The 144179-nt window shown below is 43.4% G+C and overlaps 3 protein-coding genes and 1 pseudogene across 4 annotated transcripts; 2 read left to right on the top strand and 2 right to left on the bottom strand.

The window, feature by feature from the left end:
* The first annotated feature begins 6326 nt into the window (after positions 1-6326).
* On the top strand, positions 6327-6532 carry LOC136135656 (TP53-regulated inhibitor of apoptosis 1 pseudogene; annotated as a pseudogene).
* Positions 6533-7677: 1145 nt separating this feature from the next.
* On the bottom strand, positions 7678-16369 carry SNRPB (small nuclear ribonucleoprotein polypeptides B and B1). 2 transcript variants are annotated; one of them, XM_065891931.1, is made up of 7 exons: positions 16253-16369; positions 13860-14011; positions 11949-12060; positions 10745-10897; positions 9369-9507; positions 8923-9048; positions 7678-8225 (listed from the first exon to the last, which is right to left on the bottom strand). In XM_065891931.1, exons 1-7 carry the CDS (start codon positions 16253-16255, stop codon positions 8215-8217), a joined length of 696 nt encoding a protein of 231 aa, XP_065748003.1. In that variant the 5' UTR covers positions 16256-16369; the 3' UTR covers positions 7678-8214. The 2 variants fall into 2 exon arrangements, with proteins under 2 accessions (XP_065748003.1, XP_065748002.1); XM_065891930.1 differs by having other exon boundaries at positions 7930-8081; positions 16253-16368.
* An 11079-nt stretch (positions 16370-27448) lies between these two features.
* ZNF343 (zinc finger protein 343) lies at positions 27449-35058 on the bottom strand. Its single transcript, XM_065893013.1, is given in 6 exon segments — positions 27449-28263; position 31458; positions 31754-31879; positions 33869-33880; positions 34720-34766; positions 34941-35058. Coding segments are annotated over 6 exon segments (1119 nt in total).
* Positions 35059-73974: 38916 nt separating this feature from the next.
* Positions 73975-137691, top strand: TMC2 (transmembrane channel like 2). Its single transcript, XM_065893268.1, is given in 20 exon segments — positions 73975-74008; positions 75950-76268; positions 79283-79435; positions 89953-90043; positions 94993-95074; positions 95475-95581; positions 100280-100378; positions 103559-103701; positions 105926-106073; positions 111980-112168; positions 113286-113465; positions 114909-115058; positions 117000-117128; positions 118789-118856; positions 119675-119914; positions 128327-128452; positions 131777-131855; positions 132682-132793; positions 137490-137588; positions 137591-137691. Coding segments are annotated over 20 exon segments (2649 nt in total).
* Positions 137692-144179: the final 6488 nt, after the last annotated feature.

The following is a 144179-nucleotide window of genomic DNA, read 5'->3' as shown; positions in this document are numbered from 1 at the left end:
AGATTTAACTGATATTTATAGAACATTCCACCCGAAAGTGGCAGAATACACTTTCTTCTCAAATGCACAAGGAACATTCTCCAGGATAGATCACATCTTGGGTCACAAAGCAAGCCTCAGAAAATTTAAGAAAATTGAAATTGTATCAAGCATCTTTTCTGACAACAACACTAAGGGATTGTAAATCATTACAGGAAAAAAAATGTAAAAAACACAAATACATGGAGGCTAAACAGTGCCCTACTAAATAAGCAAGAGATCACTGAAGAAATCAAAGAAGAAATTTCAAAATACATAGAAACAAATGACAATGAAAACACAATGATCCAAAACCTATGGGATGCAGCAAAAGCAGTTCTAAGAGGGAAGTTTATAGCAATTCAATCTCACCTCAAGAAACAAGAAAAATCTCAAATAAACAATCTAACCCTACACCTAAAGCAACTAGAGAAAGAAGACAAAGAAAACACAAAGTCAGTAGAAGGAAAGAAATCATAAAGATCAAAGCAGAAATAAACAAAACAGAAACAAAGAAAACAATAGCAAAGATCAATAAAACTAAAAGCTGGTTCTTTAAGAAGATAAACAAAATAGATAAACGCTTGGCCAGACTCATTAAGAATAAAAGAGGATGCAAATCAATAAAATTAGAAATGAAAAAGGAGAAATCACAACTAATACTACAGAAATACAAAGGATTATAAGAAACTACTACAAACCACTATATGCCAATAAAATGGACAACCACGAAGAAATGGACAAATTCTTAGAAAGGTACAATTTTCCAAGACTGAACCAGGAAGAATTAGAAAATATAAACAGACCTATCACAAGTAATGAAATTGAAACTGTAATTAAAAATCTTCCAGCAAGCAAAAGTCCAGGACCGGATGGCTTCACAGGTGAATTCTATCAAACATTGAGAGAAGAGCTAGCACCAATCCTTCTTAAACTCTTTCAAAACATTGCAGAGGGAGGAACACTCCCAAATTTATTCTACGAAGCCACCATCACCCTGATACCAAAACCAGAAAAAGATGTCACAAAAAAAAGAAAATTATAGACCAGTATCACTGATGAACATAGATGCAAAAGTCCTGAACAAAATACTAGCAAACAGAATCCAACAACATATTAAAAGGATCATACACCATGATCAAGTGGGATTTATCCCAGGAATACAAGGATTCTTCAATATACACAAATCAATCAATGTGATACACCATATCAACAAATTAAGGAATAAACACCATATGATCATCTTAATGGATACAGAAAAAGCTTTTGACAAAATTCAACACCAATTTATGGCTAAAAACTCTCCAGAAAATTGGCATAGAGGGAACCTACTTCAACATAATAAAGCCCATATATGACAAACCCACAGCAAACAACATACTCAATGGTGAAAAACTGAAAGCATTTCCACTATGATCAGGAACAAGACAAGGATGTCCACTCTCGCCACTCTTATTCAACATAGTTTTGGAAGCCCTAGCCATGGCAATCAGAGAAGAAAAAGAGATAAAAGGAATACACATTGGAAAAGAAGAGGTAAAACTGTCACTGTTTGCCTCTGACATGATACTATACATAGAAAATCCTGAAGATGCTACCAGAAAACTACTAAAACTAATCAATGAATTTGGTAAGGTTGCAGGATACAAAATTAATACACAGAAATCTCTGGCATTCCTATACACTAACAATGAAAAATCAGAAAGAGAAATTAAGGAAACAATCCCATTTACCATCACAACAAAAAGAATAAAATACCTAGGAATAAACCTATCTAAGGAGATGAAAGATTTATTATCAGAAAACTATAAAACACTGATGAAAGAAATCAAAGATGACATAAACAGATGGATAAATATACCATGTTCTTGGATTGTAAGAATCAATATTGTGAAAATGAAAATACGACCCAAAGCAATCTGCACATTCAATGCAATCCCTATCAAACTACCAATGGCATTCTTCACAGAATTAGAACAAAAAATTTTACAATTTGTATGGAAACACAAAAGACCCCGAATAGCCAAAGCAATCTTGAGAAAGAAAAACGGAGCTGGAGAAATCAGGCTCCCTGACTTCAAACTATACTGCAAAGCTACAGTAATCAAGACAGTATGGTACTAGCACAAAAACAGAAATATAGATCAATGCTACAGGATAGAAAGCCCCGAGATAAACCCACGCACATATGGTCACCTAATTTATGACAAAGGAGGCAAAAACATACAACGGAGTAAAGACAGCCTCTTCAATAAGTGGTGCTGGGAAAACTGAAAAGCTACATGTAAAAAAAGAAATTAGAACACTAACACCATACACAAAAATAAACTCCAAAGACCTAACAGTAAGACAAGACACTATAAAACTCTTAGAGGAAAACATAGGAAAGGCACTCCTTTACATAAACCACAGCAAGATCTTTTTTGACCCACCTCCTAGAGTAATGGAAATAAAAACAAAAATAAACAAATGGGACCTAATGAAACTTAAAAGCTTTTGCACAGCAAAGGAAACCATAAACAAGATGAAAAGACAACCCTCAGAATGGGAGAAAATATTTGCAAAAGAAACAATGGACAAAGGATTAATCTCCAAAATATACATACAGCTCATGGAGCTCAATATCAAAAAAACAAACAATTCAATTAAAAAATGGGCAGAAGACCTCAATAGACATTTCACCAAAGAAGACATACAGATGTCCAAGAGGCACATGAATAGATGTTCAACATCACTAATTATTAGAGAAATGTAAATCAAAACTACAATGAGGTATCACTTCACACTGGTCAGAATGGCTGTTATCAAAAAATCTAGAAACAATAAATGCTGCAAAGGGTATGGTGAAAAAGGAACCCTCTTGCACTGTTGGTGGGTATGTAAATTGATACAACCACCATGGAGAACAGTATGGAGGTGCCGTAAAAACTAAAAATAGAACTACCATATGACCCAGCAATCCCACTACTGGTCATACACCTAGAGAAAACCATAATTCAAAAAGAGACATGTACCACAATGTTCATTGCAGCACTATTTACAATAGCCAGGACATGGTAGCAACCTAAATGTCCATCAACAGATGAATGGATAAAGAAGATGTGGCACATATATACAATGGAATATTACTCAGCCATAAAAAGAAACGAAATTGAGTTATTTGTAGGGAGGTGGATGGACCTAGAGTCTGTCATACAGAGTGAAGTAAGTCAGAAAGAGAAAAACAAATACTGTATGCCAGCAGGGCAGGAATAAAGATGTAGACATGGAGAATGGACTTGAGGACACAGCGGGGGAAGGAGAAGCTGTGGTAAAGTGAGAGTAGCATCAACATATATACACTACCGAATGTAAAATAGTTAACTAGTGGGAAGCAGCAGCATAGCACAAGGAGATCAGCTCAGTGCTTTGCGACAACCTAGAGACATGGGATAGGGAGGGTGGGAGGGAGGCTCAAGAGGGAGGGGATATGGGGATATATGTATGCATATGACTGACTCACTTTGTTGTACAACAGAAACTAACACAGTATTATGAAGCAATTATACTCTAATAAAGAGCTATTTTTAAAAAATAACTATAAATGCAGTATAACCTTTAAAAACTGTGAATCACTTTATTGTACACCTGTAACCTATATATTGTATATCAACTATACTTCAATTAAAAAAAAACAACCAAAAAGCAATCATATGTGCCCTTTTGTGTCTGGTTTCTTTTACTTAGAATATTTTCAGGGTTCATCCAAGTAGTAGCTGGTATCAATACTTCATTCCTTTTATGGCTGAATAATATTCCATTGAATTTATAGGCCACAATTTATCTATCCATTCATGCACTGATGGACAGTTGGGTTGTTTCCACCTTTTGCTTGTTATGAACACTGCTATAAACATTCGTGTACAAGTTTCTGTGTAGACATATATTTTCATTTCTCTTGGATATATACTTAGGAGTAGGATTGTTGGCTTATATGGTAATTCTGTTTATCTTTTTGAGGAACTGCCAAACCATTTTACACAGTGGCTGCAACATTTTACATTCTCACCAGCAATGCACAATTCCTGTGCATCCTTGCCAACTTTTTTCCCCATTAAACCATCCTAGTGGGTTGAAGTGGTATTCTCATCGTGGGTTTGATTTGAATTTAATGACCAATGATGTTGAACAGTTTTTCATGTGTCATCCATATCTTCTTTGAAGAACTGTGTATTCAATTCCTTTGCTGACATTTTAATTGGGCTGTTTACCTTTCTATTGCTGAGTTGTAAAAGTTCTTTATATAGTCTGAATACTAAACCCAAATCAGATATATGATTTGTAAATATTTTCTCCCATTCTGTAAGTTACCTTTTCACACTCTTGATAATGTCCTTTGATGCAATTTCTAATTTTGATGAAGTCCATTTTTTTTGTTTCTTGTGCTTTTGGTGTCAAATCTAAGAACCTATCACCAAACCCAAGCCCATCAAGACTTACTTATTTTCTTCTGGTAATTTATAGTTTTAGTTCTTATAGATTGTCAATCCATTTTGAGTTAATGAGTGATATATGAGGTGAGCTGGGTGTCCAACTTCATTCTTTTGTATGTGGTTTTCCAGTTGTCTTAGCACCACTTGTGGAACAGACTATCCTTTTCCCAGTGAGAGGTTGTGGCACTTTTGTGGCCACATATACAAGGGCTTATTTCTGGACTCCCAATTCCATTCCATTGGTCTATGTCTATCCTTATGCCATACCAGTTTTGATTACTCAAGCTTTGTACTAAGTTTTGAAATCAGGAAGTGTGAGACATCAAGATTGTTCTTGCTATTCAGGACCCCTTGAACCTTCAAAGAATTTGAGGATGAGCTTCTCCACTTCTGCCAAAAAAAAAAAAGCCATTGGAATTTTGATAGGGATTGCATTTAATCTATAGAGCACTTTGGGAAATACTGCCATTTTAACAAAATTGTCTTCCAATCTATGAACATGGTATGTTTTACCATTTATTTAGGTTTTCTTTCAGGATGTTTGTAATTTTATTTTTTTCATAAATTTATTTTATTATCTATTTTTGGTTGTGTTGGGTCTTTGTTGCTGTGCATGGGCTTTCTCTAGTTGCAGTGAGCAGGGGCTACTCTTCATTGCAGTGCACAGACTTCTCATTGAGGTGGCTTCTCTTGTTGCGGAGCACGGGCTTCAGTAGTTGTGGCACGTGTGCCTCAGTAGTTGTGGCTTGCGGGCTCTAGGGCACAGGCTCAGTAGTTGTGGCACACAGGCTTAGTTGCTCTGCAGCATGTGGGATCTTCCGAGACCAGGGTTCAAACCCATGTCCCCTGCACTGGCAGGCAGACTCTTAACCACTGTACCACCAGGGAAGTCCCTGTAACTTTCAGTGTACAAATCTTTCACCACCTTGTTTAAATTGATTCCCAAGTATTTTATTCTTTTGGCTGCTGTTGTAAATGGAATTAAAAAAATTTTTTTTCAGATTGTTGCTGGTGTATAGAAATACAGTTGATTTATGTGCAATCTCATACCCTGCAATTTTGCTGAATTTACTTATCAGCTCTAGGAGCTTTCTTACAGATTCTTTGGGATTTTCTATATATAGGATTTTATCTGTGAAGTTTTACTTCTTCCTTCCCAATCTGGCTTTTTTCTTCCTTAATTGCTCTGCTAGACCTTCCAGTATAATTGTGAATAGCAGTGGTGAAAGTGGACACCCTTGTCTTATTCCTAATCTTAAAGGTAGTTTTCAGCCTTTCACTATTATGCTTGATGTTTTTTTCATAAATCCCTGTATCATGTTTATAAATTTCCCTTCTATTCCTAACGAGTGTTAGAATTTTACCAAATGTCTTCTGCAGCTGAGATGATTATATGGCTTTCTTCTTGTCGTATTAGCTTGGCATATTTGATTTTTATGGTGAACCACCTTAATATCCCTGGAGATACACCTCCATACTACAACACTAGTCTCTTCTTTTTCATTAAGGTCTCCTTTGCATTTAGAATGGTCCCCCTGCAAGGCAGTAATTTTTAAAGTATCCACTTTATTTCTGTATCCTTTAAGCCTGACGTACTACTAGAGTACTGCTTAGTGACATATCAACTAAAGACAGACTTTGGGTGAAAGAAGTCATGGATACCCCACAAATCAAAAATTGGATTAGACTACACGTATGCATATGACCCCAGGAGAAAGTTATACCAAAACAGTTCCTCTTCCAATAGGATTTCCATTTTTAGTATTTCCTTCATACTTTGTTGTAGAAAACTATGATAATCTCAAGTACTGCTCAACTGCTGTGGATGCTGACACCATGAACAGCGTAAGGGAGGCTTGCACTGACACGAAGCACAAGTGTGACCAGTGCTTCAACTGCTGGTTTGCCGAGAAGTTCCTCATTGGGGACCCATGCACCGACCTCTTCAAGCACTCAGCAGTGAGTTCAGAAAGGAGGAGATTCCTATTGAAGGACTGGAGGTTCATGGGCATGGCAAAGAAAAGACTGAAAGTTCTTCTTGACCTTGACAGACACCTTGAAAATGGACTCCTCATATCAGGAAATTGAGGACTCTGGATCGTGTCAATTAAAGCTGTGAAGATAGCATGGATTTGATAAATTTAGGAGGGAGGAGTTTCCTTTCCTCCTTGGTATTTTTCCTCTCACTTGTAGAAAATGATGAACCATCACTCTTTGAGATTTCTGCCTTTGGCATCTCAGCACACTAAATAATGGGATTATTTGGGATTATGGTTGCAATATTTGGTCTGGGATCAGTTTATTTTGTTGTTTGTTTGTTTTGCCATACACAGGCCTCTCACTGTTGTGGCCTCTCCCGTTGTGGAGCACAGGCTCCAGACACGCAGGCTTAGCGGCCATGGCTCTTGGACCCAGCCGCTCCGTAGCATGTGGGATCTTCCCAGACCGGGGCACGAATCCATGTCCCCTGCATCGGCAGGTAGCCTCCCAACCACTGCACCACCAGGGAAGCCCTGGGATCAGTTTTAAATATATCTTGTATGTAAATGCTGATAAGCTCGTCAGGATGACCAAGGTTGCCTAACCTCTTGGGCTATGCTTTGAAGGACATTCCGTACACTGTACTGAGGTTACTGTTCATGGAAGCAACTGGTTAGGATCTCTCTTTTGTCTCAGGGAGCTAATGCTCTAGAAGATCAATGCTTGGGAGCACAGTTTTATTTTTATATAGTAACTTGTTAAGATTGCTGATGGACTGGGTGAGCCAAGAGAAAGACAGCTTTTAACAGTTGCCTACCTTAACAAGAGGTGTCAGATCTTATATTAAGATGTGAAAACTTCAAGAACAGTGTGGTGAACACCATTTCAGAGCTCATGGTGTAGTTCAGGAATTAAGATCCTTGTAGTAGCTAAGGAGGAAGATCCTAAATGGCAAAGATTTGTTGTTGCCACCTTTCAACTTAAGTCAATGAATTAAGTCAACCTGTATATGATAAAAACACCAAAATGAGGCATCTGGTTAAATGTTGTGGGGGGGTTGCTTTATCTGCCTTGCTTACCCACCCTGCCCTGTAATGCCTTTAATCATGAAGATGGAATAAACTGTAACATTTAGTTTCTAAAAAATAAAATAAAGTACTGCTCAAGAAGTTATCTAGATTAGTGCCTTCCAAAGAGGACATACCAATCACAATAGGGTACGAATGTTTATATCAACAAAATGATCTTTGCCAGTTTGACAAGTGAAATGTCTTCTTGTAGTTCAATTTTGTAATTCTCTTGGATGAGGCTGTGCATCTCTATACATGAATATAGTATTTTACAAGGGAAGCAGCTACAATTAGGGCTAAATTTTTTCAAGGCAACGCTTCGCTTCGTATTAAGCACCCAGCATATCAAAGGTTTTTCTGAAAATAAACAAACATACCAGGTGCATTTATAATATTCTCTTAAGAGTTTATTATAAACTAGTGTCACAGGCCACAAGGAAGTAAAAGGACTATGTACAGCCTTACGGGAAACAGGCAGGGAGCTGAGGAGGGCCAAGATGAGTCTAGGGCCTTGGTGGGCGCATTCCCGGGGGAGGGGGCCCTGTAAGGGAAACCAGACAATCCGGTGAGACTCCGCGAACAACGGCTTAACAAACAAACAGGTGTGGTAACGTGGCCCTGGGGAATCGGGCCCACGCCTCTGTGGAGCTACTTCCATAACTCTGTGGCCAAGGTCAAAGAAGGCCTGAAGTAAGAGTAAGAAGTTTAGTCAGTGCCTGATCTGCAACTTGAATCCCCACCCTACCCCAGCCTCCCACACCCTGCAGTTATCAAATGATCAGAGGGGGACTCCTCTGGGGCTAACTGGGCTCCTTATGCTTATAAAGCTCATAAATGGAAAACCCGAATTAGAGACACAGTGGTCAGCAGGTTTGGCCGTGGGTTAACTTAGAGGCCACTATGGGTTGGTGGAAAGAACACTGGTCTGGACACTGAGCTCTCTGGGCCTGTTTCCTCATCTATAAAATGAGAGAGCTGATCTACTTCAGCATTTCTCAAACTGGAATTAAACAGATATACATAATAGTGTAGCAAAGCACAGAGCCCCTCCTTAATTACTAGACACTCCCAAACCAAAGGGCATAAGACCTTCGTTGGTCATGCAACAGAATGCATTATTTCACAGTGACCTGAGAATACTGCCCTGGACACTGAGCCCTGTGTACAGGGCTGCTCTCACTGTTCTAAGAGGGAGGTAAGGTCAATTTAAGAAATGCTTGTTCCCTCTTTCCTTTCTGGACAAAACTGTCCTCTAAGAGTTCACTTCCTGAGGCTTAAGGCCTAAAAGCCCAAAGGTATGGTCAAAATCCAATCTTCCCTCCATTGCCCATCCCAACATGGCTCTAGAGAAGGAAGTCAACGCCACTGCTGAAGGCACTTACCTCGCATCCCTGGGGGAGGGGGCCGCATGCCTGGTGGGGGCATGCCCATTGGAGTGCCTCGTCCAGGGGGAATCCCCATTGGGGGACCCATGGGAGGCCTCATACCAGGAGGTGGGCCCATCATGCCTGCAAGAGAAAAGCCCCAAGAATATAGCTCAAGTGTCTGCCTTGAAAAGGTAGCAGGAAACATACAAAACTGTCCACCAAGTTTTGAGACAGAAGGACCATTCCACCCTCCCAGCCCCTCCTAGCAAACCAGGACTTGAGCCAAAGAAGTGAGGCTCTTGCCCAGATAGTTCCACAGTCAGTCAACCAAGCTGGATCTCAGAGTAATCCTGCTTAATTACACAAACTCATCATCAGTTTCAGTCAAGGTTATGTCTCATCATAAATCCAGCTAAGGCATCTTCTATCAATTAGCAAGGTTCTCCTCATGGGCTTCTCACCTGGAGGGGGTGCCCCTCGGCCCATAGGTGGGGGAGGACCCGCACGGCCAGGTGGGTACTGGGTTGGGGCCCCTGCAATGCTGGCTGTGGCAGCAGCTGCAGCTGCTGCAACAGTGCCTCTTCCTTGTGGGGTCATCACCTAAGAGGACACAGGAGAGAAGTCAGGCAGAACAGTACAGTGCAATGCGGTGTCCCACTCTCCTCCCCAACTTGGTAAAGAAACAGCAGACACCAAATCCCCTAAGCAACAACTCGTGGCATCAGACTTCCTATTTAAAACTATCTGCCAGGGACTTCACTGGTGGTGCAGTGGTTAAGAATCCACCTGCCAACGCAGGGGACATGGGTTCGATCCCTGGTCTAGGGAGATCCCACATATGCCGTGGAGCAACTAAGCCCATGCACAGCTACTGAGCCTGCACTCTAGAGCCCACGCACCACAACTACTGAAGCCCGTGCACCTAGAGCCCGTGCTCTGCAACAAGAGAAGCCACCGCAGTGAGAAGCCCGCACACCACAACAAAGAGTAGTTCCTGCTCGCCGCAACTAGAGAAAGCCTGCGCGCAGCAATGAAGACCCAACGCAGCCAAAAATAAATAAGTAAAATTTTAAAAACAATAATAAATATATAAGTAAATAAAAAATAAAACTATCTGTCAGAGAAGATCAAGCTTGAATGCTCAATTCCCATTTTCTAGGCCTAAGTTAAGTATGCCCAATCCAAATTAGATAAGGCACTTGCATTTTCAAATAAGACTGATAATAGGTTGCAAGAGCTGTAGTACAGCTGACCTTGAACATGGATTTAAGCTGCCAGGGTCTACTTATCCGCAGATTTTTCTCAATACATACTACAGTACTACACACAATCTTGGTCGAATCCTTGGATACAGAGCGCCAACTGTAAAGTTATATGCAGATTTTCAACTAAACAGTTGGCATTCCTAACCCCTGCATTGTTCAAGGATCAAGAATTCAAATGCTGTCATGGAAACACTTTGTTCCAATTCAGTTGGCCAAAATACTTTTTATACATCTCTTTTTTTCCCCCATTTTTTGGCCACACCTCGCAGCATGTGGGATCTTAGTTCCACAACCTGGGATTGAACCCATGCCCCCTTGCAGTGGAAGCGCAGAGTCCTAACCACTGGACCACCAGGGAAATCCCCTGCATCTTTAATAGCATCAACATTATTTTGTAATAGCAAGTTTTCCTTTTTGCTTGACTCTGGGACCATATGTGAAGCATAGTGAAATACTGAGAGCCTGGCAATCATAAGTTGATTGATCACTCTGGACTCTTCCCAAACTGTGGACCCTCACTCTATCCTATATTTTAACCACCAGACGTTGGTACCCCTTCCCCAACTCCTCACCTGTTGGGATGGCCCACCAACCCCACGCACCGGCCCAGCAAGTCCTGCAGGGGCCTGGGGCATGGGAACACCAGCTGGGATTCCTCTGCCAGCAGCTCTGCCAATCCCTGGGCCCCCAGCAGCTCCAGCAAGTGGCACTCGTGCAATGCCAGTCTGAAAAATAAAGATACATGTTAAAATGCTTGTGGCCTAGAGATTTTTTTTTTTTTTTTTTCGGTACGCAGGCCTCTCATTGTTGCGGCCCCTCCCGTTGGGGAGCACAGGCTCCGGACGCGCAGGCCCAGCGGCCATGGCTCACAGGCCCAGGCACTCCACGGCATGTGGGATCTTCCTGGACCGGGGCACGAACCCGTGTCCCCTGCACTGGCAGGCGGACTCTCAACCACTTCGCCACCAGGGAAGTCCATGACTTTTTAAAAGCGTACAGCAACTGGAAAAATGTTTACAATGTTAAGCGAAAAAGCAGAATGATATATTACATACCTATTACAAGTTAAAAAATGTGGACAAAAATTAAAACAAGGTAAGAGGATTATTCCTTTAACAAACAATATATTAAAATGAAAAAGGGAAAAAAAATTTGGTTAGATCCTCTAAAGCCTCTTCCATTCTCTAAAGGTAGGCTGATGTTAATGAACCAAGATTGCCTGGAATCAAATGTCAGTATTACCGCTTTCTAGCTGTGACACCTTGTGCAAGTTACTAAACCTCAGTCTGTATTATCTATAAAGTGGGAATAATTTATCTCAAAAGACTGTTATAAGGATTAAATCAAATACTGAAGGTACCACAGAGCTTGGCACATAGCAGATGCTTAATAAACATTAACTATTATTCTGTAACTGTACAAAAAATACATATGTATTCTACTGTTTGGAGTTATGACTTTTTATGGTCACTAAACTGTTATCACATTAAGAATTGACCCGAATGGCCTTAGATGCCTCTTCTGTTGACTCACTATGTCCATCAACTAAAGAAGGGAGGGCTTTCAAGTTAGAAACCCTCAAATTCTAGTTCCCTACTTCTTACTTGCAAGGTAACCTCTTTAAGATTCTGGTTTATTATCTGTAAATGGGGGACAGAAACCAGAGGATGCCTGTGAGTACTGCAGTGAAAGAGAGAACCCCACACAGAGCCTGGCTCAGGTGGGGCCTCCCTTGCACAAGGTTCCTGGCCTTGCACTGGCTCTCTGCTGACTTACATCTTTGGGAGGTGGTCCCTCTACTGTCATTGAGACCAGGTTCTCCCCTCGAAGTAGCACCAGACCAAGGACTCGCTTTTCTTCTCTCTCCGCTTGTTTTGAGTTCTTTGGTCTAAAGACAGGTTTAGGAGAAGGAACAAAAAAGCAAGCATTAGAAAAAGGGTAAAGTTCAAGTTCACCTATCTAAGGACACTACAAGGTTTGTTTTACACTATACCTACTGACAAATAGTACATAAACTTTCCCTAAGACAGCTCCTCTGGACAGTCTTCACAGGCTGAACTTGTAACCCCTTAGGTGGTTGTCTCCCGTGCCAACAGGATGCACAGACCAAGAGACAGGGTAAGAGTCAAGAAAGCCCAGCCCTGGCTCACTCATGTAGCCACTGTGAAAGCCTTTCCTCAGTCATCTCTTCTTTGCTATTACCCTTTTCCTCCCTCTAGCTTAAGGCCTCACCAGTGCCAGAAGGCAGCCGAAACAATTCCTCAGTCAACTGAATCCCACTCATTCCACTTACATGCAGTATCCTTCTAGTACCAATTCAACCCCACAGGCCTGTAACTCCACCCCTCACCTCACATTAGAAACAGAAGTTATAAAGGAAAAGGTTAAGAGTTAACTACATAGAAATTACACCTTTGTCCTCAAAGAACAAAAAACAGAAATCTCCAAACAGCAACAACCAGAGAAGTATGAACAAAATATAAATGAATGTAAACCAGGAAAAATAACTGCAAGAAGATGGGGAAAGGAAAGGAAAGCCACAGCCAATATCCTAAAAATAAATACAAAATACCCTAATTTTTTAAAATAACTTAAAGGTTTCATTTTAGTGATATTTTATATTATATTAACAGTAGTTTTCTGTGGGTGCCATTTTTTCCTTTTTTTGACTTACCTATATCTTCTTATTTAATAAAAGCATGTATTGCCCTTTCACAATTAAAAAAAAAAACCCTTTCTGGGTATTTTAAGTTTTTTCTCACATACTTTTATGTACTTTTAATAAATATTTTCTAATAGACACTTTTTAATTATCAGAATAAAGTTAGTTTCATTTAAAAATACAGAAGAGAACAATTTGGAATAGTTCTACACTGATCTGTTGGTCACTGTCTAATGTGTACCTGGCACTCGGCCATCTCTACCACATTTTCTGTGCTGTATTTCTTGACCTCATGCCACAAAGAAATCAACTGTCCCAAAGAGAATCAAAGGGAATTCACAGCCACTGGCAACATACTATGGACGCTGCACGTGACAAAAGAGAGCTGGATGATCATGGAAGTCATGTAACTTCTCTGGGCCTCAAGATGCCTTGAATGTAAAATAGGATGAAATGCAAGACCACATCTTTTAATAGCCTAGAAGCTTAAGATCTGTGAGTCCTAAGACAAGGGAATTACCTAATAACTTATGGAATTGTATTCTCCAATTGTTTCTATAAATGCCAACAAAAAATCACTGGCCCCAAACCCACAAGGGGAGCTGAGCACTTACCCTGAAGAGGGTCAGAGGCTTCTTAAAGCAGTTTCAGACCAGGCTGCACTGGGAGAGCCCTTTAGGCTACAGCTTTACAAATAGGCAATGAGGCCAGAAAATCAAGCTCTCCCCCCTTACACACCTGTGGGGAGAACATGAGAGCCCTTTACCCCAGTACTCAGGGGCACGCAAAGTCAGAGAAACAAAAAGCCTAGCAGCCCTCCTTACAATTTGTACTCTGCTAGAAGTAGAGAGCAAGACTAAGGAAAGAGATGTCTTAGTGTCCAATTTCCCCATTTTAATCTGCCCTGTAAAACAGGAAAGTAAACCAAGAGGAACTAGCTAGCTACATCACCGCCTGTCACTTGGCCCGCCCACCCAAACCACTCCCCATCCACCCAATCCCTCCCCCCACAGCCCACTCCTCACTTGATCTTCCTGAACTCATCACAGTCACAGAGGATCAAATTCATATGCTTGTCAAAAGCTTTAAAGGTGCCAATGAAGATACGGCCATCTTGCAGGATGCACCTCATCCTGTAGTCGATGTGCTGCAGCATCTTGCTGCTCTTGCCCACGGTCTGCAAGGAGAAATCAGCAAGAATGGGACTCAGCTCTTTTAGACCCACATAGCCCTGGTCCTTCCTTGAAACTTCTGCTGCAGCCTTCTTTTCCATGTCTTTCTCAGTAGTCTCAGCTCTGTCTTCCAGCCACAGACCTTTCCTGGGAATTCTCTCACATCACCCTGTTTTCAACCCTGAGCTGTTATTCTTCCTTCCCTTAAAAACGTCTTTCTGGTATTACAATTGCCTTTGTCTACGCTGTGTATGTTTCAGGGGTGAGAGGGTAAGGTGGCTCCAAACTAATGAAACCCAAGTATATCAGAGATTAGCCATCTGCCATTGTGTAGATTATAGGTGCTGTCGAACACCAACATCTCATTAAAAAGACTGGGTAAAAGAGCTGGAATGGGACTGGCACTAAGAATCCAATTAATGAAGAGCTTGTTATCAGAAAGGAGCTGATCAGCTTGGAAGTGAGAATGGAATCCCCCAAATCAATAATTTGTTAGTGTGTCTCCAAGACTACCTTTAGGAGAGAAAAACCTTCTGGTGCTCAGAGTGCTAATGAGTTTGAACACATAATGAGAATATATAACCTGATATACTCCTTAATTAACCCAACAACCTATTCTGCTTTATAGCCTGGCTTCCAATGTAGTTTTGGTAAAATAGAGACACTATATAGACCTCACAATGAGAATGTCAAGTGCCCTTGGCAGTTACACTTCTCTCTAGAAATAAATGACCTGGCATTTGCTTTGTTACATCAGCCTCCTATCAGTCTGACTGGTATAGGCCAATCCTAACTCATGCAAGGGCCTTCTAAGTACCAGGCACTGTGCTTACTATTGATCTCTGTGAGCTTGGATGAGCACAGGTGCTCTGAACCTACAAATGCATGGACTGGAATCTCGACTCCTGCCACCCTGGAGACCCAAGTTATGTGGTTCAGTCTCTTTCAGATGACCATTTTAACCCAATTGTAATCACAGCTTCTAACCACATGGTCTGAACGTTTATGGTAACATTTATTGGTCCATCTGTCTTGTACAGCTAATTCTTACTGGGTGCTCACTGGCAGGCACTGCCATAAACACTATTCTCTCACTTAATCTTTAACATCAGATTTTACAGATGAGGCCACTGAGACTGTAAGAGGTTAAGCTGTGTTGGATGTTAGTCAGCCTGAATCCAGTGCCTACTCTTCTAACCAATTCTCCTAACAATACCCTACTAGGTTCCCCTGCTTCCAATTCACCCAATATATAACAGCTACCGAACAGAGTTATCTTTCTAAACACAACTAAGTTCATGTCATTTTGCTGGTTAAAATCCTTCAGTGGCATCCCTCATCACCAACAAAATTAAGTAGCGTGTAAAGCCATTAATAACCAGACTCCTGCCAATTCCTCCCACCTCATTCTTCCTTTTCCCCTCCAGGAACTTTCAATGGTGCTACCCTTCATGCTTTGTTCTGGCAATCCTCCGGATCTACACTATTCCCTCCCATTTTCGCTGGGAAAACGCCTGACAATCTTTCAGGACTCTGCTCCAGAAAGCCTTCTTACCCCGCCCCCCGCCGTTACTTTTACTTAATGCTGAATTACCATTCCGAATTATACTATCCATGTCCCCAAATAGAGAGTGAACTCGGTGAAGTAAACATTTCATTGTGCAGCCCCAGGGCCTGAAAAGTCAGACATACTCAAACATACATATATGCTGAACAAACGAGTTGAACTTTTCCTCCACTCGTTCATCCTCCGTTCACTCCTCCCCATCTACTAGAACCAAGACTCTAGTTTCAGACACAAGCCCTTCCACCTCTTTCCGCAACTCCTTCTCGGACCCTCACCCGCCTTCACAAGTCTGAGTCTCTCACCGGGTCTTCCCCAGTACTCCTGCGGCGCTAGTACCTGCTCCGACACCCCAGACACACACACACTCATGCTGCAAAGTTTACTCAGCGCCTACGGGATCCCAAGCACTGTGGTCACAGCGGCATGGAGGACCGCAACGCAGTTCTAACCTCTCCTGCAGCGATCGACCCTGGCCTCGGACCCTCATTTCCTGCCTTCCCCTCCCCCACCCCGCCGAGCGACCAAGGTCCGGGTCTTCCCTGTCCCGACTGAGGGGCCGCGGCGGCCGGGGCCTTCACCGCCCGGAGCGGCCAACCCACGGCCTCCTTCCCGGTTAGTCGCGCTCCCCACTCCACAACAGAGTCGGGAGCTCCCGCGCCGCCAGCCTGTGCCTCCTCACCATGGTGGCGGTTCTGATGGCTCCGATTCCCGCCGGATTCGCCTCCGCAGAGGCCTAGAAGCCCGCCACTAGCTCGCTTCCCGCCGCCGCTACCGGAAACGCGACCGCGGGCAAAATGGGGTAAGGTAGAAGGCTGCTTCCGGTCCCGGAGCCAGTCCCTTGAGTTCCGGCCGAGGTGCTGAGCCGTGAGCTTAGAACGGGGCGGGGCTTCGGCGGGGTTGAGGGCGGTGCTAGCGTTAAACTGAATCGCGGAGGCTTAGGATCTTCTCTGTTGGACACCTTCCTAGTTTCTGTCGGTACTAGAGCTGCTCCTCTTCACCCTCACCACCCAAACCCCGCGCCCCAGCCCATTAACTCTCGGTCCTCATCTCCCACCACTCTACCCCAGCTCTGTCCTCTACAGCCCGTGTCCCTGCTTTTCCGTGAACTTAGTCGACCTGCTTCAGCTCCTTTGCATTTGCTGTTGCCTCTGCCTGGAATGCTAGTCGTCCAGGTATGTGCACGGCTCACGCCCTCACCTTCACGACTTAAGCTCAAATAATATTTTCCCACTGAGGACTTTCCTTGTCGTCCTGTTTAAAACTGCAATCTTCCCACCCATCCCTGTTTTATTTTTCTCCTTAACATTGATTGCTAACATACCATATATGTTATCTTATTATCCCTCCCCATTAGAATGTAAGTTCGAAGGGTATAGATTTTTCTTTGTGTATTGTTCATTGCTGTAGTGCCTAGAAGAACACTGCTTAGCACAAAACAAGGGCTTAATAAATATCTGATGAATGAATTTATCAATCCCATCCAGTCCCATGACTTTTGAATGCTACCTATATGATCGGGTTTTTCAAAATTATCCCTCCAGGGCTTCCCTGGTGGCGCAGTGGTTGAGAGTCCGCCTGCCGATGCAGGAGACACAGGTTCGTGCCCTGGTCTGGGAAGATCCCACATGCCGCGGAGCGGCTGGGCCCGTGAGCCATGGCCGCTGAGCCTGCGCGTCCAGAGCCTGTGCACCGCAACGGGAGAGGCCACAACAGTTAGAGGCCAGCGTACCGCAAAAAAAACAAACAAAAAACATTTATTCCTCTAACCCTGGGCTCTTCATTTAACTCTTGGTCTTTAGTATCCATAGACATGGATGTCTAATAGGTATACTAAATTTAATATGTTGAAAACTGAATTCTTGCTTCTATTCACTCTTCTTCCTAAAACCACTTCTTACCAGTGTTCCCCATCTCAGAAGTTTCTTGGTTTAAAAAACAAAACAACAGGGCTTCCCTGGTGACACAGTGGTTAAGAATCCACCTGCCAACGCAGGGGACATGGGTTTGAGCCCTGGTCCGGGAAGATCCCACATGCCACGGAGCAACTAAGCCCGTGCGCCACAACTACTGAGCCTGCGCTCTAGAGCCCGGGAGCCACACTACTGAGCCTGCGCTCCAGAGCCTGGGAGCCACAACTACCAAGCCCATGTGCCACAACTACTGAAGCCCACATGCCTAGAGCCCGTGCTCCACAACAAGAGAAGCCACTGCAGTGAGAAGCCTGCGCACTGCAACAAAAGGGTAGCCCCTGCTCACTGCAACTAGAGAAAGCCGACACGCAGCAACGAAAATCCAGGGCAGCCAAAAAATAATTAATTTTAAAAAAAAAACAAAACTTGGCAGCATCCTTGACTCCTGTCTTTGAGAAATTCCTCATCCCTGATTCAAAATGTCTTGAATCAGATTGTAGTCACCTGCTCCACTTCTACTATGCTAGTCCTAGGCACCATCATCTCTGTCTTGGATCACTGAACAAAGCCGTAACTGGTCTCTTTGCTTCCTCTCTTGCTCTCACAGCAGCCAGAGGGATCCTTCTATAATGTACTGAGATTATATCCGATGATGTCATCACCCTGCTCTCCACCTCCCAATAACTTCCCAGCACACGTTGGAATAAAATCCAGCCCTGAATCTCTCTCTCTGCATCTAACTTCATCTCCCTCAACATTCCCCTCATTCATCATCTTCCAGCCACACTAGTCTCCTTCCTGTTCCTCAAATCCAGCAAGGATATCTTCCACCTCAGGGCTTTTTAATCCTCACACCAGACCTAAAATGCACATTCTGTCACCCTGTTTCTGTCAACCCGTAGATGAAGAGATGGAGGATCAAAGAGATGAATTATCTTGTCCAAGGTGGCAGAGTCGACAGTCAGAATAGGAATATGGTGCCATTTGTCTCCTCATTGGCTCCAAAGTTACCCTGCCTCCTAACATTATCACTTATGCACACACTTAAAAATTACTTATTTAGCACCTACTAAGGCTATGCACTGTTACTGGGATACAAAGTCCCTTCCCTGAAGGAATTTATGTTCTAGTAAGAAAGGCAGACAATAAACCAAACAAATAAGCATACAAGGTAACATTAGAGTGACATGAAAAAATAAATAAAGTAGGGTAGGGGAACTGAGAGTGATGGGTTGCAAGTTTGGCTAGATGGTCAGAGAAAGCCTCTCTGAGGAGTGGCATGTGAGCAGAGACCTCAGTCAAGTGAAGGACATTCCAAACATTTCATATAAAGGGAATCATGTAATATGTGATCTTTTGTAACTGCCTTCTTTCACTTAGCATAATGTTCTCAAGGGTCATCCACGCTGTGGCATGTATCAGTACTTCACTTCTTTTTATGGCTGAATAATATTCCATTGTATGGATAGACCACTTTTGTTTATCCATTCACCAGCTGACAGACATTTGGGTTGTTTCCACCTTTGGCTATTATGAATGAGGCTGCTATAAACATGCATGTATGCTTTCATGTGATTATATGCTTTCATTTCTCTTGCATGTATACCTAGGAATGGGTCATATGGGTCATATTGCTGGGTCGCATGGTAACTTTAATCATTTGAGGGACTGCCAGACTGTTTTCCAAAGGGGCTGCACCATTTTACATTCCCACCAGCAGTGTATGCGAGTTCTGATTTCTCCATGTCTTCACCAATGTTTGTTACTATGTGACTTTCAGATTCAAGCTATCCTAGTGTGTGTGAAGTGGTATCTATCTCAAAGTTTTGATTTGCATTATTATCCTGATGACTAATGATGTCCAGCATCTTTTCATGTACTTATTGGCCATCTGTGTATCATCTTTGCATTGTCTTTTATTATTGAGTTGTGAGAGTTCTTTATGTATTCTAGATATAAGTCCCTTATCAGATATATGATTTATAAACATTTGCTCTCATTCTGTGAGTTGTCTTTTCACTTTACAGTGTCCTGCACAATAGTTTTTAATTTTGATGAAGTCCAATTTATCTTTTTTCTTTCGTTGCTCAGGCTTTTGGTGCCATAGCTAACAATCTTTTACCAAATCCAAGATCATGAAGATTTAACCCTATGTTTTCTTATAATAGTTCTACAGTTTTCATTCTTACGTTTAGATCTTTGATACATTTTCAGTTATTTTTTGTACATGACATAAGGCAAGAGTCAAACTTTATTCTTTGGCAAGAAGATATACAGTTGTCCCAGCACCATTTGTTGAAAAGACTATTCTTTCCCCCACTGAATGGTCTTGGCACCTTGAGGAAATCAGTGGACCATAGACACATGATTTTATTTCTTATCTCTCAATTCTATTCCTTTGATCTATATGCTTTGTAGTAAGTTTTGAAATCAGAAAATGTGAGTCCTCCTAATTTGTTTTTCTTTTTCAAGATTGTTTTGGCATTCTGCATCCCTTGAAAATTCCATATTAATTTTAGAATCAGTTTGTCAATTTCCACAGATCAGGAAAAGGGGGCCATGAATTCCAGAGCTGGGGGTTAAACAAGCTATTCATTTGGCCTTTGTTTGGTAAAGTATTCCCAAGTTTCAGTCTAGATCAGGGATTTGCAAACATTTTCTGTTAGGAGTCAGATAGTATTTTAGGGTTTTGGGCCATATGGTCTCTAATGCAATTACTCAACCCAACCATTGTAGTATGAAAGCAGCTATAGACAATATGTAACAATGTGTGGCTGTACTATGATAAAACTTTATTTATGAACACAAATATGTGTCACAAAATATTATTCTTCTTTTGATTCTTTCCAATGATTTAAAATGTAAGAAGCATTCTTAGCTTGCAGGCCTTAAAAAAACAGGTGGCAGGCCAGATTTGGCCTTCAGGCTGCATTTTGCCATCCCCTGGTTTAGACCATTAAGTTTGTGTCTGGGTTCAGGGCCATTGCCCCAGCTAGTATTAATAGTAATTTTGACGTGCATTATTTCTTTGGTTTATCTCTGGGTTCACTGAATAACTGCAGTCAAAAGTTTGCGTCTTTGCCCTCATATAAAAACTGTACACATTCACATCTGTATCAACGTGAGTCCAGTGAGGAGACAGAAACCACACAGTAACTTAAATGGGAAATTTAGCAGGAAGAATTACTTTGCAATGATAGAAAAGTAACTGTAAATATTAAAAGAAAACCCTCAGCTAAGGGAGAGTACCTAAAGAAGGATAAACCTAGAAGGAGGTTTCCCTCCCCAAGGTTTGGGTTCAGCCCTCACTAGAGAAGGTGTGGTTTCAGCCCACTGGATGGTGGAGAAGTTGGTAGGAAGGGCCAGAACTTTGCACAGGCCAGAGCTGGTCTGCAGTCGCCAGGCAAGTAGGAATATCCCTGTGCACAGGCAAGCCAAGGCTGGTTGGCAGGTACACAAAGGGAGCCCGACATGCACAGACAGTCAGGGTGTTGATGTTGACACAAAGCCTGGACCATACAGTATCTGTGTCTGAAGGGCCGCAGCAAACAAACCTCTGGGGCCAAGTCAGCCAAGACTGATGGGTGGGTGAGCAAAAGAGGTCAAGGTACTGCTATAGGTGCTGCTAGAAATGGAGGCTGAAAAGCTGCAAAAACCTAGTGCACTTAGGTGCACAGCTTAGGCTGGGGCAGCTATGGGTGGCTGCTGGGGCCCTGGTGCACATGCATGTGGAGCTAAGGAGAGGGTCTGGGGAGCACCAATCAGGCTTGGGAGGCTCTGAGCCTCTGCACAGGATGAAGGTCCAAGGTGGCCCCAGGGTGTGTCGCCATGGTGCTGAACAGAGGGTACAGGAGCAGCAACCTGGGCTGGAGCACAGGCCCGTTCTGTTGGGGCTCCTGAGCCACCATCACCTGGGTGGAGAGCTGGAGAAAACACAGGGTGGCCAATCGGTTGAGAAAGCTGTGTCCCTGCAGGCATTTAGCATGAGAGAAAAGTGCACTGGCCGAGAAGCAGGGGAAAAGGGTACTCTCCAGGAGCCTGGTGGAAGAGCCACCTACACCAGGAGAGAGGACCCCTTCCTCCAGCAATGTTGTTCCAGAACAGCCCACTACTGATATACCTCATGACAGCTGACAAAGGAAAAATATATAAAGGGCCCAGATCCATTTTCACAGATCAGGCAACAAAAGGTGAATTTGGAGCTAAGACAATATATTGATTAAGTGACACCACTCCACATACACCAAACATATTCTACCATACAGGTCAGCAGAATGCAGGCCTCAGAAGGAAATGATGGTAGCCTCTAAAGAAGGAACTACTCTCATGACAAACATAGATAAGATGTTGGCTTTCTGCTTGGATTCTTGGAGTGATGAGCACTTTTTGTCTTTTGCAAATGTTTCTACTGTTGGAAAGCTGTGTTTGCGGGGGTGCTTTTAAATTCTACATCCAGGTGATCACCAAGTGCTTTGAAGACAAACCCTACAAAGCCTATCTTCTCTTTCAGTCCACAAAACTATTACCATAGTTGTCCTGTAAATTCTGCCTGGACAAGTGCAACACTTCTGACCTCCCAGATTTACCCTGGTCTCAGTGCTATTCATCATACCTTTCTCTTAAGTTTTCTCTCAGATTCCCCACATCATCTCTTCCAGGTCTTCAACACCCAAATAATTCCTGTACCAATATATTAAGCAGAAAATCTGATCTCAAATGTTTTCACAATTTTATTAGGCACACCTCCAATATTGCAAAATTTACTTACTCTAAGATTTTTACAAGTTGAACCCCTCTATCAAAAGACAAGGAAGCCTCTTTTAGTGGCAGTGTTTATTAGACCTAGGGGAAGGTCGGGGTCCTGCTGCTTTTGCCCAAGGTTATTATAATACACAAAAGAGAGGCAGCTCAGACAAAAACTACGATAAGTAGCATTAAACTTCATAAAATTAAGCTCTCTCCCCCCCGCAGACAAAAAAATAGCTTTCTAGTTCCCAGAAGAAGTAGGAAGTAGGGAAAAGGGGAACTGATGACTAGTAGCAGCAAGGATTCTGTAAAACCTGCTCTACCTTAGAACCTAGTAAGCAAGGTAAGCTGGGCCCCATACTGTGGTCTACATTAGAAGCAGACAAGCCTGTCCCTGTGTGTAATCTGGCTTTGTGAGATTTTCCAATCCTCAGCTGTTGCCTCAACACTCAGACAGAGAAGGAATGCTTTTATCCTTTTTAGAGCACTGATGGCTGGAACTCTAGAAATCTGGTTTCATTTTTTTTAGGATTCTAGAATGTCATATTTCAACCTGTCCTAAACTTCTTTTTTTTTTTTTTTTTTTTTTTTTATAAATTTATTTATTTTTGGCTGTGTTGGGTCTCTGTTGCTGCTTGTGGGCTTTCTCTAGTTGTGGCAAGCAGGAGCTACTCTTTTTTTTTTTTTTTTTTTTTTTTTGCGGTATACAGGCCTCTCACTGTTGTGGCCTCTCCCGTTACAGAGCACAGGCTCCGGACGCTCAGGCTCAGCGGCCATGGCTCACGGGCCCAGCCGCTCCGCGGCATGTGGGATCTTCCCGGACCTGGGCACGAACCCACGTCCCCTGCATCGGCAGGCGAACTCTCAACCACTGCGCCACCAGGGAAGCCCCTAAACTTCTCTTTGAAGGGCAGTTGAGGGGCTTCCCTGGTGGCGCAGTGGTTAAGAATCCGCCTGCCAATGCAGGGGACACGGCTTCGAGCCCTGGTCGGGAAAGATCCCACATGCTGTGAAGCAACTAAGCCCATATGCCACAACTACTGAGTCTGCGTTCTAGAGCCCGTGAGCCACAACTACTGAAGCCCGCGCGCCTAGAACCCATGCTCCACAAGAGAAGCCACTGCAATGAGAAGCCCGTGCACCGCAACGAAGAGTAGCCTCCACTCGCCACAACTAGAGAAAGCCCGCGCAACAAAGACCTAACGCAGCCAAAACTAAATAAATAAAATAAATTTATTTAAAAAATAATAATAATTAAAAAAATTTTTTTAAAAACTGGCAGTTGAGTTTTCGGCTAGTCTCCAAAATGATAATGAAGTTAAAATTAATGAATAGGGTACAGAGCTAGATAAAAATAATCTTTATATAAGAATATGGATTTTTATCCCTTATATATGTCATGCTTAATTAGGAGGAAATAAAGGATAACATGGTATTTCCATTAGGAGAAAGATTATGCAATGAGAAAATCTCATGTTTTGCCAAGAATCCTTTACTATCTGTTTTCTTTTAGAAAAAAATTGATAAAAAATTTATACATGCTTACTTTGAATATATGAGAAATATATGTACAGATATTTAAAAGTCAGATTAGAGCTTGTGTGTATAAATTAGGTCACTTTAAATCTAACCCACCGTACCTAATTTCACAGCCAGGGGCTGTCAGATTGCCAGCCATCTTGAAAGTTCCCCCAACCCAGATCCTCTCTGTGACCCACAGGTGGCCCTCACATGGATTCATCACACAAGGTGCCACCAAATCATCGCATTTTTACACGTTCTTTTGTCAGATTACGGAGTTTCCACACCATTGTGTTATTGGGTCAGATGTTCCCATATCAAAACTGATGTTCATTTTTCATAATCTACTGCCATGTTTTTCAGAAAACTAAGCAAAACTCAACATGAAAAAGACAGTTCTAAAACTGAACACGGGGAAGAATGCTGGAGGGTTCTGAAGTCAAGGTCACGCCTCAAAAAAAGGGGCAGGACATTTGGATCATTAAATGAAAAGGCCCAAACGAGGTGTAGCTCAAGGCTTTCTAGAGTGGGGTCAAGTGAGGAGGCCAGGAAGGATGTAGGAAGCAACTTGAGTTTGAGCTCCCCAGTTCCCCAAAGCACCCCCACCCAATCGAGGCTTGACCCCCTCATTAGTATAGGACCTGCCTGGACACTGCAGGCCTCTGAGTTTGAGGCCACTGACCTCCTGTCGGAAATAAGCTCTTATTTTAAGTCTGAGCTCCTCCTCCCTGGGGGCAGAAAGGAAAATCCTAGGGAGTGGGGATGTGTACCTTCCTTTCTTCGGAGGGAGAGCTCACCTCACACACCCCTGTTCTGCTTCCTGCTGGGACAGAATACAGGAGCTGGTTCCAGTGGTCCTTCCTAGAGATAAAGGACAGAGTAGCTGCAGTCTGGGGAAGCCCCTTTCCAGGCTTGGAAAGATAACCCCATACCCCTCTCCCTTTGCTGGGCTAGGACTGACAGTCCTTTCCCTGGAACACGTCTGAGGTCACTACAGGTTATACGGGACTTCAGTTAAAAAGAATCTGCATCATTTTCTTTCCTCCCACCCTTCCTTCCCAAAGGAAGGTGCTGGTTTGTTCACATGTTTCTCTCCCAATGGCAGGACACAGGGAGGGGTCTTGGGGTCATCTGGAACATAGAGGGCCTATCCCTCTTCAGACCCTAGAGACTGCATACCCATAAACACTTTTCCCTCTGTGGCTTCCAGTTCTGACCCAAAGCAAATTGTTGATGTTATAGGGGCAGTTCCAGCAAAGAAACATGACGGGAAATGTGGCAAAGGGTGGGGACCCACGCTCCCGGCACTCACATCCTCTCCACCAGAGCTGACTCAGGACCCACTGGAAAGCTGACTTCATGGCCTTTGGACTCTCTTTTACTGCCCCCCTCTTTGATAGTGCAACAAAATCAGCCTGTGCTTTTTCTGATTTTCAAAGCCTGATATCCATTTTGTGGATCTGGCAAACTCCAACTGAGCAAACAAATTTGCTAGAGCTGAGGCCAACCCTCTCCAGTAAAGAGTTCTGGCTTAGGACATAGAAGTCAGAGCCAGGGCATGCAGAGTTGTCAAAAATCTGGGCAATTTGGGCTCTGAGGGAGGAAGACTAGGAAAGGGTGTGATTAAAGGCCAGGTCCCTGGGCTGAAAAACAAGGGCAGGGGTATGACCAGGTTATCTTGGACCAGTTAGTGGAGGGATGATGTGGGTGTCATTAGCAGGAGTAGACCCTAGGATTGGAGGGATGAGGGGACGTGGCATTGGAGCTGTGTTTATGGGGTTTTTTTGTTTTGTTTTTTTGGCTGCCCCACGTGGCTTGCAGGATTAGGGCCCAAGGATTGAACCCCAGCCCTCAGCAGTGAAAACACAGAGTCTTAACCACTGGACCACCAGGGAATTCCCCAGGGGTCTTTAGACTTATGATCTGACACCAAAGTAGCTAAGAGACCCAAAGCAATGATTCATGACTGGAGAACAGTTTGGGCGTGGTTAAAGGACCTGACTCTGGAAGCTGGAAGGAAAAACAATGCTTCAGTGGTAGAGAAGGATACAGCAGAGACCTGAATAGAGACTAGAAGGAAGAGACAGAAGTCAGGGAAGGGAGCTTTCACAGAAGCCAAAGGGAGTGTGATCAGTCAGAAGAGGCAACCCAGCCCCCAGAGACTCGGGAAATTCCCTTGCTTCAGTGGGCATGTCTCCAGAACCTACATCATCCTCCCCATGCAACGAATCAGATCCTCCAATAAATCTACTAGGTTGATTGGGACTTAATTTTTCTCAAGGGTTGAATTCATGCAGAAATCCAGGTTGTGAAATTTAATTCCTTTCCAGACAGATGAGTGACTAAGGTACATAGCCTGAGCTTATTGAACAATTTATGAGAACAGAAAGACATGAAAACATGGGGAAAAATTGGTGTTTGAAAGTAAAACAAATTGATTATTCTTACTTAAGTAAAGCCTTCTACTTTTTTATTCCATCTGATTACAAAAAGTGGAAAAAACATGTTTATTAAGTTGTTACTGCCATCTTCACCCTCAAAGAGTATGGGGACGGGTGGGGGTCAAGACTTCTGAAACCCCCCCAGGAGGTGAGTGAGGTAGTGATCTGGGAGGAGGGGTGTCAGAATAAGGCTCCACCCACAACCCCACCCACATAGGACTCCCTGAGTGTCCTCGGCTGCACCAGGTGTAACTTATTGCTAAATCTTCCCAGTCTCCCTCCCTGCCTTGTAAAGCTTCTCCCTCAAAAGCTGTTCTCTGATGCATCCTGAGGTGTCCTTACCCATTCCCCCCGCACACACAGAGCTTCTATTCTGTATACTCTGGGGTTTGTTGAGGAGCGACTTTTAGCCAAAGCCTCGTCCACACTCCTTGTGTGCTTATGATATCTTAGGGTGGATTCCCTGGAGAGACAATGAGGCAGAGAATTGAGTGGCTTGTTGGGGAATGAGGACAGGACTGGGCAGAGGAAGAAGCTGACCTGCAATGTGTTTGAGATCATTCAGTTTCATGGGGACCTTGGGATCTGGGATGACCCTGTGGAGTTGTCCCAGCAGAGTCCGGCTAGGGTTTTGTCTCCCCGTATCAATCAGTCGTTGGCCAGGAGGCATCCCTTGGGAAGTGCAGCTCCCTGTGGCTGAGAGCAAGTCTAGTGAGGAATTCATCTCTGCAGCTATCAGCAGCAATTGGCTGGAGCAGCCCCACAGTATCCCCACATAAGGATTCTCCCTACAGTGTGTGAAGAAAGCTGACTGATCACAAGAGCCTTGCCCATACTCCCTGCAAACACACAGCTCCTCCCTGAGTGAGCCATCTGGAGCCCTCCTGTCAGTTCTTTTCCCAATGCCTGTCAGCACTCCCTGAACACATGACACTTCTCCTGAGTCGGCCACTGGATGTTCCATAAATGCTGACTTATTGCTAAAGCTTCCCCAAAGTCCCTGCACACACAATACTTCCCACCTAAGTGCGTCCTCTTTGTGCACTGAGGGTTGACAGCTACCCACACTCTGCACGCATAAGGCTCCTGCCCTGAATGTGCCTCACTGCCTGATGAGGGTCAACACATCTCTGAAGCTTCACTCACACCTCACACACACATACAGACTACTCCCCACATGCCTCTCTGGCATAAGAAGAGGTTCGACTAATTGCTAAAGTCCTGCCCAGGACCCCTGCATACACAAGACTTCTCCTCTCAGTGTGTCCTCTGGTGTCTTATGAGACTTGACTTGTTGCTAAAGCCTCGCCCACACTCCCTGCAAACATAATACTTCTCCCCTGAGTGTGTCCTCTGGTGCACAAGGAGGAGTGATTTCTGGCTAAAGCCCCGCCCACACTCCTTGCACATGTAAGGCTTCTTCATTGAGTGTGTCCTCCGGTGATTAATAAGGGTTGACACCTGGCTGAAACCTCGGCCACACTCACTATACACATAAGGCTTCTCCATTGAGTGTGTCCAATGGTGTCTGGTGAGGTTCAACTTATCTTTAAAGCCTCGCCCACACTCCCTGAAGACATAGAGCTTCTCCCCTAAGAGGATGGCCTGGTTTGTAATGCAGTTTGATTTGGGGCTACAGTCTAGTTCACGTTCTTGACAGTTGACTGCTCCAGAGCTTGAGGTTTCTAATTCCTTCATTTCTTTGTCTGCTTGCAAAGGGTTTACCCTTTGGGCTGCGATGGGCTCTATTTCTACCACTGCGCTGCCTTCTCCAGGACTTGCTGACTGTTCTCAGGGTGGGCTGGGCAATGTACATAAGGGCCATCTCTCCTCTGTCCTCGAGCACCAGAGTCTGGAGTCACCTTCTCTCTCTTGGCCTTCTGTGTTTTCACTCCAGCAGTTGTGAGCAGAATACTGCTGCCCCCGATGCCCCAGGCCAGAATCCCCCAGGTGGAAGTGACTTTCTACACACATACCCGGGAAGATCTGCAGCGTGTGTTAGCTGAGGAACCGCTGACAGAAAAAGGCCAGAAGGCAGGAAGAACAGGGGTAGATCTCTGGCTTTGGTTCTGCTGGAGAAAGAAGGTTTTCAGTTAGAGAAGCCCTAAGTAGGGCTGCTGGGCCGTTCTGCCTTGTCTTAGGACAGAAAGTGTCTTACTGCCACAACTGTAATTGACAATATACATACAACACAATTTGTTTCCCACCAATAATTCCTTTACATTCCACTTCTACACATTCCATTTTCTATTGCAATCCAGAAAATCCATAACAAAAGTATCTTCTATATGTCAGTCAGACCAGGAACCTTTTTGCTCTGCAAGTAGCCTCAACTACCCTTAGCCTCTTCCTCTGACTAAATCATCTAAGTCTGTATCACACTGATATAGACTGTCCACAATTCTGTTCTACTTGGGAGGTAACAGTCTCTATGACCTATGCGGAAATCTCTTTCGTGCCTTTTCTATTACAAAATAGAAGACTGATATACAAAAAAAGTCACTAGGTCTGGAAGGCTTTCAAATGTAGGAAACAGTATATGAAACAGTGGTTAAAGAGACTGTATATGAAATAAATCTGAATTTCCAGTTGTCCACCCACAAACAAATACTAAAAATTTCTAAGTACTAGGTTCTCTACTAAAGTATTGTGGATTCAGCAGTGGACAGAAAGACATGCTCCATGATTTCAGGATTCTGGTACCTTGTGCCCAAACTAATCCCATTATAGTGACATCAGACGTGGCTATGGGATTTGCTTTGGCCAACAAAGGTTAGTGAAAAGTTAGTGCTTCTTCCAAACAAGTTTTAAGAGGCACAGTATGGTTCTATCATGGCTGTTTTCCCTCTTCCTTAAGAATCCCATGACCCAGGGCTTCCCTGGTGGCGCAGTGGCTGAGAGTCCGCCTGCCGATGCAGGGGACACGGGTTCGTGCCCCGGTCCGGGAGGATCCCACATGCCGTGGAGCGGCTGGGCCCCTGAGCCATGGCCGCTGGGCCTGTGCGTCTGGAGCCTGTGCTCCGCAACGGGAGAGGCCACAACGGTGAGAGGCCCGCATACCGCAAAAAAAAAAAAAAAAAAGAATCCCATGACCCAGACAGAGGCTGTTCCTTTTGCCTAGATCCCAGAGCTAGCAGAGCTGAACCAACAGAGCTGTCTACCTGAACTGTAGACAGTAGATATTAAGTAAGAAATGAACATTTGCAAAGTTTGGGGTTGTTATCACAGCATTACCTAGCCTAAACTAACTGAAATATCTCCCCTATGAAATCTTTAAAGATTATTTCAGGGAGCACCTTTGAAGAAGAGACATCATAACATGAACATGTGAAGAACTAGAGAAAGAGAGACTGGTTTAGGAGGAAAAATAGTATGATCTCAATTTATCTCAATTATCTCAAATAAGTTTGAGAATAAACTTGTGCTGTCTTGTAACCAAATAAAAATATGAAGATAAAGCACAGGTGAGACAGTGACAAAGAAAATGGATTCATTATAATAGGTGATGGGTAAAATCATTGAAGTTCACAAACTGTTCAAGGGTGTGAATACTGACATAGAAAAAAAGAGTATGTGACACTAGTCCTATGGACCCTTACACTCCAAAGAAAAGAAAAAAGTAAGAGAAAAGCCCACAAGAGACATAAGAGGCAGGAGAACTGCAGGATATTGTGGTGCTGAGCAAGACAAAGGACACAACTTCAAGAAATGCAAGTGGGATCCAGGCATTCAATATCAAGACTAATCTGAACAAGGTCATTTTGACATTTTCCTTGGAACCTGTTAAACATATTAACACAGAGAAGGAAGATAATATGACAAGAGAAAAATAAAAACAAAATCTAGTTAGACTGACTAGCTAAGGCCAAATCAAAACACACAGAACCAGACTGAAACAGATGAATCCACACTTAATTAGATGGAGCTCAAACTAGATGATATCAGATCAAAACATGACAAAGAAGATGAAAATGAAAAAAGTAAACCTGATTAATCCATATCAGGGAAATAGCTATGCCATTTAAGGAAACACCTGAAGAAACTCCTGCCTAAAACTAGTTTGTGTCTCCAAAAATGTGATTTTTCTCTACCTGCTTTATCTAGAACTACAGGAATATCTAGAACCACACTATCCAATATGGTAGCCACCAGCTGTATGCTTCCTGAGCACTTCAAATGTGGCTGGTCTGAGCGAAAATGTGTTCTAAGTATAAAATAACAACCAGATTTTGAACACTTAGTACAAAAATAAAGAGTAAAATATCTAATTAATTTTTATATTGATTATATGTTGACATGAAAATATTTTGATATATTGGGTTAAATAAGATATTATTAAAATTAATTTCACCCATTTACTTCTACATTTTTAAATGTGGTTACTAGGAAATTTAAAATTACCCACATGGCTCACATTATATTTCTACTGGACAGCACTGATTTAGAACAAGGGGTGGGAAAACTATGGCCCACAAGCTAAATCTGGCCCTCTATTTCTGCACAGTCTACAAGCTAAGAATGACTTTTAAATTTTTAAATAGTTGGAAAAAAAATCAAAAGAATAATAATACTTCATGATACATTAAAATTACATGAAATCCAAAATTCAGTGTCCACAAAAGTCTTACTAGAACACAGCTATACTCATTCATTTACCTGTTGTCCATGGCTACTTTAACCCTACAAGGGCAGAGTTGAGAGTGGTTACAGAAACCATATCACCCACAAAACCTAAAATAGTTACTTTCTGGCCCTTTACAGAAAACGTTGGCCAACCCCTGATCCAGAGAAATATCACAATCAAAAGTATTTATCAACCTAGATTTAAAGAATCAATGTCAGTTTTTAAATAAATGAAAAAAATATGGCTTATGAAACTCAAAAGCCATACAAACTTTGATACTTAATGTTAACTTCTGTCTTAGAAGGCATTTCTCACTGCTCTCCCCTTGCATGCTGTGCCTCCGTTGTAGTTCCTTATATCCAGCAGGCACCCCAATTCCTTAGGGCCTTAGCACCGACGAGGCCCTCCACCTGAAATGCTCTTATCCTAGATACCTAGAGTTCTAATTCCCTTTGGTCAAATGTTACCTTCTTGGTGATTTCAAATACCCAGTTTCAAAATTCAGCCAGCCACACTCTCACACTTAATACTCCTTTATCCGGTTCTATTTTATTATTATTTTTTACTATGTAGTGCTTAGCACCTTCTAACATACCATATTATAATATCCCTATATATGTAATAACCAAAAATGGAGTATACCCTTTAAAAATTGTGAATCACTACGTTGTACACCTGAAACTTATGTAATATTGTAAATCAACTATACCTCAATAAAAAAGAAAATTAAACATATGCAAAAATTTTTAAATAAGAATGATGTCCCTGAATATGAAGCTTTTTGTTAGCTGTCTCCCTACAGTAGAAAGTAATTCCCCATGGGCAGAGATTACCACTTCATTCACTAACACGTTCTAAGTGTCTAGAACATTTTCTGCCATATGGGAGGTGGTCAGTAAATCTCCACTGAATTAATGAAGGAAAGAACACTGCCTCACCAACGAGAGCAGATTCCTATAATTCTCCAGCAACACTTCTCTGTATAGGTCCCTCTGCTCAGAGCTCAGTCTCTTCCATTCTGCCTCTGTGAAGACCACAGCCACATCCCTGAATGTAACTGGTACCTATAAATAAGCAATAAATTAAGGGACATACAGCAAGTCCCCATCAGTCCTCCCACTATGAGGAACATAGCTGGTGGCCCCGGAGAGTCTGGATATGCAAGAAGTTGATCTAATTCTTTTCAGAGTACATGGTTCTCTGTATCAAGTTCTTCTGGGCATTATTACTACAGCTTTGTGTTAAAATCTGAGGAGCACATAACTGATGCATAAAACTCATTCCTGGCCCTCGGACACTTTTGATTTCTTTGGAGAAATGATTTGTGAATCAATTTGAAAACCTAAAGCAGTGCTCAATGACCCTGAGGAATGGAGGAATTCTGAGATGAAGAGTAGAGCATGCGCTAGAAAAGAAAAAAAGCATCATGTACACAAGGCTTGTGCTGGGCATTAGGGAATGGAGACGATTTAGAGGAGAAAATGAAAGAAAACTTCAACCATAGAGAAAAGCAGGAGTGAACAGATGGAGCCCGGAATAAGCATTTTTGAAGAGTTCAGGTTATACTAAATGGGATCTGCAAAATCTGTCTTTGCCTGGTATTTTAACCTTTTTAAAATAAAGCCCTTAATGCTTCACTCATCACATAGAGCAGTACAGGTGTACCTCATTTTACTGCACTTTGCTTTATTGCCCTTCATAGACATCAAGTTTTTTACCATTGAAGGTTCGTGGCAACCCCATGTCAAACAAGTCTATTGGCGCCATTTTTCCAACAGCATTTGCTCACCACGTGTCTCTGTGTCAGATTTTGGTAATTCTCACATTTCAAATGTTTTTATTATTATTATATTTGTTACAGTGATCTGTGATGAATGATCTTTGATGTTACTACTGCAACTTGCTGAAGGCTCGGAGGATGGTTAGCATTTTTTAGCAATAAAGTGTTTTTTAAAGATTTTTTTGATGTGGACCATTTTTAAAGTCTTTATTGAATTTGTTACAATAATGCTTCTGTTTTATGTTTTTGGTTTTTTGGCTGTGAGGCATGTGGGATCTTAGCTCCTTGACCAGGGATCGAACCTGTACCCCCTGCAATGGAAGGTGAAGTCTTAACCACTGGACCTCCAGGGTCCAATAAAGTATTTTTTAATTAAGGTATGTATATTGTTTTTTCACACATAATGCTATTGAACACATAATAGACTAAAGTATAGTGTAAACATAACTTTTATATTCACTGAGAAACCAAAAATTTCACGTGTCTCACTTTACTGTGATATTCACTGTACCATGGTGATCTGGAACCAAACCCACAATATCTCCAAGTTCTGCCTAGACTTCAATAAGCTTCCTGAAATGAAAGCAGGGCATTTAGCTTACTTTGCTTCCTAGCCCCAACCCCACTGGACATTCTCTAGGAGTATAACTTTGTGTCCACAGTGTATCAATGAATGAACAACTCATAACCAATAGGGGAAGATGAATTTACAATCCAGTGAGATTATAATTTAACTCATAGAAGTGAAAAGTTGTTTTCATTTTACAGACCAGGAAAATTTATTTAGGCTTTCTCTCATTCTTAAATTCATATATTCTTTCTTTCCCTTTCCCTCCTTCTCCCTCCCCTTATCTATATAATTTTTCTTTGAATATTGGACATTTTAGGTAAAATATTGTAGCAACTCTGGATACCAACCCTGCCGTCTTCCTAGGTTGTGGTTGTCTGCTTGTTCATTTGTTTTGAGACCTGTCTGGATTAGTTCGATGAAGGTTATTTCCCTGAAGCAGTGGCTCCTCAGAGGGTGCAGCCTTGAGCAAACACACAGTCACCCAGACCTTCCCCCTCCTGACAGAGGGCTCTCTTTGTGTCTCTCCTTGACTTCCCCGTTAAGCATCCAGCAGGTCTGCCTCTATTGGTATCACACCCGACTGTTAGCCTCCACTATTGGTTGCTGATTGCTCTACTGTTTTCAACAATGTCCTGGAGTATAAATGGCTCCATAGTCTGATCCAATTAAAGTCAGATCCTTTTGCAGGGGTAATTTTGAGGCCAGTATTTGAGACTTACTCCGACCCGTAGGAGAGCTCCTCTCAGCAATTTCTTTCCCTGCTTTCTCTGTTAAACTTCCAGGTGATCTGCCATTTCCCTTGTTGCTATCACAGGCTTCTCAGTTTCCTCTTAATTGCTCACCACCAAAATCTCCACTGTTTTCAACAACACCCTAAGACTTCAACTTCCCTGCTCAGTTCCACACAAAGCCAGTCCCCTTAGGGAGCGCTGTAGAGCTCTCTGTTCCTATAGCCTGCCTCCCACCAGGGCAGGACCTCTGCACCACTACTCAGAGGTGGCACAGGACTGGCAGACCACTTCGCTCAGTGTGACACTCCTGCCCTAACAGTGGGGCACTGGGCAGGGGTGGCAGCTCCTTTTCTTCTCAGCATGCTTCTCCTAGCACAGGATCTCTGTCTGCCCTATGAGCAAGATGGGGAGAAGGCAATAAGGTCCCTCCTGATTCTTGACCACCTGTGCCTGAGACAGAGCTTCCATCATACAAATAGGGTCTAGTGGAGATAGAAAACGCCAGACTTCTTGGCCATACTTGCCTGCCACACTGAGCTGGGGGGAATAAGAATTGCTGGTAGCTTGCCCCTCCCAGGGAAAAAGACTGGGAACCGGGGGAAGAAAGTCCCATCTTCTTAGCTGTACCCATTTGGAGTACAGCTTCCATTACACTGAGCTGAAGGGTGACCAGGAGGGAGCAGGTTGTGGGACAAATGCCACAGACTCTTGCTGATTTAGTAGATTTTCTTGAATAAATGTTTCGCTACTTGCCACATGTCCTTAAGAGCAATTTTGAGAGACTTTAAATAAATGTAACCCCAACTCACCAGTATTTTGGACTTTTCCCTCCTTTTCTTGAAGCCAGTCAGTCTTGTGAGAAGGCAAACCTAGAGAAGGAAAAAGAAACTATGAGAAACTGGGGCTCCCATGGTGCTGCCAGAGCAGCTCCTCCGTGGCTTGTGAAGAGGAAGTCGCCCCTTTCCTGTGATCACAGGGCATTTGCAGTAAACCTGGAGCCCTGCTCCCCCTCTTCACCTCTCTGGACCCTCAACAGCTCTCACCTTTTGCCTTGTGATTCTGAGTCGGTGTCTTCACAGTTTCCGCAACTTCCCTGTTCTCCAAAGGCAACATCTCCTCCCAGTCCTGCTCTCTCCAGGCAGAAGGATCAGGCAACATCATGGCCCCAGAGTCAGCCCCGTGTTCGCCTTGAAATTCTGCCAGGAGGCCTGGTAGAAATGATTTCATCTCAAGATCAATTTCTGCTGCCTGGTGTGATTCCTCCAAAACTTACTTATAAAAGCCCAACTTGTTGCCATGCAGCCAGGACCTGTGGGACAGAGAAGCAATTTGACATTGCTGGGACCCTTACTGTGGGCCCTATGCCTGTACCTCTTCAGCAGGGATCCTGTCCTCTCACACAATATACGTAGAGTCTCAGTCCACAAGGTTCCTTGCATTTTTTTTTTTACCTCATTCCTTTCTAGCCTGTAGGCCCTTTGTGGTAGATATCATCAACATTCCCAATTATTTGTTTCTCTGTATAATTCTCTGCCCCTGACGTCAGGCTTGGTCTCATGACTTGCCCTGGACAAGGAAATGTGACTGAAAGTGACAGTACCACTTGTAAGCACTGCATTATTCCACCATCTCTCATGTTCTGAGAACAGAGGAAAGGTAAACCTACTCTAAAAGAAAAAAAAAAACAAGGAGGTACTTCCCTGACAGTCCAGTGGTTAAGACTCCACACTTCCACTGCAGGGGGCACACGTTCAATCCCTGATGGGGGAACTAAGATCCCGCAAGCCACAGGGCATGGCCAAAAAAAAACACACATAAAATCCAAAAGCCAGTAAGGAAGTGGTGGGTATATTTTATTACATATCAATTAAAAGGTTCAGTTTAACAAGGACCCCCTTAGGAAAGGTGGGGGGTGGGAAGCAGGGTTTAATATGTGTGTTTAATCTTTGATTGTCTTTTCATAAAAAATACTGCTGGATAAACAACAAGGTCCTACTGTATAGCATGGGAACTATATTCAAAATCCTGTGATAAACCATAATGGAAAAGAATATGAAAAAGAACAGATATATGTATAACTGAATCACTTTGCTGTACAGCAGAAATTAACACAACATTGTAAATCAACTGGACTTCAAAAAAAATTTTTTAAATACTGGAGGTATATATAGAAAAATAATAAAAATGATTATCTATGGGAAATAAACCTATCTTTGTTTGCAGTCATGACTGTATCCTAGAATCCAGAAGTCCAAATAAAAACTAGAAGTTGTAGCAGCTCATACAACTCTATATCAAAAAATCACAGCTCATACAACTCAATATCAAAAAAAACAACTCAATTAAAAAATGGGGGGACTTCCCCGGTGACGCATTTGTTAAGAGTCCGCCTGGCAATGCAACGGACGTGGGTTCAAGCCCTGGTCCGGGAAGATCCCACATGCCAGGTAGCAACTAAGCCCACGAGCCACAACTACTGAGACTGCATGCCACAACTATTGAAGCCCATGCACCTAGAGCCCGTGCTCTGCAAAAAGAGAAGCCACCGCAATGAGAAGCCCGCACACCGCAATGAAAAGTAGGCCCCGCTCTCCACAACTAGAAAAAGCCCACACGCAGCAACGAAGACCCAACGCAGCCAAAAATTAATTAATTAATTAATTTTAAAAAAGAAAAAAGGGCAGAAATCTGCAGAGACATGGATGGACCGAGAGACTGTCACACAGAGTGAAGTCAGAAAGAGAAAAACAAATATCGTACAATATCACTTATATGTGGACTGTAGAAAAATGATAGAGATGAACTTATTTGCAAAGCAGAAATAGAGTCAAAGATGTAGAGAACAAACTTACGGTTACCAACGGGGGAAGGGAAGGTAGGTTGAATTGGGAGATTGAGATTGACATGTATAGACTACTATGTATAAAATAGATCACTAATTTGAGAACCTGCTGTATAGCACAGGGAACTCTACTCAATGCTCTGTGGTGACCCAGATGGGAAGGAAATCTGAAAAAGAGTGGATATATGTATACGTGTAACTGATTCACTTTGCTGTACAGCAGAAACTAATACAACATTGTAAAGCAACTATACTCTGATAAAAATTAATTTTAAAAAAAGGGAAGATGTTTAGTGAAGACTGATACACAGTATGGCACCTAGAGACCTCAAATTTTCAGTATACACAGAACATGGACTGGATAAGAAGCATTGCCACCAATGAATATACAATTCTGCTTTCCAACTTTTTACCAACACTAGGAATTATCTAACTTTTTAATCTTTGCTAATCGAATACATTAAAAATATCCATTTTTTGGAAGATAAAATAAAATAAAATATTAAAAAAATGAGCAGAAGATGTGAATAGACATTTTTCCAAAGAGGACATGAAGATGGCCAACAGGCACATGAAAAGATGCTCAACATCACTAACCATCAGAGAAATGCGAGTTAAAACTACAGTGAGATATCACCTCACACCTATCAGAATGGCCATCATCCAAAAAAACACAAATAACAAGTGTTGGTGAGAACTGTTGATGGGAATGTAAATTGGTGCGCCCACTGTGGAAAGCAGCATGGAGGTTCCTCAAAACACTAAAAATAGAAGTATTATATGATCCAGCAATTCCACTCCAGGTATATACCTAAAGGAGACAAAGACACTAATTTGAAAAGATACATGCACCCCAATGTTTACAGAAGCATTATTTACAACAGCCAAGATATGGAAACAACCTAAATGTCTATCCACAGATGAACGGATAAAGATGTGGTATACATGTACTACAATGGAATATTACTCAGCCATAAAAAGAATGAAATTTTGCCATTTGCAACAACATGGATGGACCTGGAGGGTACTATGCTTACCAAAATAAGTCAGAGAGAGAAAGTTTGTACCCAACATCTCCTCATTTCCCCTATCTGCAGCCCCTGGCAATCACCACTGTACTCTCTGCTTCCCTGAGTTCAGCTTTTTAAAATTCCATATATAAGTAAGATCACACAGTATTTGTCTTTCTCTGTCTGACTTATTTTACTAAGCATAATACCCTCCAGGGAATATAGCCAATATTTTATAATAACTGTAATGGAGTATAATTTTCAAAAATTGTGGATAACTATGTTGTACACCTGAAACCTATATAATATTATAAATCAACTATAACTCAATAAAAAAAAACTAGAAGTAGTAAGTTAATTTAAATTTAGCAAGGTGGCTGGACATGAGGGGTCAACATACAAACATCAATTGTATTTTTAAATACTAGTCAGAAACAACTGGAGAGTTACATTTTAAAAACATTTCCAAAAATATCAAGAACATAAAATGTATAGGAATGAATTTGAAGAGATGTGCAAACATTCTACACTGAGAACTACAAAATGTTACTTTGAGAAATTAAAGACCTAAATAAATAGAGAGATATACTTAGTTTGTGGGCTGGAAAACTCAGTACTCTTGAGACGTTGATTCTAACCAAACTGATCTACAGATTCAACACAATTCTAATCAAAATCCCACAAGACTTATTTTTGTTGAAAACATCTAGCTGATTCAAAAAAATATTTGGAAATGAAAAGGACCTTGAATAGCTAGAATAACCCTGTAAAAGAAGACTTATGATAAATGGTTTCAAGACTTAGTATAGGGACTTCCCTGGTGGCGCAGTAGTTAAGAATCCACCTGCCAATGCAAGGACAGGGGTTTGATCCCTGGTCCGGGAAGATCCCACATGCCCCGGAGCAACTAAGCCCATGCGCCACAACTTCTGAGCCTGCGCTCTAGAGCCCACAAGCCACAACTGCTGAGCCCGCGTGCCACAACTACTGAAGGCCACGCACCCTAGAGCCTGTGCGCCACAACTACTGAAGGCCATGTGCCTAGAGCCCATGCTCCACAACAGGAGAAGCCACTGCAATGAGAAGCCCGCACGCCACAACAAATAGTAGTCCCTGCTCACTGCAAACTACAGAAAGCCTGTGCACAGCAACACAGACCCAACGCAGCTAAAAATAAATTAAAATTTTTTTTTAAAATATAAAAAAACAGACTTAGTATAAAGCTGAAGTTATCAAGACAGTGTGATGTTGATTAAATTAACAGAACAGAAGAGACTGTCCAGAAATAAACCCACACTTACACAGTCAATGATTTTCAACAAAGGCACCAAAGCAATACAATGGTAAAAGGAGAGTCGATTCAACAAATGGTGCTATAAACAAGTACTATGTCAAACCTCAAAACCTCAAACCATACACAAAAAAATACATCAAAATGGATCATAAACATAAATGTAAAAGCTAAAACTTTAAGCTTCTAGGAAAAAAAATCATAGGAGAATACCATCATGACTTTGGTGTAGGCAAAGAATTCTGAAACAGGACACAAATTCCAGTTGTTGGAGGTGATGGTTACATGGGAGTACATGTCTGTCAAAATCCATTGAAACATATACTTCAGATCTGTGTAGTTGGTTGTATATAAATTATACCTCAGTTTTTTTAAAAAGGGTAAATTTAAGTCCTTCTCAGTTAAGGACACATAATGAAACATTTATAAGTGAAATGATACGATGTCTAGAATTAGCTTTAAAATAATTCTGCAAAAAAAGGTGGGAGGCAGGGGTGGTATATGAAACAACCTTGAACATGAATTGATTATTGTTGATGCTGGATGATGGATTTGTAGTTTCTATGTGAAAAGTTAACCACCAAAAAAAAAAAAAAAAAAAAGGCATTAATTATGTAATTTTGTTCTTATGTTTTAACTTAGAAGAAAGCCCTCTGGCAGCAGTTACATGCTCCAAAGATGTGTTGTAGAAATTAACAGTGCAACTCTTATCCGTCACATGTAACAAAGAGAGGAATCATATGTGAGCGTAGGTTTGTTCAAATAAGTCAGTGCTGAGGGAATAAAATACTATAGAGATTGTAAAGCCCAGTGCCTGGCACAGAACAACTCCCAATAAATGGTAGTTACCATCATTTTTTATTTTACAACAGCTGACACAGTCTTGGGAATCCAGCAGCCAGGATGAAATGTTGCTAGGGCAAGGATGGTGGTAACCTGAATGAGAGCGCTTGTCTGGGGTAATATTCCCTGTTAAAGGCCTTTGCCCTTAAATCAGCCCTGGTATCATACAGAAACAAGCAGGTCCTCTGAGCCTCAAATGGAACACTGCAGGGCACAAAACGTCAGGATGAGCAAAGGAAATTTGCCCAAGGTCTGGAGAACAGAAGACACTGCAGGAACATGGAAGGTGAGTGGTATCCACCTGCAAGAAGTCCTCTCGTTCTCTATACAGTCCTCTCTGGGCAGGCAGGGATGTGAGAAGGTGAACCTGAGGATGAAACAGGCAATGTGAGCTTCAGGACTGTCTCTTGGCCCCCAGATACCAAGCTAAAAATCCCCAAGCTTAAAATAAGGGGTGCTCCTCTTCTTTAAAAAAAAAAAAAAAAAAAAAACAGCCTCAGATCTGTCAAAGAAGAATGTAGACAGCTTCCTGGGGACAGAGTCATGTGTGGGCATCAAAATACAGCCTGTCCTGATATGCTATTAAATAGGAAAATCATCCTTTGTTACTAATAATAATTAACACTTACTAAACTCTTACTATACACCACAGACAATTCCAGGCACTGTACAACTTTTGTCTCCCAAAGGCCCGGAGCTAGGTCTTCTGATAAACTGAGGTGACAGAGCTAGAAAGTGCCTAGATTTGATCTCTAGCTGTGGAGTGCCATGGGCTTAGCCTGTTGGATGAGTTGTAATGTCAGTGATGGTCAACCCCTACCGGGTGTGACAGTTCTCAAAGCATATCCAAAGACAAGTTGAGGGGATGTATATGAAACAGGATTGTCTGTGAATTAATGAATGTTGAATCTGGTGATACGTCCATGTGAGTTTACTGTACTATTCTACTGCGTGGGTTTAAAACTTGACCTTACCCAAAAATTAAAGTCCTGATACCTGGGCTTCACCAGATCCCAGAAGTGATTTGGACAGTTGGCCAGCAGCCCTCAGAGGTCCCCACACTACCTAATCTGGGTAAGTCCCAAACTAGAGGTCTGAACCCCAACACATGAGGGAAAAGCATTCAAAGAGAGGGAGAATTAGCCAAACACGCCACTTACATTACAACCAAATCTGGGATCTTTGTCATAAAGCAGAGTGGGCCCCGGGATGAGGACAAACCGTGGGACAAGAGATCCCAGAGAAGCAGACCTGCCTGCACTCAAAAAACTGCCTAGATGCAGGCCCCAGCGGTGCAGTGCACCATCACTGTAGGATGTCTGCCTCAGGCCCCAAACCTGCCCATTTTCTAAAAACCCAAGGAACTCCAGAGCCAAGACACTCCACCACCCCTTACGGATATTTTGCCCACGTCGAACTCACCTCCACCCACCCCCAACAAGCCAACGCAGAGCAGGGCCTGAGATGCTCTCTCCTCCACCCCACCTCCGCCCAATCACCATTGGGTCATATTCAGCCCCATCAAAAACAAAACTTGACATTCACGATCAGTCCTGGGTTCCCACAACCGTTCAGAGATGCGGGACGCACGTAAGAGCTCCCAGGCCAAACAACACCCAGGGACACGTGGCCCAAGCCGCGCCCCCAGCCCCCTTCACAAGGGATGTCTGTTTGGCCCTGGCTGAACACACCCCTACACCCCAAATAAACGCCGGGGTTGCGCACTGGAGCTGCCCCCTACTCGTAAATTGTTTGGCCCAGAATATACCCACCCCGTTTCCAAGAAAGAAATTTGAGTTCCAGGTCTCTCCCCCCAGCCGAGGAGTGAAGGTCCGCGTAACGCCCCGCAATTCTGGGATTCGCAGCTAGAGGAGTCACCCCATTTCCCCGCCACAAACGCGCACCTTGAGCCGCGCCCCCTCCTCCAAGCACGAAACCGCCCGAACCCGCCGGCCTGGGCCGCCGCACTCCCCCAGCAGCCGCACTCCTCCCCAGCTCCCAACCCTAAGCCCTGCCCGGCCTATCCCCACCCTCCTGCAGCAGGGGAGGGACACCGTGGGGCCACGTGCCCGACAGGCCTCGCTCTCCAGAGAGGACCCGACCGTTCACCCCGCCCTCGGCCGCTCAACTACCCCAGAACTACAGTTCCCAGAATCCTCGCGGACTCCCTTCCCGATGGCCGTCCCAGGAGCCGCTTGTGGACCGCGCGGTTAATTTACCACGACAGTGGCTATGTAGTGACAGCTTACCCGTCTCTGTTTATAAAATACCCATGCATAAACAGGTAGTGGTTCCCGAATGAAATGTCTGTTCCCTCTGCCTGTTCGCTTGAAAGACTCCCCAGAAGCCTCTGCGGCCGCTTCCGTGACGGCTTCCAGGTCCACACCCTCGGCGCTCAGGGTCACCCGGCGAAGGCAGTTCCGGTTGGCTTGTGGAGGGTCTGGCTTCCGGACATCTTTGTAGTTGCGAGCATCATCAACTTGGAGGGTGTTTTTGGATGAGATTAACATTTAACTTAGTGAACTTTGAGTAAGCAGATTGCCTTCCATAATGTGGGTGGGCCTCATCCAATCAGTGGAAGGCCCGGCCTCCCAGAGCAAGAGGAAAATCTCCAGCAGACTGCCTTCAGACTGGAGCTGCACCATTGGCTCTTCTGGGTCTCTAGCCAGCTGGCCCACACTGCAGGTTTTGGACTTGCCAGCCTCCATAATTGTGTGAGCCTATTTCTTACAATAAACCTCCATCTATACAAATACACACACACACAAACACATACACACACACTATTGGTTCTATTTCTCTGGAGAACTCAGACTAATACAGGAAGAATGATAGATTCTGAGCTTGTTTGACATAAAGAGCTTAGTTTCGTCTAAACATGCTCTAACTCATAATGAGATATTTCATTTCAAATGTTCCTGAACCTGAACCTTAGTTGAAGGTGTGGTTTTTCTGCCTGTTTTCAACGATCTACTTAGTTCCAGACAAATTTTTATCTAAATCACCATAGGAAGTTATCTTAGATATGAATGTACGATTCTGACATTGTTGTCACTTAAGCTGCTTACATTCTTTCTAATTTGTTGTAAGTAACAAAAACAAGGAAAGTAAGAGAAAAACATGTAACTGTGAGTTATTTCCTCTAAAACTTGCTTAGATTCATGTAATTTGGCTGTAAATCATTTATATTTGCACTATCTCACCATTTCACACTTCAGAAGAGAGGAATATCTGGTTCTTTGCTTGTATACAAATATACTGCTTAGTTGCACAGTTTCATCTATATTTCCACTAACTTACCATTGTAAGTTAAGTACTTTTGAGGACTAAGTCTGCCTCTGAACTAGGTTTCACTAATACTGCTTAGATGCACATTAATGTAATTTGAGATTGTGTTTGTGTCATATATATATTTCTGAACTAGTTTATATATATATACAATTTATATATCACTTATGAAGCTTATAAATTTCATTTATAATGGATGAGTGATTTTGAGTTTGATTGCACATGAACTAGCTAATTTATTTTTTTAAGTTTTTAAAAAATATTTATTTATTCATTTATTTTGGCTGTGCCAGGTCTTAGTTGTGGCACGTGGAATCTTAGTTGCGGCATGCAGACTTCTTAGTTGCAGCATGCATGCGGGATCTAGTTCCCCAACCTGGGATTGAACCTGGGCCCCCTGCATTGTGAGCATGGAGCCTTACCCACCAGGGAAGTCCCTACACTGGCTAATTTAGACCAGCTACACTCTAACTCCTTAAGAAGTTACAGTTTCTCTTGAGAACAATGTCTGAGTTTCAGCTTGTTTTTATTAATATGCTGCTTAATTTTGACTAAATACACTCTAACTCACTTTAAGGAGAGGGAGACCCAGCAGGAGACCCAGCTGGGAAGATTGTCGGTTGGCTCTGGCTAGGGGGACATATGTAGCCTCTGAAGCAAAATATAGGGGAATCACTGGCAGCACAAGTTGGCACTTAGACTCTGGATCTGAAATGGAGACTCAGCCTCTGGAAGAGGGATTGGGACTTAGGCTCTGGAGCCAGCAGTGGGTTCTCATCCTCTGGAAAGAAAGCAGGGGCACAGCCTCTCATGTGAGAGGTAGGTACTGCCTATGGAGCCAAAATCCAGACTCAGCCTCAAGAGAGGGGAGTGTGGACCTAACCTTTGAGGAGAGCTCTGAAGACTTAGCTTTTGGATCGAGAAGCAGAGACTTAGACTCCGGTGAGGGAAGCAGGATGTAGTCTCTGTGGCACCAGGTGACTGCTGCAGCCAAAACTGGGACCCAGCAGCCTCTGTAAGGGGTCATGTGGACCTAGCCAGTGGGGTATGTGGTGGAAACTTAGCCTCTGGTTGGAGAAGTGGGGTCTTTAGCTTCTGGTGTGAGGAGTGGGGTCTTAGCCTCTGAAATTGGAGATTAGGACATCGTTTCTGGAGCCGAAATATGGACTCAGCCTCTGGAGGGGGAAGTAGGGACATAGTTACTGGTGGTCTCAGTCAAATCATTTTCGGTCTGTCATGAGGAAAAGAGGCGTCTTTGTGCCAGGCCTGAGGAGCTCCCCCTAGCGATTGAGGAAAGTGGAAAATTTTGAGATGAATGTGTTTTCTGAGCTTGTTTGCATATGTAAAATTTACAAAGTACTTCTGAAGCTGTTTGAAATGAATGAATGAGTTCGAGCTTGATTTCACATAAACTCTTAAATACACTCTAAGTTACCCTAAGAAGGTCCTTTTGGGAACAGTTGAGTCTGTATTTGTTTTAATATCAACTGTTACATATGGATATCTCTAAGGAGGAATAAGAAGTTTCATTTGAAATGAATGAGTGATTTTATGAGTGATTTTGAGCTTGATTTCACCTAAAATGCTTAGTATTGACTATATTTATTCTAATTCCTCACAAGGTAAATTAAAGAATAATGACATATTCCCTAATACTGCTTAGATTTATCTAAATTGGTTCTAACTCATTCTTATTTACTCTCTCTAACCATTAGAAGTTTCCTTAGAGGGGAATGTCTGATTCTTAGCTTGTTAACAAACATACTGTTTGTTTGCAAACATACTGCTTATTTGTACACATAGTTTAGTTTCATCTTTATTTTCACTAACAACATAATGCACTTTTGATTTACTTTACATATAAGTGTGTGATTAACACTGTTTTCACTTAACCTACTTAATTTGCTCTAATTTGCACAAAGATAGTACTTTTGAGGTGACGGTGTGTTTCTGAGCTTATTTGCACATAGAAAAATTTATATAGGACTTTATAAAGATCATACATTTTATTTTAAATGAGTGCTTTTAAGTTTGACTTCACACAAACGCAATTTGTTCTAATTTCCCATGCCAGGTTAGGTTTAGGAATACTTCTTAGATGTATCTTAATTTGCTGTAACTTGCAATAAGATCTTTTAGTTTGAAATGTTTCTGAGCTAATGTGCTTCTAGCTCACTATAAGAAATCAATATAGCTTAGTTTTCATTTTAAGTAAACTGCTTGGTTACATTTGTATACGCTCTAATTCGAAAGAAGTTACTTTTGAGATCAAAGATCTGAGCCTCTTTTAATTATACTGCTTAGATTTATGTAAAGTTGTTCTAATTCTTACCTTGGCAAGGAACGCGTGATTTCGAATTTGTTTGCACATATAACAAACACTGGTAGAGTCTCCCGGCGCCAAGGCCCACTAAGGCTCGCCTTGCCCCCGCAGAGGCTCTTTCTGGTTCTGGCCCCAGTCTGTCCCAGGGTTGCCGCAAAGGCCAAGTCCCGGATTGGCCGGCAGGGGGCGTCCGACCTCCGCCAGGACCCAGGCGCAATTGCTCGGGTCCGCTGGGGTAGGAGAGCGGCCGGAACCGCAGGGGGAGCCGAGGGCCCTTTGCGGAGAATGCGAGGCCTTTCAGCCCCTCCCCCGGCTTCCCCCAGGGCCGCGGAGTAGCGGCCTCCCAAACCTGGTCCCTTCCTGGCCCCTGTTCTAAGGATGGAGAGCGCCGGGTTTGACCTGAAAACCTCCCGGGGAGTCCGCGGAGCTCTCAGGGCCTTTTAGGGGACATCCTGCGCACAGCTGGTCCCAGAGGCCAAGTTCCCCGGTCCCGATTTAGACACTGAGTCTCCCTCCCAAAGTCCACCTGGATCCCCGGTAACCACTCCCTATGCTTAGTCCCCGCTCTCCCTCCAGCGGCTAGGGTCCCTCTGTTCCCTCAGGACTCCCGAATTGTTCACCCCAGAGTTCGGAACTTTTGACCCAAGGTCTAAGTCCTGACCTTCAGCTCCAGAGACTGAGATCTATGCCACCCTCCCCCAACCCCACCCCCAGAGGCTAAGTGCCAATGGCCACCGACCCAGTCCCCACTTTTTGCCTTGGTGGCCTCCCTGTCCCAACTTTTACAAGCCCGACCAAACAGCCAGGAGGGGACCAGCTGGCAGTGAGCCCTCTGCAAGGTGCCAAGGGGTGGGAGTGGGCCATGTTCCTGAACAAAGGGGAGACGAAACCCCAAACAAGGCTCAACCTTTGTGCAAGCTGGCTCTGCTCCCTCCCTCCTTCTGGACTTGGGGCACACGTGGCTCACAGAACTTTCACCAGGAAAGGGTTACCACAGAGCAAGTGTAAACTATAATCACAGTCAGCACCAAATTAGAAAAACTTAATGAAGCAGTCACCTCCAAAAACCAGAAACAAATGTTGTGTGAATGTACTAAAAACCACTGAATTGTACACTTTAAACGGGTGAATTTTTTGGTAAAGCTGTTATTTTTTGATAAAGCTGATATTAAAAAACAAACAAACAAAAAGTTAGAACCTTAGACCCCAGTTCCTCTCCCCGACTCCTGAAGAAGATTCAGCATTGACTCTGGAGAGGCTGACAAAATGAGAAGCTCTGTACTGAGGGCAAGATGAGGTACACAGAAGACAGGAGAATTGAGTAAAAACCCACATACTGAAGAGTGGGACTCTCGGCCTCCTCTTCCTCAGCTTCGCAAACACTGGCAGCCAAGGTTGTTTTCCTCAGGCAGGAGATGGGAAGATTTCTCTCTGGGAAAGAAAATGCACACAGAAGCTGAGTGTTTCTTATCCCTTCCTCATCAGCCTAAACAGTGACTCTCAACCCCATGGCATTTTTGCCCCCAGGGGACACTTGGCAGTATCTGGAGACCCTGTTGGTCGTCTCACCTGAGGAGGGGGCTGGGGGTTAATGGGTATCTAATGGATAGGGGCCAGGGACCTGCTTAACATCTTCAAGTCACAGGACAACTCCCACAAAAAGAATTATCTGGTCCTAAATGTCAATAATGCTCGGGTTGAGAAACCCTGTCCTAAAGTGAGGCCCCCCATCAGCAAGACTTGCCCATGGGCAGAAAGCTTCCACATGGCTTTTCAGTACCTCAAGGTTAAATATAAACAAATAGCCAAGAACCCCCAGACAATAAAAACAAACATCAAAAGAGTGAGGACTCATGAGAGTTTACCCAAATCACTGAGGCAGGTAAGTAGTATCCCTGACAGATACATGCATCTCAACAAGTGAAGCCCCCTGCACCCTTTCTGGTTCCTTCCCATGGTCCATGCTCACCAAGCAGCATTCCAACCACATGGCTGGGAGTTTCCCAGGGATCTTAAACCATGGGGAATATACAGCTCAGTAAAGGTCTTTTTCTCCACCCCGCTCTGTGCATGATCAACTTGACAGTCTAGTTTATCAGATGAGAGGCATCGTACCAGGAGGATTGAACTCTAGAAACAACATGGCAGGCGGCATTCAAAAACTTGGGGGAGCGGGGCAGGGCACAAGCAGCCAAGGAGCTTCAAGCTGTTAAGTTGTCCCCGTTTGGGATTTCCTGCCCAGGGCTCTGCTACAACCACACCTGGTTATCCGCAAGCTGCTGATGACAGGCGATTGCACACCGTGTCCTGGGTTTAGTGCTGCTCTGGGGGATGCAGGAGAAGCCACCCTGCTCCCAGAGCCACATGGCCCCGAGGGAGCACAGCACAGGCCAGAGGTGGGCAGCAGTGGAGCGAATTTGACCTCTCTGCCGCCGTGGTAAAGAGCACTGCAGCAGGTGCATCAAGGAGCAGAGGAAAGGGCCCCCGGTCTGTGCTCTGCTAAAAGTGGGGCTGTGAGCGAGGGGACCCCTCTGAACTCTTCAGGGCTTTGGGCTGTTCCTGTTATAGCCACATTACTCCCTCTATCCCCAAAGCACCCTTATAGGACTCGTAGCAGAATTACCTCCACCAAACAGATGAAGAAATGGAGTATCCTGTTTATGTCCTATATATATATAATGGGGACTGAAGAGGGATTTGTCACCTGTCTGATTCAGGTGACATCTGTAAATGGCTTGCTTGTGAGGAGCATTCCAGTTATTAATTGTCCTTATCCCCTACGGGCAGAAGTAACAGGGCCTCGGAGTCCTGGCTCCCAGCTCTCTGCCTGACTGATTCCTGGGGTGGAGGGGAAAGAAGCAGGCGCATGAAGCCCATGGCCCTGTCCACCGCCTGGCTGCAGTATTCTTCATGGGCCATGGGTCATGCCCAGCCAGGTCTCTTGATCTGCTCGGCTTCTATCTGGCCAGAATCATCCTCTCCCTGGGAGTAGTGCTCCCTGAGGTCCCAAATACCTGGATGTGGGTCTCCCTTCCTAAGAGCCCAGAATGGCAGACACAACACAGCAGATCTTTGCGAACACTTTCAGGGCTCTGCGCGACCCTCAGTACTGATCGAGGAAAGTTGAGGAACCAAGAGCCTGCCCAAAGGAGCCTTAGAATCAGCCTGTTCTTAATACATGCCCCCGAGCTTGCAGGGAAACATGGCTGCTGTCCAGATCTCTATGGTCCCGCTGCTACCCTGCACCACAAATTTCCCCACAGGGAGCTCTTTGGTGCACCTTAGTAGCTGGAAGGTAAGCATCTGGCCACCTGCCAGCTCACCTTATCCAGGGAGGGTGTTCCCTCCTGTCACTGGATCCTCTCCATTGTGCTGGTTTACAACATCCTGTGAGGGACACTGGATGTTTGTAAGCAGATACCCATAGCTAATTATATAGAGGTATGTTTTTTTAATTGGGGAGCTAAATTAGCAAGGTGATCCAAGAAGTTTCCCCATTAATGAGGGGTTTTGAGACAAAAGGACCATCAGATTTGGATGCCTGTGACTTTTGTTGAAATCGCACATCATTTTGTTGTCGTTTAGTTGGATTTTAGGATTTTGTTTTCTCAGATCTAGCCACACCCATGAAAGAGAATTACTACAGAGCTTACCATAGCAATAGAAATATTCACCATCGTGATAAAATACCACTCCAATATTCTTACTCTTCAGAGCGATGTTTATTTATGTTGGGTTGAATGTCCGATAAATGTAACTCAAGTATTAATTAGCTAGTTCCTGTGCTGAGCAGAATGAGAAAAAGAATATTTTATGAAAAGTTAAAAGATGTGTTTTTGCACCCCCTGATTTGGTCTCACTGTCCTCAAAGTAGTTTGCTTTTCTTAAAACTTGCAAATATGTGAAATCAAGAGATTTCACCTTATAGTCATGGTGAAATCACCACAAAGAAAAGGCAACTCTTGAGGCAAAACTCAAGGGCAAAAGAGAGAAGGAATCCTCCCAGAGGCTCGAAGGATCTCCTCAGACACCAGCCTCCACATGACGATTCGGGGTGCAGTTCCTGCCCGTGGATGGAGTGTTGACCTCTGCCTTGCTGCGTCTCACCAGGTAAGGAGCAGAGCTTGTCTTCTTACAGGGCTTCTTGGGATGGTATCAGGTACACCACCTCCTCATCCTCTGAAGAAACCTGCAACCTAGGCCAGTGGAGTTGTGTGCCTGAGTCCTCGTGTACCCACTGTCCTGGAGAAGTGGCAAAGATGCAAGGAGAATATAAGCCAGAATCAGACATCTGGCAAAATGCTGACCATCCCAAGTGGACTCAGAATCTCCACAGGAAAGGAGTATAAAGAATGTGGACAGCAGTGTAACTATAATACCCAAGCCAGAAACCTGGAAAGATCTTCCACAGCCATGGCTGCCCCACCTGCCCTGCAACTACCAGAGACCACCAGGCAGGATGCCTATTCTCTCCTGCTGGTGGCAGGAGTCGGATATTGTTTTCAGACACTGCGTATCCAATGGCTGCATTTCCTCAAGGATGGCAAAACTTTTAGAATTAAGTGACACAGCGTCAGAGGTTATATGACTCACCTGCTTCTAACCCTCTGTCTGAGAGGCTTGTGTCCTTGATCAAAGCCCTTCAGGGTGCTGTATCCTTGAAATATGATTGCCAGTCTCCTCCACATTCTGCCCAGCCTGCCCATCAGCCTCACCTTCCTCCTGGCCTCACCTCACACTTACCCAGCAACACCACCAAAGGACACGTGGCAGACTTCTTGCCCTGTCCTTGCTGTCACCTCAGCCCAAGATACTTTCCTCACGTTTAAAACTAAATTCAGCACGCCGCTTCCTGGGGGGTCCCCTGATCCCTCCCCACAAACAAGACGGGGTACCTCCTTTTTTCTAGCATTGTGGAGGGTCAAGGGCTGCTGCACACTTGCGGGAACACAGGGGAGGGAGAGAGATTCAAGTCGCCAAGTGTGGCCAGTGCAATCAAAGAGTTGTGGTAAGTGGGTTGGGGATGGCACCGAACAGGGCCTGTGGGACTCCTGGGCACAAAGCCCTTCTGTGTCCCCCACTTCTTTGATTACAGGAAAGAGGCTTCATTCAGTCTCCATGACCTCCCCTGAGTTCCAAGGAGCAGATTCAAGCAGTTGTTAATTAGGGAAGGGAGGGGATGCAAGACCAGGGAGGAACAAACGGTCAAGAGAAACAACAGTGCAGCCTTGGGACAGGGTCCTGGTGCCCCATCAGGGGAGACACACAATATCTGTGAGCTATTTCCCAGATACGGACACCCCCACCAGGTGAGAGACGTTAACGGTTAACAAAGTTGTGCTGCCCACATCCACGTAGACCACAGAAGGGTTGGAACCAGAAGGTTGATGATGCTGACTCTCACTTACCTCACCACCAGCGAATCAGAATAATGTCCACGAGCTGATCACGCCCTCTTTGAACCATTACTATAAAATTTCTCACTACCCTCTCCAAGTGGGGACACGCAGTTTTGAGGGCATTAACCTGCTGTGACCCCCTTTGCCTGGCAAAGCAATAAAGCTATTCTTTTCTACTTACAAAATTCTGTCTCCGAGATTTAATTTAGTATCAGGGTACAGAGGCTGGATTCAGCTTCAGGGACTGGTTTGGATGGATGCAAATGACCAAAACTTGTGGGTGTGGCTGACCACCTGGGAAGGAGCACGCCGGGTGCTTCCGATGATGAGCTTCTGTGTCTGTGAAGCTTTCAGAAATAGGCACCAGAATGAACTCTCCCCAAAGCCAGTGTGCGTGTGAGTGAAAAGAGCAGCTTAAAGAGGGAGTGAGCTCCCCATCCCTGGAGGTATTGGACTCATGCCCGCAAGAACTCCTCTGTCCTCTAGCAGGAGGAAGACAAGGAGAAACCAATATGGTGGGACATGAAGCCCATACAGCAGAAGCAGCAGGAGGTGGACTGCAGATGACGCCGAGACTCCCTGGTGTGGCTCCACCTGCTCTAACAAGGTTCTCCCCTGCTTGGGAAGAATGCTACCCACAGCCTAAGGAACATCACTTCAAAGTGGAGAAGCCACTCTGACTGCGCTCGGCTGCAGATTTTTGCAAGAGCTGTTCTTAGACTCTGGCTTGGGTTGAGTCCAGGTGCTTCCCTGCTGACAGGTGAGCAGAGTTTCTTGGCTAACCTGGCACTGGCCTTGGGATCTTCCTATAACAAGGAAGAGATAAGCCCTCTTTGCACAGTTGCCAAGGGCACAGAGGGGCATGGATAGAGAACATGGAGTGAGGGGAGGTAAACAAGGCCCAGTAGGGCCCAGAGCATGAAGCAGGCACCTCCCATGTGTGGGCAGTGGGACGTGCTCTCCATCTACTGGAGTTCTCTGGCCTGTGCAGGCTCCTTTACCTGCCTTCATCCATTTATCCCTCACAAGTCCCAGAAGGGGTCTTCTTATCCCCATTTTCCAGATGAGGAAACAGAGGCTCAGGAAGGATAAATAACATGTGTAAGTGATCTTGGAGAGACAGCAATGAGTGGTGGCTTGAAGTGAGATCTTAGTCCCCTGCCCAGGAATTGGACCTGGGCAGCCTGGATGAAAACCAGGAATCCTAGCCACTAGTCCACCAGGGGCTAGAGGCTAGAAGCAAAATTCCCCTGGCCCTTGCCCCCACTGAAAAATGCATTTCTCAAGGAGGTAAAAACAGGTATAAAGTTTATTATTAGAGATACAGCACAAGTGGGAGAGCACACAGAGAAACTGTTTAGTTAAGACAGAAGCAAGGCAGAGATGCACACCTGCAGAGAAAGGGTGTGGGCGTTGTCCTCCCTAACGAGGAGGAGCGCAGTAAAGAGGCGATTAAGTCATTCATACTGGGCAGTTCTTCTTGGTCTTTGTTTACCTTTGGCCAATTATCTGGTTTCTGTTTCCACACCTGCCCTGCCCTAGGACCCTCCCCAACATGTGTGCACAACTTTTTTCCAAGATGGATTACAGCCTAGAGGCCTATGGGACGGCCTTGGTATCACCTATTCTGGGATGGTGTCCCCTCCTTTTTAACCCCTGAGGAGCCTTCCTGCACATGTGCAATGTCTCCCTTGCCCCAAGGATGGGAAATATGTGACCTCTTGATCCTTTACTCAAATAGGGTTTAGCTCCTCTCTGTTCCTGCCATGACTGTTATCTTAAAGTGTCCTCAGGAGACAAAGCCTGGCTCTCTGCCCTGTTTCCCATCCAAGTACTAACCAGGCCCGACCCTGCTTAGCTTCCAAGATCAGACGAGATCGGATGCATTCAGGGTGGTATGGCCGTAGACTAAAAGTTATGTTTTATGCGGCAGACATAATGAAGACTTCAAGCCCGGAGGCAGCATCTCAAGTAACCCTGAGAAAATCGCTCTGAGGAGGCGGGGTGGGGGAGGGTGTGTGCCAGAATATATAGGAGTTTTGCAACAAAGGTCAGGTAGTCTGAGCATCAAAAGATTATTGTTAATTAAAGAAAACCAGATATCTCAAGTGAAGGAATTTAGTGCTTTTCTATGTAGGGGAAGATGCAAGAGTCTGGGCTCACTGAAATCATTCCTTTGATATGCACCTCAGCTATCTGGGGCCAGTATCCTGTGTTTTCTCTTCCTGAGTTCCCTCAGGCTCACTGTTGGGAGTGGCTGCAGTCTGATGGCTGCTAGATGGCAGGTATTCTTTGTTTCTTTCCTGAGTTCCCTCAGGACTCACAAGCTCAGCGTTGGAGGGCTACAATCACTGATGACTGTGACATCCTTTGTTTATTGATATGGCAGGCAATATTTTATTTCTCAAAGTGGTGCTGGGAAAACTGGACAGCTACATGTAAAAGAATGAAATTAGAACTTTCTTTAACACCACATGCAAAAATAAACTCAAAATGGATTAAAGATCTAAATATAAGACCAGAAACCATAAAACTCCTAGTGGAAAACATAGGCAGAACACTCTGACATAAATCATAGCAATATTTTTTTAGATCTGTCTCTTAAAGCAGAGGAAATAAGAAAAAAAATACAACTAAACAAATGGCACCTAATTCAACTTAAAACCTTTTGCACAGCAAAGGAAACCATCAACAAAATGAAAAGACAAACTACAGAATGGGAGAAAATATTTCCAAATGATATGACTGATAAGGGATTAATATCCAAAATATATAAACTGCTCATACAACTCAACAACAACAACAAAACAAATAACTCGATTAAAAAATGAACAGAAGACCTGAACAGACATGTTTTCAAAGAGGACATGCAGATGGCCAACAGGCACATGAAAAGATGCTCAGCATCGCTAATCCTCAGGGAAATGCAAATCAAATGACCATGAGATATCACTTCACACCTGTCAAAATGAGTATCATCAAAAGAATACAAACAACAAACGTTGGCAAGGATGTGGAAAAAAGGGAACCCTCATACACTGTTGGTGAGAATGTAAATTGGTGCAGCCACTGTGGAAAACAGTATGGAGAGTTCTCAAAAAACTAAAAATAAAACTACCATATGACCCAGCAATTCCACTCCTGGGTATTTATCTTAAAGAAACAAAAACAGGGCTTCCCTGGTGGCACAGTGGTTGAGAGTCCGCCTGCCGATGCAGGAGAGGCGGGTTCATGTCCTGGTCTGGGAAGATCCCACATGCCGCGGAGCGGCTGGGCCGCTGAGCCTGCGCATCTGGAGCCTGTGCTCCGCAACAGGAGAGGCCACAACAGTGACAGGCCCGCGTACCGCAAAAAGAAAAAAACAAACAAACAAAAAAAAGAACCAAAAACACTAATTCAAAAAGGTACATGCACCCCAATGTCCATCACAGCATTATTTACAACTGCCAAGATATGAAAGTAACCTAAGTGTCCAACAACAGATGAATGGATAAAGAAGATGTGGTATATATATATACAACGGAATATTACTCAGTCATAAAACAAATGAAATTTTGCCATTTGCAGCAACATGGATGGACTTGGAGGGATGCTAAGTGAAATAAGTCAAACAGAAATATATATAAGTCAGATATATGATATCGCTTATATGTGGAATCTAAAAAACACAACAAATGTGAATATAACAGAAAAAGAAACAGACTCACAGATAATAGAGAACAAATTAGTGGTTACCAGTGTGGAGAGGGAAGTGGGGAGGGGCAATATAAGGGTAGGGGATTAAGCAGTACAAACTACTGTATATAAAATGAGCTACAAGGAAATATTGTACAACACAGGGAATATAGCCAATATTTTACAATAACTATAAGTGGAGCATAACCTTTAAAATTGTGAATCAGTGTATTGTGCACCTGTAACATGTAATATTGTACATCAACTATGTTTCAATTAAAAAAAGAAGAAAAAATGTCCGTGACTCCTACTGGGGACAAAATCACACATTTTTTGAGGGAAATGCTAAATTTCAGTTAAATGCTAGAAAACATGAAGACATAATGTTTTCCCCATTCCTGTTCGCAGACCCACAAAATTCCATCCATGATGCTCAGAGTGCCAGGGAACCCAGCTTAAGAACAGGGAATGCTGAGGGCTGTGATTACCTTTCAGACCGTTCCTCTGAAAGCCTGGTCATGGTTTTCAATGCAGCCAAATCTGCCTTTTCTGAAGCCAGGCAGCAGTGGGAAGAGCTGGCGAGTGAGCAGGTATAGTGGGAGCAGGAACAGTTCATCAAAGTGGGCTCAGGACTCCTGTATCAGGATTCAGACCAGGACTCATGTGAATGTCCAGTGGTAGCCCTGGGAATCTGTATTTTAAATAGAAGCCCTGATGATAACTTTCACAAACATCCTAGAATTTCCCTGGTGCCTGTCCCAACCAGTGACTCAAGATAGAAGGAAAAAACCCTGGGATGATCCTCACACCTCCCCTGGCTGGAGTGCAAGTGGCAGCATTGCTGGGACATGAGCCAGCAGCTTCTGGCCCCTCCAGGGCCGCTCCGTGTGTAAGTGATGCCTGAAACGTGAGGCCACGCCGCCCCTTTGCAGGGAGGCCTGAGCGGAGGACTGTGCAGCTGGCTTGAAGGGCTGGGAGCTCGCCACCTCCTGCCCTGCCTCTCTCCCAAACTTCACCCACCTCCACATTCAATCTCAAACAAGCCAAGGAGCACTGGCTGCCAGGAAAGGAGGCCGGCCACCATGAGGGCCTCAAAACACCCTGGGCCGACGGTGTGCGTGGATGAGCGAGCCTTGTGAGCCAGCCTGGGCGCCAAGCGAGCCCTGCAGACCATGAGCTGCCAGCTAAAGGGCCTTGGGGAGGAAGGTGAGTTTATCCTCATCTCTGCCCACTCCCAGGTTTTCTGGGCAGCAGGGGATGGGGAAGCAGACAGCGCCTTCGAGGCACAGGGACACAGGTTTGAGTGCAGGACCTGCCACTTGCTGGCTGAGCAACCTCAGTCTGGTTATCCAAGCTCTCCCTGCCTCATCTATGAAATGAAGGCAGCCATGGTCCCGTTGCAGGGCTGTTGGGGGGATTAAAAACGACTTGTCCTGTGCCTGCGTTAACACTGAGCGACAGAAGCCATCAGAGCCCGCGGGGCTCTTTCAGCCGCCCCTGTCTTGGTTAGAGTCACCTTTCCTTAGCAATCCTTTCCACAGATTTCTCTGTCTATCTGTCTGTCTGGGGTTGTGGAGATATTCTGACCTCATGACTTTCCAGGGTGTCAAAGAAATGTCAGGACTGGGAACTCTGGAGCTTGTTGAGTTAGATAGCTGGAGCCTGGTTCCCTCTGAGGTGCTGTAAACCCTCTGAGGATCCCCACAGTGAGATGGGGCAGTGCAGGGAAGGGGACTTTCCAGAGGTCAGTGGGTCATCCCTGTTGCATCTCTTACAGGAGGAGGTGGCGTGAGAGGGCGGGCGAAGAGCAGCTCTCCCGGCACAGGTGAGATGGGGTGAGGTGTCCTGGGGAGCCCCAAGGCCCAGCCAGCCACCAGCCTTCTCTTCCATGCTCCTGCTTCCCTCCCTCCCTCCCTTTCACTGTAAGGAGCCCTCCCAATAACTGGGGAGGAGGCTGGGTGCTGCTCAGCCACAGGAGTCAAGGGAGAGGCCCAGAGTTAGTGACGCTGAGCTGAGCCTCAGGGAGCAGTGAACACTCACCAGCCTGGGAGGCCGGGCCTCCGTCCCAGGCAGCTGCTAGGAGGGGGAGTCAGAGCTCACACGCAGTCCGCCTGACTGCAGAGGGCACACCTTTACCCTCCACAAAATACCAGTAGTTGTGGGTCGCCTTCCCATTGGGAATGTAGACACAGCTCCTCTGTGAGCCAGTGAAGGCTTCACCTGGAGGGGGCGACCTGCTCCACAAGGAGCTGAAGAGCCAGCGGAAGTAACAGGGGAAGACTGTCCACTGCCAGGAGGGCAGGAGCCACATGAACGGGTCGGGCATCCTGCACTTCAGGTCAGGAGACGTGTGGTTATGGTGCCCTTCTCTCCTCCTTGCATTCCAGGCAGGGCCCTGCTTATAGGTGAGGAAGCAGAATCTCAGGAGGTGATGGACTTCTTGGTGGGGGTGGGGGTGCTGGGAGAGATCCTCTTACCTCATTCTGAGAGGGACTAGACCTGGCCCCATGCTGGCACACGGTACGTGGAGGAGCTGGCTCCAGGATCCACCCCATCTGCCTCCTCTGCCCGGCCCTTCCTCTTGCATCTACTGCTCCCCCACTGCCAAGGTCCCAAGCCCTTGGTGAAGCAGCCCCATGATGCTGGGGGGGTGGGGGGGCACCCAAGAGCGAGATGTGCAGGTCTCTTGGGCAGGCGGGAGGAGCCATAGAGGCACCACTGGCATCTCAACACTCCTTCCTATCCCCAGAGCTGCCCCATGGCCACTGTCCCTCCTCCCCACCCCACCTGCCTCCGCATCCAGTCCTCACATCTCTCCAGAGTCTTGGGAGTGAGTGTGAGAAAGTGCATGGTGCTCAGTGGGGCTGGACGAGGACCTGTCCTCGAGGAGGGTCAGCTCCCTTGGTGACACTGTGTGTAGGATGCTCGGGTCTGGTCCTCCACATTCCATTTCCCTGCTGTCTTCCAGTTGCTGTCCCATCTGCACCCATCCTGACTCCCCCTCCACCACCCCTGAAGGGGTGGGCCTTGTGGGGGTCACCTGTGGGCGAATGGTCCTTGAGCAGGACTGAAATGGAAAGTTATTTTGCCTAAAACACAAACCTTTTTCTACTGAAATATGCCACGTACACACCCCTCCCCCACCCTTGCCATCTTCCCTTCTGCATAGAAAAGAGGAAGTGAGTCAAAATTTTAACTTCAGGGACCCAAATGGTCAAGGGATGCAGTGAAGTTCAATAATGGGAATCCGTTAAATGAACTGGAACACAATTACATAAAGATTTCCATTTTAAATCTCTCGTGGAGTCACCTCTGAGGGACCTAAATCCTATACCTTCAGCTTATGTTCTACAAGAAGGAAAAAAATGTCTGAGAATGCAAAGTTTGTTTCTCAAAATAATTACAATTTTTTATTCCATTAGTTGAAAAGGAGGATCAGAATTCTCCCTCCTCTTGTATCATTTGGTGAACATACTTAACTGTTAAGAGTTGGAGGGTGATCCAGACCCACTGTGTCTTCCAGCTTCTCTATTTTCCTTTCAGCCTATTTTTCACTCTGAATTTTCTGACTTGAGTCAGGTGCATAAACGTGAGGAAGGCTTTAAGTGTAAATGAGTGCATTCGGGGCTTGGAAGTCTTCCTAATGTGACAGCTGCCTTCCTAGCTCCTAAATTATGCATTACGTGGAGTCTATTGAAAACTGACTATGAAAGAAAAACTAAAAAAGCAGCTTGCTTTCTGTGTAAAAGAGGTTGGGGAAGATTGAAAGACAAATTCTGGCTTGCTTTCCACATTCCACATGAATTCCATTCAGTTGGGAAATGAGATTACAACAGGAATTACAGCTTGGAAAAAATATGTAAACTACCAAGTTACATCTACGGTGCTTGGAAGAATGCCTGGTACAGTTCATTACCAAAGAGAAAACTGTTTCTTAGCTGACTGAGGATACACAGTTCAGAAGAGGATACAAACGTATACTGACTTTCTTACTCAGTCTTGTCAAGCAATATGGAACTGGTCTTTGATGACCATGAGACCCTTCTCCTTAATCCCTTGCCCACCCTCTCTGTTCCTCTGCCCTCTCTGAGAGCCTAGCTCAGTTCTAGAGCTCTTCCCTGGGATCACAGCTGTGGTGGCACACACTTTTTCACACTCGCTCCCATGTCTTTGGAGGAAGTAGATTTGTTTCTGGCCAAAGCCTTTCAGACCATGGGAAAGAGCATCTGTAGGACAAACCCATCTCTCATGGCTAATACTGAACAGCTTCTTAACTTGGATGAGTTACTATCACACTTAAATAATTTGTTGTTACACTGTCTTACCAAAACCCTCTTCCCATAGAAGGTGAGAAAGAGAAGACATTAGGGTAGGAGTGGGTGAAGAAAACCTACCCTGCCACACATGCGATCACCTGTCTTTGAGTCTGTAACTAGCACTCAGTACTTTTCAGTGTACTTACACCAGGTGTCTCATCAGACCCTGCAGTCGTCGCAGCAATTGGAAACCAAGTTCCAAAGACATGGAGATTGTTAATGGTGGAGTCAGACCCTTGCTTGATGCCTCTTCTTGCCTTCACAACAAGTGAAGCAACCACAGCAAACATGCTCATGGGGTCTGCCCCACAGTGACTGGGAACCACTGTCCCCACCCTCAACAGCCTCTTCAATGCCGCTAGCATCATCCTTTGATGCAGATCACATCCGGTCGATGCTCCAGTATTACACTCTCTCCCTCCAGATTTCCCCCTGCTCCCCAAGGGTATGCACTGCTCTCTGGGCAACTTCCTCTCTCCATGCTCCCTGCTCCAGCACCAACCATACCCGAGACTCAACTCTGCCCTGGTCACCCATGCCCCAGACCTCTTGGCATTTTCACTGGAGTCCTTCAAGCCCCCGTTTACTTTGCCCAGAATCCCCCCACCTCACTACCACCGCTACCCCTCTCTATCTCAACCCCTTTCTTCTCTTGCCAAACTCATGTTCATCCTTTAAGACTCAGAGGAAACATCAGTTCTTGGTGAAGCATTTCCAACCATCCCAACCATAATTCATCACTCTCCCTCTGTAGTTCCAAGATTCTTTTTCTTTAGTCCACCTTTCATTCCTTCTTTAAAAAAAAAAATACGTTTATCTAAGTTATTGTCAAGAGCTGGCTCCCTAAATATCACCAACAGGCCTGTTGATAAGACAAAGCCGATTTATTGCTTACAGCAAGCAAAGTCTTGACAATATCTCAGAGAGGTGACGGTACGTCAGAATTTATTAAGAAATGAAAGTTTGATTTAGGATAGGACTTTCAAAGTGACAGCTTGATTAGGATTGGGTAAGAATCACAATATAACAATCCACAATAAACAGCAGGGACAGGATTTTGAAGCAAAGCGTTGAAAAAAATCTTAGGAAGCAAATTAGAGTCTGTTATGCTTTCCATTGCAGAGCTGATGGGTCTCTGGGAAAATTCTGTAAGGAGCAATCAAGCCATTTGCTGGTCAGGAGTTTCCTGGAAAAAGAAAGTCATGCTAATGAAGACAGAGGCAGAGCACAACATCTTCATATAGACACTAAGGTGTAATTGGGCTTCTCCATGTCCAGGCTGAATGTGGGGAAATGGCTTCAGTTCTCAGTTTGTCTTTCTGGTCATTCTTCATCCTGAGCTGAAGGACCGACCATCAATATCTGAGAGTATCGATTCAGATCTTCACTGCTGTTTGAGGTGTCATAATTGCATGTCAATTGTCTGCTGAAAACTTGTTTCTGCTGGTGGTCCTTTCAACCTGTGTATCAGGTTTTCCAGTTCTTTTTGATGGATGACCCTTTGCTGGATCATTTGACGCACAGCAGCTGTGTAATAGAATTCAAAACTCTGGAGATCACGCATCTGAACACGGGAATGCAGAAAAATACTAAGAGGATTATGACCAGAGTTTATATAGCCCACTTTTCAGCCAGGAGCCAAGAGTGCCCAGACTGAATAAGAAAACAGATCTCATGCCCAAACTGAGGTGTCCACAGAACTACAAATGGGGTCATTAGACATATTACCCAGTTTTATGATATCTTCATTTACTACCTGGATCTTTTTAGTAATGTTAAAGATCTCTGAGAGGTCTGCAGGAATGTGAGTACAATATTCTTCCCCTGAAACAACTCATATTACCCTTGAGAGATCAATATTATATCTAAAGCAGCTCTGTTCTAACCTCTAAGGAGATATATTCTACGGCCTTAGTGGCATTGCCTGAGTCCTACTGCTTTTTTCTCTCAATCATAAGGTTCACCCTACTATCTGGGTCTCTTGTAAAGTATAAAATGAAGAGTCCTGAGGAGAGAAGAAAGAAATCCAGAATTCCCCTAGAGTAGTTAGGGTTTCAGTTCTGGAATCAGGGCCAGTTTTTCTCCCTTTTCAATGAAACTATCAGCTGATCTCTTTTTCCTAGAGGACAAACCAACAGGCCAAAATGGAGCCTGGGTAATGTCAAAGGCAATCTTGAGAGTCAGTATTAGTATACCAATGTAATAAGTTCCTGTCCAATTTGTGGGTAGTAGCCAGCAGGCTTCTGTGCCAGATTCAATACCAGTCATTGAGGGCCACCCAGGGACCTGGTTTTGGCCAACTGATTTCTTACGAGGAACTGGGACCAAGGGAAGCTGGTTGGCTCCCAAGGCTCCTTTTCGCCAGTTCATGGGTGAATTGTAGCTGGGAATTAGTCATTCCAAGGAGTGGTTAAGGATGCAAACAGCAATATTAGAAACAGGGATTATGAGTAACACAGTTAAAAGTAGCCTTAAGTGAGTGAGGGGATAGAGGATAGGTAAAAGAATAGAAAACAGAGGAATACAGATCGTAAAGTAACAATCTGTGGTCTTGTTCTGTGGATCTTGGGCTCAGCTGTATACATCCAAAGGCTGTCTGCTTCAGGGTGGCTCCTAAGAACCCTCAGCCTGAGGTCACCAGTAGGGACAATCTTCCAGTAATTTGAGGATGGCTTATGTCTCTTTAGTTGAAGGACATGAATTCAAGAACCAACCTGCTTAAGCATTTCACTGCTTTGCTAGTTGTTAACAGTACCTGACAGAGTCCTTCCAGTCAGGGTTCTGAGACAGTCCTTTGATGAAGACAAAAACTCTGGCCTACAGCTGAGGTTTCAAGGAAGCTTTGGGGTAAAACAAATAGTATCTGTAGGTAACAGGAACTTAAAATGGCTGTGGTTAACTTATTACTGATAGCTGTCAAAAGTGAAATATTTCATAACGGTAATGAAATTGACAAGGAAATTGAGTCGTTTCTGTAGCACACAAAACAAACACAATTAAGGCAATCTAAAAGTTTTGAACAGAATGTCTATAATAGTTAAGCATGTCTTTATAGACAATGAACATTATATCAGATTTATAAAGATGGTTAAACAGATAAAGATATCTTGAGGTATAAAACAATTTTTAAAAGACATATACATAATATACCAAAACATACTAAGCATGTAAGAAAAATATATCAAGACTATATCAAGTAAAGAGATTCGGTAGATCTGGAGTAGGTCCTAAGTATGCATATGTTAATAAAACTCCATAGGTAAGTTTGATGTTTATCTCCAGTTGAACAGCACTGGCCTTAAAAATGCTAGATTCAAATTTTTAAAGATTGTTATCAAATACACATTTTAAATGATAACTGAATTATGACTGATAATTATAGCGCTGCCTAACATGAGAAAATCATCATCAGGACTCTGATAAATAGAAACCAATCCTGGCAGCAAAGGCATTGAAAAATCTCTAGGAGCAGCCCATAGAGCATACAATTGCTGAAATATTTAACATTTGACCTACACCACTTTAACCTAGAAAAGGCTAAGCATCTCTTCTGATTTGACACCACTTCCCATGAAACTCCAACAGTAACATCAAATAACCCTAACTGCTTCTGGCACCTTTCTTTTTTAAGAGATGGAAAAACAAATCTTTATGACTTCCCAGGGCCCTCTAGGAAATCACAAAGAAAGTTTTAGATACAAAAGATATTCTGAAAGTTATTTTACTTCATTTTACACTTATGAGTCAATCTTAGAAACAAAAATGCAATCAAAATTTTTCAGATTTGATGGGAATTCCCTGGCGATCCAGTGGTTAGGACTTGGCGCTTTCACTGCAGTGGCCCGGGTTCAATCCCTGGTTGGGGAACTGAGATCCGGCAAGCCATGCAGCAGGGCCAAAAAAAAAAAAAGCTTTCAGATTTGAACACAAGATAGGATCATGGATGCCTTAGAAACAATATTTGGCTACTCATTTGAAAGTGACAAAAAAACTTTGAAAAATATACTTAGAGGGTAACATGATCACCTACCAAGAACCTTAGCACTTCATAAGTGAGGAAGCTTTGTTTTCCTAAATAATCAAAGCCATAATAAAGCCAACACAAAGAATTATTGTGGGAAGACTCAGAATCTTTGCTATATAGGCAGATAAAGGATGGAGGGGTGCTTTATATCGTAAATGAAGACAACTAACAGTAAACTATAAAAATAAACAGAAACAAGCCCATCAAAACTGAGCAGATTTTGTTAGGATTTTAACAGGTTTCATAGCTTCTCAGACTCATTATTTACTCATCTATAATCCGAGGCTAGTAAAATTCCCTTTCCATGAACCTTCTGCTATTTTCTATATCCATTCAGGTTTTGTCCTTCACCATGCTCCATTCACTCTGCAACAGCCTGTCATTTCATTTTAGGGCAAAGCTATTCCTTCTCCCTTAAGAAAAACACATTTTTTACTTTGCATACAAAGTTGTGCCTTTCTGTCAAGACTAATCATAGTAGAGTCTCAGTGAATTATAACCATTAACTGAAGGAACTTCTGTCTCACAGAATAAGCTGGGAAGATGGATAATTGTCAGCTGTCACACATCAGCATTTGAGACTAGCAGAACTCATGAGTACACATAACACAACTTTCTGCAAACCAACACAACCCACACATAATTTTTCAAAGGGACAGAAATGTACATATTCATTTACAGACACAAAGATCTTACTTCTAGGTAGCATATTTTTAAAAAAGAAGCAAAAGGATACAAACTTAAAATCTTGCTTAGTAATCAATGTTTCAGAATTTCATCTTACTTAGAAATGATCTAGGCATCCAATGAATACCATTAACTCAATTTAGTATCAGTCCAAAGTTTCAAGATACCTATAAATCTTGGAAATTAATCTTGCAGCTGGAATACTATAAAACATAAATCTATTGAAATCAAATGTTCAGAATGATGAATCAATTTAATTAAGCACAAATTTATGTATTTCATAATCTTAAACTTTAAGTAGAAGTATCACTAGCATATTTAATCGATGAACCTATATAAGTTTAGGATACCTAAGTAGAATAAAAGTATAATCTTGTGTTGTATTTAATGCTGAAAAATCAAAGAAGGCGTGTTTCTTTTTATTAAACCAGACATAATAAGCTAGTTCATTTGCCAAATTTTTACCAAATTTCTACGTTTTTTTGGAATATTTAATTTATATAAACACATTGATATCGTATAAACAAATCAAATGAGCTCCTTTAATCTTTAGAGAAACTTCTCCTTGAGATGTCCCTTGGAGCATCTCATTGATCAATGGTTTCATTTTTTAATAGATTTTATCTTTTAGAATAATTTTAGGTTTACAGGAAAATTGCACAGAGTATACAGAGTTCCCATATATAATCTTCCTTCCTCCTCTCATCCCAGCTTTCCCTATTATTAACATCTTGCATTAGTGTGTTATATTTGTTACAATTGATGAACCAATATTGATGCATTATTATTAACTGAAGTCTACAGTTTACGTTAGGGTTCACTCCTTGTGTTGTACATTCTATGGGTTATTTTCCTTTTTTTAAAATTGAAGTATAAAAAAATCTATGGGTTTTAACAAATCCACCATTACAGTATCATACAGGATAATGTGCCTTAAAAATGTCCCTCCTCTTTCCCCTGCCCTCCTGGCAACCACTGATCTTTTATTGTCGCCATAGTTTTGCCTTTTCCAGAATGTCATATGGTTGCAATCATACAGTATGTAGCCTTTTCAAACTGTCTTCTTTCAGTTAGGTATATGATAGGAATATGAATTGAAGGTTCCTCCATGTTTGTTTGTTTGTTTGTTTGTTTTGCCGCGCAGCATGGCATGTGGGACAGATCCCCCACCAGGAATCAAACCCAGGCCCCCTGGAGTGGAAGCGTGGAGTCTTAACCACTGGACCGCCAGAGAGGTCTCGGTTCTGCCACGTTTTTTTCATGGCTTGATAGCTCATTTCATTTTAACACTGAGTAATATTCCACTGTCTGTATGTATCACAGTTTGTTTATGCAGTCGCCCATTGAAGGACATCTTGGTTGCGTCCAGTTTTTGGCAAATATAAAGCTGATTATAAACATTTTTAGGTATTTTGTGTGGACCTAAGTTTTCAATTCATTTGGGTAAACATCTAGGAGTACAATTGCTGCATCATAGGGTAAACCTACGCTGAGCGTTTTAAGAAACTGCCAAACTGTCTTCCAAAGTGGCTGTACCATTTTGTATTCCTATTAGAAATAAATGATAGTTGTGGCCGTTCTACATCCTCACCAGCAATTGGTGCTGTTAGTCTACTGAATTTTAGTCATTCTGGTAGCTGTGTAGTAGTATCTTCTTGTTTTAATTCGCAGTTCCCTGATGACATGTGATAACATTTTTTCATATGCTTATCTCCCATCTGTATATTTTCTTCGGTTAAGTATCTGTTCAGGTATTTTGTCCACTTTTTTTAATTGAGTTTTTCTTACTGTTGAGTTTTACTAGTTCTTTGTATATTTGTGTACAAATTCTTTGTTGAATATGTGTTTTACAAATATTTTCTTCCAGCATATGGCTTGTCTTTTTTTTTTTTTTTTTTTTTTTTTTTTTGCGGTACGCGGGCCTCTCACTGCTGTGGCCTCTCCCGTTGTGGAGCACAGGCTCCGGACGCGCATGCTCAGCGGCCATGGCTCACGGGCCCAGCCGCTCCGCGGCATGTGGGATCTTCCCGGACCGGGGCACGAAACCGTGTCCCCTGCATCGGCAGGTGGACTCTCAACCACTGCGCCACCAGGGAAGCCCCTTAACAGTGTCTTTTGCAGAGCAGAACTTTTAAATTTTAATAAAGTCCAACTTATCAAATTTTTCTTTTATAGATCATGCTTTAGGTGTTTTATCTAAAAAGTCTTTCAAAACCCAAGATCACTTAGATTTTCTCTTATGTTCCCTACTAGGAGTTTTATAGTTTTGCATTTTACATTTAGATCTATGATTCATTTTGAGTTTATTTTTGTGAAAGGTATAAGGTCTGTGCCTAGATTTTTTTTTTCTTGATATATGATGTGATGTTCAGTTGTTCCAGTACCATTTTGGAAATTGCCTTTCCTCCTTTGTCAAAGATCAGTTGGCTATATTTGTGTGAGTCTATTCCTGGGCTCTCTATTCTGTTCCATTGATCTATTTGTCTATTCTTTCACTGATATCACACTGCCTTGTTACTGTAGCTTTATAGTAAGTCTTGAAGTTGGGTAGTGTCAGTCCTTCAACCTTGTTCTTCTCTTATGTTGGCTATTCTGGATCTTTTGCTATTCCATATAAACTTTAGAATAAATGTATCAAAATTCACAAAATGACTCATTGATATTTTGATTGGGACTGTGTTGAATCTATTGATGAAATTGGGAAGAGCTGACATCTCAGTAATATTGAGGCTTCTTATCCATGAACATAAAATAGCTCTCCATTTATTCAGATATTTGATTTCTTTCATCAGAGTTTTGTAGTTTTCCTCATATAGACCTTACATAGTTTGTTAGATTTATACCTAAGTATTTTATTTTTTGGTACTAAAGTAAATGATGTTTTGTTTTTAATTTCAATTCCAATTTTCTCATTGCTGGTATATAGGACTTTGGCACATTAAATTCTTTTTTTAAAGCAGCAATAAATATTTTTCATCACATACAGTTTCTGTGGGTCAGAAATCTGAGGATGGTTAGCGATGTGGTTCTGACCCCTGATCTCTCAAGAGGGAGTGGGTGAGATGGTGGCTGGAGCTGCAGTCTCATCAAAGGCTTGGCTAGGGCTGGAGTATCTGCTCCAGTCACATGGCTGTTGGCAAGATGATGCTGGCCAATGGCAGGAGGCCTCAATTCCTCCCCACATCGACGTCCCCCTAGAGTTGCTTGAGCATTCTCACAACATGGTGGCCGGCTTCCCTCAGAGCAAATGAGCCAGTTGCTTGGGGGTTCCTCCCATCTTCCTGGGCATCAAGGTCCCCCACCAGCGTCTGGCAGGCACCCTAGTTGTGGGGAGATGCAAACTCCACGTCTTCCCACACAGCCATCTTGACTCACCCCCGCACCACCCACCCCGGCACATTTGCTTTGCATTCTGCAGCCTTGCTATAATCACTTTTTAGTTCTAGGAAGGTTTTTTGTGGATTCATTGAGATTTTCTACATAGATAATAATATAATCTGTAAACAAAGACATTTTTATTTCTTCCTTTCCAATCAGTATACGTTTTATTTCTTTTTCTTGTTTTATTGCATTAGCTGGGACTTCCAGTAAAATGTTGAATGCGTAAGAGGGAACATCCACATCTTGTTCCCAATCTGAGGGGGCAAGTATATAGTTTCTCACCATTAACTGTGATATTAGCTGTAGGTTTTTTGTAAAAATTCTTTATCAGGTTGAGGAAGTTCCCATCTACTTTTAGTTTGCTGAGAGGTTTTATTATGAATAGGTGTTGTATTTTTTCAAATGCTTTTTCTGAATCTATTGATATGATCATATTATATTTTGTCATTATCATGTTGGTATGATGGATTATATTAATTGATCTTCTAATATTGAATCAGTCTTGCATACCTGGAATAAATCCCACTTGGTTGTGGTATGTTATTCTTCATATATATATTTTTGTTTTGTTTTGTTTTGTTTCTTTTGCCATGCCATGCAGCTTGTGGGATCTCAGTTCCCTGACCGTGGATTGAACCCTGGCCACGGCAGTGAAAGCCTAGAATCCTAACTACTAGGCCACCAGGGAACTCTCAATTTGCTAATGTTTTATTGAGGATGTTGACATCTATGTTCATGAGGGATATTGATCTGTAATTTTCCTTCTGTGTAATGTTTTTGTATAGTTTTGGTATTAGGGTAATGCAAGCTTCATAAAATGAGTTGGGAAGTATTCCCTAATAGAAATTTTACGGAAGAGATTGTAAAGAAATTATATTTTTTCTTTAAACATCTGGTGGAATTTACTAGTGAAACCATCTGGGCCTGGTTTTGGGTTTGTTTGGTTGGTTTTGGGCTTGGGTTCTTTTTGTTTGTTTGTTTGTTTAAGATTAATTGTTGATTCAATTTCTTAAATAGATATAGGCCTATTCAAATTACCTATTTTTTCTTGTATGAGTTTTGGTAAATTGTGTCTTTCTAGGAATTTGTCTATTTCATCCAAGCTGTCAGATTTATAAGCATCAAGTTTTTCATAATATTCCTTTACTACCCTTTTAAAGTCCATGTGATAATAGTGATAACTACTCTTTCATTTCTGATATTAGAAATTTGTGTTTTCTCACTTTTCTCCTTGGTTTTCCAGACTAGAGGTTTATCAATATTACTGCTCTTTTAAAAAAAAAAAAGCTTTTGGTTTCATATTTTCTCCATTGCTTTCCTGTTTTAAATTTCATTGATGTCTTGTTCTAATTTTCATTATTTCTTTTCTTCTGCTTAGTTTGGATTTAATTTGCTCTTCTAGTTTCACAAGGTGGAAGCTTAGATTATAGATTTTTAAGTGTCTTATAATGTATGTATTCAGTATTACAATTTCTCTCTAAGCACTCCTTTTGCTGCATCCACAAATTTTGATAAGTTTTATTTTCATTTAAATTTAATTCAAAGTATTTTAAAATTTCTCTTGAGACTTCTTCCTTGTCCCATGTGTTATTTAAAAATGTGTTGTTCCAAAAAAAAAATAAAATAAAAAAAAATAAATAAATAAAAATGTGTTGTTCCATCTTCAAATATTTTGGTATTTTCCAGTTATTTTTCTGTTACAGATTTCTAGTTTAATTCCATTGTGATCTGACCTCATACTTTGAATAATTTCTATTCTTTTAAATTTGTTAACATATGTTTATGGGCCAGAATGTTGTTTATCTCAGTGAATGTTCCACGTGAGCGCAAGAAGAATGTATGTTCTGCTGTTGTTGGATGAAGTGTTTTATAAATGTCAATTAGATCCAGTTGATTGATGGTGCTGTTCAGTTCAATTATGTCCTTACTGATTTTCTGCCTACTGTATCTTTCAATTACCGATAGAGGTGTGTTGAAGTCTCCAACTATAGTAGTGGATTTGTCCATTTCTCCTTTCAGTTTTATCAGATTTTGCTTCACATATTATGGTGCTCTGTTGTTAGGTGCAAACATATGAGAGATTGTTTTGTCTTCTTGGAGAAATGACCTCTTTATCATTATGTAATGCCCTACTTTATCCCAGGTAATTTTCCTTGCTTTGAAATCTGTTTGTCTGAAATTAGTACAGTTACTCTAGCTTTCTTTTGTTTAGTGTTAGCATGATATTTTTTTCTCCATCCCTTTACTTCTAGTTTATATGTGTCTTTATATTTAAAGTAGATTTCTTGTAGACAACATATAATTGTCTTTTTTTATCCACTTTGACAATCTCTGTCTTTAATTGCTTCATTTAGACTATTGACATTTAAAGTGTTTATTGATATAGTTGGATTAATATTTACCATATTTGTTGCTGTTTCTATTCACTGCCCTTGTTTTTTGTTCCTATTCTTGTCTTCCACTCTTGTTCTGTGTTTTGATTGAACATTTTGTATGATTCCAATTTCTCTCCTTTTTTAGCATATTATACTAAATACTACATTTTTCACTTTTTTTAGCACTAGAGTTTGCAGTATACATTAACAACTAAGCCAAGTCCACTTTCAAGTAACACTATACCTCTTCATGGGTAGTGCAGGTACTTTATAACAGAGTCTTCCCAGTTCCTCCTTCCCATCCTTTTAACATCGCTGTCATTCATTTCACTTATCCATTAGCTATAGTCATCTAATATATTGTTGCTATTATTATTTTAAAACTCTTATCTGTTAGATTAAAAGTAAGAAACATAAAAGATTTTATACGTCATTTGTTTGTTCCTTCTTGAATGCTCTTTCTTTATGTATATCCAAGTTTCTGACCTACATCATTTTCCTTCTCTCTGAAGAACTTATCATTTCTTTCAAGGCAAGTCTGGTCAATTTTTGTTTGTCTCAGAAAGTCTTTATTTCTCCTTTATGTTTGAAGAATAATTTTGCTGGATACAAAGTTCTAGACTATGGGGTGTTTTTTTTTTTTCCTTTCAGCACTTTAAAATATTCCACTTCACTCTCTTCTTGCTTGTGTGGTTTTTGAAGAGAAATCATATAATTCTTATCCTTTTTCTCTAGAGGTAAAATGAGTTTTTTTCTTCCCCCTTCTGGCTTCTTTCAAGATTTTTTCTCTGTCTTTGATTCTTTGTAATTTTAATACAATATACTAGGAGGAGATTTTTTGACATTTGTCCTTGTTGGTGTTCTCTGAGCTTCCTGGATCTGTGGTTTGGTGGCTGTCATTGATTTTAGACAATTTTCAACCATTATTACTTCAAATATTTCTTCTATTCCTTTCTCTCTTTCTTCTCCTTCTGGTATCCCCATTTCTCTATGTTACACATTTTGTAATTGTCTCACAGTTCTTTGGATATTTTGTTCTATCTTTTTATCCTTTTTTCTATTTGCTTTTCAGTTTGGGAAGTTTCTATTGACATATCTTCCACTCTACTGATTCTTTACTTGACTATGATCAGTCTACTAATGAGCCCATCAAAGGCATTCTTCATTTCTGTTACAGTGTTTTCGGTTTCTATCATTTCCTTTCAATTCTTCTCTAGAGTTTCAATCTCTCTGCTTACACTACCCATCTGTTTTTGTATGTTGTCCACCTTTTCCATTATATCTGTTAGCATATTAATCATAGTTAGTTTAAATTCTTGGTCTGATAATTCCAGAACCTCTGCCATATCCAAGTCTGGTTCTGATGTTTGCTCTGTCTCTTCAAACTGTGTTTTTTATCTCTTAGTATGCCTTGTAATTGTTTGCTGAGAGCCAACATGATGTACTGGGTTAATGGAACTGAGGTAAATAGGCCTTTAGTATGTTGTTTTATGTTTGTCTGGCTAAGTGTTAGGCCATGTTCATTGTTCACTGTAGCTATAGGTGTCAGAGGACTCAATTTCCTCTAGTGTCCTTGTCCTTGTCTCTCCTGTTGTTTTGAGTTTCCCTAGGAACTCCTTTTTTTTTTTTTTTTTGAGTCTGAGCCTTGCAGTTCTCTCTGTTGTCATCCCCTGTCATTATACTGGAGTCTTGTTTATGTGGTGGTGAATTATGGGGCAGGGGAAATGCTATAATCCTATGACTAGATTTCAGTCTTTAGTGAGCCTGTGCCTCTAGGCTGTGACCTTCACAAGAGCTTCTCAGCCTTCTCCCCCCAGCCTTTGGTGACACAAGAAGTCTAGAGGTAGCTGGAGTGGGGGTATTTCCATTCCTCCAGTTCAAAAAAGCTGGTAAACCTTGGTCAGTTAGGCTCACTCTGGTAAAATAGTTTCCCTGGAGCATAGGTGTAAAGGAAAAACTCTGTTTTTTTTCTTTCCCACATAGGCAAAAACCCAATTCTTCCCTACTGTGAGTTTCTTCCGTATGTGTCTCCTTTACTACTCACACAGAACACTTCACTTCTGATATTTCTTGTCACCAAATGTATGGAAGTTTTCCCTTACAACAGTGTGACACTAGCTGGATGTCCCACAGTATAAGTCAATTCGGACACTACCTACTCAGACCCCACAGGCTTATTTCCCCAAGATTGAAACCTACCCCCACTTCAGATACCAATCACAAGCCCAGGTCCTTCTGACCAACCAGCTATAGATCCAAGGTCCCAAAGACCCCCTCCTTGGGTTCAATTAATTTGCTAGAGTGGCTCACAGAACTCAGAGAAATATTTATTTACATTTACCAGTTTATTAAAGGATATAATAAAGGATACAGAGTAACAGCAGATGAAGAGATACATGAGGCAAGGTCTGGGAGTTGGAGTGTGTCACCCTCCCAGTATGTGGATGTGTTTACCCATCAAGAAGCTCTCCCAACCCACTGTTATTGGGATTTTATAGAGACTTCCTCACATAGGCATCATCAATTCTTAACTTCATTTCTAGCCCTTCTCCCCCATCTTGAGGTTGGGGGTGAGGCAGGGCTGACAATTCCAAGCTTCTAATCATGGGTTGGTCTTTCTGGTGACCAGCCCCCATCCAGCCATTCAGGAGCCCATCAGAATCACCTCATTAGAAGAATAGATGTTCCTAGTGCCCTTAGGATTTTACAAAAATTTTAGGACCTCTGTGCCTGGAACTGGGGACAGAGACCAATATATATTTCTATTATCTCACAGCAGGCCTTTGTTAAAGAGAACAGGACAATCTGGGTTACTTTTCATATTTTAAAATGAGTACTTTCCCCTCCCCCTGCTGGAAGCACCATGGATTCTCCTCCAGTCTTCACAGTGAGAACCTGCTAGTGCTCCCAGGAGGTAAAATTCAGGAAAGTGTGCCCCCTCCTCCAAAGACTGGGCCCCATAGCTTTTTAACTCTTAAGCTAGTACACAATAAGCATTTCATCAATTACAGTTTGCATTCCTACCAGTAATAGCCATGCTTTTTATCTTCTATATTCTGATCCTTTGGCACCTTGAGGCTTTTTTGACCCTGGAAGGACAGCCCTCCCAGTTTTAGCTAATCCTTAGAGATAGCAAACAACTCATCTGCAAGCTTTCCTTTCGTAGGCAAACCAACCAACCCAGGGTTTATAACCTCAACCTTTATCAAGCTCATACTCTGGGCCTCTATCCACCCGCCCTATTCACCCCAGGGCCTGGTATCAGAACAACTAGGGAATGCCCCTATGCTCCAGGGCCCACTGAAATTATTCAAATTAGCCAATCCTAAACTTGCTTACCCTGCCTCACCCCTTCCTTTCCTTAGAAACCATAATAAAGGCTCTTGCCCGCATTTTTCCTCTCTGCCTTGCTGCTGACTGAACATTGTGCCTCCTCATGTGGTCCTATGTGACACGGTGTTGCTTGGGATCTGTAAGTCCAAAAACCTCTTCCTCCATGACAGTCATTTCCATGTCTGCGTATCTTCCCATACCTAATTAAAGTAAGCCCTGAATACTCTCCCTTTAAGCACTACAAGCCCTGGCTCCCGTGGAGGGCTTCTGCTCAAGGTAAGCTATGATTCTCTGCCTCTCCAGTTTGCAGACAGCAGCTTGCCCTACAAACTCAATTCTCTGATGGATCTAAAAAGAATTGTTTTTCAGTTTGTTCAGCTTTTTTCTTGTTAGTAGGATGGAGCTCTTTACACATTGGAGTGAAACCCAGAAGTCCAATCATTTCATTTTTTACCTATTTTCTCTATCTTCTTAGCCAAGGCAGAACAATTCTTTTTCCAGTATCCTTTATGATTACAGTTTCTTGAAGTATCTTTATCAAGAAACTCCCTCCATTGGGGTTTGAATACTGAATGGGACCTTTATAAAAGCACAAAACTGACCATGTCACCTCTGCTTAAAACTTTTCTGGCGTCCTTCCTACCCACTCACTACCTAACCCTGCCCTATACCCACTCGCTGCACACACACACACACATCTCTATTTTCACTCTAGGTCTTAGCTTAGAAGTTTCTTCCTCCAGAATATCTTCCTCAGGTCTGGGTGAAGCCCACCACTGTGCTTCTTGGATTCTACCAGTATCCTAGTTTGAGATCCAAGAAGAGAATTCTGGATAGTTTATCTTTGAACCACAGAGCAAATTCTGTTTGCTAAATCCAGCATGCTCCCCTTACATCACACTTGTATAGATATTATCTCAGTTGGATTTACCTACCACACTTTGAGATAGATGCCTATAGATAAATCAGGTCCCCTGGAAGTAGAGCCTGAGATGGGGATTCTTGTGCATGTGATTTATTGAGGGCAGCTCTCAGGAGACAAGGAGTAAGGGAAGCAGGACAGATCAAGGGAAGGAGCTGAGCAAAGCTGTGTATTCAGCTGGGGTCTAGCCTCTGCCTGATCCCACAGGGAGCTCTGGAGAGTGAATGAACCACAGACTTGCTCTGCCTGGAGGCCAGAGGACTGGACTTTTTGTACCCCATATCAGTTAGCAATTGGCTGCCAGCTGACTTGAGGAGAGGGGAGGGATGTAAACTCCCAGACATTTCCCAAGATGGTTTCCATCAACCATGGGCTCCCTTGGGAAGGGAGAAGCTGTGAACTGTAAGAGCCAACATGCATAGCAGCTAAGGGACAATGCCACGGCCAGATAATGGAGATCTGGGTAGACCACTCACAGCGCACCCACGAGAAAACTGACTCAGAGAGAACAAGAAACCTGCCCAGTGTTACCGAGGTAATAACCAGCAGAACAAGGTTTCAGGCCCACATATCCAGACTCTGAATCCCCAGCTTACTCTGCCCAAATCCACCAGCGACCAGCTTTGGTTGCTGTTTCACGAGGTGGCTTGCTTCTCAGAAAGTAAAGCTCAAGGGTCAGGGAGCAGCGAGGAAAACTCTCTGTGGCTGCTACATTGCATGCACAACCTTGAGAGGCTGGAAAAGGAGTGGACAGAGGCAAGAATTTGAGAGCCTGGGACTCCTTGTCCTGGACTCCATCACTGATGGGACTGCTGATGGGGATGTTGGGTGATGAAACTCCACTCTGCCCTGCCCTGCCCAAAGTTGGGGCTCTCACAGCTCTGTTGGGAAAATCTGCCTAGTGGTGGCAGAAAAGCCTGGATGGGGAGCCACTGTGAAAAGTGAGAACCTGTGCTCTGCAGACAGATCAGGTTCCAGGTGACGCCCACTTAGAGCACAAAAATGGCAAGGCAGGCTGGAAGTGGGAGGGAAGGAGGAGGGCCTTTGTTGAGTACCTCTCATGAGTCAGACCCTTTATTCCTGTTTTAAATTAACCTAACTATTCCTGTTTTAACCTAACCTAACTATGTAGTGGCTACTAGAGCCATTTTACAGGTGAGGAAACTGAGGCGCAGAAAAGTTAAGTAATTTATCTGTGGTCACAGAGATAAGTAAATGATAGAACTGATATTTTCGGGCAGACTGGCCTAGCTCCAAACCTGTGTTCTTTATACAAGTAAAAAGATCTTGACCGGGCTTCCCTGGTGGCGCAGTGGTTGAGAGTCCGCCTGCCGATGCAGGGGACATGGGTTCGTGCCCCGGTCTGGGAAGATCCCACATGCCGTGGAGCGGCTGGGCCCGTGAGCCATGGCCGCTGAGCCTGCGCGTCTGGAGCCTGTGCTCCGCAACGGGAGAGGCCACAGCAGTGAGAGGCCCGCGTACCGGAAAAAAAAAAAAAAATCTTATTTCCAGATAAGAATATCAGAGTAATGACGTCTGTTCTCAGAAGTCAGTCACTGTGTCATGTTCATTAACAAGCTGATGGAGTAGTAACATCCCCATGTTAGAGATGAGCTGAGACTCAGAGAGGTTAAGTGACTGGCTCAAAGACACCCTGCTAGTAAGTGGTGGAGAGGTTGCTTATTAATACCAGAACCTCATTACAATTTTTCCTGCATTTAATGTGTAACTGCCCAGCTGGGACAGTTGTGCTTACACTAGGTGCTGGGCAAGCTGTTGAGGAAAGTTCACACGAGAGTAGATTCTGCTCAGCCAGGCCATTTGCCAGTGCTATAAAGTCATGGTTTAAAATAAGAACAACAACGTGGGAGCAGCGCTGAGACACAGGATCGGAACCGACTCCGCTGCTCTCACCCAGCCCCACCCCCCGTCCCTTCCCTCATGCCAGGTGGGGCACATGAGGGGACAGCCCTTGGAGAATGGAGCCAGCAGGCCCTCCGCGTCTCAGTCTTCCAGCCTTACCAAACAGAGGCTTACGCTTGGCCTCGGCCCTGGGCGTCAGGAGAGGACTGAGCTCTGACCCAAGGGACTGCGCCCCCAAGCAGAGGCAGGCATGTGTCTGGGTCTCTAGCTGAGGTTTAGGTGAGAGGGTGGGAGTGCCAGCCGGTCAGAGGAGGGAGACGTTAGCTTTCAGCCGAGAGCAGAGGCTCTGTCTGAAAGAGGTGTCTTTTGGAACCAATAAGGTCCAGGAAGCATCTTGAACATCTGATTTCTCACAGCTGGGGACACTTTCCTGGGGTCGAGGCCCGTGAGGCCAGAACTGTTCATTTCCTGCCGCTGCAGGTTACAGGTCCGGGAGGAGACCCTCGAGGAAGCGGACTCACAAAGCCGAGAACGCGCCGGGCAGGCGCCGAGCCCCGCCTGGCCAGAAGGAGCGGGCCGGGGGCAGCCCGGGGTCGGGGTCTCCCCGGAGGAAGCAGGCAGAGCGCAGGGGACGCAGAGAGCAGCTGGGGGGACCGGAGCGAGGCTCGGCAGAGAAGACCTGCGGAGGAAGGAGGAAGAGGGACGAGAGAGCTTCCCTCAGGGAGCACCGAGCACCTCCAAAGAAGGAAAAGGAGGTGCCGAGGAAGGAGGAGATGTGGAAGCAGCTGAAGAAACACAGGTGTGTTGTGACGGGGCTTCAGGCGCGCTTCAATCCGCGCTCTCCCTCTCCTTCCAGCCCTGCTTCCTCCCTTGATAAGGGCCAGGTGTCTTCTTCCCCCCTCATTCTCTCCCATAAAAGGGCGCGGCCCCTGCTCTCTTTTCTTAGTCCCTGCCTTTGCCCCTGCCAAGCTCTTCGCGGTTGGGGGCAGAACCGGGATGAGAGTCACAGCCATCCCAGGTTGAGGGGCCACTGCACACTCTCCACTCAAAGCCCTCCTGGAGCGCAGGTGCAAGTGGAGCTCTGAGTGGGGAGATGATATGGCAGCAGGGTGAGAAAAGATCCCAATTCTCCTCAATTTCAGCTGGTGACTCACCACAGCTCTTGATGAGGAGCTGAGAGAAATTAACAAAATTGGATTTAGGAGCCATTCCAGGGCTTAAGCACACCATTTCCTAAGGTGACTTGTGTCCTCTTCTGTGAAATGTGGCTTTGATCTAGAAGAACTTCAAAAGTTCTACCAGCTCTGAAATTCTAGGATTTGGGGGTTTGGTTTACTTGCTGTGTTTCCTTTGTTCCATTAGCATCTGCATACGGGGGTTAGTGGATAGAGCCAGTTTATGGAATCAGCAAGTTGGGATTTTAGTGTCATTTTTTGCTACCAATTTTGATGGGACATCTCCCTCTCTTTGCCTCCCTCTTCCACTTTACTTTGCATCACTTCTCAGGATGTTTTAAGAATCCCCATTGATAATGGGCTGGGAGGCTTTGGAAACAGAGATACCAGGACTATGGCAAAGAACTGATGCTCCTTCCAATGGTTTCTAATAAACCTTCCTTGCCCACACCCTCACTCAGATGTTCCACTGTACATCTCCAACTTTACAGAGGAAATTAAGGCCCACAACAGGGGCCACTGATTTCTTCTGTCACCCCTGCCAGCCATCCCTGGCTCAATTAGGGCTTTCATCTACTGTCTGGTTGTCCCTAGACCTGAGCTAACAGAGTAAAGGGTGCATGGTGTCCTTAGCAACTTAGAGAGAATTTGAATGCATCATTGACGGGCCCCAGAGTGTCCAGAACTTTAGAAGGAGGCGGTCCCATCCTGTCTGGGTGGCAGATGCAAAGTAAGGGATGCAGACAAGGACTCATTTGTGCCATTTTCAGCTGAGTGCCATGGCAGGGCATAGAGAGATGAAAAGTATCCAGTCCTGTTCCTCAGAAACTGACAGTCTAGCAGGGGAGGTAGGACATGGGCATCAGCTATCACAACACAAAGCAGAAGACAATATGTTTGCAAGAAAGGATTTGATGAAGAGCATGTTGCTGGGAGGCTGCGGTTCCTCCACGAAGAAGGTAAATATTTCATTAAGACTTTAAAGCCCAGGTGGAATTTGAACAAGCAATGACTGAATGTCCCACCCCCCTACCACCACCCAAACTGAGGGAACAACTTATGCAAAGACTCAAAGGCAGATATCCTGGGGGGCAGGGGGGTGAGATAAGGCAAAAGGTCCCTGTGCTCTAGGCTTTCCAGCATTTAAGAGCTAGGGTCCCCTCCTTCTCCACCTTATTCCGGTGACCTCTCCTTGCTCCTTAGGTGTTGATCAGAAGCTAAACTCACAGAGGCAAACTGTCTCTAAAACATGTGGTAACCCAAGCCCACATCCTGATATTTCCATTTATCAAACGTGCTAAAAAGTCTGCACAGGCAGAACACTTCTCCAGCCCCTCCCTCAACCCGTCAGCTGCTGCCATCTCAGCTGAGAGTCACTGTTTTTATGAGTGAAGGAGGCTGTGAGTAGCACAGACAAGAACTTGGATTTTGTGGCAGGTGAGCACACAGTCTTGTCTGTGGGATGGTGAGGGTCATCACACCCTCCAGCTGGAAGGTCTCTGCAGTTGTGCTGTTCCATACAATAGCCACTAGCCACATGCTAGGCATTTGAAATGTGGTTGGTGTGACTGAGGAACTGAATTTTTAATCCAATTTAATTTTAATCTGATGTTAATACCACTGAGTTAAAAAATTTACTTAACTTGGACAAACAGACGTAGTTTTGTTTTTTGTTCTCTGTGTTTTTTTTGTGGTACGCAGGCCTCTCACTGTTGTGGCCTCTCCCGTTGCGGAGCACAGGCTCCGGACGCGCAGGCTCAGCAGCCATGGCCCACGGGTCCAGCCGCTCTGCGACATGTGGGATCTTCCCGGACCGCGGCACGAACCCGTGTCCCCTGCATCGGCAGGTGGAACTCTCAACCACTGCGCCACCAGGGAAGCCCCAGATGTAGTTTTGAAGTTGATTTAACTCTGAAGCCAAAGCATTTCTTCTGGGGAAAAAAAAAAAGACAAACTAATTTTGTCAGTGCAGATGTGAACATCAAAGGAAAATGATATTATGTTACTTTATTCATTTACAAGGAAACTTTTAAGTATGTCTAAAAATTTGGATATGTAAATCTACTTTTTCAACTAAATTTTATGAAATCCAAGTATAGATTAAATATGTTCAATGAAAATTTTGTGCCTGAATTGACATCCACAGTGAGTACAAGATGAACCCTGGGTTTTGAAGACAGTACAAAAAGAATGTAAAATGTCTCATTAATAATTTTTACACCGATTACATTACTGTAATTATAAATTTTTCATATACTGGGTTAAATGAAATGTATTATTAAAATTAATATGTCCATGTCTGTTTATCATATTAATATAGCTACTAGAAAACTTAACATTACAATACATGGTTCACATTATATTCCCATTGGGCAGCCCTGTATGAGCGAGGGTGTGCAGCGTCGGGGGGACTCAGGGGCATGGAGCTTGAGGAGGCAGCCCGCGAGGGGCCCTGGCCTCCAGGAGGAGAAGTGGCCTCCTCTGCCAGGTGGGGGGAGTCGCGGAGGGCTCTGAGCGGGGCAGGCCTGTGTGGGCGGGAGCTGGGGGCATCTTGGGTGGGCCCCTCACATCCCACAGTGCCCCTGAGGACCCCGGCCTCCTCCTCACTCCCCTCTGCTCCACCCCGCCTCTGCTCCAGGTCATCCTCCTTGGCCTCCAGCACCTCCGGTGGGGAGTCTCTGTCTGAGGAGGAACTGGCCCGGATTCTGGAGCAGGTGGAAGACAAGAAGAAGCTCATCGCCACCATGCGGACCAAGCCCTGGCCCATGGCGAGGAAGCTGGCGGGGCTCAGGTGAGCAGTGGTGGTCGGCCAGGGCCCTCCCCGTCCAGAAGGCTCAGCTCCTCTGATGGGTGCAGGAGTCCCTTCCTCCTCTCCACTCCAAGGGAGCTCAACAAGAAGGGGGGTTCACCCTCCCACCCTGCTTTGGTCACCTCATCCCCAGCACGCAACTGGCCATCGGGCCCTGCTGTTGGCCAGCACCGAGCGGGGCCTGGCGGAAGCCAAGGAGGATCGTGGCCCTCTGGCTACGCACCCCCCTGGAGGGTCACCTCTCTGTCCCGCGCCGCATCTGGTGGCTTCCATGCCTCCTTCACAACCAAAAAGACACGCCTTCCTTGGGGGTGGGGGGGACTTTCCATGACCCCCATCTCAACAAGTGCAGACCTCTTTTGTGTTCCCTAAGCACTAGAATCTCTCCCCGTGTCACACACTCACCCTTGCAGTGTGGAGAGCAGGTGGAGGGGCTGTCTTAGCTACACTTGTGTCCAAATGCCTAACACAGGGCCAAGCTTGCAGTGAGGTTCCATGAATATTGCGTGGCCTGGTGCCCACGCCCCTGACTTCTATTTGCAACTCGACTATTTCCCTGGTTTCCACATGACGAGCCAGCTCACCATGCATTTTATGACTCTTGACTCTCTGCTGAAGTTTTGAGAGAAGAGCAGGACGTTTTTCCTGAAAAAATCCCATTCAGTGTTACCATCTTCCCCCAAGTCCCACCTCAGTCTTTCTGCCACAAGACTGGAATGACTCCCTCCTTCCCTCTGTATAAGAAGCCATTTTCCCTGGTTCCTCTCACACCTGATTTTCCTCATTGCTCAAGTCAAATGCCTCGCCCCTTATCACATAGAACAGTTTGGCAGACATTTTTTTTTTTTTTTTTTTTGCGGTACGCAGGCTTCTCACTGTTGTGGCCTCTCCCGTTGTGGAGCACAGGCTCCGGACGCGCAGGCTCAGTGGCCATGGCTCATGGGCCCAGCCACTCCGCGGCATGTGGGATCTTCCCAGACTGGGGCACGAACCCGTGTCCCCTGCATCAGCAGGCGGACTCTCAACCACTGCACCACCAGGGAAGCCCTGGCAGACATATTTTGACATTCAACCTTACTGTGTCTCAGAGGCACAGCAAAGATGCTGGCTGTGCAAACCCTGACTAGGAAGGAGCCTGGTAAACAGAGCTTACTCCACTGTTTTGCAAATTATTACGTTGTCTACAACTCAGCTGCAGGGAAGAAATGCCTCCCTGCGGTGCCTCCAGGCCAGTGCTGACCAACAGAACTTTCTGGGATGATGGAAATGTTCTAAATCTGCGCTAATAGAGTAGCCTTCAGTCACATGAAACTAGTGAGCGCTTGAAAAGTAGTCAGTGCAACTGAGAAACTGAATTTCTGTTTTATTTTAATTTATTTAAATTTAAGTCATCACAGGTGAATGGTGGCGACAGTTTGGGCAGTAGCTACAGCTTCAGGCAGCAGGCTGTCTGCCTTCCCACCTCCCTTTTTCTGAGTCTCTTCTCCCTGCTCCCCCAGAGCCGAGTTCTTCCTCCTTCCATCTGTCAGTCTAACAGAACCTCACTCCAACTCAGGTGTCACCGGAACACATCTTTTATTAACAGTGGAAAAAAAGCAACATTGATGCTTGTGGAAATGAGATCTCCAGCTGGCTGGAAGTCTCAGGGACCATGAAAATCCCTGAGGGCCATTCAGCTGCCCTGAGGAGAAGTCTGCATCTCCTCCAGGCCTAGTGGCAGAGTTCCTACTCTTGGTGGGGGTGGGAAGTGGCTAAGGCCCTAGAAGCTGAAAAGACTTGTCTCTCCCACTGGAGCAGGTCTCCCCTCCTTTTCCCTCTTGCAAGACTCCTTATCCCAGGCTCAGGCTCTCCAGCCTCTGGGTCTCAGCTCCACTGGTGCCTCTGCCCTCCCACCTGGCTAGTTCCTACACTCTGAGACTCAGGCCAGGTGTCCCCTCTGCAGGGAAGTCCCCATTGCCCCTCCCTGCATTCAGGGTGAGTTAGTTACGGCCTCTCTGACCCCTAAGGCCCTCACTTGACTGGATGCTCTTGTTTGCAGAGCTGTTTCTTATTCATCTTTTAATATTCTTTTTTTTAATATATTGCCAACATTTGCTGAGTGCTCCCTATGTGCCAGGCACTGTTCTGAGCGCTGGGTGTGTAACAATTCATTTAATCTTCATAATCACCCTTTGATGTAAGTACCATTATTATTGCCCCCATTTTACTGATGAGCAAACTGAGACACAGAGCAATCTAGTAATTTGTCCAAGGCTAAACAGTGAGTTTAGTGGTCTGGCCAGAATTTGAACTCAGGAATTCTGGCTCCAGAACTTGCACTCTTAAATTGTAACTGCTTCTCTAGGATTACTAGACATTCTAGAATACACTCCTTTGCCTCCTGTATGATTTCCTCTTCTGGCAGTAAAGTCTTCAATTGCAGATCTGCAGATAGCATGCCCAGACTACATCTTTTTTTAGAAGTAATGGTGTGGGGACCCCAGTCTCTGGCCCACTCAGGCAGCTGGCATAGTTGTTGTAGACAATCAAAGAAGGATGGCAAGGCATAAAGAGCAACAGCAGTGAATTGGGGCAAGCCTGCCTTCACACCTCTACCATATCTGTGTGGTTTGACTGGCTATTCAATCCCCTCAGGCTGGATTCCTTCCCTTAACCTCTCTGAGCCTCACAGCTCTCTTTTGTAAAGTAGGAATAGTAATATCTACCTGCAGAGTTGTTCTGACAAATAAAAAATATTTAAGTACCCAGCATATAATATGCAATTAATAGATAGTAGTTATTGCTATTAAAGCTTGAACATCTTGTTCCAGACACTGTGCTGAACCCTGAGAGATGAGGATGGGGAACAAAGATGAATCAGAGAAGACATCATTAACGCACATCATTAATAATGACACGAGGCAGGCTGTGATGTTGGAAAAAGAGTTTCTAGTGCTCATGAGTCAGGGATGTTTGCTCTAATCATAGAATTAATCAGGTATGTCACTCAGCTTTGTCAGAAACCTAATGTGTTAGAAAATTACCCAAAGTGAGATCTGAAGAATTCCACTTCTAGGAAGATGGAGTAGATATACTTCTCCATAGTCTTCCCACTAAGTACAACTGAAACCCTGGATATTATGTGTAAAGCAAACATAAGAGACTCAGAAAGGTGGAGAGAAGAAAGGCAGACTGGCTAAGGACCTCAGGGTCAAATGAATGACAGAGCATTGAGTTCCAATTTTCCTTTTTGCCTGTATATCCAGACTGGATATTGGAGAAGCTGGCTGCCCCCAAACACTGACAGTTACACAAAAACACCTCAAGAAAAGTCTGCTGTCTCCAGCCAAAGGACGAGAAAAGGGACAGCCTGGCAAGACAGAAGACTTGTAAACAATAACAACCCTACTCCAGCCAAACACCATAAACAAATGAGCAGCTGTAGCCCCAGCCCTGGCAGCAAAAGCCAAGTGGAGAAGCTTACATTTCCTCCCTTGCCAGGCTGTAACATGGTGCCCCTAACACCCCCATCAAATGTCAGAGAAGGCCAAGTGAGGAGCAGGGACTCTCATCCCCACTGGGCAGTGTAATGAGCCCTCCCTCTCCCTGGGGTGTCAGTGGAGACTACATGGGGAGTCTGAAATTTCACCACCACCTGGAAGTAACAAGGTATCTCTTCAAGCCAGGAGGATATGAGTGGAAGGCTTGTGGGAGCCTGAACTCCCATCCCTGCTCAGCAGTAACAAGGAGCTCCAGCCCAGCCCCAGGTATCAAAGGAGGCCAAGTGAATAATCTGGACTTCTGCCTAGAAGTAAGCAGGCAGCATCCCCCTTCACCTACTGGAGCAGTGTCAGAGGAGGCCTGCTAAAACACAAGATTTAAATAAGATCCAGAGTCTCATAACATAATATCTCAAATTCCAGGCTTCAGTTGAAAACTCAGTCATCATACCAAGAATGAGGAAGATCTCAAACTTGAATGATAAAAGGTAATCAACAGATGCTAACATCAAGAGGACATATATGTTAGAATTATCTGACAAAGGTTTTAAAGAAACCATCATAAAAATGTTTCAGTGAGCAATTATGAACACATGAAACAAATGAAGAAATAGAAAGTCTCAGAAAATGAATAGAGGATATAAAGAAGAACAAGTGGAAATTTTAGAAGTAGAAAATATAGTAACTAAAGTTTTTTAAAACTCAATGAATGGGCTCAACAGCAGAATGGAGAGAACTGAGTAGAGAATCAGTGAAAGTGAAGGTAGAACAAGACAAATCAACCTGAACAATAGAGAGAAAATGGTCTGGGGAAAAAAGTGAACAGAGCCTCAGGGACATGTAGGATTATTATAAATGATCTAACATTAGTGTCTCCTCCAAATCCCTAGATGATGAAAGAAGAAAATAGAGTCTCAAAAGAAGAGAAAGAGGGTGGGACTGAAAAAGTCTTCAAAGATATAATGACTGAAAATTTCTCAAATTTGGCAAAACTTACAGATTCAAGAAGATAAACAAAACCCCAACAAGATAAATCCAGAGTAATCCATGCCAATACACATCATGGTCAAACTTCTGAATACTTATAAGAGTCAGAGAGAAACAATGCATTACTATAAAGGCCAAACAATTAGAATGACAGCAAATTTCTCATCAGAAACTATGGAGGACAGAGGAGGTGACATAAAGATTCTTCAAGTGCTAAATGAAAAGAATTGTCGGGGCTTCCCTGGTGGCGCAGTGGTTGAGAGTCCGCCTGCCGATGCAGGGGAAACGGGTTCGTGCCCCGGTCTGGGAAGAGCCTACATGCCGCAGAGCGGCTGGGCCCGTGAGCCATGGCCGCTGACCCTGCGCGTCTGGAGCCTGTGCTCCGCAACGGGAGAGGCCACAACAGTGAGAGGCCCGCATACGGCAAAACAAAAAAAAATAAAATAAAAATATAAAGGAGAAATCAAGACATTCTGAGATGAAGGAAAACTAAAAGAATATGTCACCAGAAGACCTACCGTAAAGTATAACTAAAGGAAGTTCTCTAAACATAAAGGAAATGGTAAAAGAAGGAATCTTGGAACATCAGGAAGGAAGAACATAGTGAGAGCAAAAATCTTGGAAAATACCATGGATTTTCCTTCTCCTCTTGATTTTTAAAATTATGTTTGACAGTTGAAGCAAAAATTAAAACACCACCTAGGGCTTCCCTGGTGGCGTAGTTGTTGAGAGTCCGCCTGCCAATGCAGGGGACACGGGTTCGTGCCCCGGTCCAGGAAGATCCCACATGCCGCAGAGCGGCTGGGCCCATGAGCCATGGCTGCTGAGCCTGCGCATCCACAGCCTGTGCTCCACAACGAGAGAGGCCACAACAGTGAGAGGCCCGCGTACCGCAAAAAAAAAAAAAAAAAATTAAAACACCACCTAATGTGGTTCTCAATAATGCAGATGAAATAGTTAAGACAATTATAAAGGGGAGGATAAAGGGACATAAAGAGAAATAAGATTCTATACTTCATTCTAAATAGTAAAATGCACCAGTGGATTTTGATAATACATAGAGATAGCTAGCTAGCTAGCTAGCTAGGTAGATAGATAGATAGATAACAGATAGACGGATGGCAGATAGAGATAGACATATAGTAATACCCAGAGCAACTATTGAGAAGGCTATACAAATCGATATACTCAAAAACACTGTAGGTAAAACAAAATGGAATCCTAAAAAATATTCAGGAAGACAGGGAAAAAGGAAAGCAGAAATGAAAAACAATAAACAGAAAACAAGAAATAAAACGATGTATTTAAACTGTAATATATAAATAATTACATTACAGGTTAGTGGTCTAAATACATCAGTTAAAAGACAGAGATTGGCAGACTGGATTTAAAAGATGACCCAGGGCTTCCCTGGTGGCCCAGTGTTAAGAATCCTCCTGCCAATGCAGGGTACACGGGTTCGAGCCCTGGTCTGGGAAGATCCCACATGCTGTGGAGCAACTAAGCCCATGTGCCACAACTACTGAGCCTGCGCTCTAGAGCCTGTGACCCATGACTACTGAGCCTGCGCTCTAGAGCCTGCGAGCCATAACTACTGAGCCCACATGCCACAACTACCGAAGCCCGCATACCTAGAGCCCGTGCTCCGCAACAAGAGAAGCTGCTGCAATGAGAAGCCCACGCACTGCAACAAAGAGTAGCTCCCACTTGCCACAACTAGAGAAAGCCCATGTACAGCAACGAAGACCCAACACAGCCAAAAATAAAAATAAAATAGACAAATTTATTTAAATAAATTAGTTAATTTAAAAAAATAAAAGATGACCCAACTACATGCAGTCTATAAGAAACTCAGTTTAAATATATCATATGTTGAGAGTAAAGTGTGGAAGAAAATATACCATGCAAACGTTAATCAAAAGATAGCAGGAGAAACTATGTAAATACCAGACAAAGTCAATTTCAGAATAAAGAAAATTACCAAGGACATAGAGGGACACTATATAATGATAAAAGGGTCAATCCACCAAGCAAACAGGACAATCCTAAATGTATATGCACCAAAGAGATCAGTGGTTTGGATTCTACAGAGTATTAATTTTCCAGTGCTATGTAATAAATTACCCCAAAACTTAGTAGTTTAAAACAATAATAAACATTTATTATCTCCTGTCGGTCAGAAATTCAGGAGCAGCTTAGCTGGTCAGTTATGACTTGGAGTCTCTCATAAGGTTGAGTCAAGGTGTTGGTCAGGGCTTCAGGCTTCAGATGACTGGGGCTGGTGAATCCACTTCCAAGGTTGCTCACACAAATGGATGACAAGTTGGTTCTGTTTGTTAGTAAGGGCCTCAGTTTCTCTCCATACAGGCCTCTCCACAGGCTGCTTCATTGTCCTCATAACATGGCAGCTGGCTTCCCACAGAAGAGGGGGATTTCAAGGGGGAAGTCACAATACCTTTTATGTCCTAGTCTCAGAAGTCATAAACTGTCACTTCTACCACTTTCTATTCATTGGAAGCACATCGCGAAGTCTGCCCTGCATTCAAGTGGAGGAGAATTCAATTCCTTTTCTTTTTGGCTGCGCCACTTGTCTTGTGGGGTCTTAGTTCCCCCGCCAGGTATTGAACCCAGGCCCTCAGCAGTGAACACGCAGAGTCCTTAACCACTGAACAGCCAGGGAACTCCCCAGTTCTACATTTTAAAGGGAGGAATGTCAAATAATTTGCTGACATAGTTTAAAACCACCACATATGGGAAGCCAGGCATGCTTGGTTAAACTCAACTGCCCTTAAATTGATTCAGTGACACCTCTAGAACAGATGCCATCACCTGACTCATCTGAATTTCCACTTAGAGTGAGCTCAGCCTCTGTTTGATCTTTGTCTCCATAACTGAAAAATAAAAACTGCTTAGGGACAAAGGGAGACACCAAACCAACATAGCCCAGATCACCTTCAACCTCTTGACCACCTCCAACCTCTAGCCACCTCCCTCTGGCTACCTGTATTCCCTACCTTTGTCTGGTTGTCTTCTGGATTTCAGGCTGGCTGATACATTCTCCAAACGTTCTGCACGGGACGGCAAAGCTCTGTAAGGATGCCATCAAATGCAGGCTGCCCTGTGTCTATTTATACCTCTGCATCTCAAAATTAAGTGTGATTTTGAACCTGAACTCCTTCACCAGGGGGTAGTTTTTGGAAATATGTAGTCTCTGAGAGATGCTTTGGATCAACTTCAGAGTATTCTCATTGTGGAAGGCGGCATTGCTGTGCCCCTTGTCCAGACCCCTGGGGAACAGAAGTCTCCTCACAGCAGCCCCCTGGGCTAGGAAAGAATCCTATCAGCTGCCCACTCCAGGAGCTGCTGTTTCCCCAGAAGGAGAAGGGTGACTGCCTGATAAATGAAATTGCTGTGCTTACATGGCATGCATCCACACGTTTAAGTCTCATAACATTGTCCCCATTTCTAGATGAGAACTGCCACCCTGAGAGGCACAGAATCCTGCCTGGCTCTCTCTGGCACTAAAGCCACACAATACACCCCTTCTCTCCTGGCAGTAATTGCTGGCCACCCTGACTGTGTCTTCCAAACTGTTATTTGGGCCCCTTTATCGACAAGGAGGGTCTTTCTAGGGCAATGTGAGGGGCTGCTGAAGTGCTGTCTTCTGCTGTGGATGGCTGCCCAGGAGAGCCTTGCCTCAATGGCTTCCTCCTCTCCTGAGTGTTGGAGGGACCTGAGGGGTTGCTAATCACCTGCCAAAAGTGACCTTGAGATCCAGGCCCCTAGAAGTTTCCACAAAGCAAAGGATCTCTCTTCTTTTGCCTTTTTACTTCATTTACCACACACCATCTGGTTTGAGGAAGAGGAGAGATGAGCTTGCAGAAAGTTCCCCATTTGAAAGGAGGCGACAAGCAGGGGACAGAAGCACCCTACAGAAGTAAGATTTTCAGGGAATTAATTCCCTGGCGGTCCAGTGGTTAGGCCTCCACACTTTCACTGCCGAGGGTGCGGGTTCAATCCCTGGTTGTGGAACTAAGATCCTGCAAGGCATGTGGCACAGCCAAAACAACAAAAAAAGTAAGATGTGCAAAACTGTTGGAGCAGAGGGGAAGAAGTAAGATTTGCAACAGTTGGGAAGTGCAGTGCAAGAGCCAGTATTTCCATAAACCAGCTACTATCTCTAGTAAGAAGAACACTGATCACGTATGACATGTTTAAAGGGGTTTGCTGTAAAAATGTTAGTTGTGATTATTTATATACTTTCAGTGGATCCAAAAAAGCTTGCTGTGTCCATCAAAACTGTTAGACAAGTTGTTCTTTTTGCAGTGAATGGTCCTCAGAATTTGCACCCAGCGCTGGGCAGGGCCCTCTGTTCTCCTGAGGGCTCTCTGGGCATCTGGACACAGTCTGGACATTGAGAAGAGAAGCATTTGGTGCCAGGCTCAATGGCTCAGGCATGAGCTGGCCTTTACTTTTGAGAATTTTTATCAGAAGTCTTCAAATCTTACTAGTTATCACATTTAAATTCACAAACCTCAAATGCTTAGGAGTCTCTACCCACTCATAAGATATAGGAAGAGGACAAAAATATGAATTTCATGAAAACATTCTTTGGTGTCTTGGAGTTGTTGGTAGTCACAGATAGCTCACTGCCAGAATGAGTGCTGCCTAGGGAGAAAACAGGGGCTGACCCCATAAAGAAGTCTTAATCCCATACAATCCAGCTTTTGACCCTGGACTCAGAAGCTAGACAGTTGGCCTCATTAACATTAGGACATCATTGAGACATCCTAATAAAACCAACCTTGGAGTTAACCCCAGGTTAGAATGTAACTTTAACAGGTGTCAACTACCTGTGTTTGCACTTTGGAGGTGGTGTAGGTTGTGTTGCCAGAAGGGGGCGCTGTAACAACAGCAGCCAGACACACAGGACCCAATGTCTTCTTCTACCCACCCTGAGATGGATTTCATTCTTCATCTACTTGTGTGGGTTTATCCAGTGGTTCCTGATAAACTGTTTCTGTGGGGGGATGGATGGGGGAACCCTGATTTGGAGCACTTGCTGAATTCCATAGTCTAAATACTCCCACCATGGCCGATTTCAAGCTACCAACAGTTTAATAATTTGTTGTCCAAGTTCCAGAATATTTAACAATTGGTTCTCAGAAGCCAGCCCTCACCAGCTCCAGCACACCACCCAGAATATTTAACAGACAAACCCATCCCTGTGTTTCCCGTGCCGTCTTCCTTGGATGTTCACTCACTCATCCAGCGTTCATTCACTCCACAAATACATACTGAATGCTGTACTGGTTTTTTTATTGCTGCTCTAACAAATTACAACAAGCTTAATAGTTTAAGACAATACTCATTTATCAGCTCACAATTCTGTTGGTCAGAAGTCCAACATGGTGTGGCTGGATTCTCTGCTCAGGGTTTCACCAGGTTAAAATCAAGGTATCCGCGGGGCTGTGGTTCCCTCCCACCTGGGACTTGAGGTCCTCTTCCAGGTTCCCTGACTTTTGATAGAAATTCATTTCCTTCTCTTGCTTTCCAGTGTGGCATCCTCCAGAGGGTCCCCAGCAACAAAGGGTGGAGAATTCTCTTGCTTCTAATTTCTCTGATTTCCCCTTTTGCTGCATCTCTCTCTGACTCTTCTGTGCCTTCCTCTTCTTTTTCTAAGGGCTCACATGATTACATTGGGCCCTTCCAGACATCCAAGGTAATCTCCCTGGTTTCAAGTCAGTAATCTTAATTACATCTGCAGAATCCTTTGTGCCGTTCACCAAGGGGCAAAGGTCATGAGAGCCAAAATTCTGCCTACTGGTACCTACCACATTCCAGTCACTATTCTTGGCATTTGGGAAACTTCAGTGGACAAAACAGACAAAATGCCCTGCCTTCGTGGAACTTGCATTCTAACTAGGGTTATAAAACACTTAAGGCTTTCAGCCACATATACACCCTCATAGTTCAGATTTCTTTTGCTTGGGCGTTAATTGAATTTCTGCCTTTTTCCCCCCCGCTAACCAGGGAGGCCCAAGAATTTGTGGAGAAGTATGAAGGAGCCTTGGGAAAGGGGAAAGGCAAGCGACTCTACGCCTATAGGATGCTGATGGCTAAGGTGTGTGGTGCAGAGGTGCAAACCTGTGGGGGGACTTGCTCAACTCCTGAATCTGGGTGACCATCACAGTGCCTGCCCAGCCTCACCATTTGTGTCCACCTCCCCCAGAATCCTGAGCGTGAGGTCCAGTCAACCATTCCAATTTATCCAGGAATGGAAACCCACCGTATCCTGTCCATTTCTCTCTACTTATCTGTGAGGGCTTCAGTATACTTGAGACTTGTTTTCTCTCCAGTGAAGAACTAAACTCACAGAATTAATGATGTTGAATCCACTGGGATCTTATTTTCCAAACCCCAAAATCAAGACTTTGATTTGGTGGAGACCCAGAGGGCCATGGTGTAATCAGGGTCATACAGAAGGACAACAGTAGTGTCGACGGGGCATTGGGGGCAGCTCTGGTTTATTGAGTTATGCCATAACCTGAGCTTCTGATTCAGGCTAGGGTAATGATCTCTAATTGGATATTTAATGTGGAACTTATGGAAGTATTCTTCCTTTACCTACTGATCTAAAAAACTATCATTTTCATCCACTTATTTCTTGTATAGGGCCTTTTTTGGAGCTTTTATTTGAATTCATCATTTCAGCTATTGATTAATTCTAATGGCTCATAGGGCTTCCTCCTTTTACCTTTCTTTCTCAGAAATGTTTTGGCCAGTCTTGCCTGTTTCCATATGCATTTTGTTTTGTTTTGTTTGCATTATTTTTTTCCACATGCATTTTTAAAATCACTTTGCCCAGTTCCAGTATAACCCATTGAGATTTTGATTGGAAATTTTTTTAAATCCTTGATTTAATTTGGAAAGATTTATCTGTACAATATTTAGTCTTTACATCTAAGAATACCATACATTTCTCGAGCCTTAGTTTTACAACCTTCAGCAAAGTTTGTCATTTTCTTCATATAGATCTTTTCCATGTCATATGTTATTTCTACAAAATTTATGTTTTGGTTGCTTTTGTGAATGGAATCATTTTTCCATTTATTTAATAACTAGAGATTCCTGGTATGTAGGAAAGCTACGTATTTGAATATTATTATTTTTTTTTTTTTTGCGGTACATGGGCCTCTCACGGCTGAGGCCTCTCCCGTTGCGGAGCACAGGCTCCGGACGCGCAGGCTCAGCGGCCATGGCTCACGGGCCCAGCCGCTCCGCGGCATGTGGGATCTTCCCGGACCAGGGCACGAACCCGCGTCCCCTGCATCGGCAGGCGGACCCTCAACCACTGCGCCACCAGGGAAGCCCTTGAATATTAATTTTTTAATCTGTTTCCCCTGTTGTGCTCCCTTATTAGTTCTAATCATTTTCATCTGATTGTGTATGTAAAGGTGTTTTTCTTGGGTTCTTCTAAATCATTTCTGTCCTAAAGTGCGGGTTAGCAATCCTAGAATAGTTTCAGTTGATGATGGTGATAATAGATCTCTTTGCTTTTCCATTACTTTAATGAAAATGGCTCTACTGTTTCACACTAAGTTGATGGGAGTTGTTGCCTTGAAATAGATTTTCTTTCTCCCAATAAGAAATTACCCTTTTATTTCTAGTTTAATGACTTCCATTTTATTGGAAATAGATGTTAGATTTTATTAAATACCTTTCCCTTCTGTTCATAAACTTACTTTTATCAGGCACATCTGATTTTTCAAGTATTTTATTTATAATTTTTACATAAATTCTCATAAGATTGATTTGAATTTATGTGTGTACATATGTGCACATACACTATCTTGGCATATTTTAATATTAGCGCTGCACTTGCTTTATAATATTAAACGAATAGCCTCACCTCCTTTTTATGCTGTAAATCAGTTTGTACAGCTCATTCATTTTTTTGGAAATTTGAAAGATGACACCCTTAAAATTGTACAGATCAGGAAGCATTTTATAGAATATCTTGATAATTTTTTAATGTTTTTCCAATTGGTGTAGTCAAGTTTTAACTTTTTCTTGGGGCCATTTCTTGGGGCCATAAACCATCTTCCCCAAATTTGATCATTTCATTAAGATTTTCGTATGTATTAACAGAAAGTTACATATAGGTAGTCCCATAATTTTTGTCATTACATTTTACATATGTTGAGTTTTAATCTCTTTTATTCCTAATTTTGTTTTTTTCTTCCTTTTCAGTTATAGTTGCCTGACAACTATCTATGGGTCGTTTATTAATTTTATCTAAAAACCATTTACCACTTAACAACTGCACACTCAGAACTTTTTTCCCAATTAAGGAATGTGTTCTTCACATATACCTGATAAATGGTCTATTCAAGCGTGTTTCTATTCAAACAGTTCTAGCTTCTTTGTTAGCAGAAGGATGGCTGCCAACTCTCCATTCTTTGTATTTACTTTCTTTCATGGTTTTTAATTCTTTGCTTTCTCTCTCTTTGCATTCTCAAAAATTTCTCAGGTTTATTCTCAATATCATTGGATCAATTTTCTTCTGTCTCAAAGTGTAATGTTTCTTTTCATTCTATTACTGAACTTTTAGCAACCTTGTAATCAATCCTTCCATACTTCACCTGTAACCTTTTTTTTTTTTCTCCCCCGGCCATGCCATGCAGCTTGCAGGATCTTAGTTCCCCGACCAAATGCAGAGTCCTAACCACTGGACCGCCAGGGATTTCCCCTCCTGTATTCTTTTTTAACTCTCTAAGTGCTAACCTGTACTCTAGAAGCCATATTTTTTGTATCCTACTAAGAATATTGAGCCATCTCTCAAAATTTAATTATGTATCCTGGAGGAAATGCTTTCCAAAAATTTCAAAGAATGGCATCACTTTTTCCTTGTTTTGACGTACTACTTCTCAGGCTTCACTGGTTGTCTTTAGTTATTCAGATCCAGATTTCATCCGTGGACAGGATGTGCCTGTGTCTTGTTCGACCACTGTTTGAAATCTTTTTTCCTATATACAGTTGACTAGCAAGATGACATGCACAGCTAGTAACCCAGTCTGAGGACGGCAGCTACCATCTCACACAGCTCTGAGGAAGGGAGTTGGGGTCTTCTCCCGCCCACACCCAAGCTCAGTTTTCTGATTCTCTAAACCAATGAAGGAAAGAGCTTCAATGCAGAGCTTCTCCCAGGCCTCTCTCTGCCTCTGCCCCCCACCCCCAGGCATCACCTTTTCAGGCCAAGATGCCCACAGCCTTGAGGGGCTGTCAGGTGGTTGCCAAGTGACCAACTGGCAGGCTATGTCTCCAGGGGCCTCACTTGACAACATTCATTACTCCATTGGTCCTCTGCCTTGCAAGGCTATATTTTATACTGATTTTATCAGCACCCTGACAGGGGATCTGTCTCTTGGGGGAGGACTCACATTAATAAAGCTTATGAGACTGATATATAAAACCAGATACCAGATTACTAATCTACAAGGAGGAATAACTGGTGCAAGAACTGAAAAAAAATTTTTTTTTTTTTGCGTTACGCGGGCCTCTCACTGTTGTGGCCTCTCCCGTTGCGGAGCACAGGCTCTGGATGCGCAGGCTCAGTGGCCATGGCTCACAGGCCTAGCCACTCTGCGACATGTGGAATCTTCTCGGACCAGGGCACGAACCCGTGTCCCCTGCATCGGCAGGCGGACTTTCAACCACTGTGCCACCAGGGAAGCCCAGTGTCTTTTATTTTTGATAGTACAGTTAGTTATATGGGAAACTAAACCATAATCCCAATTCCAATCTATTAATTTGCAATGAAAAAAATTACTGCCATAGAAATCAAAATATTCACAGCCCAGGTGATGTGCAAATGCTTTCCTTAGAGACAGACCTAGATAAGAAGCCAAATAAGCCAAAGATGGTTTTTGAGCACAGAATCAGAACTAGGGAAGGGAGAGGAAGCAATGGGGTTGGGGTGTCCATGTCCACCATCTGCCATTCCCCACATCCCTTCCTGTCTTAGGGAGATCTTTGCCGTTATTATCAACCTATCTTTTGCTTATGAACCCCTCTTCTCCTTGGCATCTGTGAACATTTCCCTCTTCTGACAGGTGGTTTCCTTCCTTATACAGTAATTATCCAATCATGATATAGTCAAAGCCTTCAGGTTTGGAAGCTTGTCTGATTCCTTCAGGTAAAATTTCCCTTTTATCCTTTAGCGAATTTACAAAGGAAAATCTCATTTCCTTCATGAATAAGTTCTTTTGAGACCTTTGTAATAATAGAAACTGATCTGAAGATTTTCTCCCTACTTCCTCTTTGCCTGCTGTTTTCTATGAGGTGTTTTTGGTTTTCTTTCATTCCAAATGGATTTATTTCCAGGGGGTGGGGCTGTTGGAGAGAAGCCCCTTGAAGAGTTGACAAACTTTCACGCAGCCAGCAGACAGACAGCTATTCAAGTTTCTGATTGGTACAAAGTGTCAGAGCTGGAATAGACCGTGCAAAGGGGCATAATGCCTTCCCAACTACTTTTAGGAAAAAAAAAAAAAACAGGCTGATGTTTCACTAGGAGAAGAATGGGAAGCCACAGGCTGAGATCTCCTTACCACTTCCACCAGCCTTGTAGTTTAGCAACAGTTCCTATCAGATTAAGGCACTTGGCTGTCTGCCAAATGTAGGTATGAGAGTTATAAAATTTCTTTTTTCTCTTGAATTTTTGGTTTAAGATGAAGGAGGTTGTATCAGAGTTTGCTAAGCCAATTTGATTCCCCAAATCAGAAATTATACACAGACTTTCTAAGTTCATATGTAAAGTGTCCAAACCTGAAATTTTATCAGCACTATAGACAAATGCAAAGTATTGTGTTGCCCTTGCTTCTCTCTGACTCACACCTGACTTTGGAAAGTGAAGATGTGCGCATCCACCTCTGACAGCCTAGGCTCAACAGCTCCAACATGGCAGCCTCACCCACATGTCAACATGTCAACATCCACATGCACCTCCATCTTCCCCTCCAGGCCCCAAGGCAGCTTGTTAATGAACTGAGGGTGTTGCCTGTTTAATTTCAGAAATGGGTCAAGTTTAAAAGAGACTTTGATAATTTCAAGACTCAATGTATTCCCTGGGAAATGAAGATCAAGGACATTGAAAGTGAGTATTTTGGTGTCACTGTTTTTAGTTCGTTTGCTGAAGGGTTTTCCAAGGGTTTGGACTGTGTTCTTGACTAACTGATTAGGTTATGTTATAGGTTCTGTTGTACTAGGAAAGAGATGAAAGCAGAAACTAACACACCATTGTAAAGCAATTATACTCCAATAAAGATGTTTAAAAAAAAAGAAAAGAAAAGAAAAAAGATGAACTTTGGACTAGTCAGACCAAAATTTAAGATGTGCTTCTTCACATCGGTTAAGCCCTCTTTTTCATCTAGAAAAAGAAAAGGGATGTATATTCCACAGACTGACATGAAAATTGAATCCATCACACACATAAAGTCCTCCTTTATGTTAATGTCCTTCTGCAACACTTACATCCACCATCTTTCTCTCTTCAGGTCACTTTGGTTCTTCAGTGGCATCATATTTCATCTTTCTCCGATGGATGTATGGAGTTAACCTCGTCCTTTTTGGCTTAATATTTGGTCTAGTCATAATCCCAGAGGTAAGAAAAGAACTGCTTACAACTGCAGATAGTGTTGAGGCTTATCATGGCAGCCATCTTCATTTATATAAATCAAATACTCTGTTTTACAAAGAATCCGTCATTCGTTTTAAATTCTGTGCTCACATCATTTGCCCAGATAGCTGAGTACAAAGAATGGAACCAAATATTTCCATTTCTGAATTAACAGGTGGACCCTACATTTTTCTGCCTTTCATTTTACTTTAAAATTAGTGGAGAATTAATATCTCAGTGAGGTTTTTTTCTCTTTCACCTTGAAAAAAAAAGAGATAGAATGCATTATATCATAATTTATCACCCCAAAGAAACCCTGCATTTGAATAGCACTCCTCACTGTTCTCCCAGATACAATCTTATTATGGGTGTAGGTAGATCCTTACCTATAGCTTAGTAATTGAGAGACAAGAAAGGAACAAGTGACCTGTACAAATTTACACAGTAAATTTGTGGTGAATGAGATTCCAGGTTTCCAGAGTGTTGGCCTGGGGCCTTTTCCAGGGGTGCCTGTGGTCCATTAGCACTTAGCACAGTAATTGCCACAGTCCTGCCTGAACCGTTTGGTGCTTGTGCTGGGTACACAAGTGGATTTACCTTTACAGCTTACAGGGTAATGATATTTATGCATTTAGTATTTTTTCCTTTCAGGTTTATTAATTGGTTCTATGATAGGTTCCTACTTTATTACAAATGATTCCATGAGAATATTAGAGTCAACTCTATCTGTAGTCACATCTTTGGGAAACTTTCCTGAACATCTATTTTTCACAAAATTAAAAGACTTCCATGGAATGCGAATTAAATCAGATTAGTTAGAAGAAGTCGAGGGCTTATTATAATAGTGCTTGGTGCAAAGGAGTGTTATAGTATTGATAAAACCATTGAATTCTTTTCTACATTACCCAAAGAGTGTACTTACAATTATGTCATTAACTAACCTTTATACTCCTTTATGTACACACCTGGAAATCAAGGATTATGAGTCAGTCCACTTTGTCCTATATATATATATTCTTAAGCCATTGTCACTCTCCAATACAGACATAAAGATTTTATTTTATTTTATAAAATGATTCCATATGAACATTTTTTAAAATTTTATTTATTTTTGGCTGTGTTGGGTCTTTGTTGCTGGGCGCAGGCTTTCTCTAGTTGCAGCGAGCGGGGGTACTCTTCGTTGCAATGCGCGGGCTTCTCATTGCAGTGGCTTCTCTTGTTGTGGAGCATGGGCTATAGGCATGCAGGCTTCAGTAGTTGCAGCACGCAGGCCCTAGAGTGCACGGGCTCAGTAGTTGTGGTGCACGGGGTCTAAGGTGCGCGAGCTTCAGTAGTTGTGGCTTGCGGGCTGTAGAGCGCAGGCAGTAGTTGTGGCACGTGGGCTTAGTTGCTCCACGGCATGTAGGATCTTCCCGGATCAGGGATTGAACCTGTGTCCTCTGCACCGGCAGGCGGATTCTTAACCACTGCACCACCAGGGAAGTCCCCAGAGATAAGGATTTTAAACCTTCTGGCAAATGTGTACAAATGCTCTTGAAAACAAATCTGGTTCTCCCCAGTATTGTCAGCCCAGTAGTCACTGGGGAAATTTACTCTCACAGACTCTTTGCTTTCTTCCTGGGAGTTTTTGATTCCAAATGGATTTATTTCCATGAGAAGAGATTACATTTAAATGCTGTAGGCCTATGAGACATCACTAGAACTTTGCTATACTGTGGTCCAGAAAGGCAGTGTTTTGGGGAAGGTGAATAATTTTTAAAACACTGAGGTTTTTTTTTTCCTCAAAGAAAACATTACATTTTATATAATTTATATAAATTGATATAATTTACAAATATTTCCTATCAAGGGGACATTTGTTTGAAACAATGAAAATTTAGTGATTGCTGCATTCCAATGAAGCAGCCAAGACCTGAACTGTCCAGGAAAGAACACCTTGATTTGATTGGCAGGTGTTTGGGAAGCCGTCTTGGAGTAAGATGGGAGAAAGAAGAGAAAGAGAGAGACAGGGAAAGAGTAGAACAGACAAGACTTGATGATAGGTTGGATAACAGCAGTTGAGAATGTGGGGTATCCTAAGATGCCCTCTTAATTAGGATAGTGGGAGATTGGCTTTGTGAGAATCTGACACATCCAAATTCACTGCAGGCAGAGTAGAGGAGATGACCTGTTGTTCAAGGACACGGCTAACTTCAGGGCCCAAAGGTTTTAAGCCTAAACCTAATGATCAGATATTCCTATGGCTCATGGCTGTTTTAAGGCTAACCACAGTGACTCAGAGGGTCTAGGAATAAGAATATTAGAAGTGCTCAAATGTTAGACAACTTTAACAGAATTTTTCCTCATACGCGTCTTCTTTTGCCACAAATCCTTGATACATTTTAATGGAATCAAACTTCTCTGAATGCTTGAGTGAATCTTGTTCAGCTTTAATGACAACTGCCTGCAGATCCCAGAATGCCTTCATGGTCCCAGGAGAGCCCTCAGTTATGATACAGGAGCTCGCTCTCAAGGCCTTGCTACATGATGAGCTCATGTATTTCTTGTCTTAGCACGGGATGCATATGAAAGTCACTTGGGGAGTTTTTTTTTAAATATGAAGTCCAATCAATCGAATCTGAATCTCTGAGAATGTGGCTCTGGCATCCCTATTTTAAAAGCTCCTATGGTAGGCAGGCATCTGAGATCGTCCCCAGTGATCCTCTTCTCCTGGTAGCATGCCCTTGTTTAATCAATCCCCTCCACCTGAGTAAAGCCTAGACCTTGTGGCATGCTTTTAACAAATAGAATATAACCAAAGTGACAGGCTGTCACTTACATGATTAGGTTATAAATGACTGTGACTTCCATGTGGCATTTTCTCTTGGTTCCCTTCTTGGCTTGCATGCTTTAATGAAGCAACCTGCCAGACTGGAGAGGCCCACTGGAACGGAACTGAGTGTGGCCTTTGGACAAGAGCCAGCAAGGAACGGAGGCCCTCAGTCCAACAGCCCATGAAGAACTAAATCTTGCCAACAATTACGGGAGTGCATCTGGAATCAGATCCTCCCCCACCAGGCCTTCAGATGAGACCAAAGCCCTGGCAGACACCTTGACTGAAGCCTGTGAAAGACCCTGAAGCAAAGGACCCAGCTAAGCCCAACCCAGGTTCCTGACCTGCAGAAACGAGGAGATAGTTTTATGGTAATTTGATATACAAAAATAGATGACAAATACAGCTCCCCAAGTGACCCTAATATGCAGCCAGGGTGTACATTGCTGTTGTACATTTATTAATTTAATTAAATAATTCTTTAAAATATCTTGTAAGTTCTGCTCTAGGGTTCACATAGGCAGCACTCAGTCAGTAAGCCTCATATTGGTACTTCCTCTAAAAATAACTATTAAAACTTTCAGATATATGGAAAGGTAAAAAGAATGAGCCCATTTGCCTGCCACTAAGTTTAAAAATAAAAAATTACACACACACTAGAGTCCTCCTTCTACTTCTCCCCAGTTATGTTACCCACATAACTCTCACAAGTAATCACTCTCCTGAACTTTCCCTTTCAACTTACGTTTTAAAATGTATTGGCTTAAAGTTAAATAACATAGTTTCTTGTTTTTTAAAATCACTCATGTATCTGAAGTTATATTCCCTTTTGCATGATAGTGTAATTTTTTCCTCTCTCATTTACATTTGTTGATTCTCTGACATGTTGCATGCCGCAGCTAGGGATCCCGCGTGCTGCAACTAAAGATCCCACATGTGGTAACGAAGATCCTGCATGCCACAGCTAATACCCAGAGCAGCCAAATAAATAAATATTTTAAAATATATATATATGACTGAATAAACAGGAGGGCACATTCGTGGAAGGGAAAACTTAATGTCGTAAAAAAGATCAATCCTTCCTAAATCAATATGTAAATTTAATACAATCCTTATTTTTTAAATAATTAAGGCTGTGAATCAAGTCATATATATAAAGGGGTATTAATAACAGAATTATGTACACATGAAGAACTAGAAATACTCTAATTAGTCCAACAGTAGGAGATTTGTAAGTAAGGCTATGGTACATACATGTGATTAGATATTTTAAAGTCATTTTATTTTGAAAAATACCATATGCCATAGGGAATTGGTCATAAAATAATATTAAGCTAGATAATCAAGCTAAAACATATATAAAACTCAGAAACTCTGAAAGGAAATACATGAATATTTAACAGTCATTATCTTTAGGATGTGAAGGTGACAGGTAATTTTTTAAACACTCTTCTATACTTTTTCACATTTTCTACAATGAGTATGTAATACTTTTAATTACTTTTTTTTTTTTTTTTTGCGGTACGCGGGCCTCTCACGGTTGTGGCCTCTCCCGTTGCGGAGCACAGGCTCCGGACACGCAGGCTCAGCGGCCATGGCTCACGGGCCCAGCCGCTCTGCGGCACATGGGATCTTCCTGGACCGGGGCACGAACCCGTGTCCCCTGCATCGGCAGGCGGACTCTCAACCACTGCGCCACCAGGGAAGCCCGAGTATGTTAATACTTTTAAAATCAGGAAAGTGATTAATGTTATTTAAAGGAAAAAGAATGGATATTCCTGCTCTGAGAAGAGATTTAACCCACTATGTGCACATCTCCGTGTGTTTGTATCTTCTCCACGTGTAATTGTGTCATTCTGTCCCAACACAAGGTGCTGATGGGCATGCCCTATGGAAGTATACCCAGAAAGACGGTGCCTCGGGCTGAGGAAGAAAAAGCCATGGATTTTTCCGTCCTTTGGGATTTTGAGGTACCAACATGCCAATGCACTTCCATTTTGTGATTGTGGATAAGTGTGAAGTGTTTAATTATTGGAAAGCCAGTGCTTTAACCAAATGGGATCCTAGCACTGTGCAAAATGAGCTAGCCAACCATGTCCTCCTAGGCCCCCTTCGTAGGTCCTTTTATCACACACTCTGATAAACATGACTTCCCCATGAGGCCACTGCTCCCCACATTCTGCCAGATCTATGTAAGGTGATATTACATGATGGTTTTATCTTGGCATAACCACAGTAAGACCCCCGGGCTATTGCCAGTCCAGCCTTTTCCCAACCTTCACGTGACATCTTCAACTGAATACCCTACCTGCTTCTCAAGTCCAACAACTATCCAACCAAATCTACATCACTTTTTCCCATTTCCTTTATTGGAACCATTGTTCATCCAGTCATTCAAGTCTGAAACCTGAAAGTCATCCCACATTTCCTCTCCTCACCCCCACCCCTCACATCAAATCATTCACTAAATCTGAGCCTATCTACTAAACGTTTCTTAAACCAGTCTCCTTTTCTCCATCCCTCGCACCTCTCCTCAAACCTCACTGTACCAGGACCACTGTCAGAAGCTACTACCTCTCCTCCCTGCCTTGGCTTGTCTCCTCAAATCTCCATTCCCTCTGCTGCCCGGTGACCTTTCTAAAATGTAAACCTGACCCTGTCACTCCCCACCTCCGATATTCATTTATTCCCACTCCCAGATGGAATAAAGCCCAGTGTTCCGAATTGGGTTTACAAAAGAATTGTTCATGACCTGGCCGCCCTCTACTCTCCAGTCCCAGTCCCATGTCTGTCTAAGACCTCACACTTCATGCCTCAATATTATCAACTTTCGGGGAAGTCCAGTGCCTCCCTGCCTTTGCTCACGATCCTATGACTGGAACATCCCTCCCTCTTTTTGGAATCTTCATACCCCCGTGCCTCTGGGGGCCTTGGTCTGCAGCTCCAAGGAGTTCCAGAGACAGGAGGACTGGCTGTGGTGGTTCAAGCAACACATCTTGCTGCTGCCATCCTTCACTCTCATAGTCAGATTCAAGACCCCTCAGAAATGTGTTAAAGTGAGTTGGAGTATTTTTCTAAGTCATTTGGAACAGGGGTGTTCCAAATAACTACTATACCACTAAGAATTACATACTACTACCACTATATGCTACTACTAAGAATTTCCTTTATTCTTTATTTCACCCAAGGGCCGCTGTTGAAATGTCCTATCCACTCAAAACCAACAATTTATTCAGCAACAATCCCATGTTGTATTTGTTGTTGTTGCCAAGGATAAATTTTTATTTTTCAAGTAAAAATTAAAATTTTGGAAAACTTATATCCATCACCATGACAGTGGCAGTTTCTCAGTAGTTAAATACTTTTCTGATGAGATCAATGGAGATATTAACAGTGTGATTTTTTTAATATTGTATAAGAAATGTGTCAACATTTGGCATATGTTCACAACTCAATGAACCATTACTTTCCAGATGACCAATACATGATGTTACAGAATCATGTGTGAGTAAAAGATCTCACATCTTGATAGTAAAAGATAGAGCGATAGATTTTTAAAAACTATATTTTGAGATAATTTTAGACTTACAGAACAGTTACATAAATAGTACAGAGAGTTCCCATATACCCTTCACCCATTCACCTTATGATAACATCTCATATATCCATAGAACAATTATCAAAACTAAGAAATTAATCGTGATACAATATTATTAACTAAAATATAGTATTTATTTGTATTTCATCAGTTTTTCCACTAATGTTCTTTTTCTATCCCAGGACCCAACTCACAATCTCACATTGATTTAATTGTCACATCTCCTTACTCTCCTCCGATCTGTGACTGTTCTTTGTCTTTCAGTGACCTTGACACTTTTGAATAGTGCTGGTCAGTTGTTTGCCCCTGAATTTGGGTCTGTCTGATGTTCTCTCATGATTGTATTAAGCTTATGCATTGTTGGGGAGGTAGCGTGCCTTTCTCAGAGTGTCAAATCAGGGTTACATTATGTTGACCACTTGGTTAAAGTGATATCTGCCAGAATTTGGGCTTCCCTGGTGGTGCAGTGGTTGAGGGTCCGCCTGCCGATGCAGGGGACACGGGTTCGTTCCCTGGTCTGGGAAGATCCCACATGCCGTGGAGCGGTTGGGCCCGTGAGCCATGGCCTCTGAGCCTGCGCGGCCGGAGCCTGTGCTCCGCAACGGGAGAGGCCACAACAGTGAGAGGCCCGCGTACCACAAAAAAAAAAAAAAAAAAAAAAAATAGTGATATCTGCCAGAATTCTCTGCTGTAAAGTTAGTATTTTTCCCTTTTTAATTACTTAGTATTTGGGGGAGAGCAATGGATCTTAAGGTATGAAAAAGTTCATTATGTGATTCATATTCCACATTGCAACTAACCTTTAAGAAATAACTATTTAGTTATTGGGTTGAGGTATGATATCGAAGAAGAAATAGCCCCAAGTATATGAAAAAATACTATTAAAATTTGGCTCCCCTGTCCAACTACATATCTGTGTGAGGCCAGAATAATCCCGTTTTTTATTCAGCAAAGACATAAAAGAAGTGCTAAAATTATAAGTTAATTTTACACCTAAATAATTATACCTAAAATGTGTGCTAATTACACGTAAAGCCAATTATACCAAAAACCAAAACCAAAATGAAACTTGAAGCTCAGGTTAGATTGTGAGCCTTATCACATAGTTTTCTTTAGAAGTTTTAAAATACTGAGAAAGTTCACGGACTCCCTTCTAGTTCCAGAGTGTTAAATTAAGACCCTGAGCACTGGGTGGGGGTTGGAAGGGGAATTTGGAGCCGTGTGTGCATGTGCACATAGACACACACACACACACACACCTCTTATCCCTAATTTGTCCTGAATGTTAACAACACTCTCCTCCCCGTGCTGTGTCTCCATGCACTCTATAATGGAGAAATAGACAGGAGAAAGAAAATGGGAGACGTGGAGACGGGCATAGACTCTGGAGCAACTGGGGGAGTGAAGGGAAGAACAGGAACATCGAGAACCCTTCCTTCCTCCCCTCCGGCTCCCGTCACACCCGAGAAAGAAACCCCAGGTCGATGGAAGCGTCCGATGACTGTCACGTTGAGCTTACAAACCCAGAGCATTTGGCTTTGCTGCCCCACAGGGCTACATCAAGTATTCCGCTCTCTTCTACGGCTACTACAACAACCAGAGGACCATCGGGTGGCTGAGGTACAGGTTACCCATGGCTTACTTCATGGTGGGGGTCAGCGTGTTCGGCTACAGCCTAATGATCGTCATTAGATCGTAAGTATGACTGTCTCATTTACAGGCTTTTAATTTTCTTCCCACAAACAGCCCACCCCTGTGGCCACACTGTGCCTACTTACCTTCTTGTTGGGGATTTAGAGAGAAAACAAGAAAACAAAGCAAATGCAGATTGTCATATGGGGTATAAAAGACATAGACAGGGTAATGTGGGAAGTTCTGGGAAATGGGATAGACAAGTCCTTTAGAGGAGGCTGGGCACAGCACTTTAGACAAAGCAAGAGTATGTGCAAAGGCCCTGAGGCAGCAAATATACTACTGAGTCCCCAAAACTGTCAAAAACAACAGTGTGGCTTGAAAGGGAACATGGTACCCTAATTAAGGAGAGGCTGGAGAGGTTTCCAAGGCCTGTTTCTGTTTTCCCCAGAGCCCAGCATCCTCAGAAAAACCCTCTGCTTCTCTGTCTAGCTGGCATGTGAGAACTGAGCTGGTGCCTACAAAGATACAATGAGGCTAAACCAGTGTATATGGCAGTGAGTAACCTTGGTGTCCTCTCCAGCCCCAACTCTACTTGTCTCTGTGGTCAGAAATGGCTTTTTAATATGTCTGTGCCTCTTAATTCATGTTCTCTGAAGAAAAACTTTGGCCCACAAACTGCCTTCTTCTAAGTCAGAGGACCCCAGTTAGCACAGGCTGTGCAGGGTGGGGACACAGTCTGTGCACAGACCTGACCACCAGGCCCACTCACCCTTCAGCAGAGCCACAAGAGAAGAACAGGGCCGCTGTGTGTGCACAGGAAACAGAGCGCCCTTGAAGCCCGGCTAGAACCCCCGGAAAGCGGAAAGCGATGTGTGGGCCCAGCTGGGTTTTCTATCTCATCGTCTCAGGGGAAAATGCTGCTGTTTACAAGAGCCTGCCTGGCACAAGACGGTGACCACTAGGTGACATGTGGCTGCCCAGCTCTATCAAACAAAAGGAAAAAAAAAAAGGACACAGGCGAGACAGGCTTGGTTTTATTCTTAGCCTTCACATTGCTATGTTTTTCCGTGCCAAATTTAAGGATATGGAATGTTTCTCTGTTGAACCAAAAAATTAGCTAAGGCAACCAGGCCCCTGGAACTGCAAATCCCAAAAGCCCGACACATCAGATAGAGTCAAAGAGGGGCAACCCCACCCCCATTGTATCTGATGGAACCCCAGCCTGGGATTCCATGGTTCCCACGGGACTGATCTCCAGGAAGCGCAAAGAGAGTGATACCAACCAGGGTTCTTGGCTTCCTTAATCAGTAGAAGTTGACTAGAGGCCAGATGAGAAATTCAGGCAAGGCTTTCCTGGGGCCGCTGCTGCAGCAGTGGGGGAGCAAGTACAAACAGCAGGTTCCCTTGCTTGCTCACTGAGGGGGGGAAAGCTTGTTTCTTATATGGGGTGAAGGTAGGGGCGTGTCCAGGGGTCAGGCCAGAAGTGTGGCTTAGGTGTTTTGCCCATCCCTTAGGTGGTGTGTGCAGGCATGCTCAATACCCTGCTTTTGCTCCCAATGCCCTGTTTTTGCTCCTGGCTCTTCAGAAATGGCAGCTGGGTTTTGTTTTTTGTTTTTTTTGTCTTTTTGTATCTTTTGGGTCCAGCATTTGCCCCAACTGAGCATGCACACAGTTATTTTTAGTCCCATATAGTTTCTTTGTACTTTGTAGCTCAAGGAGAGGTGTGTCCAGCACTGCAGCAAAGGGTCCCAGGTCCCAGACCTGTCTCAAGAGGATGAGGACAGGTAGGATGACATAGGGGGCTATCAAGGCAGGTCCAAGGTACTTTCCTCCGAGCTTGCTTAAGAAAAAGATGTGCGTATTATCTGGTTGTAGTACTAACTGCCTCAGGGCTTATTGAATTTTGCATCAGAAAAATATGATTTTTATCCAAGAAAACAGATGAATTAGAAGGGGATATTCTCTGTGAGAATGAAGAGTTCTAAAACATTTGCAGGTGAGTCAAGCCGCAAGACATCAGACATCAGGGTAGAAAACATGGTTAGTGTTTTCTGTACCCTGCAGACTCCTTGTTATGCAGTTGACACCATGTGTGCTCGCAGGGGACTCTGAATTTGGGGGGAAGGTGCTCTGGCTATCGGTAGCCTGATTCAAATCCATCTTGGCTCTTTGCCTTCACTGGGTATCTGCCACCTGTGCCCAAGACTAGCTTAGGCCAGGTTTCCCTTGGGCTGACACAGTAGACACAGGGGCAGACATAACAACAGCAGTGTGCACCCTACAGGATGGCCGGCAACACCCAGGGCAGCACGAATGACGGGGAGAGCGATAACTTCACATTCAGCTTCAAGATGTTCACCAGCTGGGACTACCTGATCGGGAATTCAGAGACGGCCGACAACAAATACGCCTCCATCACCATCAGCTTCAAGGTAGTCGCTTCAGGGCCATTCCCACTTCCCAGGGGAACTTTGGGTCCCTCCTGTCATTGGGAGACTTCTCCCAGCTGGGGCATGGGAAATAAGATCCCTGATTAATTTGTGGTAAGAGCCTTACCAGAAGTGGGAGAATAGCTCTCAAGCCTTCAAGAAAGAATGTTCATGGCTGGTACCCACCATCTGTTTCTTAACATGGCAGATAATCATGGAGCTGGTCCCTGGTTCTGCCTCTTTCCTCATGGAACTGCTTTCTGCTGGAGGAAGTGAAAGGACACACTTGGGGCAGCCGTTCTCAACATTTACACATGTTTGCATGATCTAAGGAGCAGTAAAAATCTTCTGGGCCCCACCCCTAGAGATTCTGGTGTAATTGGTCTGAGGTGGGGTCCTGGCATTGGTTTTTTTGTTTTGTTTTGTTTTGTTTTTTTTGCGGTACGCGGGCCTCTCACTGTTGTGGCCTCTCCCATTGCGGAGCACAGGCTCAGCGGCCATGGCTCATGGGCCCAGCCGCTCCGCGGCATGTGGGATCTTCCCAGACCGGGGCACGAACCCGTGTCCCCTGCATCGGCAGGTGGACTCTCAATCACTGCACCACCAGGGAAACCCCTGGCATTGGTTTTTTTTAAAATCCCCCAAAAACACCCACAAAGAGTTGAGAACCCGGTTTGGGAGTGTGGGAATAAAGGAATCAATTAAGTGTACAACTCCACACTTAATTATCTATTAATTTGTTCACAAGAGAGATATGAGGTGGCCTACAGAATATAGAATGAAAACAAGCCTGAGGGTGAGCAGACGAATGAAGGCAGAAGCACTGCACATCTCACTTTTCCCTCCATGACTGTAAAAACCATTCAGAGTTCTTTTTTATCTATTTATTTATAACATCTTTATTGGATTATAATTGCTTTACAATGGTGTGTTAGTTTCTGCTTTATAACAAAGTGAATCAGCTATACATATACATTTATCCCCATATCTCCTCCCTCTTGCCTCTCCCTCCCACCCTCCCTATCCCACCCCTCTAGGTGGTCACAAAGCACCGTACTGATCTCCCCGTGCTATGTGGCTGCTTCCCACTAGCTATTTTACGTTTGGTAGTGTATATATGTCCATGCCACTCTCTCACTTCGTCTCAGCTTACTCTTCCCACTCTCCGTGTCCTCAAGTCCATTCTCTACGTCTGCGTCTTTATTCCTGTCCTGCCCCTAGGTTCATTAGAACCTTTTTTTTTTTTTTCAGATTCCATGTATATGTGTTAGCATACAGTATTTGTTTTCCTCTTTGTGACTTACTTCACTCTGTATGACAGACTCTATAGGTCCATCCACCTCACTACAAATAGAGTTCTTTTTTTTAATTGAAGTATATTTGATTTACAATGTTGCGTTAATTTCTGTTGTATAGCAAAGTGATTCTGTTATACATATATATTCATTTTCATATTCTTTTCCTAGGTTACTACAAGTTATTGAATATAGTTCCCTGTGCTATACAGTAGGACCTTGTTGTTTGTCTATTTTGTATATAGTAGTTTGTATCTGCTAATCCCAAACTCCTAATTTATCCCCCCGTTTCTCCTTTAGTAACCATAAGTTTGTTTTCTATGTCTATGAGTCTGTTTCTGTTTTGTAAATAAGTTCATTTGTATCATATTTTAGATACAAAAATACCATATGGTATTTGTCTTTCTGTTTCTGCCTTACCTCACTTAGCGTGATGATCTCTAGGTCCATCCATTATTTCATTCTTTTATATGGCTGGGTAATATTCCATTGTGTATGTGTGTGCGTGTGTGTATGCCACATCTTCTTTATCCATTCATCTGTCAATGGACTCTTAGGTTGCTTCCATGTCTTGGTGCTTATAAATAGTGCTGCAATGAACATTGGGGGTGCATATATCTTTTCAAATTAGAATTTTTGTCTTTTCCAGATATATGCCCAGGAGTGGGATTGCTGGATCATGTGGTAACTCTATGTTTAGTTTTACTATTCTCCACAGTGGCTGCAGTTCCCACCAACAACATAGGAGGGTTCCCTTTTCTCCACACCCTCTCCAGCATTTATTATTTGTAGACCTTTTAATGATGGCCATTCTGACAGGTGTGAGGTGATACCTCATTGTAGTTTTGATTTGCATTTCTCTGATAATTAGCATGTTGAGCATCTTTTCATGTGCCTGGTGGCCATCTGTATGTTCTCTTAAAAACCATTCAAAGTTCTTGATAGTCCTCAAAAAAAAGATAAATAAAGTTATTGAGAGTCCAATGCTTCTCCTGTCTGATCAGTCAGACTTTTTTACCCCAGGACCTTGCAGAGGTCAGATCTACACCACAACGGTGCTTGGTTGTCTTGCCTTCTTCTCTCTCTTCTCTCCTGGCCCTTCTGGGAGGAGAAGGGGGCTGCTGCCCACTGATACCAATCGTTGCCTACAGAAGACAGGTACACCCACCAGGGACAGGGCTTGGGCTCAGCAACTCACTACATGGGTTTCATGAGCCCCAGAGTCAGCTTGGCAGTGGGTAGAGCAGGGAGCGGGCTCAGTTTTCCTTCTCCTTCTCCTTCTCAGCAATGCAAAGCCTGTGGTGGAGCATCCAAGGGCAGGGTAGGGGTCAACAAGGGCTTTGACCCTTCCTTCGGGACCACTAGAGAGAGACAAAGAAGGTCAATGCCTGTGAAGCACTTTGAACATATGGGAAGGAGAAGGCTTCCCCTCTGAGTCTGTTAAAAACCACTTATATAACAGGACACATGTCATGAGAACTGTGTGCGTTAATGTATACTAACTACCTGATGAGTTAGTTGAAACTGAACCCGAACACAATAACTGTTAATTGATTGAAAAATCTCCTTCCTTCTCCCAAGGCAATAGAAATAAAAACAAAAATAAACAAATGGCACCTGATCAAACTTACAAGCTTTTGCACAGCAATGAAAACCATAAACAAAACAAAAAGACAACTTACAGAATGGGAGAAAATATTTGCAAACGATGCAACCGACAAGGGCTGAATTTCCAAAATATACAAACAGTGCATACAACTCAACAGCAAAAAAACAAACAACCCAGTCCAAAAATGGGCAGAAGACCTAAATAGACATTTCTCCAAAGAAGACATACAGATGGCCAATAGGCACATGAAAAGATGCTCAACATCACTAATTATTAGAGAAATGCAAATCAAAACTACAATGAAGTACCACCTCACATGAGGTGGAGAAAAGGGAGAAAAGGGAACCTTCCTACACTGTTACTGGGAATGTAAGTTGGTGCAGCCACTATGAAAACAGTATGGACGTTCCTCAGAAAACTAAAAATAGAATTACCATATGAGCCAGTAATCCCACTCCTGTGCATGTATCCAGACAAAACTATAATTCAAAAAAGATACATGCACCCCTATGTTCATAGCAGCACTATTCACAGTAGCCAAGACATGGAAACAACCTAAATGTCCATTGATAGATGAATGGATAAAGAAGATGTGGTACAACGGAATACTACTCAGCCATATAAAAGAACAAAATAATGCCATTAGCAGCAACATGAATGCAACTAGAGATTATCATATTAAATGAGGTAAGTCAGAAAGAGAAAGACAAACACCATATGATATCACTTACATGTGGAATCTAAAAAATGACACAAATGAACCTATCTAGGAAACAGAAAGAGACTCATGGACATAGAGAACACACTTGTGGTTGCCAAGGGGGAGGGAGGTGGGGGAGGAATGGAGTGGGAGGTTGGGGTTAGCAGATGGACGCTTTTGTATATAGAATGGATAAACAACAAGGTCCTAACATATAGCACAGAGAACTATATTCAATATCCTATGATAAACCATAATGGAAAAGAATATTTTTTAAAAAGAATGTATATATATATATGTACAACTGAATCACTTTGCTGTACAGTAGTAATTAACACAACATTGTAAATCAACTACACTTCAATTAAAAAAAATCTCCCAGGTACTTTGGTGTCCGTGAGACCTCATTTTCCATCCTGGCTCTGCCATATACTAATTGTGTCTTTCTATGAAAAACTTACTAATGCAGGATACAAGGTTAATAATAAAAATTCTATTGTGTTTTTATACACTAGCAGCAAATAATTAGAAAATAATTTAATTCCATTTTCAATAAAATGACATAAAGTACAAAAAATTCCAAGGAATATAGATTTAACCAAAAAAAAAAAAAAGTGTGAGACTGCCTACACCAAAAAGTACAAAACATTGCTGAAAGGAATTAAGAAACTCTAAATAAATGGAAAAATATACCATGCCAATGGATTAGAACAGAGGTCAGCAAACTATGGCCCAGGGTCCAAATCCAGCCTGCTGCCTATTTTTGTAAATAAGATTTTATTGAGACAAAGTCACACTCATTTATTTATATATTATCTATAGATGCTTTCATGCTACAGAGGCATAGTTGAGTAGCTATGAGAGAGACCACGTGGCTTACAAAACCAAAAATATTTGCTATCTGGTTTTTTAATAGAAAAAAACTTGGCCAGAACTTTTTTATTAAAAAAGCCAGCCCCCTGGGCTTCCCTGGTGGCGCAAGTGGTTGAGAGCCCGCCTGCCAATGCAGGGGACACAGGTTCGTGCCCCGGTCCGGGAAGATCCCACATGCTGCAGAGCGGCTGGGCCCGTGAGCCATGGCCTCTGAGCCTGCGCGTCCAGAGCCTGTGCTGCGCAACGGGAGAGGCCACAACAGTGAGAGGCCTGTGTACCGGAAAAAAAAAAAAAAAAACAAACCCAGCCCCTGGCTTAGAAGACTTGACATTGGCCGAGTCGGGTGGCATATGGGATCTTAGTTCCCTGACCAGGGATCGAACCTGCACTGCCTGCAGTGAAAGTGCGGGGAAGTCCCAGAAGACTCAGTATTTTTCAGATTCAATTCTAAACTCCTTGATCTATAGATTTAAAACAGTCCCCATTGGATACTGAAATCTCTCTGGGCATTAGTAGCGGTAACTGGTTTGTTGTTGGGATTAAGGATAATGGATGGTGAGTGTTTAGCCCCACATCTAACACACAGTAAGTATCCAGTAAATCTAAGCTTTGTCAGTACATGTACCAAAGTAGAAGTAACAAGAAAAAATATAATATTTTAAGATTCCTTTTTTCTTCCAGTTTTATTGAGATATAATTGACATACAGCACTGTATTAGTTTAAGGTGTACAGCACAATGCTTTGACTTACATACATCATGAAATTATTACCACAATAAGTTTAGTGAACATCCATCATCTCGTATAGATACAAAATTAAAGAAATAGAAAAAAATTCTTCCTTGTGATGAGAACTCGGGATTTACTCTAACAACTTTCATATATAACATACAGCAGTGTTAATTATATTTAACATGTACCTTACATCCCTAGTACTTATTTATCTTGTAACTAGAAGTTTGTATCTTTTGACTGCCTTCCTCCAGTTCTCCCTCCATCCACCCCATCCCACACCTCTGGTAACCACAAATCTGATCTCTTTTTCTATAAGTTTGTTTGTTTGTTGAGTATAATTGACTTACAACACTATGTTAGTTCCTGTTATACAGCAGAATGATATTTCTCTACAATTCAAAATGACCACCATGGTAAGTCTAGTTATAATATGTCACCCTACAAAGATATTACATAGTCATTAATTATATTTCCCACTTTGTACATTTCATACTCGTGACATTTATTTTTCACCTGGAAGTTTGTACCTCTTAATCTCCCTCACCTATTCAAAATATATTTTCTTAAAGAAAAGAATTATCCATATACCACCCCCTCTGAATTCTTTCATTTCTGGAAATATAGAAAGTAGTAATCTCAAGGAACCCAACAACAGTGGTTTCTTGTTATTATTCACACCTCATTTTCACACATCAAGGAATCAATAGTGGATGAACAAGAGAGTAACAAAGAAGAAAATGTCCATCTGACAAGATTTCTCCGTGTCCTGGCCAACTTTCTCATCATCTGCTGTTTGTGTGGAAGTGGGTACCTCATTTACTTTGTGGTGAAACGATCCCAAGAATTCTCCAAAATGCAGAATGTCAGCTGGTATGAAAGAAATGAGGTGAGGAGGGCATCTCTGCTGAAGTGAATATTTCAGGAAAATACTGAAATTACCCTGGTTCCTATGCCATTCAGCTGAATTATTGAATTCTGGACTATAGGACTAATTTTAAAAAGTGAAATTATATCGCTTATAAATCAATTGTCTAGTAATGCATGGGTGTGATTCTGGGCTTCTTTTTCTGTTCCATTGGTCTATTTGTATATGCTTGCACTAATAACACACTGATAAACTATGGCTTTATAGTATGTCTTGATATCTGACAGAGTGAGTTCTCTCATCAAGATCCACAATAACACACATTAAGATTTTATTGCGCTTGCATTGAATCCATAAATCTCTCCTGGGAATTTGACATCTGTGGTAGTTGGCCAAAACAGCTACAAATTCTTCCCATCCTTGTATCCACATTTTTTTGCAATGTGATTTTCTAGTTCCTCGCATGAAGAGGTGGAATCTGTTTCCCCATCCCTTGCTTTAGTCAGTGAAACAGTAGCAGCAATGATACAAGCAGACTTGAAAAGTGCTTGTATTTTGGAACTTGCTCTCTTGGGAACCTGAGACCCCCACCATGTGAATGATGCCCAGCTAGCCTCCTAAATGATGAGCGGCACATGGCCCAATTATCTCATCACCTTAGGTGACAGCAAATCCACCACCAGATGTGTGAATGAAGCTGACCCCAAAGGCCACACCCTGCACCACATCCCTCTACTGTTGGTTCCGTTCTGTGATCTGAGTTTCTGGTCTTCCATGCTCCTGAGATGAGGAGATTCTTACGTAGCTCACAGCTTTTACAGAACACAAAGCACTGTCCCATATGTTAATTCATTTACTTCTCAAAGATAGTTTGCTATTTTTATCAATGCTAATAACAGCAATCGTGGTGACAACCAGTCACAGAGCAATTAGGACCTGTGGAACATACACTGACTGCTCAGGGCTTGTTGGTGCCTTCACCAGGGTCATACAGCAAGTTGTGGAGACCCCGGGGCATTTCCAGAGGCAGAGGAGGGGACAAAAAGGAGATGGAGATGCATGGCCCTGGGGGTGCAGAGATGGTGGAGAAGCAAGTGATATTGATGACAAAACTAACCCAGCTCTCCCAATTTCTCAGGTAGAAATTGTGATGTCCCTGCTTGGGATGTTTTGTCCCCCTCTGTTTGAAACCATTGCTGCCCTGGAGAATTACCACCCACGCATTGGACTGAAGTGGCAGCTGGGACGCATCTTTGCACTCTTCCTCGGAAACCTCTACACGTTTCTTTTGGCCCTGATGGATGACGTCCACCTGAAGGTAAAGACCACAAACATCCCCCCAATTCCTAGTGCCCACCAAATTTCTTTTTTAACTATAATAATTTCCTTGCACATAATTTATATTAATTTAAAATTTTTTGGAAAGGTCAGAAAAGTAAAATGAAGAAAAATATCAGCAGATTCCTATGACCCAATTGTTAGCATTTTGCTTCAGTTCTTTACTGTCTTTTTCTTAGGCTTTTTCACATCATCTGCATGTCATTTGGTACCCTTAATATTTTATCTGCAGGCTTTCCCGTGTTGTTTCTTAGCTGCCATAAATGTTTACCAGCCCGGTATGCGCCCACTGAGATGATAAGTCATGGTTGAGTTAACCTTTCATCACTGCTCACCAGGTGGTTATAGCGTACCCACCAAGCCAGGCCCTGGGGGTACAGCAGAGAGCAAGACACGGTCCTGTTCCAGGGGAGACAGACTCATCCATCGAAGCATGCTGGGGCAGGTGCTTCAGTGGGAGCAAGCCCCGGGCAGTGTGGCAGTACACAGGAGGGGCTGCAAGCCCCACCGTGGGGGATCTTAGCAGACCTTGGAAAAAGCAGAGGGAACAGCTCATGCACACAGGGAACTATGAGTTAGCTGAACAATAGAGTGGAGGGGAAGAAGTGAAAAGTGAAATTGGGGGAAGGGCCAGATTACGATGCTCCTCTTTCCCACACGTCCCTCCTCATGAACTTTTTCCTGAGGTTAACAGGAAGCTACTGGAAGTCTCTCAGCATGGAAGTGACCGGATCTGACCGTTGCCTACTCTCCACCTTCATTTCTTGCTTCCCTCCTACCCTAGTAAACTCCTTCACCCTCCTGAGCCTCACGTTTCCTCCACGGGGCAAAATTCTCTCTTGCCTCTCTCTCCATCCTTCTCCCCGTGTTTGACTAGTTGACTAATCCTCCTGCGGTTTGGCTCAGATGCCACTGCCCCCAGGAAGGGCCCTGTTGTCTGATGTGGATTTCCTCAGTCCCCAAAGAAAATTTCCCACAGCTCTTATCACTCTGGTCTGTAATTGTCTGTTCATCTCTGTCACTTACTAGACAGTGAACTTTCTGAGGAAAGCTCCGTTCACTCCTGTGTCACTCCTGTTCACTCTTGTGTCACCATTGCCTTATAGGCCCAGAATAGACCCTGAATAAATTAATCTCAAAAGAACAATGAGTAACTGAACGGATGGACAAATGGATGAAGGAACAGATGAATAATAACAGAGAAGAAAACTTCCTGGAAAAGACGCAAGGACTTTAGCCAGTTGCCCGCCTCTCCTCTATAGATTGAAAGGCTGGGAGGGCATTTCTGGAGAGACTTGTTGAGGGGTAGGGCAGGGGCTAGATGGTAGGGTTGTGGCATATGCTGGCTCTATTTGTTGTTCCTGTAGAAACATTGGACCTTCCCTGGCTCCTTCCAACCCCACATCTCCATCTTCCATTCTAGCTTTCTAACGAAGAGAAAATAAAGAACATCACTCACTGGACTCTGTTTCACTACTACAACTCCTCGGGTTGGAACGAGAGCGTCCCCCGGCCACCCCTACACCCTGCAGATGTGCCCCGGGGTTCTTGCTGGGAGACAGCTGTGGGCATTGTGAGTAGTTACGCTCTCCTGAAAAGATGATCCCTGTTCTCAGTTCTTCGTTGTCCCTTCTTGATGTTTCCAGTTTTAAGCCACCAAAATGTCAAGCTAGCATTTCTTAGGAAAGTTCCACCTTTTCACATTATCTTCTTTTCAGTGTCCCAAACATTTCTCTCTGTGCTTCATCTAGCAGTCTAATACCACTTGGATTTATTTGGAGTTTTACTGCAGATTTCACTGAAAGCCTGAGATTCTCCACCTGGAAATCATGAATACAACTCCTAAAAGTTGTATACAAGATTTTGTGTGTATATGCATCTGTGCATTTTTCTGTAAAGAGAATTAAAGGTTTTCATTAGATTGTCAAAAATTAACCACGACCATTTCCCCTTATCCACTTTCACTACTGTTCCTGTAGCTTACACAGTGTGGACTTCAAAGGCTAGTGTTCTTTGCCTTCCTAGGCAGAAACTTGAAGTATTCACAGGTAACACAGGGATCAGCTGCCTTCTCTTCCTCAACTCCATCTCTTTGCATGGGGTTTCTATTCACCTGCCACCCCTGAAGAATCCATGCCCATAGAGCATTGGACAACAGTGTTTTTAACGGAGGTTGATGAAGTCCCATAGAGGAGAGGATTATATCACACACTTCATCGGACACTGCCTACAAGTCCACCAGCAGATATTTTCCTGAGGCAGGGTTTCCTTTCCACGGGGTCCTGGGGGCTTTTTCTCCCTGCTTCCTTCACAGAAGGCTCAGACTCAGGACTTCTCATCTCCTCCAGTCTAAATTCCCCCATTCTCTTCAAATCGTCCTCATCTTTAATATGTAGAGCAGCTCACATTTCTAAACCTATCACAGTGTGTAACAGAAAGCCTTCAAGTCAGTAAAACCTACCCTCTTTAGAAGACAAAAGAGAGTTCGTTACCTACATGATTCCTTTGGAATATTCTGCTATAGAATTTCTCTTTTCCATCTCTCTTGCCCTCCTCTCTGAAATGCCCATCACTGATTAAAACTTGTTTCCTTCTGAGTTTGTTGGTAATGATGGGTTTGAGGCGTTATGTCCTGCTCACCTATGTCCACCACCACCTTCACCCCAGGCCCCAGAGCATCACCTTGCATAGACGTGGAGACCTGATACAAGTCAGTTTGTGTTTTACTTAAGAGTAATAGTCTAAATTCTTGTTATGGAAAAACCCTGAAAACTCATCATCTGTTCATCCAGCAAGCTTTATTAATCATCTTGGAAGATACAAAAATGGATAGAGCAGACCCTGTGTCCCCTGGGAACTCCAAGACTATTAGATGTCTTAAAGATTGTGATGAAGTCAGGTAGATCTTTCCAACTTTTCAAAAAAAAATAATAAATTATATGTACTCTACACATCAAAGAAAACTTTGTTCCTTTGCTTTTGGCTCTTCTTCTATGTGCCTCTGTGAAAAGCCTACATTATTTTCTCTACATACCCCCCAAAAAAAATCCAGTTAGCAGGGGGTGAAGAAAACCAGCTGCTGTCCCCAGGGACAATGGTCAGATTCAGTCTTAGCTGGGGCAGCTGGCACTTCAGAGCAGATGGGGGAAGCAAGGAGTGAGCCTTCAGATCCTACATCTATGCAATAGTGCTGATAACTACCAAATACTGGGTATTGCCAACTGCCAGACAATTTGCATACATAATCACTAACTTTCCCAGTAACCCTGCAAGGTTAATGTATCAACTTCAAAAGGTTCAGAGACTATTCCAAAGCAATAAATTAGTAACTTGTAGAGCTGGAACCTATAGTAAGCATTTTTCAAAGCATGGGGTCTTTTATCTGCTCCACCATTAATCAGAGGGTCACAAAGAAGAATAAGAGTGGGTGGGGGAGCGTTGGCATGCAGTCAGTTGGGAGAAGCAGGCATGGTCAAACCCTGACTATCCCCTTTCTCTATGTTCCTCCTTGTAGGAATTCATGAGGCTGACGGTGTCGGATATGCTGGTAACGTGTATCACCATCCTGCTGGGGGACTTCCTGCGGGCTTGCTTTGTCCGGTTCATGAACTACTGCTGGTGCTGGGACCTGGAGGCTGGATTTGTAGGTCACCACTTCATGGATGTTGTGCAGAAAGGCATTCCAATCATCCTCTCTGATACAGTCAGATGCATTCTGTGCATTTCTTTAGACGCTTAAGGACAGTCTCTGTGAAGTAGTATTTCATTTTTTCTAAGCAGGACATAAAATCCAGTAGATAAAAAGTATTTTTTGTTGTTTTTTGTTTTGCGGTACGTGGGCCTCTCACTGTTGGGGCCTCTCCCATTGCAGAGCACAGGCTCCGGACGTGCAGGCTCAGCGGCCATGGCTCACGGGCCCAGCCACTCCGCGGCATGTGGGATCTTCCCAGACCGGGGCACGAACCCGTGTCCCCTGCATCAGCAGGCGGACTCTCAACCACTGCGCCACCAGGGAAGCCCTAAAAAGTTTTTTTAATATTTTCAAGTGTTAAATTTTAAATTCCCAAGATTTAACCCTCCTATATTTGGATTCTGCATGTTTCTTCCTTTAATCCACGCTCACCTGACTTTCCTTCTCTCTCTCCTCACTTTGTTTTCCTCCTTCTCTCATTCTTGTCACTTTTTATCTCCATTTCTGGAAGACAAATTGGGAAGCAGGTTTCAAGTGGCCTCACAAGGACACCGACTACTCCCTAATGCTCACACACTTTATGTTCTTTCAAACAGTTGACAAATTTCCAAAACTCTGAAAATCAGAGTCAGGTTGAAAATCTGCATCTGGCTGAGGTGGTTCCTTTCCATGAAAAAGAAGATGACAGTGGGGTTTCCCTGGTGGTGCAGTAGTTAAGAATCCGCCTACCAATGCAGGGGACACGGGTTCGATCCCTAGTCCGGGAAGATCCTACATACCGGAGAGCAACTAAGCCCGTACACCACAACTACTGAGCCTGCGCTCTAGAGCCCGCGAGCCACAACTACTGAAGTCTGTGCACCTAGAGCCCGTGCTCCGTAACAAGAGAAGCCACCGTAATGAGAAGGCCGCGCACCGCAACGAAGAGTAGCCCCTGCTCACCACAAGTAGAGAGAAAGCCCACGTGCAGCAGCAAAGACCCAACGCAGCCAAAAATTAATTAATTTTAGAAAATGATGAGAAGGAGAAAAGAGAATTGGAGGATTTATTTATTTTGTTTTTAAAGCTTTCTTTACATTTGACTCCTCATTTAATTATTTGCATTTTGTTATTTATTTGATTTACTCCTTGCTTATAATTCAAGTTACATTTCTAAATAGAACATTGATAAAATGTTCTCTTGGGGCCTCCCAAGAACACACTGTCAGCCTGCAGGCCATAAAAGGTAAAAATTCTCTCTCTGTTTTTTTTTTTTAGTTTGGCTAGGCTGCACAGCTTGCGGGATCTTAATTTCCCAACCAGGGATTGAACCCAGACCCTTGCAGTGGAAGTGTGGAGTCCTAACCACTGCACTGCCATGGAATTCCCCAAAAATTCTCATTATTTTCATTGGAGAAGACATTGAAGAAAGTTTCAAGTTTGAGAACTTCAAAACTCTTTTTTAAAAGTTGAAAACATGTTAAAGAAATAGAACTCTGAATCTAAGGTTCCTCTCTGGTCACCAGGGCAGGCTTTTTGGGGTGGAGTGGCTTGGTCAGTTGACCGGTAGTGGGGTCTGGCTGACACGACCTAACAGACTTTCTCTCTCTCCTCTCTCTCTCTCTCCCTCCAGCCCTCATATGCTGAGTTTGATATTAGTGGAAATGTGCTTGGTTTGATCTTCAACCAAGGAATGATCTGGTGAGTTATCCATTTCCTCTGGTGATCACCTCATTTGGGGAGTCAAAAAGCTGGAATCCCAGGCTTTGCCTCTCAACCAGCTAGAGAGAGGCTGGACAAATCATCTGGCCTCTCTGAGCTCCCTTCTTTTGCTTGAACAGGACTAGAGGAGAACCAGGACAGTGTCTGGCCTACCCACTTGCTACCATATACATAGAGAGGGGAGAGAAGAGCTAGGGAGAGAGAAGGAAAAAAGGAAGAGGGAGGAAAGAGGGAGGAGAGAGAGAAGAAGGAAAAAAGGATAAAGTAGAGTGGGAAAGAAAGAAGAGGAGGAAAGGGAGGGAGGGAGAAGGAAGGGGAGGAAAAGAAAGAGAGGAGGGAGGGAGATAAAAGAACTGAGGAACTTCCCTCTGAGAAGGAGTTAGAGGAGGCTGCCTGACTTCAGCCAAAGGCTTTCAAAGGCTCATAGCAAGCCAATATCCAATTCTTTTAAGTTAAGGACTTCAAATACTTTTCTGAGCATCAATGCTGTTTAATGGAGGCCATGGAGAAACAGACAAGAGACCATGTAATTTGCTCCATGCCTGGCGGTGGGGCAGTGGTAAAATCCTTGCCAGAACCCAAGCCAGGAATGCTCAGAGAGTCCCTGTCCTGAGGAATGGATGGCTATGGCTTGGTGATAAACGTCCTGGTTAAATGGGAGGCCCCTTCCCTTGGGACCTACAGAGAAAGCAACAAGGCCTTCTGCCCCTAGCCCATCAGTCCCGTTTCCTTGTGTCGTCCTTCCCTGGCCTCTTCTGCTGTCGAGCCAACCAGGTGTGTGGTCTCTGCCCTTCCAGGATGGGCTCCTTCTATGCCCCAGGACTGGTGGGCATCAACGTGCTGCGCCTGCTGACCTCCATGTACTTCCAGTGCTGGGCAGTGATGAGCAGCAACGTCCCCCACGAGCGCGTGTTCAAAGCCTCCCGATCCAACAACTTCTACATGGGCCTCTTGCTGCTGGTGCTTTTCCTCAGCCTCCTGCCGGTGGCCTACACCGTCATGTCCCTTCCACCCTCCTTTGACTGCGGGCCATTCAGGTGCACAGCCTCAGTTGCAGGGGAGCACCTCTTCTCCCAGGGCAGTCTGCTCAGAGATCTCAGGCTCAGAATTCCAGTTCTGGTGTCACGTCAGCCTGCGAAAGGCCATGGAGCTTTGGGAAAATCATTAATGCTGTTCAGCAGAGCTTTCTGCAGGATGGAGGTGTTCTATGTCTGTGCCATCCAATATGGTAGCCACCATGTGGCTGTTGAGCCCTTGAAATGAGGACCAAGAAATTGAATTTCTAATTTTATTTCATTTAAATTAATTTTAATTTAAATAACCACCAGTGGCTAATGGCTACCATATTGGACAGCACAGCTCTAACCTTTTAACATATGGGTAACCTACTGCCCTGGATTACCTTGCCGTGGGATGAGTAACAGGGGGCATTCTGAAAATGAAATGACCGTACATTTACAAGTCCCATTCAAATGTGAAGCCGCTACTGAGACTCTTGACAGGGTCCTCATGCTCTACAGAGCACTGTAGGCTCAAGGTATAAGCCAGACTAGTTTCAGGGACTGGACATTGTATATAAAGAGATAAACAATTATGTAAGGAGGTAGATGGAGAGAGAATGTGCATCTACTGCTCAATTTCCAAATGCGACACCCTCTGAAAACAAAGCCCTTTCTTTTCTGCATAAAAAGGGATTCTGTGGTTCAAGAGTTTGGGACATGCTGCCCCTTTTATCTGCCACCTCCTCACTTAGAAATGCACAATGCACACTCCTTTATTCAAGGCTCTGAAGAAACGTGCAGTGAGAGACCGTGTGCAAGCCGGTGCTTCCGTCCCTACTGACCACAGACCCTTGCTCCATGGAACACCATCTAGGGCAGGGAGGAGGGTGAGGCTAGTAAGGTGCCCACCTTGCACTTGCACAGCCCCGAGGGCAGTACCTCCTTAAACTGTGCACCCCAGGGCCTCACCCACCTCATTCCAGTCCCAACCCTGCCTACTAATGTGGATCAACACGCTTTGGGAAATGCTGAACTGACACGTCTCAGTTTATAACGGACTGACCTTGATAAAGCCCTGTGCTTGGTGCCCCACAGCAAGGGCTGTGGGAGCTCAGAGGAGTCGTTAGCAAGAGAGTTCACAGCAGAGTGTGATGGGGCTGAACGGGGGTCCAGATAGAAGGAAAGGGGGGCTGGATCCAGAGTGGAGGACCATGCTGAGTGGCAGGAGGCCTGGGCACCAGGCTGAGGGACAACCACATGGCAGAAGTGGCAGAAGCTTCTTTAGGCTTCTTCCTGAGCAAGGTTTGGAGGGCTGGGCTCTGGGTGTAAAGGTTCAGCTGGTGCCCCTTTGCCCAGACCACCCACCTGTTCCAGGCAGGAGGCCAGTGAGTAGGCCCGTGTCGTGTCTGGCCCTCGCCACCTGCCCCACTCTTGCTTCATCTGCTCCCTGAGGCCCTGACAGCTGACACCCAGATAGCAGAGGAAGAGACCCATGAGTGGAGCCCAGGAGGACACATGGCTGCCACCTCCTTCCTGTCATTCTTCTGATCAAAACCCACCAACAGGGCTTCCCTGGTGGCGCAGTGGTTGAGAGTCCGCCTGCCGATGCAGGGGACATGGGTTTATGTCCTGGTCCAGGAAGATCCCACATGCCGCGGAGCGACTAGGCCCGTGAGCCATGGCCACTGAGCCTGCGCGTCTGGAGCCTGTGCTCCGCAACGGGAGAGGCTACAACAGTGAGAGGCCCGCGTACAGAAAAACAAAACAAAACAAAACAAAACAAAAAAAACACCAACAGCGAGAACATTCATCCCTCAAGCATTTTCACAGCTGTCCTCTCACTTGCTTCTGAATTTTACTCAATGGTCACCTTTTCAGGCCTTCCCTGGAGACCCTAACTGAAGTCACACACACACACACACACACACACACACACACACACACACACACACACGCACGTCTTGTCATTACTTCTGTTTATCACATCTCTTTACCAACATCTAGCATGCCATTCTTTTTGTTTTTTCATCTTGTTTGCTGTCCGTCTCCCCCACCAGACCATAAGCTCCATGCAGGTGTGATTTTTTTTTTCTTCCTTTCTCCCTGCTTTACACCCAGTGTCTAGGAGAAAAATTATGGTCAGTGCTTGAACCAGACCCTTTACACTTTTAGGGTTGGGACCAGATCCAGGCAGGCAAGATAAATGAGTGAGATGGGCAGCATTGTAGAGCGTATAGTTAAAAGTAAGGGTTGGTAAACTACATCCCATGGACCGAATCCAGACCACCTGTTTTTGTAAATAAAGTTTTATTAGGACACAACCTCACTCATTTGCTTACATATAATTTATGGCTGCTCTCTAACTACAACAGTAGAATTTGAGTAGTTCCAACAGAGGCCATCTGGCTCACAAAGCCTAAAATCTTTTCTGGAGAAAAATTGCCCCCATTCCTGTTTTAGAGCATAAACTCTAGAGCTGGCTCTGTTGTTTGCCAGCTGGGTCATCTTGAGCAAGTTACACAGCAGATTCGTTGCCTCTGAGATGGAAAATTTTACAAGCTTTGTTAATTTGTTCAGCTATGCCTTCTTCTCCTCTGTATATAGTTTGACCATTATCAGTTGTAGCACATCACAGCAGATTCCACTTTATTTCAGTTGTTGCTGTGAGGGTTTAGTGTGCTGTTATCTGTAAAGTACTTGGAGGAGTGTGCTAATCCATAGTAGGGCATATATACGAATTTGTTAAGCTTGAGCCCTGCCTGAATTCGGGGTAGCTGGTACTCATAACAATGCTATGAGGTGGGAAGCATTATCTACACCAGGGATCAGCTAACTTTTTTCTTTTAGAACCTGATAGTACATATTTTAGGCTTTGAGGATCAAGAGACAAAATCAAGACTATTATGTAGGTACTTATATAACAGGAGAGAAACAAATGCCCACAAAGTTTTTACTGGCAAAATTCAAAATATGATAATAATAATCGAGTATAATTTTTTGTAATACAGGACTACCAGTGAGAAGAATGGAATTCTTTTGAGGGGAAGGAGGTGATATTTCACATAATAGAGGTTCAGAGTTACTATTCTGTATCATCAAAAATCAGTTGTCCTGCCCAGATAGCCATCTTTGCTGCCAGATCAATTTTTGTGCCAGACATGGCAACACATCTACCACCATAGAAAAAAAATTTGCCATAAAGCTTTATTACTGCCAAGCCATCGGACTGCTGTGCAGTAGGGCAAGTCAGGATATTCAGTTTCTATTTCTGATAAAAATTCACAGATATGAAAATGATTAAGTCATGAGAGCAAATGAAGTTTACCATTGACACTATTGACTCAATTGTACATGATAGATTCAAATATTTTCTACAAATTACTTACTGATGAATAAGAAAATGAATAACCATAGTGTGCACACACTGAAATTTTCACAAGCTTTGTTAATTTGTTCAGCTCTGACTTCTGCTCTACATATAGTTTGACCATTATCAGTTGTAGCACATCATAGCAGATTCCACTTCATTTCAGTTGTACTGAATTCCATTCCGTTCAGTTGTACTAAATTAGTGTTTTCTCAATTTCTTTGAGAAAATTTCACCCATATATGTCCTGCACAGAATATTCATAGGAGTTAATTCTTCAGTCACTTCAGACTTGGCATTAACTCCTCGAATAACAACTAAGCAGTATCAGAAACATCTATTGGCTCATTAAGAGCCAAAGAAAACCACCTGAGATCACTTGCCTTGTGTTTGAATGTCCTCAACTCTTCCATCAACTGCTCTTGCTGGAAAATCTAAAAGTCTTAAGTATATTTTCTCTGAATACATTCCTTCAGCTCCTACAATTTAATTACTTCATCACTGGTAAATGAGGACCATGATTTTGGAAACTAGAGGAAAGGGTATCCTTGTTATATAGAGACAGAAAGCTTAGATAAACTATGTCCTTCAGTCGTATGGAAAGCTGAATTTGTAAATGATAAACTTCTATATTTAGCTGAGGATATTTCTGTTTTTTTTTTTTGAAGATCAATCTTAGTAAAAACTTTTTTCTCTGTTTTTTTTTAATTGAAGTATAGTTGATTTACAATGTTGTGCTAATTTCTGCTGTACAGCAAAGTGATTTAGTTATACACATATATACATGTTTTTAATATTCTTTTCCATTATGTTTTTTTTCCAGGAGATTGGATATAGTTCCCTGTGCTATACAGTAGGACCTTGTTGTTTATCCATGCCATATATAATAGTTTGCATCTATTAATCCCAAACTGTCAGTCCATCCCTCCCCCTCCCTCTCTCCCCCTTGGCAACCACAAGTCTGTTCTCTATATCTGTGACTCTGTTTCTGTTTTGTAGATAAATTCATTTGTGCCATATTTTAGATTCCACATATAAGTGATATCATATGATATTTATCTTTCTCTTTCTGACTTACTTCACTTAATATGATAATCTCTGGTTGTATCCATGTTGCTGCAAATGTCATTGTTTTGTTCTTTTTAATGGATGAGGAATATTCCATTGTATATATGTACCACATCTTCTTTATCCATTCATCTGTCAATGGACCTTTAGGTTGTTTCCATGTCTTGGCTATTGTGAATAGTGCTTCTATGAACATAGGGGTGCATGTATCTTTTTGAATTATAGTTTTGTCCAGGTATATGCCCAGGAGTGGGATTGCTGGATCATATGGTAGTTCTATTTTTAGTTTTCTGAGGAACCTCCATACTGTTTTTGTGGTGGCTGCACCAACTTACATTCCCACCAACAGTGTAAGAGGGTTCCCTTTTCTCCACACTCTCTCCAGCATTTGTTATTTGTAGACTTTTTAATGATGGCCATTCTGACCAGTGTTAGGTGGTACCTCACTGTAGTTTTGATTTGCATTTCTCTAATAATTGGTGATATTGAGCATCTTTTCATGTGCCTACTGGCCATTTGTATGTCTTCTTTGGAGAAATGTCTGTTAAGGTTTTCTGCCCATTTTTCAGTTGGGTTGTTTTTTTGTTGTTGTTGAGTTATATGATCTGTTTGTATATTTTGGAGATTATAGCTGAGGATATTTCTAAGTAAAGTGTTGAAGGTGCAGCCTAGCTTCTTCTTGCTGTTTATACTAAAAATGTGAGAAGAAAGAGATAAATTGAGGAAAGAACTGATAAGCAAAAAGGAACCAGGACTTGATGATTTGGGAAATTCTCAGTCTGTCCAGTTTTCAGAAGACTCTAAAAACAGGTCCACTGTTAGGAAAGCATGCTCTAAGGAGAAAGCCAAGGAGGAGGCTGGACAACATTTTGCTAGTGCTTCTGAAGGATCTGAATATTCATTCACACAGATGATTCTTTTAAGCATGTAACTCGGATCCTCTCAACCATCTCAGCAGAGGCCAGAAATAGAAATGGAATTAGCCAGGAAAGATCTGTGTAGGACCCTCTTGCGTAATGGACTGAATTCCCACAACATACATGGAAGCCCCACCAGGTATTTGAGATTGTTGTATGAGCAGTATCAGAGCTTGGACTGAAAGGGGCAGAGAAGAGACCAAATGAAGGAAAGCTGTTGGACTCCAAATATTCTATAGTCGGTAAACAGGCTGATCAAATCTACTCAGCTGAAACCTGTGCTACTCTTCAAGAAAAAGGAAGGTTGACTCCGAGGCCAGAGTCTTGGCCTGGACGGCAGAGCTGCAGGCAGGCACAGAAGGTTGAGCCGAGAGAAAATCATTCTCAGGCCTTTGAAATCTAATGGAATTTGGCTGACTGGACTTCAAAATTGCTGGGAACTGGTGACCTTTCTTCCTTCCATTTTCTTCCTTTTGGAATTGGAATATCTATAACTGTTATCCTATGGCTGACCCACCATTGTATTTTGGGAGTAAATAACTTGCTTTCTAGTTTCACAGCTCCACAGATAGAGAGAAATTTTGCCCCAAAATGGATCATGCCCAAAGTCTCACCTACACCTGATTTAGATGAGATTTGGGACTTTTGAGTCCATGATATTTAGATGGGATTTTTGGACTCTGAGTTGATGCTGTAATAGGTTGAGACTTCGGGGCATGTAGGGATGGTGGTGAATATATTTTGCAGGTGGAATGAGTGTGAATGTTTGGAGGCCAGAGAGCAGACTGGTGGGCTGAATAATGGCTCCCAAAGATATCCAGGTCCTAATCCCTGGAACCTGTGGATGTTACCTTATACATCAAAATGGTCTTTGCTTATCTGATTAAGGATGTTGAGATGGGGAGATTGTCTGAATTACCCAGATGGGCCCTGAATCACGTGTCCTTATTAGAGGGAGGCAAAGAGATATTTGACTATAGAAGAGCAGTAAGTGATGTGACCTTGAAAGCAGAAAGTGATTTGAAGATTCTATGCTGCTAGCTTTGAAGATAGAGGAAGGGACCATGAGCCAAGGAATGCAGGGAATGAAGCTGTAAAAGTTGAGAAAAAGAAACAGATTCTTCCCTAGAGCCTCCCTCTGAAAGGAGAGCAGCCCTGCTGACACCTTGGTTTCAGTCCAGTGAAACCATTTCAGACTTTTTGGCCTCCAGAACTGTAAGAAAATAATTTGTATTGTTTTAAGCCTCCAGTATGGTAATTGGTTACACAGTAGTCACTGAAAACTAATGCATCATCTAATACGTCATAATTCAATGACAAAATAATCCACATTCTATTGTGACTTAAGCATCACATTTGAAGTCCACTTTTCTTGTTTTTACAAAATGGGTATGCAGTAGTAATTTAAAAAATAATAGGGATTTCCTGGTGGTCCAGTGGTTAGGACTCTGCGTTTTCACTGGCGAGGGTGCGGGTTCAGTTCCTGGTCGAGGAACTAAGATCCCGCAAGCTGCAGGGCACAGCCAAATAATACTACTAATGATAAATTAAATGTTATGATACGGTGATATGCGTGGCACTTGAAATGCTGTCATGTTATAACTACATCATTGCAATTTGTAGTGTGCTGTGCAGCAGTACTAAGCATTGAGATGGCCACAGATGTTTGCTAACACAACTACTCATCTCTGCTATTATAGCACAAAAACAACCAGAGACTATACATAAATAAATGAGCATGGCTGTGTTCCAATAAAACATTTACAGACACTGAAGTTTGAATTTCATACTTCAATTTTTATGTGTCACAAAATATTATTATTCTTTTGATATTTTTCCAATTATTTAAAAATGTAAAAGCCATTCTTAGCCCACAGGCCTTATAAAAACAGGTAACAAGCCAAATTTGGTCCGTGGACCATTGTTTGCTAACCCCTGATTGACACATAAGAGAAAAATGAAGCTTCTAGATGCAACATTTTGGAGGGCACTTATAATTTGACAGCCCCATACTCAATGTTTTATATGAATTCATGTCTATGTCCTCTGAACAATCTGAGACAAATGCTGTTATTATATTTATAATACCATATTGTATATACTATTTTATTATTGTACTATATTATACGGACGTGAAAACCAGGGCAGAGAAATTTTCAGTATCTTGCCCAAAGATATCAAACCTCTGCAGCACTAACCAATAGAACTTTCTATATGAGGGGAAAAAAATCCACATCTGCTCCTCAAATATAGTAGCTATTAGTCACATGACTCCTTGAAATGTGTGACTAAGAAACTGAATTTTTAATTTAATTTAATTTAATTTTAATAACCACATTGAAAAGTACAGCTCTAGTGGGGAGAGTGAGGGTATGAATACAGGCAGAAAGTGAGTAAGTAAGTTGTCCATGGTGTCCCACAGCTAATAAATGGAGGAGAGAGGATTTAAACCAGGAATTTCAAACCATAAATTCCAGTTCTTGGCACCAAAGCTACCAACCAAAAGCCAGGAGCAGACAGTAATCTCTGGGCGGGTATTTGTGGAAGGCAGTCTGCATAATGGTTCTTAGGTATTTGAAGAAAATCAAAATTACTGTTGTAAACTGTCCAAGAGCCTGCCCTAGGTAATACTGGAATTCTCATCTGAAGACTAATTGTAGGTATTTTTGAGTCACCATGAGGCTGTCCATCACATCAGTATCTGGAGAGCTGCCTCCAGGCCCAGGGACCCAGAGGAAGCTCCATGTTGGTCTCATAGCTACATCACAGGCCATTTTCTCCCATGAGAGTATAGGAGAAAACCCATTTTCATCTTGCCGAGGAAGGTACCAGGCACAGGAGACCGAGGTAGTTTGAGAGGTTGTGAGGCCCCGAGGACTTGAAGCTGGGAGCCAGGGTGCTAAGGCAGTTCTAAGCCCTCGCCTACAGAGCAGCCCCACGTGGGGGCTTTTTCCACTGCAGTCCCTGTGGAGAAGAGCTCTGTTCTTCCAGGAGAGTAGTCGTGAGTGGCGGCCTGGACCCTCCAGGGTATGGACACAATTGTTTATGCCATATGAACATCACAGCACGCTATAATGTATTCTCTCCTCTTTCCAGTGGGAAAAACAGAATGTATGACGTCATCCAAGAGACGGTCGAAAACGATTTCCCAACCTTCCTGGGCAAGATTTTTGCTTTCCTCGCCAATCCAGGCCTGATCATTCCAGCCATCCTGCTGATGTTGTAAGTTAGCCAGGGGCTATGGCTCTGCCTCGTGGAAACCTCCCCGAGACTTCCTTGGCAGGTCCTTCTTTCTTGCCCCCTCAATCTGGATTTCCCAGAAGCAGATCCTCAGACAAAGACTTAAACGCAATCTAAATTGCAATTGGAGAGAGCAGTGTGTGTAGGGAAGTAAGACAGAGAAGGGACAGGAAGGTGCATTCTTACTACTGGGGTGACTTTAATCCTGCTGGGAGTTCTGGGAAAGTGTGCCTCTGAGTTATCCCGCTCAAGGGTGAGGGATCCGGGGCATCTGTAGACCAGCTCCCATCCATCACTGGTTGAGTGTTGCTGGGAGATGTGGAAGGGAAGAGGCGTTGGTTAATTGCCCGGCAGTTTGAACCAGCTGCCTTCATGGACAGAATGGTTTCCGAGTGTGGGGCGGGGCTACACTGGCAGCTGTAAGTCTTTCAGTAAGCACACTGAAGATAGGGCCCAAAGCATAAGGTGAGTACTGACATTGTCTGCAGCACCCTCCAAAACATCCACTGGAAATATCAAAGACCCCTTCCCCAAGAAAGCTGAGGCCTGATGCAGCCTGTCCCTGGCTGGGTCCGCAGGACTTCTCTACAGAGCACCCCGTGCACTAGAGTGTTCGGTGCATTTGTCACCATCCCTCTCACAGACTGAAGATGTGGGTGGGTTTGGCGATATCTGTATCCCCAACACCAGCCCCATGCCTGGGGCGTAGGAGGCAAACAATGAACGCTCAAGGAAGGAGCAGGGCAGGAAATTGTGAAATATTCCTAACGTACAGAAACATACAGACAAGCATGTACAAGATCACAAGATTAAACAGATGTTAACATTTAGCAATATTTGCTTCAGACCAGTCTCTTTTTAAAAGAAAGAAATGTTACACTTCAAGCCCCACCCAGTCTTTCTCTCTCCCTCCCTCTCCAAAGGAGACCACTATTTGGATTAGTTTTCATCATTTCCAATCTGGACCATTTAATCACGTGTATGTACTATTGCTTTCTGAGTTCAAAAATTTTTCATGACTCGTTCAGACTACACAGCTTTCCTCACTCACGCTATGTTTGGGGGACTTTTTCATGTGGATACATGAGCACACATTTTCATGGCTCTGCTGCATTCCATTGTGTCGCAAAAATAATCAATAAACAATCTGTAATAGGAATAGAAAAGAGTTTTATTTGAGCCAAACTGAGGACTATCGCCCAGAAGACAGCTTCTTAGATAACTCTGAGAAGTTGCTCCAGAGAAGCATGGTTTTCAGCACAATTTTATATCTTGACAGAACAAAGAACATTAAACAAATCAGGGATACATTCTTTCAAGGTTTCAAAAAAAAAAAAAAACAGATCAGCACATACACAGCGAGTCAGCATGGCCTTGGCATCTGGGAAGCAAATCTTATTATCAAAGGAGGACCAGCATTGGAATCCTAGGAAAGGAGACATTTAATCTTTATTTTTCACATGGACATTCTTTACTTCTGGTCAATGTGCCCTTTTCTTTCATAATTAAAATAGATATAGGAGGTCCCTGGTGGCCTAGTGGTTAGGATTCTGGGCTTTTACTGCCGTGTCTCGGGTTCAATCCCTGGTCAGGGAACTGAGATCCCGCAAGTCGCGAGGTCACCAAAAAAAAAAAAAGCAGATGTACAATGTATGCTTGATAGGTCACAAGCAGGCTGCTTTAGTTAGCATAAAATTCAAGTTAGCTCATGTATAAACCAGAATGACTTCCCCATACCTCAATATGTGAAAATTTCTTTTATCAGTTGTGTGATTAAACCACCATTTCTCTGCATAGAGATAGGTTGTTTCCACTTTTTGGCTATCTCCTTATATGTCTCCTTGCGCGCATATTACAGTTTTCTCTAAGATAGACTTCTAGAAGTGGTATTGCTGGGTCATAGGTATGCGTTTCTTCAATCTTTGAAGATAGTGCTGAATTGCTCTCCAAAATAGGTGTGTTTCCTTACATCCTTGACTTCAGACATCCTCTGCTTCTAGTCCCGGCATGAAGGAGGGCTGACATGGTAGTGACAACCACCTGAGGAAATTCTGGAACCCAGACACCAAACCTGACCTTACGGGGCGGGACGGCACAGGGAAATGCTAAACAGCCTCAGGAGGAACACAGCCACCCAGGAGCATTTTATCTTCTCTGATCTCTGGTTCCTCCCTAACAAATGGGCTATGAGTTAGGAGAGAGGGCAAGGCCTCGTGGGCGCCTTCCCAACAGATGGTGGTCCCTTGCCTGTCCTCCTTCTGGCCTCTTGTCGCCCACGGTCCTCTGAGTCTTTGCTTCAGGAAGCTCACGGGACAGCCTCTGACCCATACTCTACCAAAGGCTGCGTGGTTCCTCCCTTCTGCCTGTAAGAGAGCTCAAGGATTCTGCTGAAGTGGCTCCACCTCAGGATCCACCCTGAGGGCAAGGATCAGAAGACCCAAGAAAAGTGACAGACAAGGACAGGCTGTTGGAGCACCCAGTCCAGGAGGCATCCCGGGCTTTTGTGGCCCCTCCTTCTCAGGTGGTACATCCAGGACAAGCCCCAAATCCTAGATCCTGTGAAAAGGAAGCCCAGGCTATAGCCTCAAAGGACACCCAGCCACCCAGTCAGCCAGTGGGGGCTGGACTCTGAAAACCACAAGCCCAGGACAGACATTCCCATCAGTGCACCCTGGGTAGAGGGCCTTTGGGGTCTGTGCAGTTGTGTTTCTAGGCAAGCTTGGAGCAGGTCACTTAGCACCTCTCTCTCCCCTCTCCGCACTTGAAGGCTTTGGCATCAAATATGGTCTCCGACAAGTGCAAATAGATAGGGCGGCCTTGGGCAAGTGACTTAAACTCTCTGCATTCCAAGATGCTGACCTGTAAAGACGGGAGTCATCCTTTCTTCTTCACAGGGTTTCATCAAAACCAGTGAGACGTGCAGTGGGATGCACATGGCACAGAGCCTGACACAGGGCAGGTATCCAGGAAACACAAGCAGCTGTTTCTGCAGACAAGAAACCCTGCCTCTCCCCTGCCCCTTCAGGTTCCCCAGAAGAGGACTGATTCCTTTAGTTAACCTTTATTAAACACTCTGAGAACTAGAAATGTGTTCAATAAAATAGAGAGAGAACAGGGATGTCCAAGACCTTGTCAATGATGTTAAGTGGAGAACTTAAGATGATGGTAAGACCTCCCTCCACCCTGCCCAGAGGCAAATCCTGGTCACCTATTCCAGGAAGCCTGTTGTGATTCTTCAGGAAATGTGTCCAGCTCTTGCCATTTTCCAAGATCACAGTACCCCCGGAGCATGCTTTTCTCTTGCAGCCTGGCCATTTACTACCTGAACTCAGTTTCCAAAAGCCTTTCCCGAGCTAATGCCCAGCTGAGAAAGAAAATCCAAGCGGTGAGTCTGTCGGGCATTTTCATTCAAAAAGATGTTATGTTTTTGGTTTTTGCTAATTTGCTCTTTGAGCCCAGTTGTATTCTTTAAATGGCTTTCCTCTAAACCAAACCCCAAATTATCTGCATGGTAGGAAGCAGCCTTGAGAGACTCAATGACATGCATTTATATTCTGAGGGTATTTGGGAATACATAACAGTAATGACTTAAATTTTGAGCGGTTGCTAAAGAACAGGAGAAACTCAATAGATTAAACCAACGTTCATACACAATGAAACCAGTACCCACAGTAATTCCTACCTATTAAAACTAAAACTAGAAATACTAAAGAAAGCAGCATTGTCAGAACACCATAGTGCTTGTGCCCCATGACCTAAGGAGTCTCTTAAGTCCCCTCCACACTGGGGCAGCCTCTCTCAACATCTGCTGACACGCTGACTGCCTCTTCTGCTCTCCCAGCCCCCAACCCCACCTTCTTCACCCTCCCTAAGCCCTGCCTTCCTTGCTTCCTCACCCCCTCTTCTGGAACTAATCTCATCAGCCTCACTGCCAGTTCCCCACCCACACTTCCTTCTGTTGCTCTCACTGTCCTCCTGCCCAGGTATAGAAAACCATTGAAATACAGGATTGGCAGAGGTTCTGTTCTCCCCGGCCAGATGTTCCTTCAAATGCCATGCAAACCTGAGTCCCAGGTGCCCTCTCCAACCAGCGGTGAGGACAAGAACCGGCTATTTAAGGTGGCTGCCCTCTAGATCTCACCATCCTGGGCTCCAAAACTCAAACACTCATTTCCCTGACCAGGATCAACCTTTCATTTTTTTCCCTGCAGCTACGTGAAGTTGAAAAGAGCCACAAATCTTTCAAAGGCAGAGCCACAGCCAGAGATTCAGAGGACACAGCTAAACGCAACTCCAAAAATGCCACCCAGCTCACCAAAGAAGGTAAATTCTATTTCACGATGATTACTTTTACAACGCCACGTGGGAAAATGTAAAGAGCAAATGCTGTGAAATCAGATACATCTAGGATTGAAATCAGATTTCTGGCAATTATTAGCTGTATGAAGTTGGGCAAAATAAAACAAGAGTGAATCACAGGCAACCTCGAGGGGTGGTACAAATGAGGTGGGATTATGCATGTGAAGTGCTACACAGACTTCCTGGCACAGAGAACCAATGAACGTGAGCTGGTAGGAGGAGGAGGAATGTCTGTAAAATGGGGAAATATCAGGGTTGTTTCCCTCATTTCTATCCCCTGAGTCTCTCACATTTTCTATGGTGGTGGTTCTTAGTCATTTCATCTTCGTTTCTGAAATGACTTTGTCTTCTTCACTCTCATTCCCGAGTCTGTCATTTCCCGTGTCATATCCTCTTAATATCTGGCTATTTAACCCAATGTAGGAGCATTGGGTTTGTGTCCCATCCAGATCCTTTAAGATGCTCTGAGGTTGGCTGACATGGATCACAGCTGCCAGGGATGGAGGAGGTATTTGTTTTGTGTGTTGTTTTAAGCATTTTCTTTAGGAGGAGAAATTGGGAGATTTGCATCTAGCAGCTGCTACTCCCACCAGAACCAGTTTGTATTCTCTTAGGGAAAAGAGCAGCACTGGAATAGCTAGGATAACAGGGTGAGAAAAAGCCACACACATTCCAAAAAAGGTGTCACAGAGCTTCAGAGGTGAATAATCACAGACCATCTCTACCTTGGGGGTGAGGAAAGGTCAAATTGAAAGAGACCATCTCTGAGCTGATCTCATTTTCCAAGGATTGTCCCTGTGTCAAAATTAAAGTGTCAATATGCGGTAATTTTGACCTTCGATGTGGAAATTGAATGAGATGCACAAGAAACGGCTGGGAGTTTAGGAGTTAGAATTTTTAGTGCAGAAATTACTTATCATTTATTTGATGCCTTTGTAACATATAGGCATCTCTAGGAAACAGAACCAAGAAGAATTTAAGCACATAGCAGTATTTCCCTGAAGATGAAAATCCTCAGTTCTCGAGCTCCAATAGTGCAGAGAGTGACTGTAGAAGCAGATCCGGAGCAAGAAAGGGTACCTGTGTGTGTCCCTAGCAAACACTTGTTGATATTGGAATAGCAATAAGTATTAAAATAAGCCATAAACAAGTGGATGTTACAAAAAGAGGACAAGAGGTCTATGTCAATGTAGAACCTATTCCTGGTAAGTCTCCAAAATATATGGAAGGCATTTCAAAACTACAGACATTCTTGTCAGCAAGATCAGCTGCAGTCCACCAATAGCTTGGAAGCCTCATTGAGAGATGGAATGCAGAAGAGCGAACGGCTGGCACTTATTGTGGAGCAGAAGAAAGTGTTTTGGAGGGGCTTTTTTGTTTGTTTGTTTTTATTATTTATTTATTTTGGCTGCGCTGGGTCTTCATTGTGGCATGCAGGATCTTTAGTTGCAGCATGAGGGCTTAGTTGCAGCATGCGGACTCTTAGTCGCGACGTGGACTCTTTATTGCGACATGCGGACTCTTAGTTGCGGCATGTGAACTCTTAATTGCAGCATGCATGCAGGATCTAGTTCCCAGACCACGGGTTGAACACTGGCCCCCTGCATTTGGAGAGTGGAGTCTTACCCACAGGACCACCAAGGAAGTCCCTATAGAAGGTGTTTGAATTCACTTAATTTTTTCACACAGGGCAGGAAATGGAGTAAATGTGATACTATGTTGTCATATCACCAACAAAAACAAGACAAAAAAATGGAATGAACCTATTTGGACACCGATGGAAGGAAAAAATAGGTTTATAAAACATTTAACATGAGAAAGCAAGAAAGTTACATTGGTTTGACAGTGGTCCATTCATGTGCCCATGATCTTGGGTGGCCTCGGCCTGCAGTGGCTTTAAGCAAGGTTTTGGTTCCCGGCCACAGATTAAGGTAGGGTTGCAGCAAGTGAGAGTGCAGAATCCTAGCCACTAGACGAATGGTCAGTGATAAGGCCCTGACCCTTCAGCTTTGCAGAAAAGAGTTCCCACAAAGAAGGAAAGTAGTGAAACAAAGTGTTTATTAGGAGGAAAAAGTACAGTACTTGTGGATAGACACACGGGTGGGCTGTGAGAGAGAGTCACGCCCTTGTGGTAATTTAAATCACTTATATGGGGCATTTCTTCTGGGTTTCCTTTGGCCTATCATTTTGATTTGCCTGGTTCTGAGTCTGTATTTGGTATATCTCAGGGTCCTCCCCTGTGTGTGTGAGCATCTCTCAGCCAAGATGGATTCCAGCAAAGAGGCCTATGGGTGGCCTTGACATCACTCCCCTTTTGACCTCCAAGTAGCTTTCTAGTCAGGAAGGTCTCCTTGACTTGAAGAATGAGAAATATGTGGTCTTTTATCTCTCATCTGGGCAGGACCCAGCCTCCTCTCTTGATCGTCCTGCTATTGATATTTTGGAGTTTCTTCTGTCCATGTGGAATGAACTCCAGCTGCTTACCCTTGGGGGGTGGCCCCATCTATCTCCTACCTCACCTACAGTCCCACTGTTCCTGTCCACCTTACCCACTCCCTTCCCCTCCTTTCTCTACTGCTGCTGATCTAAAGTTTGCCCCTCTCCAAATTTGAATTTTTTATTACAGATCTAAAGCTCTTTCTTTCCATTTTATGCTGATTAAGTCAATATTACAGTATATGAAAGGGTTATGTGAACACATCAGTGGGACTAGGGTGTGGGGGAGAGCTGAGGAAGATGGTTAATCTTTCCCTGGAAAACTCCAGTAGCCTCTGTTGCTGCCCTCATTTAGCTTCTCTTTCTTGAAGTTAGCACTAGAATGACACTGATGTAACAAACAGGCCAAAAACAGCTAATGGCTCAAACACAATAAAACTTTATTTCTCACTCCATAATGTCCAAATTGGGTGTTTCCACTTGATGACCAATTTCTTCCCAAGTGGTAATATTAACGTAAGTTTGTGTGCCTGATGCCAAAATATTGGCTCTCTGTGCACTGATGCCAAAAGGAAATATGAAGACAGAGTTCTGGAGGAACGAGAAAGAGTACCTTTATTCTTTGCCAGGCAAAGAGGGAACACAGTGGGCTAGGGCCTCAAGAACTGTGCTCCCCTCCCTAGGGAATAGAGGTTTATATCCCAGAGGTAGGTGGTCAGGCTCAAAGTAATGAAGGTCTTGCATGTTTTTCTTTTCTTCTGCAAATTTACAGCCAAAGCTGGCCTCAGGCGGCTCAGCAACCAGATCTGGTGTCCCTGAAGTTATCAAGACATTCTTTTTGAAATGCAGAATGCTACAGGGGAGTGTAGGGGGAGAAGAATGCCAGGTGCAGAGAACAATTCCTATGGAGTCAGAGAGTAATTAGCTTTGTTTAGCTTTGTGAAGGACAAGTCTAGCTACAAGTGTTTGTTAGTAGTAACCGCTAAAGAATAACCAAGATTGCTTAACTCTTTCAGGCCTGTTTATTCTGTTTCCCCAGCCTGCTCATTGTTTCCTTATTTTCCTTGTTTATCAGAAAAGAAAAGTCTCATTTCTATTTAAGTCTTATTTCTATTTTTGCTGCAACATGCCCAACGCACAGTGAGGCCAAACAAACTGAAACGTCGGAGTTTGGAGCAGAGAAAGGTTTATTGCAGTGTCATGCAAGGAGACAGGTGGCTCATGCCCTAAAAGTCCCAATCTCCCCAGAGGGTTTCAGCAAAGCATTTTTAAAAGCTAGGTGAGGGAAGGGGATCATGAGGTGTGTGATCAGCTCATGCAGTTTTCTGATTGGCTGATGGTGAGGGAACAGGGTGGTGTCACAGGGGTTAATGTTATCAGTCCTTAGGCTCCAGGAGGCCTGGGGCTATGTGCTCATGGTCATCAAGTAGTTAACCTCTTCCATTTGGTGGGGTGTTTTCACATCTATGAAACAACTCAGGAAATGTGCATCAACTACTGTTATGTAGGTACTTCAGAGAACAGCTAAAGCAGAGGATATGGGGGAAAGCCTGTCCCAGGAAGGCCCCATAGGGTCCTGCTCCGTTACAGTGATGTGGGGAACCCTGGCTCTGTCCATCCTGTGATTCTACCTGCAGCAAGCGGGGACGGGGAGGAGCCTGGAAGTCACACATGGACATGGTGCCCATCAAAGCCTGGGCTTCAGCCACAGGCCATACCATCCACGATGTAAGCTTAGTCTATCTCTATGTCCCTGGAACTGGATTTGGTGAAGAACAAGCCAGTAATTGCCCCCAACTCAGAGTTGAAGGAGGGAAACAAGTAAGAGAAAGAGCTGGAAATGGATCTGATTAGCAGGAGCACCATTCTGGGGCTGATACGAACAGTTTCCACAACCCTATTATCATATTTGACCCTGGTAGCCACCTGTGAGGCTGTTATTATTGCTCCAATTTTATTCTCAAGAAAACCAGGCTCACAGAGTCTAGCCTAAGGCCAGCATTCAAAATCTAGTTCTCCAGCCAGCTCCTCCTACACAGCTGTTTGTGCCAAGACTAGGCCAAGGTGCACCTAGATGCCTGAGGGTGATCCGACCATTCTCACATCACTAAAAAGGACTGAAAGCTAATGACAGCACAGGGCAGCTCCAGAGAGCTCCAGTTCCACACCAGAAAACTGTAGGGAAACCTCCCACATCCTCATTCTTGTCTTGTTCATTTTGCAGGGACCGCACATCACCCTGCTAGCCCAAGCCAGACCCTGGACCAGAAGGCGTAGGGCTCTAGGGCCTCCAGTTCTGCTGGCAGGACTGTGTCGCCTGCCTCCCAGCAGCCCCTGGCGTCAGACCAGACTCTGGCCAAGCCCAGCCTCAGGCTTGTCCTTGGAGGTCAGCCTCTGGAAGGAATGCTCAGAGACCTCCCCACTGACAGCTGGGACTAACGGAGCAGGGTCCTGGGGCTGATCCTTGGACCCCCACCGGCTCATCTCAACCCCACAAATCGTTCTCTCTTCCTCTCTCTTCTCACACACATGCACATTCTCCCTCTTCTCAGTGAACGTGGGAACCTTGATTACTCAGTCTCAAGCCCTTGTTTGCTACCAAAACAGGAGGACAATCGCTTTATCCACCTTTTAGAAGAGCTGAGCCTTCCCCTCACTAACTGCCCTTCCCTGTATCTTGGCTCAGGCAGCTCTAGACCTTGCACTCACAGCGGTTTCCCTCGGCTCCAGACTTGGGAAGAGGGGGCAGGACCATGACCACCACCATAGACTTTTTGCAAGGAGCCCATGTTGGGACAGGTTTCTGGCAGCCCCATCAACTGGGAGGAGGTTGCAGAGGGACCCACATTCCTGATCACCACCTCTATCCAAAGGAGGTGAGTCAGTGTAAACAAAAGGTTGAAGAAGCCGATGAAAATAAAAGTAAATGAACTGAAGTCCAGTCTTGGTGAATGGGAAGATGGTGATTCCCCAGAAACTAGCCGGAGGGGAGCTGATGCCATCAAGCACCAAAAATGCACTGGAGCCTCCCTGGCAGCAAGGCAAGGAGAGAAAGCAGTGTGGTTCTCCTTATCTAACTGAAGGAAACAAAATATTTCTCAGGGCATAAAAATCTTTCTCATGCACGAAATTCTAAAAGGAATTTGATTGTTTATTGTAAAGGGACACGGAAGATGGTTTTGGGGGGAGTTTTGCAAAGGATGCAGTGCAGAGCCTTGTCTCTGGCAATGCTATGTGTCACGTACTGGTTCTGTGCAGAAGTCTCATGGGGGCATCAGCCCTGGAGGCCAGACCGCTGAAGAGGCCTTGCCAGCAAGGGCAAGTATCAGCAGGGTGCCAGTAACAACCCAGGACTTCCAGTGGTTACCCTCAGGCTTCCAAGGTTAACCAGTATCCCTACATACCCACCACAAACACAGACAAATTATCCTGTTCTGATGACACACAACTTTATGTGAAGGAATGTATTTGTTATCTGTTGCTGCATAACAAATTATCCCCAAAACTTAACAGCTTAAAACAATAAACATTTATTATCTCACACAGTTTCTGTGAGTCAAGAACTTGGGATTGGCTTCACTGGGCAGTTCTGGTTCTGCATATTGCAGTCAAGATCTGAGGCAGGGCTATGGTCATCAGAAGATTTGACAGGGCTAGAAGATATGTTTGCAAATGGCTCACTCACAGATGCTGGCAGGAGCCTTCAGTTCTTTGCTGGCTATCCACAGACTTGATTACTCCCCACGTGGACCTCTTCATAGGGCTGCTTGGGTGTCCTCACAACACAGCAGCTGATTTCCCCCCGGAGCCAGTGATCCGAGAGAAAGCAAAGCGGAAGCCACAAGCCCTCTTATAACCTGTTCTAAGAAGTTACACTATCAATTCCACCAGTTTCTATTCATTAGAATGGAGTCACTAAGTCTAGCTTACACTCAAAGAGAAGGAAATTTGGCTTCATCTCTCGAAGAATTTTTGGACATATTTTAACAGGAGATCTCCTAATTCGAATAGTTACCAGATCTCTATCAAGAAAACGCTAAAGCTTTTTTGAAAGACATCCATCAGAGGATTCGTTAATGATGGCTCCTGCTACTGTCAAGTGCAACAGGAAACTAGGTGAGCTAGGGAGTTGGGTAGAGAAAGAAGGCAAGGGTAAGAGAGGAGGGATGTCCATGTGGTGTGGCTTTACAGCTGGGACATGTTGTTAGAAAACTGTCTAAATTGTGCTTTCATCTCTGCATTCTCAGGTTTGATCTTCCAGCTAATTCCATCTTAAAGCTTCGCTACTCAGCCTATCCAGGGGTCATCAAGCATGAAGACCACTCTTCCCTCCTTCCCTCTTTCCTTCCCTTCCTTCCTTCTTTCCTCTCTTTCTTTCTTTCCTCAGCTCACCTAAGAATGATTTGAACTAGAAAGTCTATTTAATAATTCATCCGTAGGAATATAACTGGTATCTTACTGATATTACCTTAGTTTGTCTGTGAATTTGTCTTACTGGAGGGAAATGAAAGAGACACTGAATTTTTCTGTCAGACGCTATTTCTACAGGCTGATCCTTTCATTTCTAATAATATACATGCTCAATGTCTATAAAGAGCTCCATTATACACAGAACCACATAAGTAGGAACACACTTTTGCTGAAGATCAAGGGGGACACCTGATCACCCCGTGACTCACAGAAACTGGGAGTGATGAACCAGCCAGTAGGTACCTGGGCAGGGTACCAACAGCATCCACTACACTGGTGATCCTCAATTCAGATATGCTTTGTTGAGCCCTACCCAAAGCTGGGGCACCAAAGTTCCACACGCTGTATAACAGACAATAAGGAATAAGCCTGCCAAACAAAAGGGACATTTGTCTCTCTTGACCTCAGCAGAAAGTGGTGGACAAAAAGTCTCCTTTGAGAATTTATATCCACAAGGCAGCCCTCACACAGAGAATCAAAATCCCCATACCAGCTGCATGTTCAAAAAAAAAAAAAAACTCAAATGGAAAATTTAATTTAAAGTGATCTTAGGTTATTTACCATCACATCAAAAAGAATAAAATACTTAGGAATAAACCTACCTAAAGAGGCAAAATACCTGTACTCTGAAAACTATAAGATGCTGATGAAAGAAATTAAAGACCATGCAAACAAATGGAAAGATATACAGTGTTCTTGGATTGGAAGAATCAGTATTGTTAAAAAGACCATACTACCCAAGGCAGTCTACACATTCAGTGCAGTCCCTATCAAACTACCAGTGGCATTTTTCACAGAACTAGAAGAAAACATTTTTTAATTTGTATGGAAAAAACAAAAGACCCTGAATAGCCAAAACAATCTTGAGAAAGAAGAACAGAACTGGAAAAATCATGCTCCCTGAATTCAGACTATACTACAAAGCTACAATAATCAAAATAGTACGGTACTGGCACAAAAACAGACACATAGATCAATGGAACAGGATAGAAAGCCCAGAAATAAACTCACGCTCTTATGGTCAATTAATCTATGATAAAGATGACAAGAATATACAATGGAGAGAAGACAGTCTCTTCAATAAGTGGTGCTGGGAAAACTGGACAGCTACATGTGAAAGAATGAAAGTAGAACACTTCCTAACACCATACACAAAAATAAACTCAAAACGGATTAAAGACCTAAATATAAGACCAGATACTATAAAACTCCTAGAGAAAACATAGGCAGAACACTCTTCGACATAAATCACAGCAATAGTTTTTTTGGATTCATCTCCTAGAGTAATGTAAACAAAAGCAGAAATAAACAAATGGGACCAAATTAAACATAAAAGCTTTTGCACAGCAGAGGAAGCCATAAACAAAATGAAAAAACAACCTATGGAATGGGAGAAAATATTTGCAAACAATGCAGCCAACAAGGGATTAATTTCCAAAATACACAAACGGTTCATACAGCTCAATATCAAAAAAGCAGCCAATCAAAAAAATGGGCAGCAGGGCTTCTCTGGTGGCGCAGTGGTTGAGAGTCTGCCTGCCGATGCAGGGGACACGGGTTCGTGCCCCGGTCCAGGAAGATCCCACATGCCGCAGAGCGGCTGGGCCCGTGAGCCATGGCCGCTGAGCCTGCGCGTCCGGAGCCTGTGCTCCGCAATGGGAGAAGCCACACAGTGAGAGGTCCACGTACCGCAAAAAAAAAAAAAAAAAAAATTGGGCAGAAGACCTAAATGGACATTTCTCCAAAGAAGACATACAGATGACCAACAGGCACATGAAAAGATGCTAAACTTCACTAATTACTAGAGAAATGCAAATCAAAATTATGAGGTATCACCTCACACCTGTCAGAATGGCCATCATCAAAAAGTCTAAAAATAATAAGTGCTGGAGAGGGTATGGAGAAAAGGGAACCCTCCTAAACTATTTGTGGGAATGTAAATTGGTGCAGCCACTATGGAGAATAGTATGGAGTTTCCTTAAGAAAACTGAAAATAGAGTTACCATATGATCCAGTAATCCCACTCCTGGGCATATATTTGGAAAAGACAAAAACTCTAATTCTAAAAGGTACATGCACCCCAATGTTCATAGCAGTACAATTTTCAGTCGCCAAGACATGTAAGCAACCTAAGTGTCCATCAACAGATAAATGGATAAAGAAGACATGGAATATATATACACACACACACACACACACACACACACACACACACACACACACACACAATGGAATATTACTCAACCATAAAAAAGAATGAAATAATGCCATTTGCAGCAACATGGATGGACCTAGAGTTTATCACACTAAGACAGACAGAGAAAGACAAGTATCATATGATATCACGTATGTGTGAAATCTTAAAAAAATGATACAAATCAACTTATTTACAAAATAAAAATAGATTCACAGACATAGAAAACAAACTTATGGTTACCGAAGGGGAAGTGGGGGGATGAATTAAGAGTTTGCAATTAACAGATACACATTACTATATATAAAATAGATAAACAACAAGGATCTATTGTATAGCACAGGGAACTGTATTCAATATCTTCCTAGATATTTATTTACAAAACAGAAACAGACTCACAGACTTAGAGAACAAACTTATGGTTACCAGGGGAAAAGGGTGGGTGGGAGGGATAGTTAAGTTTGGGATTGACATGTACACAGTGCTATATTTAAAATGGATAACCAACAAGACCTACTGTATAGCACAAGGAACTCTGCTCAATATTATGTAGCAACCTAAATGGGAAAAGAATTTGAAAAAGAATAGATACATGTATATACATAACTGAATCACTTTACTGTACACCTGAAACTAACACAAAATTGTAAATCAACTACACTTCAAAAAAATTTAATTAAAAAAAAGAAAAATAGTAAAGAACATTAGCTACTAAAAAAATAAAAATATAAAGTGATCTTAGGTTACTAGTGCCTCCAAGAAAAAGGGGGGGAGGGAGGAGCAAAGAAACAAAAACAGCACAAAAAATACAAAGCATATAAATATAAATAAATCAGAATATATCAGGAATCAAAATAAATGCAAATGGACTAAACCCTCCAGACAGCAGACAAAGATCATCAGATGGATATTTTTATATCTCATGTGCTGTTTCCAAGGGATACCTTTAAAACCTAAGGACCGGTGCATATGGACTTTATCCTTTTTGGTTCCTAGGGAACAAAAACTGAAATTCAATCTTCAAGGGCAAAATCACCAGGTGTATGCGTGCCATCCAATTCTGTAAATTGGGATTGGTTTTGAGTGCTGAAGATTTCTATTAAAGACAGCTGTCTGTAGTATTGTGCCACATAATTTATTCTTCAATGCAGTATGAGTTTGGAAAATGTAAAGAAAGGCCCAGCATCATAGTCAGGCAGATGAGGTATGTAGATCATACAGATCTCTCTATCACTGACTGTGTCTGGAGAATTAACCATATAAACCCAACTTCCAAACTCTGTTGTGAAGATTCAACAAGCAGACACATGTAAGACTAAGTGCCAAGCATTAGGCTAAGCGCTCCATAAATAACAGATATTATCACATATTATTATAAGATCAAACATCCTCAGGCTCAGGTTATGAACACAAGCAGCAATGACTGATCAAAACTTTTACCCTGTACTCCTAAATGATCGTCCTAGAAGGCTTCGCATTCTTCTGAGTCTTTGTGAGGAAATGTTGCATATATGTGTAACTCATTACCAAAGAATGTTGCAGGGTTTCTTTGGCCTAGGAATTGCTAGAAGCCTTTGAAATTTTATGTGAAAAATTCACGAAGTGAGTGTGAAGTGCCGCCACCCTGTGGTTGTTTCATGCAATGTCCTTTCCTGAAACTCTCCCTGGTCCCTGGAACTTAATAGCACATTCATTTCCATAGATCCCCATTAGTGTTGCCCAGAGTAAAAACTCTGTGTTAATTTATACCAAAATGACACAGTGAGCCAAAGGCTGGGCAAAATAAAAGAGGAAGAGATGCTATAGTGTATTATCCTTCCCAATGGGTGAACACAGAGAAAAGAAAGACCCACATGGCTTTTTTTTTTTTTTTTTTTTTTTGCTGTACGAGGACCTCTAACTGTTGTGGCCTCTCCCGTTGCGGAGCACAGGCTCTAGACGCGCAGGCTCAGCGGCCATGGCTCACGCGCCTAGCTGCTCTGCAGCATGTGGGATCTTCCCGGACCAGGGCACGAACACATGTCCCCTGCATCGGCAGGCAGACTCTCAACCACTGCACCACCAGGGAAGCCCCGCCTTGTGGCTTTTTAAAGCTGAGCCTGGAGCACGCTTCAGGCCTGCTGCCCATGCAGGACATTTTCTCAGCTGGAACTTGGTGAGAAATCTGTCTTGTACGTCACCTCCAAACTAATCTCCAATCAAACACTGCTTTATGGAGAGTAAGAGTCTCATCAGACCCAAGCCACTCAT

The sequence above is a fragment of the Phocoena phocoena genome, chromosome 15 (assembly GCF_963924675.1).
Source record: "Phocoena phocoena chromosome 15, mPhoPho1.1, whole genome shotgun sequence".
Lineage (NCBI taxonomy): Eukaryota > Metazoa > Chordata > Mammalia > Artiodactyla > Phocoenidae > Phocoena > Phocoena phocoena.
The sequence above is the reverse complement of the archived record's forward strand: the minus strand, read 5'-3'. Positions and strand labels throughout refer to the sequence as shown.

What these genes read in the sequence shown, in the direction of transcription:
- SNRPB (XM_065891930.1), bottom strand. An exon ending in AGGGACCACCTCCCAAAGAT is followed by an intron (nt 10,898 to 11,948) that starts GTAAGTCAGCAG and finishes TTTATTTTTCAG; the next exon opens with ACTGGCATTGCACGAGTGCC. An exon ending in CCGAGGGGCACCCCCTCCAG is followed by an intron (nt 9,049 to 9,368) that starts GTGAGAAGCCCA and finishes TTTCTCTTGCAG; the next exon opens with GCATGATGGGCCCACCTCCT.